At 38.4% G+C, this 144,179-nt stretch overlaps 7 protein-coding genes and 2 long non-coding RNA genes across 21 annotated transcripts; 5 read left to right on the top strand and 4 right to left on the bottom strand.

Moving 5' to 3' along the window:
* Positions 1–62,234: 62,234 nt before the first annotated feature.
* LOC145558489 (uncharacterized) lies at positions 62,235–69,054 on the bottom strand. 4 transcript variants are annotated; one of them, XM_081619751.1, is made up of 6 exons: positions 68,784–69,054; positions 65,411–65,626; positions 65,243–65,335; positions 63,235–63,348; positions 62,707–63,152; positions 62,235–62,418 (listed from the first exon to the last, which is right to left on the bottom strand). In XM_081619751.1, the coding sequence occupies exons 2-5, from the start codon at positions 65,579–65,581 to the stop codon at positions 62,841–62,843; spliced, it is 690 nt and encodes a 229-aa protein (XP_081475877.1). In that variant the 5' UTR covers positions 65,582–65,626; positions 68,784–69,054; the 3' UTR covers positions 62,235–62,418; positions 62,707–62,840. The 4 variants fall into 4 exon arrangements, with proteins under 4 accessions (XP_081475877.1, XP_081475878.1, XP_081475876.1 ...); XM_081619752.1 differs by lacking the exon at positions 68,784–69,054 and adding an exon at positions 65,740–66,753 and having other exon boundaries at positions 63,235–63,345; XM_081619750.1 differs by lacking the exon at positions 68,784–69,054 and adding an exon at positions 65,740–66,122.
* Positions 65,904–67,538, bottom strand: LOC145557562 (uncharacterized). The gene has a single exon (XM_081618738.1). The coding sequence runs from the start codon at positions 67,536–67,538 to the stop codon at positions 65,904–65,906; it is 1,635 nt and encodes a 544-aa protein (XP_081474864.1).
* A 2,080-nt stretch (positions 69,055–71,134) lies between the features above and the next one.
* LOC145558488 (uncharacterized) lies at positions 71,135–92,581 on the top strand. 2 transcript variants are annotated; one of them, XR_014092498.1, is made up of 4 exons: positions 71,135–71,271; positions 71,534–71,690; positions 73,410–73,748; positions 92,046–92,581. It is a non-coding gene; the product is annotated as an uncharacterized LOC145558488 (long non-coding RNA). The 2 variants fall into 2 exon arrangements; XR_014092497.1 differs by lacking the exon at positions 71,135–71,271 and having other exon boundaries at positions 71,427–71,690.
* LOC145558487 (uncharacterized) lies at positions 81,104–87,333 on the bottom strand. 4 transcript variants are annotated; one of them, XM_081619747.1, is made up of 6 exons: positions 87,097–87,333; positions 83,724–83,939; positions 83,556–83,648; positions 82,160–82,273; positions 81,633–82,077; positions 81,104–81,345 (listed from the first exon to the last, which is right to left on the bottom strand). In XM_081619747.1, exons 2-5 carry the CDS (start codon positions 83,892–83,894, stop codon positions 81,634–81,636), a joined length of 822 nt encoding a protein of 273 aa, XP_081475873.1. In that variant the 5' UTR covers positions 83,895–83,939; positions 87,097–87,333; the 3' UTR covers positions 81,104–81,345; position 81,633. The 4 variants fall into 4 exon arrangements, with proteins under 4 accessions (XP_081475873.1, XP_081475874.1, XP_081475872.1 ...); XM_081619748.1 differs by lacking the exon at positions 87,097–87,333 and adding an exon at positions 84,053–84,357 and having other exon boundaries at positions 82,160–82,270; XM_081619746.1 differs by lacking the exon at positions 87,097–87,333 and adding an exon at positions 84,053–84,303.
* Positions 92,582–96,005: 3,424 nt separating the features above from the next.
* On the top strand, positions 96,006–97,328 carry LOC145557561 (uncharacterized). Its single transcript, XM_081618737.1, has 2 exons — positions 96,006–96,740; positions 96,819–97,328. The coding sequence occupies exons 1-2, from the start codon at positions 96,006–96,008 to the stop codon at positions 97,326–97,328; spliced, it is 1,245 nt and encodes a 414-aa protein (XP_081474863.1).
* A 2,117-nt stretch (positions 97,329–99,445) lies between these two features.
* On the bottom strand, positions 99,446–105,735 carry LOC145558486 (uncharacterized). 5 transcript variants are annotated; one of them, XM_081619741.1, is made up of 7 exons: positions 105,440–105,735; positions 102,395–104,206; positions 102,066–102,281; positions 101,898–101,990; positions 100,502–100,615; positions 99,975–100,419; positions 99,446–99,687 (listed from the first exon to the last, which is right to left on the bottom strand). In XM_081619741.1, the coding sequence occupies exons 3-6, from the start codon at positions 102,234–102,236 to the stop codon at positions 99,976–99,978; spliced, it is 822 nt and encodes a 273-aa protein (XP_081475867.1). In that variant the 5' UTR covers positions 102,237–102,281; positions 102,395–104,206; positions 105,440–105,735; the 3' UTR covers positions 99,446–99,687; position 99,975. The 5 variants fall into 5 exon arrangements, with proteins under 5 accessions (XP_081475867.1, XP_081475869.1, XP_081475870.1 ...); XM_081619743.1 differs by having other exon boundaries at positions 100,502–100,612; XM_081619744.1 differs by lacking the exon at positions 100,502–100,615.
* Positions 105,736–107,838: 2,103 nt separating this feature from the next.
* LOC145558483 (uncharacterized) lies at positions 107,839–111,129 on the top strand. 2 transcript variants are annotated; one of them, XR_014092496.1, is made up of 3 exons: positions 107,839–107,997; positions 108,260–108,416; positions 110,137–111,129. It is a non-coding gene; the product is annotated as an uncharacterized LOC145558483 (long non-coding RNA). The 2 variants fall into 2 exon arrangements; XR_014092495.1 differs by lacking the exon at positions 107,839–107,997 and having other exon boundaries at positions 108,064–108,416.
* A 28,729-nt stretch (positions 111,130–139,858) lies between these two features.
* LOC145559685 (uncharacterized) lies at positions 139,859–140,932 on the top strand. The gene is made up of 3 exons (XM_081621048.1): positions 139,859–139,940; positions 140,037–140,147; positions 140,233–140,932. The coding sequence occupies exons 1-3, from the start codon at positions 139,893–139,895 to the stop codon at positions 140,590–140,592; spliced, it is 519 nt and encodes a 172-aa protein (XP_081477174.1). The 5' UTR covers positions 139,859–139,892; the 3' UTR covers positions 140,593–140,932.
* Positions 140,933–142,531: 1,599 nt separating this feature from the next.
* LOC145557560 (uncharacterized) lies at positions 142,532–143,719 on the top strand. The gene is made up of 2 exons (XM_081618736.1): positions 142,532–142,672; positions 143,198–143,719. Exons 1-2 carry the CDS (start codon positions 142,532–142,534, stop codon positions 143,717–143,719), a joined length of 663 nt encoding a protein of 220 aa, XP_081474862.1.
* The last annotated feature ends 460 nt before the right edge of the window (positions 143,720–144,179 follow it).

The following is a 144,179-nucleotide window of genomic DNA, read 5'->3' as shown; positions in this document are numbered from 1 at the left end:
GCATCGTTCTGAGTTGCACAACTACGTCACGCTCAACTTCTGGAGTTGCGAGCGACACTCGATTAAGCAAAAAGAAAATCGCAAATGTGATTTTTCATTTCGCTCTCTCTCTCCTTCCTTCCTCCATTTTCGACTCTTTTTCACTCTAAAGAGCTCTGTTTTTTTGCGATTTTCGAAGCTGAAGGAAGCAAATCTCGCTCTTCATTCACATTTGTCATAATCTACTATAAGTTTTTTACTTAAATTTGTTCATTCTTGGTTGGCATTTGAGCGTTTTTTGAATCGTAAAACCCTAAATTTTGAATTTTGGGATGTTTAATTCGGTCCATTATTCTTGAAATTTTTTGTTCCATGTTGTTATGCTATGTTTGAGGAGTGTTTTACAACAAATTTCATGAAAAATGCTTAAGTATTGAAGCTTGTATAAGCATTTCTTTGTTTAAGTTCGTTCTTTCTCTTTTTGCTCGAATTTTGCTTGAATATGTTGCTTTTCTTGCTCATTTTGGTTATACTTGTTGATTATGAAGTAGATTGTAGTATTAGAACTAGTATTACTTTCATAATTCACATTTTGCAATTTTTGAAATTAAAAACATGGCGCGAAGTGTATACTTAGCTTGTTTTTGCCATATTCGAACTTCAAGATTGTTTGGTAGATGATAATTGTGGTGGTGTTACTATTATTCGTCTTAGAATAGTTGATTATTTGAGATTTTGAAACATAATCCCTTGAATGCTTAGTTAAAACTGGTATAGGATGGCTTTTGTGGTTGTTAAAAGCCCCCATTTACTGAGTTTGACTGCAGGGCTCGTAGCCCCCAATTATGGGTGGCCTTCGATTTTGTGTTTTATCCTATCAGCAGCCGTTATGTTGCTGAAATGGATATAGAACACGATTATTAGTTTAGGAAAAAAAGAACTAATAGAGAAATCTCGTCAATCATAGCATGGATTCGCCTCCATTTGTCGACGCTGAGGAGATTCTAGGCGGTCCTGACGAGGTAGTTTTCCCTCGAAAGAGGGAGACCTGGCCCTGTGAGGAGGTTCGAGAGCGACGCGCCGCTGCTGATCGACGTCGCTAGGAGGATGTGATCTGGGAGGCTCCTCCCGACTGGGACCTTATTCGGCCACCACTATCCCTCCTAGTGGTCAAAACAAAGGAGTGAGAAGAAAATTGGACTTCTCATCTCCTAAGGCGCGTTCGAAGGAATCAAAAAGGAAAGCTCCCTCCAAACGCGCACAAAAAGGTGTGATAATCAAGGAACCTTCGCAACAAACTCGAAAGAGGACTAAAAAAAGCTTCGGAAAAGGGAAAAAGGGTTGAAAAGGCTCCTATTCCTAAATTAAAGAACAATGTATGGGTCAAGAAGAAGAATGTAGGAGAAAGCTCTAAGGTTTCTGAAAATACTGCGATGGAAACTACTCCTTCGTCATCCGTGACAATTGAGAATATAGTGAAGCCTTAGAGTGTTACACAATTTCGTTGTGTTCTCTCTTTTTTTTTTAATAAAGTGTAATCACTACTATGCCCCTTTTCTGTATTTATGATCTAGTTCAACAATGTCTCTTTTTTATTGAATTTGAATGAAATAAAAATGAGCTTTATGTTTTGATATTTTGATATGACCGAATCATATAGATTACCTACGTATTCGTATCCCGAAATCAGGTCATTGCGTAGTTCTAATTCTTTTATTATGTATTTTTTAAAATTTTTCAATTTTTTTTTCTTTAACTTCTTAAGTAGAAATTAAATGAACAAATTAATCAAACTTTGTTTAAAAGGAATTAAATCAAAATTTAATTTTTATATTTTCCAAGTACATGTTTATATTCACGAAACGCTTTCCTTTTATCGTAAGTAGAAGTTGCAACTTCGTTCAAACAAAAAAGTCCGGGTTCGCAGTTTTATGATAAGGTGGCGCGCGCAACATCTAAGGTTGCGCAAACCTGTCGCGCGCAACTGCACGAGTTGCGCGTGACATCCGCGCGCAACTATTCAAGTTGCACGCGACACCTGTACTACGAGTGTTTCGAAAAAAAATTTATTTCTATGCTATTACCCCCCAAGTGTAAAGATTTTTTTTGTGAAGTTCGATAAAAAATCTAAACACTTAGAACAGTTTATTATTTCTAAAATACCCCCCCCCAAGTGTTATGTATTTTATCGTGTCATTTGGTAAAATACATAACACTTAGAATCTTTTAATTGAATGCTAATTAAAGTTAGTTGTATGAATGAACGCGATAATCCGGATTTCATATGTAATATTTCTTAATTGGCGAATTTCATCTCCTCCAATGTCTATTAATCTGACGGCTCCTCCTGATAGGATTTCAATTACGCGGTAGGGACCTATCCAATTAGGTTTGAATTTCCCTCTTGGATTGGTAGGTGGAGCCCTAACCTCTTTTAGTACAAAGTCAACTTCTTTTATATTTTTGGGTTTTACTCTTTTATTGAAATGACGCGCAATGCGCCTTTGGTAGACTTGTACATGATTCAAAGCTCTAAATCATTGTTCATAAAGCAATAAAAGCTCCTCATACCTCGCTCTTACCCATTCAGCTTCCGGTAGCTTACTTTCGAGTACGATGTGTAGGGATGGTATTTCCAGTTCGACTGGTTGAACTGCGTCCATTCCGAAAACTAAGGAGTATGGTGTTACTCCTATTGATTTTCGTATAGACGTTTTATAACCCCATAGTGCAAAGTGTAGTTTATACGGCCAGTCCTTATAATTTTCTGCCATTTTCTTAATGATGACTGTTATATTTTTATTTGCCGATTCTACAGCTCCATTCATTTGAGGTCTGTATGGGGACGAGTGATGATGTTTTACTTTATACGGAGTTAAGAGGGTCTCGACTTCAGCTTTGAATTGAGATCCCTGATCACTAATTAGTTCGTGTGGAACTCCATATCTACAAAATATGTTTCGTTCGAGAAAATTTGCGACATGTTTAGAAGTGATATTAACCTAAGAAGCAGCCTCAATCCACTTGGTGAAGTAATTGATGGCTACCAATACGTACTCATATCGAAGAGACTTTTCCAATTATATCAATTCCCCAAGTTGAAAAGGGCCAAGGGGAAGTGAGATTATATAGTTCGGATGGTGGAAGGTGTTGTAAATTAGCAAACATTTGGCACTCTGGACATTTTTGACATATTATATCCAATCATGTTCCATAGTGGACCAATAGTACCCTTGTCGCGAAATTATTTTTGCAAGCACTTTACCATTCATGTGAGGTCCACAAACAACTTTGTGAGTATTCTCCATAAGGCGTGTGGTTTCGGGTTGGTCTATACACAATAAACTTTGGCCATTAGGTCCTTTTTTGCATAATTGACCATTTAATAGACCGTATTAAGCCGCAAGTATTCGTAAGGCTCGTTGGTCTTTCAATGAAGTATTTTTGGGATATATGCCATGATCATACCAAGGATTATTCCCTTCGATGTCATTTATTTCCTCTATTGCGTTGCAATATGATGGTACTTCTCTTCTATCAACGCATAATGGCATCATATTCAAGTGATCTGGAATGTTGATCAATTAGGCTAATTTTGCTAGTGCATCGGAAAAATGATTATCATTCCTAGGGAAATATTTAAAGTCAATATGTTCAAAGTGCTCGACGAGTTGCTCTAGGTGTGCTTGGTATAATATCATTGTGGATTTCTTTCTTTTCCATTTTTTTCAGTATATGAATTATAATCAAACTAGAATCTCCATATACCTCTAATTTTTGCACACTTATGCTAGATGCTACTTCTAATCCAATAATGCATGCTTCACTTTCTACGGCATTATTAGTAACCTCAAAGTCTAGTTTCAATGAGATTGGAGTATGTGCTCCCTCTGGACTTATGAGTAACACTCCTACTCCACATCCCTTTTGAATTGATCCACCGTCGAACGAAATACATTACCCATTTGTCATCTTGTGTCATGAGAATCTCTTCATCCGGAAGATGAGTAGATTCTGCATCACTTGTTTGAATTGGATGTTGGGCAAGAAAGTCGGAAATTACTTTTCCCTTCATTGATTTTTCTGGAATATATTTTAACTCAATTCGGCCAACATCACCAACCATTTGGATATTCTTCCTTGTATAGGTGGTTGTTCAAACAAATACTTTATCGGATTTTATTCAGAAATCACATGAGTGGTGTGTGGTAGCAAATAATGTCGTAATTTTTTAGTTGCCCACACTAATGCTAAACTTGTCTTTTCTAAGGTGCTATATTTTGTTTCATATTGGATGAATTTTTTACTTATGTAATATATTGCACGCTCGACTTTTTCTACCTCTTGTGCTAACATGGCGCCCGTGGCCGTGTCTGTAACTGTAATGTATAGCCTAAGAGGTAGTTTGGGTACTGGTGGTGCTAAAATCAGTGGACTTTTGAGATAATTTTTATTTTCTCAAAGGCCCTTTGGCATTGATCGTCCCATTCATGTTTTTCCTCTTTTTTCAATTTTTTAAATATTGGCTCAGAAGTCATAGTCAATTTGTTGATAAATCGACTAATGTATTGTAGTTTGCCAAGGAACCCCCTAATTTCTTTTTCTGTTATAGGGGGAGGCATGTCAACAATTGCCTTTATTTTAGAGGGATCGATCTCAATACTGCAAGTGCTTACTACGTATCCGAGTAACTTGTCGGAAGTTACTCCGAAGGCGCATTTTTGTGGATTTAATCGCATGTTGTATTTTATTATGCGAGTGAAAAAAACTTGCGTAAAGCTTTTATATGTACCATTCTATCTTTGGACTTTACAATCATATCATCCACATACACTTCTATTTCTTTATGCATCATATCATGCAAGAGAGTTGTAGCAGTTCTTTGGTAAGTAGCTCCTGCATTTTTTAAACCAAATGGCATGACTGTATAGCAATACGTATCCCAAGGGGTGATAAAACATGTCTTTTCTTCGTCTTCTTTTGCCATTAAAATTTGGTTGTAACCTGCGTATCCATCCATAAAGGATAACATCGCATGTTAAGCCGTGTTATCTACCAATATATCAATATGTGGTAGAGGAAAATCGTCTTTAGGGCTAGCCTTATTAAGGTCCCTAAAGTCGACACACATGCGAACTCGTCCATCCTTTTTAGGGAATGGGACGATGTTCGCTACCCATTCTGGATAATTACATACGCGAATGAAACCTGCGTCCAATTGTTTTTGTACTTCTTATTTTATTTTTAATGCAACGTTAGGTTTCATTCGTCGAAGTTTTTGTTTTACTGGTTTAGAGATAGGGTTCAAGCGAACACATCTTTGAATTCTTTGAGCGCCGATCTGAGGGTCGATCGCTCTACCGAATTTAGAGTTAAGCTAATTTTCACTTCTCTTTTGTTTTCATTAGTTCCTATATTGATTGTTTCAGTTTCTTCAATGATAGGGTTCTTTTGTTCTCGTTCATTCATTAGTTCAACCAAAGATTGATTGTTATAGCATTCGATAGATTCAATAGAAGGCATATACTTGGAAATAGAGCTCATATTATTAGAATCAAAAGAATGTACATTAAGAGAAGAATCCTTTTTGGGATCTTTATCCTTAGAACTAGAAAATAAAGACTCAGTAATGGCCACAAGGCCTAGATTCTCTGCTTCCCTAGAGTCTATAATAGATTCCTCGTCCGATTCTTCAAACATCTTCCCTTTGCCTGTGACGATTTCCAGCTTATCGCCTTTGTGATTGGTCCACTTGAAAGATTTCCTCCACCCATGGTCTAAGGTTTCATTAGAAGGGGTGATCAATGAAGTAGAGTCAAAAGCTTCATCTTAGATGGCATTTTGATTGGTCATCGCAGCAACATGATTTTGTTCTAGTCCAAATAGCAAGTTAAATGCGATGACCAATCAACTCTCTGATCAAGCGGGAGTCCAGCATCGACTCTGGTGGAGATGAGGGCACCACAAAGCGATCGCCGCTATGCTGACGGACGACTCGCTCCCCCAAATACAAGACAAAGCATCCGGTACCAACCAAAATGGTAAGGTACGCTGAAAGACGCAGGGCCTCAGGTAGATCAGTCATCCCGATCCAAGGACGATACTGGACATCAATGGGAACCTGGAAACCATAAAAAGTTGGCGTGAAACAACGGAAACAACATCAGAAGGAAAAAACGCAACAAAACTAATTCTTACGCCAACAGAAGAGGTGCCTCGGCGTAGTAGCCCACGCAGTGTAGGGACGGACTCCACCCGCGACTCTCCTCGATCATGCCAGCTGGCCCCGACAGGGAAATCATGGACCGCTCCACGACGCCGGCGAGGAGCCAAGCCTAGGAAGTACTCGTAGAACCATAGCTGCAATGAAAAGTAATCTTTAGCACATGAGTCGTACAAGCTAAAGTGAAATAAAAAGGGAAAAGATCATCACCTCTACGACTCTCCACAGACCATAGACGGTGATAGGAGACTCGTCATTCAACTGCCGACAGCCGTGGCGTAGCGACAAAAGGAGATCCTGATCGAGGTTAAGATAGTGTCGTTAGTCTACTAACCCTAATCAAATTAACAATTTATAATACCTAAACTACCCTAATACGAGTATAGGGGTAAGTAAAGGGTCGAACCCAAAAGGACTAAGTGTATCAATCTATGCTAATTAGACTACTAGGAAAGCTTGTGAGGTAAAGAGAGGTTCAATTAACACTACTAAGAGCAAATAACTAAAACTAGGGAAAGTGGAATCCAATTACATCAATACATTCAATAACATCATACAATTAGATGAAAATGACCTTGATTAGGAACAATTAACACATTTAACTCACTCTCGCACAATTAAGCATGTTAATTATCCTACTAAACTAATTCACTCTCGTGCAACTAGCCTAGCAAAGGTATGGAAGAATTTAGGGCTCTCAACCAACTCACTCTCGCACAATCGATTGAAAACACAATTAAAAGCATAGAATCAATTAGCTAGAAAGATTCTAATACATAAAAGCATCATCCATACACAATAATCAAGAAACAATTCCACACTAATCACAATCAATCATTCAATTTATTAACATGACCTTCATCCATTTCCCTAGAACAAAACCTAAACTAACATGGTGAACAAAAACAAGGAAAACTAGGTAAAATAATAATAAAAGCAAGAATCAACCACTAAACTAATTAATCTACTCAAATAAACAAATAAATAAGCAAAAACAATAATAAATGAAAGCAATAAAGGTGAGAGAAAGTTAGGAAGACTCATTGAATTTATGAGAGGAAAAATCCACAAATTTGCTTCTTCAAAATCCCAAAAACTCCATGAAAAATCCAAGCTTTCTCTCTCTAAACTACTCCTAAACTAGAGAGAGAAACTCCTAATCTAACCCTAAGAGAGAGAAGCTCTCCTAAACTAACTAAGAAAATAGCATAATAGATCCCCCCTTTTTTACAAAGAGTCCCGTCTATATATATGTGGCTCCACACAAAAGAAAGAGACTTGGACAACAAGGCGCAAATAAATCGTAAACCCAGTCGTGCGCGCCCGCACATGAGTCCTGTGCGCCCGCACACAATGTGTGTGCGCCCTCTCATCGTAGTGTGCGGCCGCAACTTTGTGGGTACGGGGAAAATAAGCGCGCCCGCACATGAGTCATGCGCGCCCGCGCAAAGGTGTGTGCGCCCGCACAGAGGTCGCGCATAGGGTCGCGCAAACTCTCTGGTTTTGCTCTGTTTCTTCAGTCTGGCTGTGCGGGTTCTGACAGGGCTGCGCGCCCGCACAGCCTCACATGTGCGCCCGCGCATAAGCCGCACAGCACCCCGCGCACAACAGATAACTTGGCTTCTTGATATCCTCTTTCTTTCGGCGCATAATTCCTACAAAACCAAAGCATGGAGATCAAAATAAAAACAAAGAAGATAAATTAAATAAATTAAGAAAATAAGCTAAAAACTATTAAAAACCACTTAAATACTCGAAATCAAGATAAAAGACAAGAATAAGTAAATAAAGAAATAAAGGACAAAAAGGGTTAAATTATTGGAAAAATAAGCCGAAAAACGACTCAATAAACACCCTAAAAAGTGGCATAAAAGTCACTTATCAGATCCGCGTACCCAAGACTGGCCCAGCTATAGGATCCTATCTCATGGATCCTGGCCAAAGAGGGAAGGTAGCAAAAAGAGTACGCGTGAACTCCTATCAGGAGAAAGGGTCATAGAGATCAGGATCAGGATGAAGATCCGCACCCGCTGCTCAGCCGTCGTATCCTCCATCTCGAAGCCGCGAGCTAGAACTGAAGCCAGCTCCTATCGTCCACTCCTAGGACCACCTCGAGACACTGGTCGGGTCCTGATGTGCTGAACGATCGGACCCAACAAATCAGCTGCCTCAGCCGATCCCCAAGATAGATCGGACATCTGACCTACAGCCCTGTCGGTGAAGCGCAGCCCGCTGATCATGCTGAAGTCTAGAGGGGTCACCGTCATCTCCCCCCAAGCAAAATGAAAAGTGTTGGTAGTATCCCAGAAATACTCCAACAATGCGCGAACGACCGTCGCACCGCAACCCCGGGGGCTGCGAAACCCTACAACCGCCGCATAGAAGTCTACTAAACCAGCTGACTCCCATAGGGCGTTCGTAGCAGGATCCGTCGTAATGATCTGGTGAAGTCGAGGGATCAAATCGCCGGCTCCAGAACCGTGATGGCGAAGCGTGCAATCAACTATGCCGGAGAGTGGGCGATGAGAGACATGGTTTTCACGGTAGAAAACTAACTGGTCTGGAGTCCACGGAGGTGGAACCCACCTACCTCTACTCGCGGATGCCCGAGGCTCGGACTCTAAAGCATCGTTGTCCATACCCTCAGGAATGGTGGGAGTGTCCTCCCGAAAAGCCCGACGCCGACCGAGGGTAGAAAGATCGCAATCTCGTCGCCTAGGCATGCTATTATAAAAATCTAAATACTTAGCATCATTTCCTAAGTTATTTAATTATTTATTGAATTATATGCTAAATTTTTACCTCCAGGCTAAAAATTGGCAAAATTATGGTATTTAGTTTCTCCATAACAAACTAATACTACAGTTCTCCTAGCCGCATGATACTATGTTCTCCATGACGATATAGTACATACGCAAAATATGTTTCGAAGTTGCACAAAAAACAATAAATCAACACATCATGAAACACTTCACATGATTTACCACCGTTTTTTCACCATTTCAAGTACAAAAGAAATAACATGAACGTCATTTCACAAAGTAGTACCCAAAAATGGTGATTTGCTCAATTCTCCATCAAATCATGCAATTTTTGTCTCAAATTTCTCACAAACACACATGCATACATATACAAGTAAAATCATGGCAAGAATTTCAACATAAAACCTCAAAATCAAAAATCCCCAAGTTGATTTTTAAGGGTTTTTCATGAATCAAAGGAAACTTACATGAATGCTTGTAGAGGGTCGAAAATGAGGAAGATAGCAAGAAATTACAGCAAAATTGGTGAAAATTCGAACTCCAAGAGCTCGAAAAAAGCTCCGGCCACCAACAGATTGCCGCGACACGGTCAGCAGAATCCGTGACACGGCGAGGCTGTCCCGTGTCACGGTAAGCTCAAAAGGCGACGGAGCTCCGGTAACCCCGACGGCAGCTCCGGCGGAAGACAGCAACAGCAGTAGCAAAAATTAGCAGCAGGAACCCGCATCAAAAAGCAAGAAAATAAAAGAAAAATAGGAGAGAGAGAGAATGCAGGAAGGCCGCGACACGGTGGTGGAAATCGGCCGACGGGAAGACAAACCGAGCACCGGTGAGCACTCGACGAGACACGGCAACCCAAGGAAAATTTTTGAACTTTTTGGAGTGAGAATCAGATGAGAAATGGTGTAATGGTGAAGCAAAAACGTGAATTTAAAGCAAAAAAGTAGTCGTTGCAAACCCCGTTCACCGTGCCACGGTTCCCGTTATCGTGTAATGGTAAACCGATGACGTGGCGCGCTGGTATTCGTCGAGAAAAAGCACAGTTATTCACGCGTTGACCAATTCAAACAACATAATAAAAAAAAGGAAAAAAAACATTCCCGTGACACGGGATTTTATCCCGTCTGACAGGAGGAGTTCCCGTGTCACGGCAAAGAGGTGACGTGGCACGACAGACTCTATGCATTGTCAGCGAATATTCCTGACATTTTTGACCAGTTTGAATGATTTTTCGAGCTTATTGGGAGATTATTTTTCGCTAGAATTACGCGGAAAATTGTAATTGATACTTGAAAGGGGACTAAAATTACCATTTTACCCCTGGCAAGCATCAAAGTCCATTTTTCGGCATTTTAAGCACTTAATATGGTCGGATAATCGGCTTAAAATTGTGAATCATCTGCGGCCCACGTTCGGGGATAATTGAACCATCATACACTTACAAATTTCAGCAATCGTCGGCTTTCCTCAAGCATGGAAACCGTTATCGGTGGATTTTTCTTCAAGTATAGAAAACTGCCAAGTCGGCTTTCCTCAAGCATGGAAAGCGTTATCGGTGGATTTTTCTTCAAGTATAGAAAACCGCCAAGTCGGCTTTCCTCAAGCATGGAAAGCGTTATCGGTGGATTTTTCTTCAAGTATAGAAAACCGCCAAGTCGGCTTTCCTCAAGCATGGAAAGCGTTATCGGTGGATTTTTCTTCACGTATAGAAAACCGCCAAGTAGTCGGCTTTCCTCAAGCATGGAAGGCATTATCGGTAGAATTCTTCAAGCATAAAATGACACCAAATTCATTCGTCGACTTTCGTCAGGCATGGAAAGTATTATCCGGTAGCTTTCTTCAGGCTTAGAAAACTACCAAACTCTTCAGTCGGCTTTCCTCAAGCATGGAAAGGATTTCAACAAATGTCACTCGGTGAATTCCTTCAAGCTTAGGAAGCTGCCAAATTCGTTTGTCACCGATACACTGGTGCCAGATACGTATTCTATCCCTTTACTCTTTTATCTGTGGAATTAACATCTTTCTGCAGGTATCGGCGTATGCAGAGTGATTTAGGATCGCAGACCGTCTTAAATCATTCTCCGTCCCTTTCGGCTACTTTGACTATCGTTTTCGAAACTGACGTTTCTACAAACTCAGTCAAAGTGGGGGATTCTGTAGACACCTAAAAATGTCTCCCCAAAACCAAACCCGATGATAAATAACCTTTCACCGCCACTATTGGTCGGGTTTAGTATTTAATCCCGAGAGTGCTTAAAAAATCGTATTTTACTAAATTCATACTTTTGAATGGTCCATGGATTAGTCTTGATGTTTGGTAAAGGCATAGTTTTAATTTCAGCCCAAACTTATTAATTAATTTTAAGCCCAAACCTTTTTTATTTTATTGTCTTATTATTTATTTTTGGCCCAAACCTTTTATTTATTTTAATTATTTTCTTATTTTAGCCCGAATAATAAAAGTCAGAAAAGGCCCGAAATTATCAATCGGCACTTAAAAAGCCGAAGGAAATTAGGGTTAAAAATTTATTTAGACGGAAAATGGACTGGAAATTCCCGCGCCACGGCAGACTGCCACCGTGTCACGGGAATCTTTCCCGTCTGACGGTGGGATTTCCCGTGACACGGGAGGTCTGCCGTGACACGGGACTTTCCGCGTCTTTTCTGTGTAAACCCTTGACGCGTTTTCTATCCCGTTTTCAGAAAATTTCCCGCGTCACGCCAAAAGTGTACCGTGTCACGAAAAAGTGTACCGTCTGACGGTGGGGCTTCCCATGTCATGGTACAGTCTTACTGTGTCACGGGATACGTTTTTAGGGTTTTTATCATTTTAGGGTTCCGTGTGCTCCCTCAGCACATTTTCCCTATAAATACCCCTTCATTTCTAATGAACGGGGCACCGAGTAATTTTATTTATTTTATTTTCTCTCTTCTATGCTATTAACCTAAACACTAGCCTACCCTTCTCACTTCAAAATTCCTTCTTCAAGCACTCAAAGGAGTCCATATTTTACTCGAGGTTCTGTCCTTAAACCAAGGCGTTAAAGGTAGAATTGTTTGAGGGTTTGGTCCCAAAATCAACTTTATTTTATTTAAATTAATTTAGTTATTGTTTTATTTATTTCCTTGAAGTTACTAACTCGTTTATTATTTTGTAGTTGCAAACAAACAGAATCAAAGTAAGGATCATGCTCCTTTTATTTTTATTATTTTTCTAACGATTTTATGTTGTTGGAATTGTGGTTAAATTGGTTTTAATATTAATGTTGTTTTATTATATTTATTGATCACCATATTGCATGTTAAAGGGAATATGTAATTGAAAATCACGCCTAATAAGATAATTTGGACAACCGGTTTAGGTTCCTTTTAATGTTGTTATTTAATTCAAGTGATCACGATATTTTAGAATAATGTGTTGCATTAATATTCAACAAATTTAGCCTAATAATAGTTTGGAGCAAATTGAATATATTGTTTGTATGCCTTTGAGATCGCAAGAATCATTTTTCACTATAAAAATCGAGTAGAGGCCAATACGAGCGAATGTGACTCCATGACTCACTTCGTACCATCATCCCCGATCCTCCTTTCGTGGTTCCGAACCATATGGAGTTAGTAATCTCATGGATTATGAATTGGGTGTAACCTTCACGGGTCAATCGTTGTTGCCTTTGTTGTCCCTTTATTCGTTGTTGCCTTTTATGATCCGTGAACGGTTTACAAGTTCCTTAAAAACTTGTTGGCGGCTCCCTACTTTCCTTGTCCCTAATCGTATTATGTCAATTCCTACTTCCTATGAGTGCCAAGCATATTCACCACATGTTTTAACGTCGCATTCAGGTCTGTCCCATAAGAAAAATTAGATAACTTGGTTGCGCGCGAAGGAAAACAGGGCACCAATCAGATCTACTTACTACCGTGCCACGGCAGAATCTGCCGTGTCACGGTACAGTGCACCATCTGACGGTGCACAGTACCGTGACACGGGAATTTCTGCCGTGTCACGGCAGTCCTAAAATCAGTCTGGTGGCTTATTTTCTTTCCTCACAGTCGACTTCTATCGATTTTTCTGAAAAAACGTATGTGTTCTACATGCGTCTTAGCCCCGGGGGATTTATGCTCTATCGACCCAAAAACGCTCATGGCAATAAGGGTTCATCCGAGTTATTAAATCCACCCAAACCATGGAGTCGAGTTCGATTTCATCACGAACTCGCGGAGCCGCCCGTTGGCATACACCCTCAAGGGAGGCTGCCTTGCTAACGCGTCCAAACTCTTAACCATGTTACCCTTTTGACACCCAAAGCTTGACCAATAGTTGAACATTGATCTCGACTCTAGGTTGCGAACTTTTTTTACATCATCGTGCCTAAATGCTATGTGGTTGTTTGATGATAACCTTTATGTGTTTGCTCTTTTGTTTAACCCATGACCGAGGGTTTTTATTCTCACATAATAATTAGTACGGACCTAAAATCGATTAAAATCTGAAAAAATCACAAAACTGACCTGGAACTGCACACCGTGTCACGGCATGTTCTGCCGCGCCACGGTCAACAGTGCCGTAACACGGGGAAGTCTACCGTCTGACGGTAGACTGTACCGTGTCACGACAGTCTGCACCGTGACACGGTGCCCAGGAAAGTGTCCTGACAGTCTTTTTCTCGATTTTTGTGCGAATGCTGTGTCCAGTTTTATGTCGTGTCTAGCTATACGGTCAAAACACGCGTCTATAAACTCACCTAATCACTCACATATCATGTTCATACACTTTTTTTTATTTTTTTTTTAGTCGTGCACCACTTTTTGACCGTATTTTAGGGAAGTCTCGTTTTTGTGTCGTTTTTTTTTCGGAGTAAGTCGGATGGTATCCTCCCATGTTTTTTTTAAAAAAAATAATAAGTAGAGTTTCAAAATTATAGATTTTTAATAAAAAAAAAATTATTTTCTTTTTAATACGGATAGGTTAAGGTTAAGTTTGGTCATTAAAGGTGTGCTTGTTTCGGTGTCACAGCACTTGGACAAGAAGTAGGGGTAGATTGTTACGGTTCGAGTCCATACCTCAACAACCTCGTATACCAAAGAGGCGTACAAGGAAACCACCTCAATCATCTCCACAAGATCCATCTCCAGTCTACTTTCATCCAATGGCCACTAAGGAAGACATTGAGAACCTCAACAAGACAATCGAAAGATTGTCTGACATGATGCAAACACTCACCACTAGAGTCAGTACTGTAGAGCAAGACAATCAAAACAATGTCACTACTACTGCAATCAAAACAATCATAAGAGTTCACTTATGTGGAACAGCCTGTCACCTCTTCGTCCATAAGAGAGAAGCTTCCTGAGAAGTTTTCCACTGCTGACATTCCCAAATTCAAGCCTACTGATAATCTGCTTTTCCATTTGAAGGCTTTTTCTGCAACTATGGCTCTTAAAGGAGTAGATGTGACACTTTTCCCTACGGTGTTTCCTCTTTCCTTAGAGCATGCCTGTCAACAGTGGTTCTATTCTTTGGAATCCAAGCATGTCGCGACCTGGGAGGATGTTGCTGAAAGCTTTATGAATCGGTACAAGTGTAACATCCAGGCCAAGACTTCTGAACGTGAACTCTCCATTCTCAAACAGAAAGTGAATGAAGGCTTCACCACTTACTTAAGCAGGTGGAGAGAAACAGCTGCGCTCCTAGTGGATCCTCCCAAGGAGAAGGAAATGGTTCGCTTGTTCATTGCCAATCTGACTCATAAGTACAAGCAACACTTGATGTTTCTGCCTCTAAGTACCTTTGAAGATGTATACGATATTGGAATCAATATCGAAGATGAACTGATGAAGTCTGTCGGTAGCAACAATAACAACAGCACTTGGAAAAACAAGAAGAACGACACTCCTTCTTCTTCGTCTTCTAAGCCCAACAATGCTACCAACAATATCAACATCAATGATGTGCTGGCCCTTAATGCTCCTCCTCAAAGATTCCAAAGGCAAAGGAGGGTTTATACGCCTTTGGGAATGACTTATGATGCTGCTTATGACCATTTTCATGGTCAGGGACTGATTATGCCAATCGGACCATTTCCAGAACCTCAACCTGAGAATAGGACCGCTAGCTATGACCCCAATGCTTATTGCAAGTTTCATCAAGGCAAGGGTCATAACACTGTGAAGTGTTGGAGGCTGAAAGATGCAATCCAAGACCTGATTGATGCTAACCAACATCCTGTCCCTCCAGGGGGCAAGAAGCCTAACATTCAAACAGGTCCTCTTTCTGATGCTTTGGCTATCATGGGAGATGAAGTCTCCTTTGATCCGTCAATACTCATTCAACCTGTGAATGAACCTCTGCCGGAAGTTGTATTCATCTCAAGTACTGAAGAAGTGAATGGGATCTAGGATAGTGATGATGAAGACGTCTATCTCAAAGACATAGCCTGTTCATCTCTTGGCACCAGTGAAGATGTTTGGGGGGACTTTGAGGTCAAGGTTCTCACCAGAAGTGGACGGTTGCAACAACCTAACCCACTTTCACCTCCACCTCCACCACAATCACATCCGATAGTTGATCCCATCGACCCTGTGAACAGCGATGTGGTCAAACAACTGCAAAAGACCAAGGTGGAGATGAATGTATGGAAGCTTTTAGCCACTTCCCACGAGCATCGAAAGGCTGTGATGAATGCTCTGGTGAAAATAGGAGTTGATGATGACATGACTCCTCAAGGATTGGTCAACTTTCTTACTACTGAGCTGCCAAGTACTAGCAATCTGATTTCCTTTTCTGATAAGGATCTACCCCCGGAAGGGGACCAACATAATAAGGCCTTACACCTCACTGTAGTGTGTAGGCAGATGAATGTTCCCATGAGCCTGGTTGATAATGGCTCTGCAATCAATGTGTGCCCACTCCGTACTACAAAGAAGTTGGGTATAAAGAATGAAGAATTGACTCCCTCCACTCAAGGGATTCGAGCTTATGATAATACTCGCCGTCAAGCCGTGGGTACTATCATACTGAATATAACTACTGGGGCCATTGAACATCGCACCAAATTTCAGGTGGTGGACATTAAGGCCTCTTTCAATCTGTTGTTAGGACGCCCTTGGCTTCATGAGCTAAAGGCGATTCCGTCATCGCTTCACCAGAAAGTGAAAGCCATAGTTGGAGGGGTTCCGATTACTATCGATGCTTCTCCTATGCGCATTCAAGTTATTGATACTCCTATCGTCCATGTTGAACATGACGAAGAAGATGAAGATCTTTGGGGGTTTTCACTAGATGATGTTCTCGTAATCGAAGAGGAGGAAAAGTGCCATCTCGACTTCGATCCCTATTCAAACACCAGTATCAATGCCATTCTGAAGAAGCAAGGTCATTTCCCTGGAATGACCCTTGGACTCAAGAAGAAAATGGCTGAATCTTGGGGCCATCCTGGTGCGCTCAAGAAGGATACTTTCGGCTTGGGATTCAAGCCAACAAAAGAAGATCTGAAACGAGCTGCATTGAAGATGAAGGCTCGCAATAACGCTCGAATCACGAAGACGGAAATGGCCATGGATCCGTATCCGTTCACCCTCAATGCCCAGTACATCAAAGAAGGGGAAGACTTCCCATGCTATGAATTCCCTGAGCCATTCGTCCATGATGGGATCCGTGAACCAGGATTCGAGGTGTTCCTCGATTGTGACTTCGTTGACGAAAACGAAGAGCTCTTCACAACCGAGAAGCCAGCTAGCCTGAACTCTGATGATCTAGGAATCAACCTTCTTTTTGGAATGGAGAAAAATGAGTCCAAGACGGTCCGCATTGATAACTCCGAGCTCGTTCAAGCTGTCATAGCGAACAAGGATTTTGACCCCTCCGAGTTAATCGTCCAAGCTGACAACATTTCAAGAGGATGGCGCAAGACATTGAGGATCACTACGCCGAGTGGAGAGAAGTTGGAAATAACCGCTGGCGAGGGTCCTATGTTTGATGAGTCTGAGTCGTCTGGGTCCGAGTCCGAGTCTGAGTCTAAGTCTGTAGACGAGTCCTTAGAGTCTGAGGCCGACCCTCTTTTTGCTATAGAGTTCAACCCTAAGTCTCTTGTTGAGTCCTCTCTTTCTAGTCCTAATAATTCTGGTGAGGTCGCAGACGACCTTGCCTCTCTTGATGTATTAGCTAGTGAATTCAATAAAATGAGTACCTTTGCTTACGATGCGTGCCATTCCCCTAGCCCTGATCAATATTGCTTTGCTAATGATAAAAATGACAAAGAAATAATAAAAGCAATGGAAGAACACGAAAATAAAACAGCAGTTATTGAAGATACAGAAACAGTTAACATTTCCATTGATACGACTGTTAAAGAAGTAAAAATTGGATTAACACTAAGTCAAGATGAACGCAAGGAGCTAATTAACTTGCTTAGTGAATTTGTTGATGTATTTGCTTAGTCATACCAAGATATGCCAGGAATTGACAGGGATATAGCTCAGCATACGATACCACTCATTCCAGGTATGAAGGCTGTCAAACAAAAGCTGCGCCGAATGAAACCAGATGTGGCTCTCAAAATCAAGGAAGAAATCAGGAAGCAATTGGCCGCAGGTTTCATCAAAGTATCCAAGTATCCGGAATGGATAGCAAATGTGGTTCTAGTTCCAAAGAAGGATGGAAGGGTCAGAATGTGTGTTGATTACAGGGATCTCAATAAAGCAAGCCCAAAAGATGGGTTCCCTCTACCTCACATTGACATTCTGGTCGATAATACAGCAAACCATGCACTCCTGTCATTCATGGATGGTTACGCCGGATATAATCAGGTATTGATGGCCGAAGAAGACATGGAAAAAACCACATTCATCACGCAATGGGGTACATATTGCTATACGGTAATGCCATTCGGGTTGAAAAACGGGGGTGCCACCTACCAAAGAGCAGCTACAGCATTGTTACATGACATGATGCACAAAGAGGTGGAGGTCTATGTCGATGATATGATCGTTAAGTTTAAAGATCGCCCAGGCCATATTATCGCCCTTCGCAAGTTTTTTGAAAGACTCCGCAAGTACAACATGAGATTAAATCCAGCAAAATGTGCATTCGGAGTCACGTCAGGCAAATTACTTGGATACGTGATCAGTTCTCGAGGGATTGAAATAGATCCTACAAAAGTAAAAGCGATCATGGCCATGCCACCACCTAAAAATGAGAAGGAGATTCGAGGCTTCATTGGAAGGTTGCAGTATATAAGTAGGTTCATATCAAAGCTCACAGCGATATGTGAACCTATATTCAAGAAGCTTAAGAAGAATGTCCCAGTCACATGGGATGATGACTGCCAAAAGGCTTTCGACAATATCAAAGAGTATTTAGCAAACCCACCCGTGCTAGCGCCAGCAATACCTGACTTTCCTCTTCGACTCTACCTTACGGTCACAAGAGAAACGATGGGGGCAATGCTAGCACAAGAAATCGAAAGCAAGGAGAATGCAATCTATTACTTGAGCAAGAAACTTCAAGGATATGAGACGCTATACACACCACTTGAGAATTTGTGTCTCGCACTTGTATGGGCCGCACAGAAACTAAGACATTACATGCTCACTCATACAGTGCATGTCGTGTCCAAGATGGACCCTCTCAAATACTTGTTCGAGACAGCAACGCTCAATGGCAGATTATCAAGGTGGATAGTCAATCTGGATCAATTTGACTTGAGATTTGTGCCACAAAAAGCCATCAAAGGTTTTGCAGTTTCTGACTTCTTAGCAGACTTTCCGCTAGAAGAAGCTGAAAAAGAAGAAGATGAGTACGATTTCCCTGACGAAGATTTACTCATGATCGAAGATGATAGCTGGACGCTCTATTTCGATGGAGCTTCAAACCAAAAGGGATGTGGTGTAGGAGTCTTGCTCGTATCACCCAATGAAGAGCACATCCCAATTTCCATGAAGCTCGACTTTGATGTCACCAACAATGCCGCAGAATATGAAGCATGCATTTTGGGGTTAGAAACAGCTGTCGCCTTGGGAATTAAGAAACTCAGAATCTACGGTGATTCTTCACTAATCACTAACAAAATCTCCAAGAGATGGAAAGTGAGGAGTGAAAGTCTCGCTACGTATCAAGCTCATTTAGAAACTCTCACGGAGCAACTAGATGAAGTGGAGTATACGTATTTTCCAAGAGAAGAAAACCAATTCGCCGACGCACTAGCTTAATTAGCATCAATAGTGCGAATTCCAACTGATACAATCAGAATGCCACTGACCATAGAAAGAAGATATGAGCCGGCTTATGTTCATGCACTTGACAATAAACAAGAACCACAAGAAGAAGATGAAGAGCCATGGTATACGGACATCCTTAATTATGTGACAAGAGGAGAATACCCTCCTAATACTGATAAAAGGGCACGCCGTGCTTTGAGGCTCCTGGCCTCACAGTATGTGCTCATCAGGGGAGAACTCCACAAGAGAACTGCAATGGGAAGAAATCTCTTATGCATAGCCAAGAAAGAAGCACATAAAACCATGGAAAACCTTCATGCTGGTATATGTGGAACACACAAGAATGCAAAGATGTTAGTCCAAAAGATTCAACGACAAGGTTACTATTGGACTACTATGGAGAGAGATTGTCACGAATACGTCAAGAAATGTATGAAGTGTCAAGTCTATGCAAACTTACAACATGTTCCACCTTCACTTCTCTACACGTATACTTCTCCATGGCCTTTCTCCACTTGGGGCATTGACATCATTGGAAAAATAACACCACCAGGACAAGGGGGGCATGAATTCATTCTCGTAGCAATCGACTACTTCACCAAATGGGTCGAGGCTGCCTCATATGCCAAGCTGACGGCAAAACACGTAGCTCAATTTATTGAGAAAAATATCATATGCCGCTATGGGGTACCACATGAGATGATCAGTGATAATGGAACACATTTCCAAGCCGAATGCGCAGAATTATTACAGAAATATCATATCAAGCATCACCGATCATCACCTTACAGACCACAAACAAACGGAGCAGTCGAATCGGCCAACAAAAATGTGAAAACTATCATCGAAAAGATGACAGAAAATTACAAGGATTGGCCAAGTAAGCTACATTTCGCCCTTTGGGGTTATCGAACCTCTGTTCGTACATCAACAGGGGCTACCCCTTTCTCTTTGGTCTATGGAGTTGAAGCTGTACTACCAATCGAGCTCGAAATCCCTTCTCTTCGAATCGCATTGGAAAGCCAACTAGATGAAGTCGACTGGATTAGAGCAAGATACGACGAACTGGTCTTGCTTGATGAAAAACGCTTAGCAGCTTTGCATCATGTCCAAACCTACCAACAGCGTATGGCACGACATTTTAATAAAAAAGTCAACACCAAAAATATCAAAGAGGGTGACCTAGTGCTTAAGGCACTTCGTAAAAATGTGTTAGATCCAAGAGGAAAATTCAGACCGAACTGGTCAGGCCCGTACATTGTTAAAGCCATCTTGTCTGGCGGAGCGGCACAATTGGTAGACATGGACGGTAACGGCTTCCATAATTTAACCAACTTGGATCAACTCAAGAAATTCTATGCCTAGTCGCATGGGTTCATGACCCAATAGAGCTACGTATGGCCTGATTCCTTTTTAGGATACATAGGCAACCCCTCAAGGGGGCCCGGCCACTTTAAAATAAAAAAATCCTCCCTCTGTTGATCAAATATGCGCGTCAGTCCAGCATTGCGTCACGGGACACGGGACATCCCACCGTGTCACGGTACTGTTCACCGTGACACGGTGGGCCTGAACGAAAAAAAGGGCCTGAACGAAAAAAAAGGGGAAGGGAAATTCTCGTGACACGAGATTTTATCTCGTCTGACGGGAGAAGTTCCCGTGCCACGTCACCTTTTGTCGGAAAAAAAAAAGGGAAAATTGTCGTGACGCGGGAATTTGTACCGTGTCACGGGACCCTTTCACCGTGACACGGTGGAATTTCAGTTTTTCCGTTTTATTTTTAGAATAGTGGCGCATTCGTTGCGGATTCATTGTTCGAGTTTTTATTTTCGTTCTTCCATTGCGTCCGACTCCTTGACTCGGATAAATAAATAGTAAATAAAAGTCATTGTAATTTTTATTTTTAAGGCTGAAATAAATGTGCTATTATTATTAAAATAAATGCGACTACAAGTATTGGCATCATATGCCTTATTTTAAATAAAAATTAAATCATAAAAAGCAAATCATTATTGATCTAATCTCTCTTCTCTTTAGGAACATCCTTTTCTTGGTCAATTAGGTCGGCCTTCACCATTAATGTGTCTTTCGTAGCCCGAACCGTCACACCCCTAGTCGAACTTTCACCTTTCTTGAATTTTTTCGGTTGTTTCTCCCTATAGACCATCTTTTCTTTACCCTTCCCTTTCACATAATTCTTCTTTCTTGGCATTATAGAAGTCTTAAACTCAATCCCTTGTGTTCTCGGACCTAGACGATCTTTAGGAGGAGCTTTCTTATTTCCAAGACGACTCTTCACATCAGACTTGCGTGATCCGAATCGTTCCCTCCTACTTCTAGGGTTCAACCATGCCTTGTATGCACTAGATAAAGGAGGAGGAGCTTGGTCACTTGCAGAAACGGTCAACAAAGGTCTTCCAATCCAATAAGCCTCGTACTTGTGAACGTTACTTTCATGCAACGATACTTCACGAGGACTATCGTTATAGCGTGGAATTACTTGTTCAAGTCCATACTGCCGCATCAGTCGAGAGGGACAATCAAAGGTCAGTTAGGAGATACTAGGAATACGACAATATGGAGTTTCATTCGTGCCAACCATCCTAGTAAGCCTCAACCAAGGCACCACCCAACGAATGGAAAATTCCCTCTTTGCAAAGAAATTTTTCCAATCTTCATACGACATGTTCGCAGAGTAATTCTTTTTCCTGCGGACTAGGTCGTTAGGGCCATATTTTTCAACATCGTCGGGGGCTTCGAATAGTTCCAAACGCTACATCAACCAAATCTGCAAAAAAAAAAAAAAAAAAAAAAAAAAAAAAAAAAAAAATATCAAGCAGATTCCCGTGACACGGCAAGTTTTGCCGTGTCACGGCAGACACCCACCGTGACACGGTGCCTGTTTTGTGTCACGGGGGCTACTCGGAGCGTATTTTTACCTGCAGTAGTACTAGAGAGCCCTTCCTGATGGCTTTCCGGTCAGCTTTTGCCTCGTCAAGGCCACAAAATGTCTCTCCAAGGCACGTCGGCATAAGAGATCTTCCAGATTCGACATGTTCAAGCACAGACGCTAGACAAGCATGTCCTACCCCACCGTTTGCAAATAAGAGCTTGCTAAACATGCAAAAAATATATGCCCTTCTACGATATACAAGATAAGACTCAGAGATAGGGCGATTAAAATATAAATTAGCAAGTTTTTCTAAGTCTACTTCATTACCACAAACAATTTTATTCAAATCTGGATCTGTTAGATTCAGATGGCGTTCAAAATCTTGGTAATAATATTCACGTAGGGTAGGTATGGCAATAAGATTTCTAGCAGGAAATCCAAAGATTGCGCCGAATTCCTCCGGCAAAGGATAGATTTCATCATAATCAAATTTGAAACAGTGTGTTTCTGGACTCCAATAATCTAATGCTGCCCTAAGAAAATCATGTTAAATAGCTACGTGTCGCAGGGCTAGCAAACCCCTGACATGAAATAATTCTAACTCTCTTTTTTCAGCATTGGTCAAAGAATAAGACCAATCGCGCAATGTATTATCAAAATTCTGAGAAATGATTATTGAAATATGAAATTCTAAATTATTTTGTGTTTCGTAATTATGCATATCATGAATATGAAATTCTAAATTATTTCTTTTTCTTTTGGGGAAGGTCGGTACCCTCCATTACTCCACTTATGTTTTTTCGTCGCGTCGTTAATAAATACACAATCACACACAAGGAGTTTCAAGCACACACTAACACACAATAATAAATATATAAACCGTAAATAATGTACAAAGAGTCGTAATAAATAAACATGTCAAGTGTCTAGTATGTACAAATAAAAACCCTCGGTCAAAAGTCCCTAGAGCCAGAATCAGTATCGTCTCCACCCTGTGCATAGGGGAACGGCGAACCGAAGAGTCCCTCCACCATCCGAGTACGGGGAGTAGTGTCCCTACTAGTCCATGTAACCCCAGCCGTAGCCAAGCTCAAGGCAGGACCCGTCCAGCCGAAAAACGGTGTACACTGGCCCAAAGACACTGGAATCGTCGGTGAAGGCATCGTCCCATACAGCGGAACTGAGAACAAGCCCGACACCGGTGGAGGAATCCCGGACAATTGAGCTGAAAACGAACCAGGATCCAAGGGAGTCAAAACAGACCCAAACTCAGGCTGCGGAGGCTGCGAAAATGACTGTCGCGCCCCCTGACTCTGGCCTGGAAAGCGCTGGGAAGACTGAGGCTGCTGCCACTGAGCCTCCTGAAATTACTGAGTAGTCTGAGGCTCTCGCTAAGAATGAGAACGCCGGCGAATCGCAGGAGATCGTCTACCACGACCAAGCTCCTCCTCGTCCGAGCCTCTAGGCCTCGAGCGCGAGCGGGACCTCCGTCGCTCCTGAAAGATACAAAATCAAAAGGTGTCAACCATGCAAAATAAAACAAATGGTAGAAGTGAAAAAATGAATGATACCTCAAGAACGTCGCTAGAGCTCCGACAACTCGAACCACACCGAAGCTTGATGATGCAATACTTCAGGGCGTCAACCAGCTTCATGAATCCCATCATCTCCGGGCGGTTAGGCTAAAGATAAAACAAAGAAAATTCAGTAACAAGCGGCGTTAAAAAGATGAATAACGCATCAAAGAAAACTCACCGGCTCAAAGACCTCGGGCAGAGACTCCTGCGCCTGTCTGTAACCCTCTGGCGTGTCAGCAATATGATCCTCGGTGATACCAATCGGCCCTGGATAGCGGACAGACTGAGGAGGAATCTCGATCCTCCCTACAGGGCGGATGGTCATCTGAAAATATGATCGAATAATCAAGTTATTCATCTATTTAAAACAGAGACTAGTAAAGAAGATCCTCAAAAGAAATCATACCTCAGAAAGACGGGGTGGAGGAGCCAGAGAGGGAAGAAAGTCCCGCGCATAGTCACTCTCCATGTGAACAAGCTCCTGCCATGGAAGAGTATAGCGCTCTCCCCTGTTGATCAACTCTCTGATCAAGCGGGAGTCCAACATCGACTCTGGTGGAGATGAGGGCACCACAAAGCGATGACCGCTATGCTGACGGACGACTCGCTCCCCCAAATACCAGACAAAGCGTCCGGTACCAACCAAAATGGTACGGTACGCTGAAAAACGCAGGGCCTCAAGTAGATAAGTCATCCCGGCCCCAAGGACGATACTGGACATCAATGGGAACATGGAAACAATAAAAAGTTGGCGTGAAACAACGGAAACAACATCAGAAGGAAAAAACGCAACAAAACTAATTCTTACGCCAACAGAAGAGGTGCCTCGGCGTAGTAGCCCACGCAGTGCAGGATTGGACTCCACCCGCGACTCTCCTCGATCACGCCAGCTGGCCCTGACAGGGAAATCATGGACCGCTCCACGACGCCGGCAAAGAGCCAAGCCGGGGAAGTACTCGTAGAACCATAGCTGCAATGAAAAGTAATCTTTAGCACATGAGTCGAACAAGCTAAAGTTAAATAAAAAGGGAAAAGATCATCACCTCTACGACTCTCCACTGACCATAGACGGTGATGGGAGACTCGTCATTCAGCTGCCGACAGCCGTGGCGTAGCGACAAAAGGAGATCCGCGTACCCCAGACTGGCCCAGCTATAGGATCCTATCTCATGGATCCTGGCCAAAGAGGGGAGGTAGCAAAGGAGTACGCGTGAACTCCTATCAGGAGAACGGGTTATAGAGATCAGGATCAGGATGAAGATCCGCACCCGCTGCTCAGCCGTCGTATCCTCCATCTCGAAGCCGCGAGCTAGAACTGAAGCCAGCTCCGATCGTCCACTCCTAGGACCACCTCGAGACACTGGTCGGGTCCTGATGTACTGAACGATCGGACTCAACAAATCAGCTGCCTCAGCCGATCCCCAAGATAGATCGGACATCTGACCTACAGCCCGGTCGGTGAAGCGCAGCCCACTGATCATGCTGAAGTCTAGAGGGGTCACCGTCATCTCCCCCCAAGCAAAATGAAAAGTGTTGGTAGTATCCCAGAAATACTCCAACAATGCGCGAACGACCGTCGCACCGCAACCCCGGGGGCTGCGAGACCCTACAACCGCCGCATAGAAGTCTACTAAACCAGCTGACTCCCATAGGGCGTTCGTAGCAGGATCCCTCGTAATGATCTGGTGAAGTCGAGGGATCAAATCGCCGGCTCCAGAACCGTGATGGCGAAGCGTGCCATCAACTATGCCGGAGAGTGGGCGATGAGAGACATGGTTTTCACAGCAGAAAACTAACTGGTCTGGAGTCCACGGAGGTGGAACCCACCTACCTCTACTCGCGGATGCCCGAGGCTCGGACTCTAAAGCATCGTCGTCCATACCCTCAGGAATAGTGGGAGTGTCCTCCCGAAAAGCCCGACGCCGGCCGAGGGTAGAAAGATCGCAATCTCGTCGCCTAGGCATGCTATTATAAAAATCTAAATACTTAGCATCATTTCCTAAGTTATTTAGTTATTTATTGAATTATATGCTAAATTTTTACCTCCAGGCTAAAAATTGGCAAAATTATGGTATTTAGTTTCTCCATGACAAACTAATACTACAGTTCTCCTAGCCGCATGATACTATGTTCTCCATGACGATATAGTACATACGCAAAATATGTTTCGAAGTTGCACAAAAAGCAATAAATCAACACATCATGAAACACTTCACAAGATTTACCACCGTTTTTTCACCATTTCAAGCACAAAAGAAATAACATGAACGTCATTTCACTAAGTAGTACCCAAAAATGGTGATTTGCTCAATTCTCCATCAAATCATGCAATTTTTGTCTCAAATTTCTCACAAACACACATGCATACATATACAAGTAAAATCATGGCAAGAATTTCAACATAAAACCTCAAAATCAAAAATCCCCAAATTGATTTTTCAGGGTTTTTCATGAAATTACTTATGTGAAGCAAATTCAAGACAAAAATCAAAGGAAACTTACATGAATGCTTGTAGAGGGTCGAAAATGAGGAAGATAGCAAGAAATTACAGCAAAATTGGTGAAAATTCGAACTCCAAGAGCTCGAAAAAAGCTCCGGCCACCAATAGACCGCCGCGACAAGGTCAGCAGAATCCGTGACACGGCGAGGCTGTCCCGTGTCACGGTAAGCTCAAAAGGCGACGGAGCTCCGGTAACCCTGACGGCAGCTCCGGCGGAAGACAGCAACATCAGTAGCAAAAATTAGCAGCAGCAACCCGCAGCAAAAAGCAAGAAAATTAAAAAAAAGAGGAGAGAGAGAGAATGCAGGAGAGCCGCGACACGGTGGTGGAAACCGGCCGACGGGAAGACAAACCGAGCACCGGTGAGCACTCGACGAGACATGGCAACCCAAGGAAAATTTTTGAACTTTTTGGAGTGAGAATCAGATGAGAAATGGCGTAATGGTGAAGCAAAAACGTGAATTTAAAGCAAAAAAGTAGTCGTTACAAACCCCGTTCACCGTGCCACGGTTCCCGTTATCGTGTAACGGTAAACCGATGACGTGGCGTGCTGGTATTAGTCGAGAAAAAGCACAGTTATTCACGCGTTGACCAATTCAAACAACAGAATAAAAAAAAGGAAAAAAAACATTCCCGTGACACGGGATTTTATCCCGTCTGACGGGAGGAGTTCCCGTGTCACGGCAAAGAGGTGACGTGGCACGGCAGACTCTGTGCATTGTCAGCGAATATTCCTGACATTTTTTACCAGTTTGAATGATTTTTCGAGCTTATTGGGCGATTATTTTTCGCTAGAATAACGCGGAAAATTGTAATTAATACTTGAAGGGGACTAAAATTACCTTTTTACCCCTAGCAAGCATCGAAGTCCATTTTTCGGCATTTTAAGCACTTAATATGGTCGGATAATCGGCTTAAAATTGTGAATCATCTGCGGCCCACGTTCGGGGATAATCGAACCATCATACACTTACAAATTTCAGCAATCGATGGCTTTCCTCAAGCATGGAAAGCGTTATCGGTGGATTTTTCTTCAAGTATAGAAAACCGCCAAGTCGGCTTTCTTCAAGCATGGAAAGCGTTATCGGTGGATTTTTCTTCAAGTATAGAAAACCGCCAAGTAGTCGGCTTTCCTCAAGCATGGAAGGCATTATCGGTAGAATTCTTCAAGCATAGAATGACACCAAATTCGTTCGTCGACTTTTCTCAGGCATGGAAAGTATTATCCGGTAGCTTTCTTCAGGCTTAGAAAACCACCAAACTATTCAGTCGGCTTTCCTCAAGCATGGAAAGCATTTCAACAAATGTCACTCAGTGAATTCCTTCAAGCTTAGGAAGCTGCCAAATTCGTTTGTCACCGATACACTGGTGCCAGATACGTATTCTATCCCTTTACTCTTTTATCTGTGGAATTAACATCTTTCTGCAGGTATCGGCGTATGCAGAGTGATTTAGGATCGCAGACCGTCTTAAATCATTCTCCGTCCCTATCGGCTACTTTGACTATCGTTTTCGAAACTGACGTTTCTACAAACACAGTCAAAGTGGGGGCTTCTGTAGACACCTAAAAATGTCTCCCCAAAACCAAACCCGATGATAAATAACCTTTCACCGCCACTATTGGTCGGGTTTAGTATTTAATCCCGAGAGTGCTTAAAAAATCGTATTTTACTAAATTCATACTTTTGAATGGTCCATGGATTAGTCTTGATGTTTGGTAAAGGCATAGTTTTAATTTCAGCCCAAACTTATTAATTAATTTTAAGCCCAAACCTTTTTTATTTTATTGTCTTATTATTTATTTTTGGCCCAAACCTTTTATTTATTTTAATTATTATCTTATTTTAGCCCGAATAATAAAAGTCAGAAAAGGCCCGAAATTATCAATCGGCACTTAAAAAGCCGAAAGAAATTAGGGTTAAAAATGTATTTAGACGGAAAATGGACTGGAAATTCCCGCGCCACGGCAGACTGCCACCGTGTCACGGGAATCTTTCCCGTCTGACGGTGGGATTTCCCGTGACATGGGAGGTCTGCCGTGACACGGGACTTTCCGTGTCTTTTCCGCGTAAACCCTTGACGCGTTTTCTGAAAATTTCCCGCGTCGCGCCAAAAGTGTACCGTGTCACGGGAAAGTGTACCGTCTGACGGTGGGGCTTCCCGTGTCACGGTACAGTCTGATCGTGTGACGGGATACGTTTTTAGGGTTTTTATCATTTTAGGGTTCCGTGTGCTCCCTAAGCACATTTTTCCTATAAATACCCCCTCATTTCTGATGAACGGGGCACCGAGTAATTTTATTGATTTTATTTTCTCTCTTCTATGCTATTAACCTAAACACTAGCCTACCCTTTTCACTTCAAAATTCCTTCTTCAAGCACTCAAAGGAGTCCATATTTTACTCGAGGTTCTGTCCTTAAACCAAGGCGTGAAAGGTAGAATTGTTTGAGGGTTTGGTCCCAAAATCAACTTTATTTTATTTAAATTAATTTATTTATTGTTTTATTTATTTCCTTGAAGTTACTAACTCGTTTATTATTTTGTAGTTGCAAACAAACAGAATCAAAGTAAGGATCATGCTCCTTTTATTTTTATTATTTTTCTAACGATTTTATGTTGTTGGAATTGTGGTTAAGTTGGTTTTAATATTAATGTTGTTTTATTATATTTATTGATCACCATATTGCATGTTAAAGGGAATATGTAATTGAAAATCACGCCTAATAAGATAATTTGGACAACCGGTTTAGGTTCCTTTTAATGTTGTTATTTAATTCAAGTGATCACGATATTTTAAAATAATGTGTTGCATTAATATTCAACCAATTTAGCCTAATAATAGTTTGGAGCAAATTGTATATTTTGTTTGTATGCCTTTGAGATCGCAGGAATCATTTTTCACTATAAGAATCGAGTAGAGGCCAATACGGGCGAATTCGACTCCATGACTCACTTCGTACCATCATCCCCGATCCTCCTTTCGTGGTTCCGAACCATATGGAGTTAGTAATCTCATGGATTATGAATGGGGTGTAACCTTCACGGGTCAATCGTTGTTGCCTTCGTTGTCCCTTTATTCGTGGTTGCCTTTTATGATCCGTGAACGGTTTACAAGTTCCTTAAAAACTTGTTGGCGGCTCCCTACTTTCTTTGTCCCTAATCGTATTATGTCAATTCCTACTTCCTATGAGTGCCAAGCATATTCACCACATGCTTTAACGTAGGCGCAATTCGAGCGACGCCTACACAATGGCATACATTTACAGCTGACCCATTGTCTACCAAACTTAGAGTGATGTTGTTTCCCTTGCACCCCACAGTTAAATATAATGCATTGTTATGGGTAGTGTCTTTTGAAGGCAAATCATCATTAGTAAAAATGATTGATTTGTCAGATTTCTCGCTAGTAAGCAAGCCAACGAGATCTTGAGGGGTTGTGTCTGTGCTTACAGACAAAGCCGTTAGAGCATTCAGAAGAGAATTCCTATGTTCTTTAGAAGTACATAGGAGTTCCCAAATGCTGACATCCGCCTTAGGTTGGCGAAGTTGATTGACCAATGGATCTTCCACCTCAAGTGGAGGTGGTATTGTATTTTGAATTTGACTTTGAGTTTGATTTTGTGTGGTCGAAGATCCATTTGGTGGTGGTGCTTGGTAAACATTCCCAGAACAAGTTAGATGATCTATCTCGCTTGGATTAGTTGTAGGACTCATAAACCAACTTTCTTCTAGAGGCTTTGAGCATGCCTCCATTTCAAGATGTTCCATGAGTTAGGCTTGATGTCATTGTTCATCCAAGGAGAGATTTGATAAGTCTTGTGACTTTCCCAAGAAATGATCCCAATCAAGCGCTCCATTTGTTTCATTTTGTAAAGAAGATGGAGGTGGGACGGCGGCATACTTAGAGACATATAAGTCTTGAATGTCATCGTCCCATAGTCCACATACTTCATTAGTTGCCCCTATGAGTATTGTGGATAGAGGTTCTCCTATAGGTGTGATATAGTTCAAAGGATTGAACATATCACTTCCCAAATGGTCCTCATTGATGTGAAACACCCCTAAGGGAGATGCATTATTATTAGGTTTAGGCGTGGGAATTCTCCCATCGTCTGACAAATCTTGTATTTTATGCTTTAAGACAAAGCAACGTTCAGTATCGTGTCCATTGCTTCTATGATAAGCGCAAAAAGCATTACCATCCCAATTAGCAAATCTTCTTTCTGGTGGAGTGGGTGGTGTTGGTCCTGTTGGTGCAAGTAAACCTTTTTCATTTAATTTCTCTAGCAATTCTTTATAGCTCACATGAAATGGAGAAAATTTTCTTTCTCTTGTCCATCTTTTTCTAGGATCATTATATTAATTCGTGTTATTGTATTGCGTGGTGGTCGCAAATACATCAATAAAGGATGATGTGCTATCATTCTCCTTCTTGTAGTTATTTTAAGGTTGATGATGATGTTGGGGTTTATTTGCTTTTTCTTTAGCAAGATCATCTTCAATCCTAGTAGCCACGGAATAGACCTTTTGAAAAGTGTCTAAACTAATAAGGTAACGTAGATGTTTGTTGTACTTTTCATGACAATTGTCAATGAATTTTTGTACTAATTCGAGTTCGGGTGGCCTTTGGGCAAGGTAGGCCGCCTTTTCTCGCCATCTACCATAGAAAGCAAGGAAACCTTCATCGTCGCCTTGCTTTAGCATTTCGAGTTCACATAGAGTGGATTTGAACTCTACGTTACTCTCATATTGGGTAATGAAAGCTGAAACTACATCTTCCCAAGTTGCCTTGAATTTTGGATCTAGCCCATAGTACCACTCTCTTGCGGTTGGGTCTAGAGATAAAGGGAAAGTCAAAGCATAAACCTTAGGATCAACTCCCATTAATGCCATGGTGCTAGTAAAATACATTAAATGATTTTGTGGATTATTGGTCACCTTAAATATTGGCAAGTCCGTAGCTACGAAATTTTCTGGTAAAGCAAGTCCTGCGGGAGGAGCAAACTTTTCTGCGTCGAAGTACTTGTTCCCCATTGTAGAATGAAGAACTAGCTTCTCCAACGACTTTTCTTTGATGGATAATTGTTCCATCTTTTCTTACAAGGCTAACACTTCAGGTTTTTTCTTATTAGCCTTTTCAATTTTCTTAATTATTTTCTCCTCGGCTTCTTGAGCCTTTTCCTTTCTCAAACGAAACATCTCCTCTTGAATTTCTTCAATGGTTGACATTGTTGTTGGACTAGGACTAGTTGTCGAAGAAAAATGGTTTGAAAGGGATCTTTGGATGGTAAACGTAGAAGGCGAGTGCCCGGGAGTCTTCTTTTCCAAGATTGGAAATCGGCCCTAAAAGAAGTACGAAAGAATAAGTAAACCGATACGCTTGTTAAGAAGGGGAAGAAAGAAAAAGAAAATAACGCAAGATATATTCAAACAGATAACATCGCCCTTAACAATTCTTGAATAAAGATATCGTTTTGACGAGTTAATTTGTTTTTTTGAAAAATCAAAATTGATTCGTACAATGGGGGCGCGCAAGTGATTCAGTTGCGCGCGGATGTCGTGCGCAACGAAATGACTTGCGCTGGGAGGGGTCGCACAACTCAATGAGTTGCGCGCGCCACCTGCTCGTATGATTTTTTTTTAATTCTAGCGCTTTTTTTTTTGTTTTCCTTTTTTTTTTGCATTGTTCTTTTTGTTTTTTTTTTATGTTACCCTTCGAATATGACTCTATATCACGAAGAGACGACTTCTTAAGTGGGAACCTAGACCAAACTAAAAGGAAAAAAAAAAAAGAAGACTATCCTAACACGTTGCATATAGTCACATAATCACATAAGCATGCCACAAGTCAAGATTCACGTATTGCCATTCTAAGGTCGAAAAAGGCTTGGGTGTCCAAGGTACCATATCTTAAGAACCTGCGCACAAATCAATCACTCAACAAGTTGATCTATGACATCGTCCTCCCAACATTTTGTTGGTGATATAGGTAGGATGATTGTTATTGATTTCGGGATAGAAGCCTAGTGTTGGCAACCCCTAGTCAATGAGCCAATCCCCTATGTTTAAGTGTGCTATACTTATGCATGATGCAATGTTGCTTGTTTGGTTTTTACTTTTGTGCAAAAGAAAGATATTATGTGTTCAAGTCTCGCTCTCTAACTAGAGATTATCCACTTTAGTTCTCGCTACTGTAAGGAGGGTGATCCCATCGTAAGGGGTACTCTCCTTAAATGCCCATGGCCCTTTAAAAGCCTAGGACTTTACACTTGTTAGGGTGTATTAGGATTTGAATTCCTGACTATTTGGGGGACCTTGAATTAGAAATGATTCTATCATATACACTTTTTTGTAAGGAACAAGTAGGAGTCGCCAATGAGTTTTAGGAAAACCCATAAATTCATGCCTTTCTCCCAAGTAGAGTTCAAGGGATATTTAGCATGAATCATAAGTTTACCCATGCTCAAATTGGTCTACATAAACCTGAAATGAGTTCGGGAGCGAGGGTACTAAGATAACGTTCCCTTTAGAGGGGAATCGCGATCCTAGCCTTAGTGCGGCCTCTACTAGCTCTTCTTTTTACACAATTTATCACCAAACAATATATATATGCAACATGATACCTAAAACTATGTTAATTGATTTTATTTACACACATCAATTCACGTAGGAATTACATCGTAAGCTCGTTATTCTTATTTAATTAAATTCGTGAAAAGAACAAGAAAATAAACAATATTCGCCTTGGCTTAAGTGATCTACCAACAATTATTTTATTCAATTCGTATCTTTATTTAACGAAATATACTATATGGAATTAATTAATTAATTATTTTAAAGGTGATCAAACAACACTAATTAATTAATTAAGGTTCTTTTAAACAGAATATAAACGTGATTTAACTAAGTGCTCGGGAATTTACCACTTCTCTTTGCTAGATCTCCATTTAGAACACTTATGGATTCCTTCTTATTGGGGAACCTCCACCGTAGTAACAAAGTATCAAAGGGGTGAGTGTTTAGGACAAGAAGGTTAGGAAGCACAAGTTCACAAGTATTCTGCCAGCATTTTAGGTTATTTTCTGTGTGTTTAAGCTTCGGATTAGGGTCTTATTTATAGATAATGGTTAGTTTTAGGGTTAAGCGCATTCTACCGCAGCAGGTGTCGCGTGCAACTAGATAAGTTGTGCGCGGCAGTCACGCGCAAGTGAATAAGTTGCGAGCGGATGATGCGCGCAGTTATTTGTCTTGCGCACAGCTCAATGGTAAGATTCGATTTTCCAATATTTTGATATTCTGAATCTTTCGCGAGCGCATCTCCAGAAGTTACGCGGACTGCTGCGCGCGACAGAATAAGTTGTGCGCGACAGCTGAGCGCGACTTTGTGAGATGCGCGCGACATTTTCCGCGGCAGCTTAAATTTTAACCTAGATGCTCCTAAATCCGTCATTATTGGGTTTTAAGCACGGGTTAAAGCCTAATTATGATCGGGTTTAGTTAATTGGACCTTGTATTGGTTTTGTTCTTTTATTCGGGCTAGTCTTTTATGTTTTGTGGCTTAACCAGTTATCCATATGTATTCTTCACTTTGATCCAACGCAAAGATGGCTTTATTTATCGTCATTGCACTTCCTGTCGGGACAGGAGGCCAAAAGTAGATGTCTACAGCTATCCTGCTACTATGACGATCTTCCTCAAGCTAAAGGATACTACCTGAAGACGCTACGCTTGTATCTGCCTCCAATTTTCGCTGTGATAGTCTTCTGCAAGCTAGAGAATACTATCGAAGATTTCTTTGCTTGAAACGATCTTCTACCGCCTTGTGACCATCTTCCGCAAGCCAGGGAACATGATTGAAGATTGCTCTGCTTGAAGCCATCCTCATTTGTTGCGATAATAATCTGAAGAAAATTACCAAAGATAAATGCCTGTCGATCCTTAATGATGCTTGAATTTTGTTATTGATGCTTTGGGTGATGACAATCCTCTTTTCTTTAGAAATAGTTGCCAACACCACTCTTGTATGATGTATGACAATCCGATTTAGGGAAAGTTGTCAATGCCACGTAACAATCCATCCTCGGAAATGTTTCCACGATGAAGCAACAATTCGTATCTCAAATTAATTTCTAAAATCCAATTTTGGCAAAAGTTGCCAATGTTTCGAAACAATCTGTTATAAGAACCTTGCTATGATCAACAATCGACATCATGGAATGTAACTCTTGAAAGCAATCCACCTCAGAATTGACCAACGTTATGCGACAATCCTTTTAGGAAAATATTGCCACTATTGACAATCCGCGTCTTGGAACATTTGCAAAAAAGAGTCGAACGACAATCCACATTGGGGAAATTTGCCACTTACTGAAATGAATGACAATCCACGTTTGAGGAACCTTTGCCGAAATTTATGATGAGTAGAGACCTACGACAATCCTTTGGAAAACTATGCCATAGGGAACTGGGTGTATGACAATGTAATCTTGGAAAACTTGCCAATGAATCGATGAATGTATGACAGTCTGAACATGGAAAAATTTGCCAAACAGGAAAGGAGCACGACAATCCACGCTTGGAAACTTTGCCAGAGATGATAATTTAATCTTGGAAAATCTGTTGTTGAAGAATATGCGCGACAATCCATATTTGGAAATATTGTCAATGGAGGATGACAATCCAATCTTGGAAAAATTATCGTATAAGTGCTTGCTTTTGAACCAATGCCTTGGTGCTTGTAATGAGTCAATGCTTAGGCGCTTAAGCTAAGTGAGACAATCGTCGTTAGGTCAATCACTTACTGCGATTTTAATCGAGAGAACTACTAATCATGTCAATTTGCTTATATGGGCTAACTGGCGTACCAAGGAACCCGAAATTGCTGTGTGAGGTCCGCATAATCCAATATGGGACCACGCATTTCGTCGCTGCACCGGCGCTCGCCAAAACATATTGTCGCCGCGTTCTCGCTCTGTCGGCAGGCGACAGCCTTGTCGCCTGATGCTGGAGTCAGGTTTATATTCGCGAAAAAAAATCCGGGAGTGTTCTTTCTCACTGGAATATACCTACATTTATATTTTGGACTATAGGACTTTGCTTGTCTTTCTTTAGGGTTGACCTAAGGTTTTGTGTTCCTTGACTCATTGACTTGACATGACTCAACGTATAAACTTAACATAATGATGACTGACTTCGTGTCACTCGTGTGTGAATAATGTTGACTCATGAAGCTCGATATGTACATGACTCGAAATGCAGAAAAATAAAAATTTCTCCCAAAAAAGAAAGACGCGAAAAAAAGAAAGAAGCAAAGTTTTTGAAGGTGCATGTTGAATGAGCTTAATCTGTTAACGTTGTCTCTCATAGTACAAGGATTGTAACATCTTAGACTATCCTAGTTGACACGATAATGAAAGTATTTAGGTAACTTAGGTGCGGAGGTGAAGTACTTTATACTTTTTGATGCAATGATGATTGATCTTGATATGACAAGGCATGCTTCTGCGTTATGTTAAGATTTCATGCTAAAGGGTTCCTAAGGGAAGTATACTTGGTCATGTATCTGTATTGTGTGTGATAGTGACACTAAAGTTAGGCCGCAAGGGCTAAGTGTTTTGAAAAATATATTGAAAAGAGTCCAATGGTGGGGACTCTTAGGCTGGGTAGGCTAATAATGTAAGGATCAAGCCCCCAATTCTAGCTCTAAGTGAATAAGGATGAGCATAGCAGATCCCCTTGATATAATCATGATTAAAGTAAATATGAATGCATTTTTAGTATGACCTTACCTCGATGTGATGTTGCCTACGTATTCGTTAGGAATCAGGCCGAACGTAGCTCTAGCCGAACCTCGCACAAGTGTGTGTATACTTCAAAGAGGTCTTTTAAGGGTTGTAACGTGGTTAGGCTAAAGGTTTTAAGAAGAAGGGATAAAGGCTCAAAACCCTATATAAGCCCCCAAGGTGTGAAACCTTGCTTTTGATGCTTGAGGATTTTAACTCTTTTTAAGCTCTCTTTCTTTTTTTTTTTTGCTTTTGCATTTATTTTATTTTTGTAAGTGTGGGCAATCCCAATCATGCGGTCTATCACTCACTTGGCATTCATGTTTCTCAGGTACAGTACCGAGCACTCGAAAAGAAACGCAATCTGACACGTGTTCTTATCAAAGATATATCAAAGACATTGGAACACTTGCCCTTTTGCCACTTTTATTGTTTTTGCTATTTTAATTTTTTGATTCGCTCAAGCTTTTTAAATTGCATAAGTCACACACCATCCCATCCCAAGGTTAGGTAGATGTGGGTTGAAGAAAGAAAAGCAAATCGTTAGATGAGGCTCAAAGTGGTTTATAAAGAAAGGATTGTATATTTGAAGGGTGAGAGAAGATATGAGCTACAAGGGGTGCCTCAAATCATTGGTATACCTTGTGCTTAGTTCGACATGGATTTTTTGTTTTTTTGTTTTTTTTAAGCGATGTAATGAACTGATCATATGCACTAAAATAAATGCTCATTTTATTAAAATGGAACAAGAATAAATCTACAAATTAAATCTAAGGAAAAAAAAGTGCCTATGCTAGACTTATTGGGAAAGGAAAAAATAAAAAAGAAATAGAAAAAGAGGTCATGAAATCTTGTCGTTGAAGCTCGCCTCTTGTCTTGTGTCGCCTCTACAAATTAAATCTAAGGAAAAAAAGTGTCTATGCTAGACTTATTGGGAAAGGAAAAAATAAAAAAGAAGTAGAAAAAGAGGTCATGAAATCTTGTCGTTGAAGCTCGCCTCTTGTCTTGTGTCATTTGCTTTATCATCACCCAGTCTTCTTGCTAGCTAGAGGCAATGAGATCTTGTTTGCTTCTATGAGATCTTGAATGAGATTTTGAAACCTATAGCATTCATCCGTGGTATGACCGTTTCCTTGATGGTACATGCAATAAGAGTTAGGATTCTATCTCGAAGATCGATTTTCTGGCGTTGGATCTTCAGTAGGGCCGATAGGTTTGATTAATCCTCAACCATAAAGACGATCAAAAACAACGTCATAGGTCATTCCAATGGGTGTGAGCTCTCATTTGGTTTTCTTTTAAGATCCTTGATTATCCATGGCTAAGACTTCACTGTGATCAAAGGTACTAACATTGTAACTAGAGTAGGCGTTTTCGGAAGAAGAAGGATTGTCGTTCTTCTTTCCTTTCCAGACACTTTGGTTACTATTGTTAGTATCTTTTTTCTTTGGGAGGTCATCTTCGATTTCAATACCGATGTCATATACGACCTAGAAATTATTCAAATTATGTTGATATTTTCAATGCTTCGAATTCTTCTCTTGGAGATTCTTGATAAACATCCTTACGGATTCTTTTTCGGTGGGCACCTCAATAATCTTAGCGGAAGTTTCCCTCCACTTATTAAAGAAAAAGTAAAGCCTTCACTCTCTTTTTGTCTTATGATCTCAAGTTGTCTATAGTCAGTTTCGACTTGAATATTACACATATATCTGTCAATGAAAGCATTTTTTTATTCCATCCAAAGTAGAGGTTTTTCCTTTATCAAGAGAAAAGAATCAATGTTGACAAACGGTTTCTAAGGACATTGAGAATAAAGAGTGAAAATATTCTTATCAATCCCCTTAATTTTCATTATAGTTTCAAAGGCCCTTAAGTGGAAGTAGGGATTATCTATTGTCCAGAACTTAGGGATGTCATTGGCATTAAACTTCTGCGGAAGAAGCTCCTTGTCCACTGAGACCCCATGTGAGCTAATGCCCTGGAATCTATGGTCATAGGATATTTTGCTCAAGCTTTCTTTTATGAGCTTCATTTGTTGTTGTTTCACAGGGTCATTGATTTCAAGGGTTAAAGCCTTCAACACCTCAGTCACTTCAGCCATTTGCTTCTTAAGCTCATTGACTTCTTCTTGACTTTTCATTATCTTCTTAGCTTTTCTTTTTCGACCGATTGGTTTGTCAAAAAGTTGAACTTGAATAAAGGTGTTGTCCTTGATTAATCGCACTTCTCTCCTTAACAAAGTACTGTGGAAAGGGAAATTAGGGATAAGTTTTTTATTATTTATTTTGACTCAAGATCTATTCAACGTGGAAGAGAATGGGAATAGATTGGACCCCCTACTCGAATGACGGAAAACGACTCATGCATGAACCTAAGACATGGTCATGGTGACATATACAAAGTGTGTGCTAAGACTAGTGAGTGTAGGTGACATGTTAAGACTCGTTTTATGACCATGTGGCTAGACTATGTGACTTGACTCAAGCAGAGACTAAGTTAAGACTTCATGTATATGCATTAAACTTGACATGCTGTGGTATTTTGGTCATAACTTTTGATCTGTGACTCTTATTGGGACGAAACCAACGACAAATTAAAGATAACACTCGCGGCTACAGATCCATACGTTGTACAACTCGTAGTTCTTCCTAGAACTCCGGCTATAACCAAAACAAGTTGACGCTTGTGCAAGATACGGGAATAAAAATCCCGGTAGACTTAAAGGAACTATGACTCGATTTAAGGTATATTTTTTAGCTCAAATTAATTAATCAATTAATTAATAAAGTCCTTTAGTCATTGGTTAGTTTATTAAGACTTATTTACAAACACAAGTCAAACTAAACGGTTAGGAAAAACACATAGAGTATGCACAATAAATAATGCACAAGTAGTCAAGTAGGCACAATATGATGCAATGAGTTTGCAACCTAACCATGGCTCTAGTTCTCTAAAGTTCGGGATATGGTTAGTCAAAGAGGGTCCATGGTTATGTGTCCGGATTCACCCCGCGGAAGCCTTATCTTTGGAAGGGTTGGCTCGTGTGGATGAGACCCCGCGAGTTAAACTCGCTTCCATGGTTTGGTGAATTCAACATACTCGGATGTACCCTTTTTTGCTCAGAGCGTTCAATCAGGTAGATGGAGCATGAATTCCAAGAGGTTTATGTCCATATGTAGAACACATATGGGTTTCAGAAAAAACAGAAAAACTCAATCAGGAAGTATAATCGAGCCAACAGTGCTAGAACTAGTCGAAACAAGAAGGCAGATTTCTGGCTCGCTATTGGAAGAACACGGCGCCAGACAACAAAGTCTATCGCTGAACGACAGAGCTATATCATTGGGGGCAGGCTCTATTTTCTAGACGCTATTTCCTACATGCCTCAGCAGCTTTTTGTGTTCTTAGAATTTTCCAGTTGTCGTAGTATTTTTTCGATTCTAGTTGTGAAAGATATTCCTCAAATTTCCTACGTGTAAAAATCCTATGTTTTTTTACTGATTACGGATAGTCTTTCCAATGAAAACCTTTTTTATGCATATGACAATAATGTTAACAAAAATTACGCACATGAAATACTTAGAACTTTTCGAGTCACATCCACTCATTCTAAAAAATCGCTAAAATAAATTTTAGGAATTAAAATAGAAATCCTCCCCAGTGGAGACGCCAAAAACTGTAGGGAATATTTCAAGCATTACCCCATACATGGACCCCATTGTGATCATACACTTAAGCATGGTGGCTTCCAAAGGGAAGGAAACTAGAGCAAAAGAGTCGACAACAAGTTTTAGGAACTTGTAAACCGTTCACAGGGTGAAGGTTATACCCCTTAATGATCCAGGAGATCGTTAACTCCAATAGGTATGGAACCAAAACTGGAAGTTCGAGGATGAAGGTACAAATTCAATCTAAAAGAGAAAGAACCTACCCTAATTATAGTCCTCTACTTTATTCTTCTCGTATTAATGTGCGCTTTCTGACTAACATGCAATCAATAGGTTAACCCTAAACCTGTTTAATCTATGTTGGTTAAATATTAATGCACAAATAAATCTATTATTGGCGATCACTTGAATTATATTCAAATTAACCTAAACAAGTTTAGTAATTATCTTATTAAGCGTGATTACAAGTACAAATTCCCTTTAAACATGCATAAAAGGTATGATCAAGCAATAACAATAAATATCAAGCAATATAATAATAATAATAATAATAATAATAATAATAATAATAATAATAATAATAGTAATAATAATAATAATAATAATAATAATAATAATAATAATAATAATAATAATAATTAAAAACGGAATTTTGTTCATAAAGGGTTGGTTCAGAAAGAGAGAGAGAATCAAGAAATTCTTGATGAGAGTTGATGAGAATTGATGATTAAAAACGGAGGTCTAAAGGCGCTATTTATAATGAAATAGTCCAAAATAGATAAAAAGAATCAGAGTTCAAAAAGGAATAAAACACGCCTCTATCGCAAACAACAACAGCCTGTCGTTTGACGACGCAGAAGGTTTTCCACGTGTTTTCTATTTTTTATAAAATCAAGTCGTAAAAGTCCGTACGAAGGGTAAAATTGTAATTTCACAAAAAACACTTCTTTTATTCCAAATAAAACTCATAAACCATATATATCGATCCTAATCCCATTAGGATTCTAAAGAACCTTCTAGAAGACTATAATCAATTCTAATAGCATTAGGAATGATAATTCATAATAGGCCCTCCTCTAGATCATTGGGCCGCATATAAGAACCAAACAAGGCCCAGTTTAGTAATTTGGCCATAACTTCCTCATTAATTATCGGAATTAAGCTTATAATATATCGTTAGAAAGCTCATTTTGAGCCCTATCCAACTACTCTATTATTGGACCCTTGTCATGGACCAAACTAAACTTTATTGGATATTTTCATAAAATAGAGTAGGTGTTCGAAAACAGAATGAGAGATTTTTAAATAAAAACTAACCGCAACATTAGACTTTCCACTCAATTATGATTCGACGCGAAAGGTATTCATCACTGGGTTTGGTTTTGGGGAGACACAAATGGGTGTCTACAGGATCTAACCCATAGTACCACTCTCTCGCGGTTGGGTCTAAAGATAAAGGAAAAGTCAAAGCATAAAGCTTACGATCAACTCCCTTTAATGCAATGGTGCCAGTAAAACACATTAAGTGGTTTTGTTGATTATTGGTCACCTTAAATATTGGCAAGTCCGTAGCTACGAACGTTTCTGGTAAAGCAAGTCCTGAGGGAGGAGCAAACTTTTCTGCGTCGAAGTACTTGTTCCCCATGGTGGAACGAAGAACAAGTTTCTCTAATGACTTTTCTTTGACGAATAATTGTTCCATATTTTGTTGCAAGGCTAGAGCCTCAGCATTTTTCTTTTCAGCTTTTTCAAGTTTCTTAATTCTTCTTTCCTCAACCTCTTGAGCCTTTTCTTCTCTCAAGCAAGCAATCTCTTCCTGGAGTTGTTCGATGGTTGACATTGTTGTTGGACTAGGACTAGTTGTCGAGGGAAGGTGGTTTGAAAGAGGTGGATTACTTGATGGTAAACGTGGAATACGAGCGCCCTAGAGTCTTTGTTCCCAAGCTTAAGAACCGACCCTAAAGGAAGCACAAAAGGATAAGTAAATCGATACGCTTGTTTAGAAGAAAGGGAAAAAAAAGAAATGATGCAAGATATATTCAAACGGATAACATCACCCTTAAACAATTCTCCAATGAAGATATTGTTTGAACGAGTCAATTTGTTTTTTGAGAATTCAAATTGACTCGTAACAGTGGGTGCGCACAAGATATTAAGCTGCGCGCGCAACCGAATCTCTTGCGTTGGTAGGGGTCGCGCAACTTATTAAGTTACGCGCGCCACTTGCTCGTAGGATTTTTTTTTAATTCGAGCGCTTTTTTTTGTCATTGTTTTTTTTATTTATTATTTCATGTTACCCTTCGAATACGAATCAAAATTATGAAGGGACAACTTCGTAATTGGGAACCTAGAACAAACTAAATAAGAGAAAAAAGAAGACAATCCTAACACGTTGCATATAGTAACATAAGCACATAAAGCATGTCATAAGCTCATATTCACGTAATGCCATTCTAAGGTCACAGAGGCTTGGGTTTCCAAAGGTACCATATCTTAAGAAACGACGCATAAATCAATCACTCAACGTGTTGACTCATGGCATCACCCTCCCAACATTTTGTTGCTGACATGGGTGGGATGATTGTTATTGATTTCGGGATAGAAGCCTAGTGTTGGCGATCCCTAATCAATGAGCAAATTCCCAATGGTTAAAGTGTGATATGCTTATACATGATGCAATGTTGCTTGTTTGGTTTTTACATTTATGCAAAAGGAAGATATTATGCGTTCAAGTCTCGCTCTCTAACTAGAGATTATCCAAGTAAGTTCCCGTTACAACCCAAAGGAAACCTAGTGTTGGAAACCTTGGACCATATCTAAGAACTAATCATGTAACCTGTAAGTCCCCAGTGGAGTGGCCACTGTAAGGAGTGTAATCCCATCGTAAGGGGGTCCTTCCTTAGGTTCCCATGGCCATTTAAATGCCTAGGAAATTACACTTGTTAGGGTGTATTAGGATTTGAATTATTGACTGTTTGGGGGACCTTGAATTAGAATTGATTCAATCATTACGCTTTTTTATAAGAAACAAGTAGGAGTCGCCAATGAGTATTGGGAAAACTCATAAATCTCGTTGATGTCTTTCTTCCATGTGGAGTTCATGGAATAATTAGCATGAATCGTAAGTTTACCCATGCCCTTATTGGTCTACATAAAGCAGAAACTAGTTCGGGAGCGAGGGTACTAAAATAATGTTTCCTTTAGGGGGGAATCGCTATCCTAGCCCTAGTGCTGCCTCTACTAGCTATTCCTTTTTTACAATTTCATCACCAAACAATATATGCAACGCGATACCTAAAACTAGTTAGTTGATTTTATTTACACATGTTAATTCACGTAGGAATTACATTGCAACTGTTTAGGGTATTTTTACCCTAGACACGTGGACCAATGAGAGGTCGCCACGTGTCTAGCTCAGGATGGCCCATGTGGCTCAACATCCTCTTGACACTTGGCGCCCTCAGATATGTTTCTGAAATGGCGGCTTTCAAAGGCCCAAACTCCTAGGAGCGTCGTAAAACGGCGCAGCCCACTAGAATCTAGGTCAAGTGACCTAGGTAGGGGCACATTTTCCAACGACCCTATAAATAGGGAGATATTTCCCCATTTTGGGGACACAGATTCAATCATTTATTACACCCTTATTCTCTTACATTAGAGAAAGACCTGAGCTTGGAATCCGAGCAGATACCCACCTAAATTTCCGTTCTTTATTCCGTTTCAAGTTACTAACTTGATCGTCGGAGGCTGAGCTCCAACCACCCGGAGTCTCCGTTATTTTGCAGGTACAGCTCAGCCGGATCAGACTTCGTGACGTAACTCTCCCAAGTGACAAAAACACCCAAAACATTTGGCGCCGTCTGTGGGGAGAGTACCGGATTGGGCAGAAGTTTGTTTCTGGGGGGGATCCTTCCTAGAGGCATTGGCAGCCGGAGCCTTCTCCAGATCATCTCCCTGCCTTTTGAGCATCTTGGAGAATGATCGAGGAATTCTCTTGACGGACTCCTGAAAAAGAAGCAAAATATAAGTATACCCAACTGGTATATACAAAAAAAAAAAAAATGCAAACATAAAGTCAGGCGGTCTTACCCCGCCTTTCTTCGTATCTTTAGCCTTGACGACTGCCTTTTTGACAAGGGCCGCCTCCTTGCGCAGTTGCGCCGCAGATTTAGCAGGAGTCTTATCCTGGTCAACCATCCTCAGGGCTTCTTCTGCAAAAACAAGAATGTCAAGTTAGAAAGAATTAAGGCAAGTTTGCAATAAAAATAAAATGACAATCATTCCGGATGAGAAGTATTCTACCCCTGGGAAACATCGTACTCAGTCCGCAGGCGGACAAGAAGCACTCATCTTTGAAGAAGTTCGGATGGGGGATCCAGTTCTTGGGAACTATGATGTGAGTCCCATCCCCCATGGGCTCAGTTGTTGTCTCAAAAAATCCCGGCTCCATGATTTGCTCCCGGGCTTTAGTAGATAGTGCCGGGAGAGGGCATTTACGTCCAAGAAGAGCCGGCTCAGTATTGTACCGGTGCAGTGTCCGGTTGTGTCTTAGGGTTGGAGAGGAAATCAAATAGAACTTGTCCTTCCACCCATACCATTTGGACACTTTGTCCAAAGTCATCAAGTATTGGGGCAAGGTAGTCAGTGTATACCATGCCCCATGGCCGCCTGGAGCCTTGCTCAAGTAGTGCATGTGAGCGAAGGCGGAGAAACTGGGGTTCAAGTTTTGGAATTCGCAGGCGGCAATGTAACTTAATATGTTCACCCACGAGTTAGGGGTGAGCTGCCAAACCCCCCAGATCATACCCCTTGAGTATTTTCCTAATCCCAGGGTGGAGGGGGAACCGGAGGCCGGCTTCTATAACCGCCTCATAGCAGATGAAGTAGTCATCTGCATGGTCAATGTCGTCCCCCCAGGCCATCACAGCATCCGCCGGAGGGACAATAACTTCCTAACCCCTTCCAAATGGATGTTTCTCTTTAAAAGCCCTGAACCCGCTATTAAGTAGGGCAATGTTACTCGGCAGCATCCGGGTTCTTTTGGGGTTGGGATGGTCAGCAACTTTGGGCGGCTGCTGATAGTCAGCCGCAAAATCTCCCTGGTAAGGGCCGGAGGATTCCGCTCTTGATCCCTGGCCGGCTTCAGCGTCGCCGGCTTCATTGGAGGAGGCGGCTCCCTCGCCGTCCACTTCTCTTACTCCAGAGCTTTCGAAGGTAGAAGGAGCCTCTTCGTCAGATCCGCTCTCCTCCCAATTCCTCGAATCCCCTTCCGGGAAAACCTCATCGGCTGGCATTCTCATGGTGCGCCGGCTTTTAGACCGCCTGGTCGTTTGTTTCGTTCTGGCCATTGTGTCCTGCACAGACACAGAGAGGGAGGAATTCGGAGATGAGCATATTGGTTCCGACAGTCCAGAAGAGGCACCCCCTGTTCTAGACTCAGCCGTTCCGGGGGATCGGCTTAGTGTCCTAGGCAGTGCCGAGTGGGTGGATTGGGAACTCATTTATATTTTCTATTTTCTAAAGAAAGCCGGGCATATAGGCGGAAAAAATGGTATGTAAATTGAAGGGGAGAAAAGCTAAAATGGTACAGGCGGTTACCTTGCTTTAACTCTGAAAAATCTGAAAACCGCTACAGCCGGTGAGCCGGGTGATGTACTGCTAGCACTCGAAAGCTTGAAACTTGCTATTATGCAGGTGGGAGCAGAGAAAACTCTCTCTAGAAATCTCTCTTTTTCTCTCTCTAAAAAGTCAATATGAACGTAAGGTGTGAAAAGGAGGGGGGTAACTTTCTATTTATAGAAAGTAAAAGTGGGGGGAAAATTTTGATTTGAAATTCAAAATTTTACCCGTTACTGTTCACCTATGAAAGGTGGACACGTGTCACAGGCCCCACGTGACATGCACGTGCGACCTGTGAGGGGCAAATGTTTAGGGTATTTTTACCCTAGACACGTGGACCAATGAGAGGTCGCCACGTGTCGAGCTCAGGATGGCCCATGTGGCTCAACATCATCTTGACACTTGGCGCCCTCAGATATGTTTCTGAAATGGCGGCTTTTAAAGGCCCAAACTCCTAGGAGCGCCGTAAAACGGCGCAGCCCACTAGAATCTAGGTCAAGTGACCTAGGTAGGGGCACATTTTCCAACGACCCTATAAATAGGGAGATATTTCCCCATTTTGGGGACACAGATTCAATCATTTATTACACCCTTATTCTCTTACATCAGAGAAAGACCTGAGCTTGGAATCTGAGCAGATACCCACCTAAATTTCCGTTCTTTATTCCGTTTCAAGTTACTAACTTGATCGTCGGAGGCGGAGCTCCAACCACCCGGAGTCTCCGTTATTTTGCAGGTACAGCTCGGCCGGATCAGACTTCGTGACGTAACTCTCCCAAGGGACAAAAACACCCAAAATAGCAACGTCGTTATTCTTTTTTTAATCAATTTTTTGAAAAGAAAAAGAATATAAAGAATATTAGCCTTGGCTTAAGTGATCAACCAATAATTAATTATCTAATTATAATCTTTATTTAACACAAGATACTACGTGGAATTGATTAATTAGTCCTTTTAAGGTGATCAAACAACAATAATTAATTAATTAAAGTTCTTTTAAACAAGAAAAAAAATATGATTTATATAAGTGCTCGGGAATTTACAACTTCTCTTTGCTAGATCTCAGTTTAGAACACTTATGGACACCTTCTGGTTCGGGAACCTCCACCGTAGTAACAAAATATCAAGGGGTGAGTGTTTAGGACAAGAAAGGTTAGGTAGCATAAGTTCACAAGTATTCCGCGAGAGTTTTAGGTTGTTTTTCTGTTTGTTTAAGCCTCTGATTAAGCCTCTATTTATAGGGAATGGGTAGGATTAGGGTTTTGATCATTCTGCCGCAGCAGGTGTCGCGCGCAACTGGATGAGTTGCACGCGGCATCCTAGCGCAAGTAATTTAGTTGCGCTGCTATGGGCAACGCAACTGGCTGTCTTGCGCGCGGCCTTATGGTAAGATTTGATTTTATATTTTCATAAAATTCCAAAGCTTCCGCGTGCGCATCTCTATAGGTTGCGATGAGTGTTGCACGCAGTAAAATTAATTGCGCGCGCCTGCCCAGCACGACTGATTGAGATGCGCACGACTTTTTCTGCGGCAGCATTAAAATTTAACATAGACGCTCCTAAATCCGTCATTATTGGGCTTTAAGCACGGTCTTAAGCCTATTTATGAATTGATTTAGTTAATTGGACCTTGTTTTTCTTTGTTCTTTAGTTTGGGCTAGTCTTTTGTGTTTTGTGGCTTAACTAGTTATCCATAAGCATTCTCCACTTCAATCCAACACGAAGATTGTTTTATTTTTCTTCATTGCACTTCCTGTCGGGACAGGAGGCAAAAAGTAGATGTCTACACACACCGATGAGGACAGAGATGCCAAGAAAAGGAAGAAAAATCAAAAGCAAATTTAATAGAATAGAAAAAGAAGAAAAGAAAGAAAAAGAAGAAGAAATAAAAAAATAAGGAAAACTCTCATCAAGATATTTTTGGGTGGTGACAAGGAAATAAACGCGTCGTCAAATGCCACTAGTAGAAAAATTGAAAAAGGCACCCCCATTTTGCCACCGGTTCAGTCCAAATCGGTGGCAAAAATGGGTAAAAAAAGCCAAGAGCAAACCGGGGCAGCTAATTGGCACTGGTTCACTTCAAACCGGTGGCAAAAAGTAAAGGCCACCGATTTGAACCAGTTTTAATGTGAACCGATGCCAAATTTTTTTTTTTTAAAAAAAAAACCGCCTTTCCTCCTCCTTCCTTCCCTCTCTTTTCATCTTTCTCTTTCCTTTTTCATTTCGTTCAGCTCACCCTTCACTGTTGCATTCGACCCAGCAAAAACCCTCACCGCTCTTCTCTCCGTTTCCCACCACCACAGGCGCCACCTTCAACGGCGGTTCAAAAACCCTCATTGCCCTTCTCTTTCTCCCCTCAACCCCCTTAATTCAAGGCCTGAGGTGTCCACATTTATTTCGAGGCCTAAGGTTTCCTCCATCACCGAGCCGCGCCTGTCAATGTCTTGAAGTCGCGCCATCGCCCTGAGGTTCCTCCACCAGCGAGCCGTGCCACCGCCCTGAGGCTCCTCCACCACCGAGCCATGCCCTGCCTTGAGGCTCTTCCTCCATCTACTGCCCTCCTTCTCTTCTTCCATTTAAGGTTTTCCTTTTAATTGTTTTTTTGTTTTTTTCACATTATTTTCCAATTATATACTTAAATTAATATCTTTTGCATGTTGAACCATTGTTAGCAAATTAAAATTTAGGTTTGAATATAATTTTTCTCAATTTTATGTTTGAATATAATTGGGAAATTATGAAAATATTAGAGATTAGTAACCTTGTTACTCAATTAGTTGGATTTTATTATGTTTTAATGGTTAAGCTAATTTGTTTTGTTGGATAATTTTGAATAAATAAGAGAATATATATTAACCTTGGTGTATAGGATAGCTCCCGCTGAACTATTGCCCAGCCCTCAGGGTGCGCACTCACTGCCGAGAAAATAGCTAAGAAGGGCTCTCCAGCCTGATGGAGTCAGCCCGCAAGGCAGGGCTGACCAGGCTGGACCCTCCATAAAGGAGATAGTACGCCTATAAATAGAGGGTAAGGTACAGCGGAAAAGAGGTTAGACACTCAGGTTATTATATTTTCTATATCTTTGAGTACACTTTCTCTCTCTAAACACTCTCTAACTTAAGCTTCGGAGGGGGGTTCCTCGAGCCACTCTGGAGGGCAATTTACGTATGCTGCCGTGTGTAGGTTGTTGACGGGACCCAGCTCACCCTGCAGATTCCTTGGATCCACACCAGGAACAATTGGCGCTAGAAGGAGGGGAAGGATCATCTAACCTGAGGTTCGCCAGCTGAGTTAGGGACTAGTTGACAAACCACCATGGCTGGAGAGGAAGCTGTGTAAACACCCATATCCAAAGCCAATGAGACCAACCAAACACCACAAAAAACACCCTCAGTTACCCTCGATCCAAAAGGATCCACCGAAAATCCCAAATCGACCATCTCACAGCAATCCAACCCCATCGGATCAACATCAGCTGCAGCTAAATCGGCGTCGAAACTAGTCGATCGCACAGGATCCAGTTCCATTTTCAAATACGAAATGCCGTTAACAGGCATGAACAATGAGCCCGTTGTTTCAGCACCTGTAACCTAGAAACCGCAACCCGTAAACATGCCAGCCATCTTGCATAACCTCTCTAAGTGCAGTAAGGAACAGCTGGCAGCAATGGCGGCGGTCCTTACCAATATAGGTAAGGGAGCAAGCCCGACACCGACAGTGGCAACTGCGGATCCCGTAGTAAAGAATCCAGCGCCCACAATCCTCACCCCCGAGCAGAAGGAGCTCGTTCAACTGAGGAAAACCGCATGCCCAAAAGACTGCTACCCGCTGCCGCGGATTGATCAGCTGGTAGACTCAACCAGCGGGCACGCCTTGCTAAGCTTCATGGATGCCTTCTTAGGGTACCTTCAAATCAGCGTAAATGAATTAGACCAGCAGAAAACCGCATTCATCACCGAAGGGGGAGTGTACAATTACATAGCTATGCCTTTTGGGCTGAAGAACGCTGGGGCAACCTTTCAGAAGACTGACAGGCTCAAGTCGTATTCACCTAATAAAAATTAACCTAAATCCACTAACTATGTAGATAGGGAAGAAGGGTCGAACCACAGGGAAACAAGTTAATTTACTCCTAATTGATTAAATGCAATCTAAATTATCAAGTAATAGTTTGTTGTAAAAATGTAATTAAATATTAAAAGTAAGAGTAGGAAAGGAATAAAAAGGGTTTAAATCAATAAAGGGAAACCTAGGGCATAGGTTCACTAATAAACAATATTCCTGGGCAAATCATAATAAGCAATCATCAAGCATCAATTAATCAGATTATAAAGGGCTTTCGCTACGTATTGTAATCACAGAGTTAATTTACCGGTATTAAATCTCATCTGTCGAATCTCGACTTAATCATTTTTGGATATGTTCACGCGCCTCTGAACAAGGAGCTTCTTTTTTGGATATGTCCACGCGTCTCTGAACAATAGAGCTTCTTTATTTTTTAGTATTAACTTCTAAATGATGTGTCCACGCGTCTCTGAACAAAGAGCTTGATAATAGGATGCCCACGCGTCTCTGGAGCAAAAGAGCTTGATGATATGTCCACGCGTCTCTGAACAAAAGAGCTTGATAATAGGATGCCAACGTGTCTCTGAGCAAAAGAGCTTGAAAGAAATGTCCACGCATCTCTGAACAAAAGAGCTTGATAATTTATTGCGATAATATTCCGAAGAAAATTTTCCGAAGACCAACGCTTGTCGATCTCTAAAGCTCGCTTGAACCTTGCTTCCGCTATGCCAGTACGTCGAAGGTTTGCTGCTTGTGAACCATTATGTCCGTGATAAGCCAACACTCAGGCGCTTTAAGCTAAGTGAGACGATCTTTCGTCAGGTCGATCACTTAGACTGTAATCAAACCGACTATTTAATCATGTCGAATTGCTTATAGGGGCTAACTGGCGTACCAAGGAACCCGAAATTGTTGTATGAGGTCAAAATCACCTTTCTGAGAGGCTTCGAGCTCTGTCGCTACTGAAATATCTCTGGCGCCAAGAATTGACTCTGTCGCCAGACGATGAGATCTATTTCCATACGCTAGATGTTGTCGTCTAGCGCTGGAGTAGGGTCTTCCCTATTCAGCTGCACTTGTATTTATTTTTTACTATAGAACTTTGCTAATCTCTTCAATTATCTTAAGGTTGACCTAAGGTTTAACATCGCTTGACTCATTGACTTGACACGACTCAAGGCATAAACTTGACTCGTTGTGATTGACTGACTCGAGGTTGACTCGACTCAAAGTGAAATAACACATGTGACTCATGACCCGTGTGTGCATAGTGTTGATTGTGCGACTCAAAAATGCAAAAAAGAAAAAATTTTCCGTCATTTTTGTGGAGGGTACCGACTTTCTCCCGAAAAAGAATAATGTGAAAAAAGAAAGAAGCGAAGTTTTGAAGGTGCATGTTGAATGAGCTTAGTCAAATGTTTTTTGATACTATCTCTCAAGGTGCAAGGATTAATCCATCCTAGGCTTTCTCAATTGTTGACTCAATGATGAAAGTATTTGGGTAACTTAGGCACGGAGGCTAAGCACTTCATATTTCGTGATGCAATGATGATTATGAGTGATGAGTGATTTCGACATGAAAATACATGCTTCAGCATTATGTTAAGATTTCATGACATAGGGTTCCTAAGGAAAAGTATATTTTGTCATGTATCTTTGCGGTGTGTGATAGTGATTCTAAAGTTAGGCCGCAAAGGCTAAGTGTGTGGGAAAATATTGTTTTTAAAAGAGTCAAATGGTGGTGACTCTTAGGCTAGGTAAGCTAATGATATAGGGATCAAGCCCCCAAGTCTAGCTCTAAATGAATAGGGATGAGCATAGGAGATCCCTTGATATGATCATGGTGTGAGAATGTGAATATGAATGCATTTTTATTACGGCCGCACCTCAATGTGAGGTTGCCTACGTATCCGTTAGGAATCAGGCCGAACGTAGCTCTAGCCGAACCTCGCTCAAGTATGTGTATACCTCAAAAAGGTCTTTTTAAGGGTTGTAACGTGGTTAGGCTAAAGGTTATAGAAGAAAGGGATCAAGGCTCAAGACCCTCGATAAGCCCCTAAGGTGTGCAACTTTGCTTTTGGAATATTTATATTTTTATACTTAAGGACTTTAACTCTTTTTTAGCTATCTTTTCTCTTTTGCTTTAGCATCTATTTTATAAGTGTGGGAAATTCCGATCATGCGGTCTATCACTCACTTGGCATTCATGTTTCTCAGGCACGGTACCGAGCACTCGATAAGAGACGCAATCTGAGACGTGTTCATATCAAAGACATTTTCATGTCAAAGACATTGGAACACTTGCCCTTTTGTACACTTGTATTTATTTTTTTCTTTTGCTTATGTTTGCTATTTTAATTTTACCCTAGCCTTTTTGAAACTGCATAAGTTAAACACCATCCCATCCCAAGGTTAGGTAGATATGGATTGAAAAAATGAAGGATCTATCGTTAGACGAGGCTCAAAATGGTTTACCAAAAAAGGATGTATAATTGAAGGGTGAAAGGTAATATGATGTGGATACAAGAGGTGCCTCAAATCATTGGTATACCTTGTGCTTAGCTCGACATGGATTTTTTTTTTTTTTTTTTTTTTTTTTAGCAATGTAATGAAATGATCATATGTAAGGAAATAAATGCTCATTTTATTAAAGGAGGGAAAAGAAAGAATCTACAAAATTAATCTAATGCAAAAGAAAAGGTACCTATGCTAGACTTATTGGGGAAAGGGTAAATAAAGAAAAAGAAAAAATGATGTCATGAAATCTCGTCGTTGAAGCTCGCCTCTTGTCTTGTATTGTTTGCTATATCATCACTCGCTCTTCTTGTTAAGTGGAGGTGTGGGAAGCTTGTTATTATCAATCAAATGTTGGATAGCCTCCTTTAGCTTCTAACAACTCTCAGTGGCATGACCCCTACCTTAATGGTACTTGTAGCGCACATTTTGATTCCAACTAGGCACTCTCTTCTCAAGCGGGGGATCTTGAAGAGGTCCAATAGGAGTGATGAGTCCCTTGGCATGGAGACGATCGAAAGCATCATCGTAGCTAATTCCAATAGGGGTAAAATCCCTTTTCGGTTGCTTTCTAAATCCTCGATTATCCATGGCTAGGATCTCACTAAGGTCGAAATTACCAACACTGTTGCTAGAGTAGGTGTTTTCGGAATGAGAAGGATAGTCGTTCTTCTTCCTTTTACAGCCACTGTTACTATCGTTACTAATCTTGGCCTTCTTGTCGCGCGGAGGAACATGATGGAGATTTGAATCAATGAAGTCTTGAACACGATCCTTGAGGGCGAGACATTTTTCAATAGTGTGACCGCGACCTTTATGGTATCGACAATAGGAATTTGGATCCCAATTGGGAAAACGTTTTTCACATGGAGGGTCTTGACTGGGACCAATGGAGTGAACATGAACTTGATCATGATTACAGTCAAAAGCTTCATTATAAGTCATTCTTATTGGTGTGTATTCTTCAATGGTCCATTTTGCCCGTGGCTTAGGAGCATTGAGTTCTTCATTAAACTCTTGGCGAGAATTTTGTTCGATGACCATCACCCGATTTGCTAATCCTTCTACCATGTTCAAGAGCATGGCAACGACATCTTGCAATTTTTGAACGTCCTCTTTTATAGTTAACGAGTCTTTCCTGGTATTATCTAAGAAAAGACTTTCATCCTCCCCAATCATGGCCACTTCATCGAGAGAGGTTATATAAGTTGTCTCGATTATGGGGTCTCCTACAGGTGTGATAAGAAGTGATGGATCGAAGGATGTTTGGTCATCTTCGATGGCTAGAATCTCGAAAGTTTCATTGTTATCCATCAGATCTTGAATAGCTTCTTTTAGTTTCCAACACTCCTCAGTGTCGTGACCCTTTCCTTGGTGATATTGGCAGTGCTTATTGGGGTCCCACTTGGGTGGCCTAGCTTCTAGAACTGGATCTTTGATGGGCCCTATGGGCATGACTAGCCCTTTGTGGTATAGCTTATCGAAAGCTGTTTCATAACTCATACCAAGTGGAGTGAACACCCTTTTTGACCTTTGGATCCGTGATTTAGAGGCGTTCGTGGCATGTACCTCATTAATGGGAGATGAAGAAGAAGGATGGTCGTTCTTCTTTCCTCTCGCACTATTATCTTTCAGAAGGTCATCTTCGATGTCAATGCCTATATTATAGACAGCCTTGAAAGTATTCAAGTTATGTTGGTATCTTAAGTGCTTTGAATACTTCCCTTAAAGATTCTTGATAAACATCCTCACATATTCTTTTTCGGTAGGAGCCTTGACCATATTAGCGGAAGTTTCCCTCCATTTATTGAAGAAAGAAGTGAACCCTTCGTTTTCTTTTTGTTTTAACATCTCGAGTTGTCTATAGTATGTTTCGTCTTGGATGTTGCACTTATATCTGTCTATGAAAGTGTTTTCTATGGACTCCTAGGTGGAGATTTTTTCTTTCTCGAGAGAAAAGAACCATTGCTGAAAAACGGTCTCGAGAGATAGTGGGAACAGAGAGGGGAAAACCTTCTTATCGATACCCTTAATTCTCATTATAATTTCAAAAGCTCTTAGATGGAAGTAAGGGTTATCTGTCGCCTTGAATTTAGGGATGTCAGTGGCGTTGAACTTATGCGGAAGAAGTTCCTTGTCCAGCGAGACCCCTTGTGAACTAATGCCCTGAAATTTATAGTCACTAGATAGCTTGCTCAAGCTTTCTTTCATAAGGTTCATTTGTTATTGCTTCACAGGGTCATCAATTTTGAGGGTTAAAGCATTTAACACCTCAGTCACGTCGTTCAATTGATTCCTAAGTTCATTGACCTCTTCTTGACTTGCCATTATCTTTTTAGCTTTCCTCTTTTGACGGATTGGTTTATCAAAAAGTGAAACTTGAATAAAGAGGTTGTCCTTGATTAATCGCCCTTCTCTCCGTGACCAAGTACTGTGGAAAAGGAATTTGGGGATATTCATTGTTAATTATTTGACTCAAACTCTATTCAACATGCAATGGATGGAGAAAGTGAAGAAAGATGGAATAGAATGTGAAGAAAAATGCTGTTGATGGAGGGATATGAAGAATTAGGAATAGAATGTACCCCCCAACTCAAATGACGGAAAAAACCGACTTATGCATGAACCTAAGACATGGTCATGGTGATGTGTACTCAAAGTGTGTGCTAAGACTAGTGACTGTAGGTGATATGTTAAGACTTGTGTCATGACCATGTGGCTAGACTATGTGACTAGACTCAATTAATGACTTAACAAAGTGTTATTGACAGCGAAATTTAACCGAATTAATTAGTAAACTAGTTAATTAGACACTAGGTGATGACTCGACCAATAATCCGAACTGTCGTCAAAACGACAGGACTGGCGCCACACTGTGTAGTGTAGCGCCAGACGACAGAGCTGTCGCCAGGCGACACACCCCACAGAGTGGCGCTACAGCTCATATTTTGGCGCCAAAGCTGGAACTTCAATCTGAGACTGTTTTGGTGTTATTAATTAACAGGGGTATGCCTAAAGTCGTACTAGGTCAATTCTGATTAAAATATTAGACTTTATTGACTCAAATGAATTAATATTAGGCAAAGTTCTTTAAGTCATTAATTTATTTAATCTCAACACAAGTCAAACAAACGGTTAAGAAAACATATATATGCACAACAAATAATGCACAATTAGTCAAGTAGGCACAATATGATGCAATGAGTTTGCAACCAAACCATGGCTCTAGTTCTCTAAAGTTCGGGATATGGTTTAGTCAATAGAGGGTCCATGGTTAATTGTCCGGATGCACCGCGCGGAAGCCTAACCGTGAAGGGTTGGCGCGAGTGGATGAGACACCGCGAGTTTTAGAAAAACTCGCTTCCATGGTTTGGTGAATTCAACATTCTCGGATATAACCTTTGTTGCTCAGAGCGTTCAATCAGGTAGATGGAGCATGAATTCCCAGAGGGTTATGTCCATATGTAGAACACATATGGGTTTCAGAAAAGTGAGAAAAACTCAATCAGGAAGTAGGATCGAGCAAACAATGCGAAAAACTGGTGAAAATTAGAACGCATATTTCTGGCTCGGTATTAGAAGAATTTGGCGCCAGCAAACAGAGGTTGACGCCAGGTTTTAGCTGTAGCGCCTGGCAACAGAGCTGTCGTCTGGCGCTACAGTTAAATGTCTAGCACCAGCTTCTGTTCGCAGACACTAATTCCTACATGCCTCAGTAGCTTTCTGTGCTCGATAAAATTTTCCAGTTTCGCGCAGTGTTATTTCAACCCTAGTTGTGAAAGATATTTCTCAAATTTCCTACGTGTAAAATCCTATGTTTTTAACTCATTACGGATGGTCTTTCCAATGAGATCTTTTTTATGCATATGACAATAATGTTAATCAAAATTACGCACATGAAATAATTAGAACGTTTCGAGTCTCATCCACTCATTCTAAATCATTGCCGAAACAAATTCAGGAATTAAAATAGAAATCCTCCCCAGTGGAGTCGCCAAAACTGTAGGGAATATTTCAAGCGTTAATCCCCTAACTTGAACCCCACTGTGATGATACACTAAAGTACGGTGGCGTCCAAAGGGAAAGAAGATAGAGCAAAAGAGTCGCCAACAAGTTTTAGGAACTTGTAAACCGTTCACGAGGTGAAGGTTACACCCCTTAACGATCCAAGAGATCGTCAACTCCATAAGGTCATGAACCAAATAGGGTTCGGGGATGAAGGTACAAATTCAAACTAAAAGAAATTGAACCTGCCCTAATAATAGGCCTTTACTTTATTCAGATCATATTCATGTGCGCTTTGTGACTAACATGCAATCAATAGGATTAGCCCTAAACTTGTTTATCTATGTTGGTTGAATTTAAATGCACAAACAAACTATTATTGACGATCACTTGAAATTATAATCAAATTAACCCTAAACAAGATTATTAATTATCTTATTAAGCGTGATTACAAGTACCAAATACCCTTTAAACATGCATAAAAGGTGTGATCAAGCAATAACAATAAATATCAAGCAACATAATAATAATCAAAACAACAATTATAAAGATAATAATCATATTAAAGCATAACAATAGCAAGATCCTAGGCATGATACTAACAAGATTAATAACAAACCCTAGCATGTCACTAACAATAAAAATCAAAGCTTTAATCCTAACATGATACTAACAATCATAAATATTAGGAAGAAAATAGAAGGCATCATACTTTTAATCATACTTAATATTAAAGTTACCCTAGACATCAAATTAAGGAAAACATCCTAACATGATACTAAGAATTGAAATAACAATCTAAGCATTATTTCTACATCATCATAACATCAATAAAAATCATTAAAATACTTACTTTGATGCCTCGTACCTCTTTCTAATAACAAAATACACACGTTAGTAACTTCAAGGAAAATAATAATTAAAAAAAATTAAATCAAATAATGGAAAGAGAGATTTGAGACCAAACCCTCAGAAATTAAATTTTTCACGTCTAGGGCGAAAGCAACTTCGAATATGGCTTGGTGTATGTAGATCTAATGAATGCGGAATTTTGTATGTAAAAGGATAGTTTAGAAAAGAGAGAGAGAGAGAGAGAAAGAAAGAATCGGTAGATTGATTATTGAAAACTGGTTATTGAAAACGGAGTTTTTAGCACGTTATTTATAGAGGAAATCAGCCAAAAAGATAAAATATCAAAAACAGAGTTCTGGCGCAGATAAAACGATGTTGGCGCCAACTCTAGCTATTGGAGCCAGACGCCAACATTAGCGCCAGGCGCCAAGCGTAGCGCCAGGCGCTACAGCTGGCGTTTGGCGCTGTTCTGGAAATTCACGCGTTTTCTTAAAATCAGATAAAATTGCCGTATCAGAAAAAATGTTCTTTGATTTTAATTAAAACTCTGAAAAGTCAACAAAAGTCGATTTATCAATGCTAATTAAATTAGGAATGAAAAGAACCTTCTAGAAGAATCTAGAAGACTAAAACCATTCCTAATTGCATTAGGAATGATAAATCTATATTAGGCCCTCCCCTAGATCATTGGGCCGCATATAAGGCTCAAACCGGGCCCAGTTCACTAAATTGGCCATAACTTCCTTAATATTCATCGGAATTGGGCTTATAATATATCGTCGGAAAGCTCTTGTCAAGCCCCATCCAACTACACTACTATTGGACCCATATAATGGACCAACCAAACTGGATTGGCTGTTTTCTTAAAATAAGTTTTCAAAAACAGAGAGAAGAGAAAAGAAATTAAAACTCTCCGCAACACTAAACTTTCCACACTTTCACTTCATTCGATTATGATTCGACGCGAAAGGTACTAATCATTGGGTTTGGTTTTGGGGAGACACAAATGGGTGTCTACAATCTGGAAGAAAGATTTGCCACCCTGAACAAGTACAAAATAAAACTCAACCCGAAGAAATGTGTCTTCGGAGTAAGCTCGGGAAAATTCTTAGGTATCCTAATCAGCGAGAGAGGACTACACGCAAATTCGGAAAAGGTAGAAGCAATCCTAAGCTTGCCTGAGCCTAAGTGCATTAAAGACATCATGCGGTTGACAGGCAGAATGGTCGCGCTGACTAGGTTCATTAGCAAGTCAGCAGACAAGGCCTTACCGTTCTACCAGCTACTGAAGGGGAACAGAGAATATTAGTGGAAAGCTGCAGAAAAAGAAGCTTTTGAGGGTATTAAGGAGCATCTAACTAAGCTCCCAACAATGATCAGCCCGGAGTTAAGGGAAAAGTTGCAGCTGTATATTTCTACATCAATTCAAACAATCGCAGCTGTGCTACTGGTAGAAAGACAAAAACAACAAAGGCTAATATACTTCATGAGCCATGTACTGACCGAGGCAGAGCAAAGGTACCCATTGGTAGAGAAACTGGCCTCCATAGTGGTAACAACATCAAGGAAGATAAAACCATATTTTGATGCGCACGTAGTACAAATCCTCACAAATCACCCGCTGGAAAAGGCATTATAGAAAATGGATGCATCAGGAAGACTCTTAAAATGGGTCATCGAGCTTTATGAGTATGAGTTTGAGGTCAAACCTAGGGCATCAATCAAGGCACAAGCTTTAGCGGATTTCATCGTGGAAGCCTCTGATGAGGAGAAAGAAGACGACATTAGGATCTGGAAAGTAGAAGTAGATGGATCCTCAGCCCAAACAGGGAGTGGAGCAGGAGTCATAATGACATCTCCAGAGGGAAATGTATTTGAGTACGCCATAAAGTTCAAGTTCAAAGCATCAAACAACGAGGCAGAGTACGAGGCAGGGAGTGGGATCTGCGTATGAGTATCGCAGGCAGAGCCCGAAAAGTCCATCTGCAAACTGACTCTCAGCTTGTCGCCAGCCAACTACAGGGGGCGTATGAGATTAGGGAAGCCACCATGCTGAAATATGTAACTAAAGTAAAGGAAGTGGGAGCTCAGCTAGTTCATTTCCAGATAGACTTGGTTCCCAGAGAAGGAAACTCCCAGGCTGACGCTTTGTCAAAGTTAGCCAGTTCTACCATGCAGAGCCTCACGAGGACGGTAATGGTAGAAGTCCTTGATGAAAGCAGTATCGCTGAAAAAGAGCAAGTAAACTGCATCAGGCAGCAGCGAACTTGGTACACAGACATCCTAGCATACAAAGTTCACGGCTCGTTACCAGATGACGAGGTGCAAGCCAAGAAGGTTAAGAAGGACGCCAACTAGTACGTGGTAATGAATGGGGATCTTAACAAGAAGGGCTCCTCGAAACCACTGCTGAGGTGTATCCTAGAGTGGGCGCAAGAGAAGATCATGGAAGAAGCACACTCGGGGATATGTGCCAACCACATTGTTGGAAAGGCATTGGGAGTAGAAGTCCTCAAAAGAGGTGCGTACCGGCCAACTCTAATGCAAGACGCACTGGCATCTGTGAAAAAGTGCGACAAGTGTCAAAAATATTCCCCAGTTATATTACAACCAGCAAATGATCTAACCCCGATCCTCAGCCTGATCCCGTTTGCTCAGTGGGGAATGGACATATTGGGACCTTTTACCACTAGGTCAACAGGCAGGAAGTATCTCATTGTGGTAGTAGATTATTTTACCAAGTGGATAGAGGCTGAACCCACTAAGTACATAAAGGAATTCCAAGTAAGGACATTCATATGGAAGAACATCATCACAAGGTTCAATGTGCCACAGTGCATAGTCTTTGATCATGGATGTCAGTTCGATTGTGACACCATCAAGGATTACCTAGAATAAATGGGCACCAAGTATGCAAGTGCCTCATTCTGCCACCCACAAAGTAATGGTCAGGCAGAAGCAGCAAACAAGTTGATCCTAACATCCCTGTAGATGAAGCTGGAGGAATACAAGGGCCTATGGGCAGACCTAATCCCAGAGATCTTATGGGCAAACAGAACCACTGAGAAAGAGTCCACTGGTAAAAGCCTTTTCACCCTAGCCTATGGGGCTGATGCAGTTGTCCTAGTAGAATTGCGAATTCCCAACCTGAGGATACAGCACTATGAACAACAAGGAAATGAAAAACGCATGCTGGAAGATCTAGACTTCCTGCCAGAAGTAAGGCTAAAAGCAGCTCTCAAGCTGGTAGCCTAGAAGAGTAGGATTTCAAAAGCTTTCAACAAGAGGGTCAAGCACAGAGAGCTCCTGCCCGAAGATTTAGTCCTCAGAAGCACAGCAGCAGTGGGAAGAGGAAATCAGCATGGAAAGCTGTCAGCAAACTGGGAAGGCCCTTTCATCATTCACGAGCAGGTTGGACCAGGTGCATTCCTCCTTGCAGATCAAGAAGGTCAGGTCTTAAGAAATAGTTTTAATGCTGATGTGTTAAAGAAATATTTTATTTAAAAAGCATGAAGTTAAGAAGAAACAGAGATAGTTATTTCAATTTTGTACAAACTCTATTTAGTTCATGTTATGTTAACTAAGGCATTCGAGCCATTTTTATTCAATGAAATACAAGCCTCCGCGTGAGGAGTATGTTACATAAACCTGTTTTATTATATCATGCCTTAGCATCATATACTAACATGCAGAAGTAAAAAAAAAAAAAAAAAAAAAAAAAAAAAAAAAAAAAAAAAAAAAAAGAAAAAAGGTGTTAGAGGCAAGAAGCGCCCTAGCACAAAGTGGCAAAATAGTGTTAGACGACAAATTAAAGCATCCCTCCCTAAAACCTCACCGGAACTACTCAAAGTAAAACAGGGCACCACCTCGGGGACGCCTGAGGGGGAGGCCTGGCCCGTTTAGCTTGAGGAGGAGAGTAAAGGGAAAACGAAGAAGATGAGCTACGTGGGAAACACTAAGGTTCTCTTAGTCCCACTTAGCTCACCTCTTTGAGGAGGAGAGGAAAGGAGGAGATAGATATACAATAAACCCTTACAAAGAGAAGTAAGCGGCACAAAACAACAAGTCGCAGCATAAATAAGCTGAACAACATAAAACAACTCGCAGCATAAACAAGCTGAACGACATAAAATAAGTCGCAGCAAAACAAGTTGAATGACATAAGATGAGCAGTCAGAAAGTTGATTGACACAAATAAGTCTCAGCAAAGCAAATGGAATAATGCCCTTACAGGAAACAATCGAATAAACTAACCAGCGTGCAAGCAAACCTCTATCAAATTTAAATAGAGTACGTAATGCACAAGCACCCAAAGCAAATAGAACAAGAAGAGTAAAACCCATTGCAGTTCCCGCCAAGCACAGTAGAGAACAAAGAGGCAAGAAAGCACTTAGCATCAAAATCAAGAAGACAGGGAGGCCCAACCTACGAGGCTTCACCAAATACAACAAAGGGGCTGCTACGCTAGGATCTCGATACTACTATACCTGGGCCCAGCAGCAGGTCCAGGCAGACGTGCAAGCTGCGAAATTAGCAGTAGGCAAAATAGCAGAGAAGATCACCAAATACATACAATATAAAGCTGAACCCCTGCCCACCAGGGCAGAGTTAACATTCAGCAGGTCAATTACAATATGCGCAAAGCTGAGCCCTCGTCCACCGGGACAAGAAAACACTCAGCAGAGAAAGTTAGAAAAATATAAGTCAAGATAAGCTGGACAGGCCCGGCAGCAAAAGATAAAGTATTCAGCAAAAGCACAAGAAAACATAATCTTTCGCAGCTATACACCCCAAAGATAGCAACAAAAACTACTTAGTTACTACAGATCTGGGTGAGGGAAACTCCAAAGAACCACTGGAGTAGGAAGGTGACATCTTCCATAACCTTTATTGATCACCAGCCAAAGACTCCACTTCAATTGCCGCAGCAACGTCACGGCAGAGAGGAACAAATTCACCTTTGTGCCACGAGTAAAATCGTGGCACAAGTTTAAAATTCTCGTGGCAATGTAGTGTAGCCACGGGAATTTTTAAATTTACTCCTGTGACACAAGAGGCCGTGGCTAGAAAATTTGCCACGGGAAAATGGATGTCGTGGCAAATTTCGAATTTTATGCCACGGGTGTGTAACGTGGCAAACAAATTCACTTGCCACGAATATTAATGTGGCTAACAAGTTCTTTGCCACAAATTCTACCGTGGCTAATAAACTTAGTTTCCACAAACATTACCGTGACTAGTAATCTTCTTTGCCACAAATATTACCGTGGCTAATAAACTTTGTCGCCGCAATATACTGTAGCTAATTATTTATTTGCCACAAATAATACCGTGGCAAATAAATCCATTGCCACATTACTTTCGTGACAAATAATATCATTTTACACTAATGACTATCGTGGCTAATAATTTCAATGGGCATAAGCTTTAATTTGTTGCAGCATTTATGGTATACGCATAACTGAATATTAAAGATGGAGTTTTTCTCAAATATGTCCTATTTGTCATTCTTGAAATCGATATATAACATTAAAAAGGTGATATTATGTCTTGGAATCCCATTCATTCAAACATACTTGAATACGATATCCATACATACAAACATACTAGAAATCAATTGTCTCATTGTCTCATCACTAGCTCACTCTTACTAAAATAAATAAAAAATAAAACACTCAAATCGTTTTGCTGAAGAACAATATATACTCTATATATATGTACAATGTGACAATATGTCTGTGCTCCGCTCCTTGTTACCTACAATAAATAAATAGATAAATGATCAAGTTAATATTTTTTTCAAAAAGAGCACCAAAAAAAGGATATGTTTTCAAAATGAAAAAGTCAAATTGACATAAAATATAGAACAATTAACTTTAAGATCATAAATTATAACAACTCGCACATGGCAAAATTCTTTAATGTCTAACTACTGCTGCTATAACAGGTGAATAATGTATAACTACTTTAGGCTCATAAACTTATATCTAAGATGAATCATGCACCAATGAATAATGTATAATAGGTGAAGATAGCATTACTTACTTCATTCCTTTGAACCTTGACTTCCTAAATCATCATAATTTGATGAACTTCCTGCTCCAAGAAAATCCAGAAGTTGACTAAACTTCTTCTCCCAAACTGCATTATTATCAGCAATTTTTCTGTCCACGTCATTCTTAACAGCTTCCGCCTCTTTTTTTGGCTTGTTCAGCTTCTATTTTAGCCTGTTCTGCTTCTGTTCTAGCAGTTTTAGCTTCTTTTCTTGCATCTTCAATTGCTTGATCTGCTTTCTTTATAACTTCATTCACCTCTTGAGTAAGATCAATTCGAGAGGGCTTTACTTTAAAATGTTGCTTTATACTTCTACCAGGTCCATGAGCTTTCAAATACCCATGTGTATCTTTGCCAAGCACATCCTGAATAATTTGCTCATCTGTTTTCTCATTAAGACCTTGCTCTCTTTGTTCCTTTAATTTGTTTATCTCATCCTATGAATAAACAATATTAAGTTAGAAGATAAGATGGTAAATGTTAAATAGAAAATAACAAACATAAAACTTATAAACTTACTATTGCATGAGTGTTATTTGCCAAATTGATTGCATTCACAGCCTTCTCAGATTTTGTTGTACGAGTTGCAACCAATACATCAACTCGAGAACACTTCCCGCCATTCTTCTTCTTCTACAAACATTACAGAGTTTTTAGAATCAAATTACACTCCCAATTATTGTACGTTTGCATATTTTGAATAAGTACGAGAATTACTTCGTAAAATTTTTAGTGGTTTAGAAGCTAATGACATTTAGTTATGTCCAACAGAATTTAAATTTCCATGTGTCAAGAATTCAGCTAATAAAAAAAAAAAAAAAATTCAGTTGGTGTACAAGTTTTGTTGGATAATAAGACCTACAGACCCTGAAGCCTACAAGCTACTGCTCCTTGATTTTACTATTGAAGAAAAAGTATGATTGTTTAGGTATAATGTCAAAGTGATACCTGACCCCTCTAGGATGTCATGATCATACGTACAAAGGAAGTAAAGGCTCCTACTGTACTCTGATCGACAAAATTAGTCTGATCAAAGCGTTTTCCTACCCGTCAGCATAATATTGCGGAGCACAATGTCTAGCTTCGCAGCAGTAAGCTGCTGCCGAGTTTGATGCAAAATTTTAAAGCTTGTGTAGAGGATGTAAGAGTAGAAGAACTCCCACAATTCAATAAGTGGGTAAAGGACAATAAATTCAAAGTCAAATTCTTCAGTTTGATAAGATTTCAGATCAGCTAAGAACTGCAGCAGCTAGCTCAGGTTATTATAACATTGATGACTCTTGCAAATTAGCAAGGTTTGTCAGCAAAAGAAATCAGAATTTTCAGCAAGACAGTAAGATTTTTCAGAAGAAAAATCGATATTCTCACAAAATCTAAGCAGTAGTTTCAGTTTTTTTGATGGAAAATATGAATTTCAGCAAGGAAGAAAGCTTCTCAGAAGATAATTCAAGATTTTGGCAAAGCAGTAATATTTCTCAGCAAGAGAAACCAGATTTTTCACCAAGTCAGTTAGAGTTTAAGCAAGAAAATCAAAGTTTCCAGCGAAAATCAGAACTTTTTAGCAAGCAGGATAATCAAATGTTTCAAAAAACAACAAGATTTTCAAGAAGAAAAAGCTATATCCTTGCAAAATTTCAGCAGGAGTCAGCATTTCCAGCAGAAAAATGAGAATTTCAGCGAGGTTGTAGGCTTCTCAGAAGAAGAAATGAAATTTTTGCAAGGAAATAAAGTTCCTCAGCAAGAAGAATCTGATTTTTCAGCAAGTCGACCAGATTTTTTCAGTAGAAAAATTAAAAACTTCAGCAGGAAAATCGAAAATTTCAGCAAAAGTCAGAATTTTTTCAGCGAGTGGAATATTCCGATGCTGTAGCAAGAAAGTAAGATTATTATCAAAGCAGTTCAGATTTTTCAGTAGAAAAATCAAAATCTCAGTAGATTTTTCAGTCGTGAATCATCAGTCTCCTTTAAGTCTTAGAACCGCTGTAGCACCTCTAAGACTTAGGGGGCTAGATGCAAAGAAGCAACTCTACACTGCTCCATCATTTGGGGGTTCTATAATGTGGGATGACTCCCTCTGAGTCATATCACTAACAAATTCGGTTCTCACAACAAGCAATCCTGCCCCAAACACTGCTTCCGCTTAAAAAAAAAAGAATTCAGCTGGTGTGCAAGTAGGGAGGGGATGCAGGTATGTGCAGGCAGGTGGCATCTGGCAGGGAGGGGGAGGGGGGTGGTATGCAGGAAGGGAGGGGGCTAGTGTACAGGCAGGGCTTGTGTGCAGGTCATAGAAAATGCAGCAACAGCAGGGGAGCACTCTCCACCCACAACAGCCTGCAACACTAACCACTTACAGCTGCAAAAGATGCTTGTCTCATTAGTTTATTTAGTGTAGCCTTTTGAGCTTTTTGGAAAATGATAGAATGTAGTAAAGGTACTGATTAAGGCTTGATGTGACATCATAGAGTATTGTAGTCCTACATATGGCAAGAATCAAAAGTTAAAATTAGAAAGAGTAGTTATTACATACAATTTCTTGTCTAGTGCGACCGAAGCTTTTAGTGCCATTATAGTGAGGCATCTTCTGTTGTGCCCTACTTTCACTTGCTTTTTTGCTCTTCTCCTACAATAAAAAGGATTTAATCAATAATATACGTTAATTATATAAGAATAAACATATACTATCTGTGTATTTTACCATAACCGCCTCTTCACTCCAATAGTCAACCAAGAACTTCCATTCCACTTTAGTCAGATGACTAGGCTTATTTTTGAGACGTTCTTCTTTTGTTTTCAAGTTTTTATCATTAAAGTACTTTGATTTCAATTTTCTCCTAGCACCTCTGAATAAACGTTGTGCATGTTTCATAACACACTCCCGCCTATTTTCAGGGTCATCAAATGACCACTTCTCCTGCAAAAGACAAAGATAAATTAATTATTGCTCATACATCAAGTTGACAATGTTTCATTGTTAATAAGAGAAAGAAAAACTCCATAAACATGTTTATTATGATAACATATTACCGTGATGCAAGCCCACAAATGGTCTAATGTTTCAGATTTATAATCGTCCCAACATTTAACTTGTACCGAACATATAGCTTTATTTCGAACTTGTTGACCCAAGAAGAAAGAAAATAATGAAGCATTATCACCAATAGCCACACCATCATCGTCAAACTCCACATTCAGATTTTCCCCAGGAGGTAACAAGGTAAGCTTTTCTTCTTCCAATTATCATCCCTCTTTGGCAATTTCATTGTTTTACCAAATTTCATGCCTTCAAGGTCCTTTAGTTGTTCTAAAATCTCATTGGAAGATAATTTCCTAGGAGGACCTCTTTTTTCTACTTTCCCGTTAAAGGATTTATTATCTCTCCATTTATGATCGGTAGGTAGAAATTGACGATTGTCCATGTAACAACATTTCCCCTGATTTGGTAGCCGAGCAGAGCTAGTTTCTTTCATACAATGAGGACATGCTTTATAGCCTTTGGTAGACCACCCAGATAAGTTTGCATACGCAGGAAAATCATTTATGGTCCATAACAATGAAGCACGCATTTGAAAGTTCTCATTCCTTGAAGCATCATAAGTCTGAGCTCTAGTTTCCCACAATTCTTTTAACTCCTCGATTAATGGTTGCAAATACACATCAATGTTATTTCCGGGTCCACTTTTCCCTGGAATTAACAAAGATAGTATTGTGTAAGGTTGTTTCATACACATCCATGGAGGGAGATTGTACACAACAACCACTACTGGCCATATACTATAGTCACTTCTAAGCCCGCCAAATGGATTGAATCCATCACTTGCTAAACCCAACCTAACGTTACGAGTCTCTGCAGAAAAAGTAGGATATTCTTTATCTAAATGCTTCCAAGCTTCACTATCTGTTGGGTGTCTAAGTACTCCGTCATCTTCTCGTTTATCAGAGTGCCACCTCATCTCATTTGCTGTTTTGGACGACATGAATAGCCTTTGCAACCTCGAAGTTAGTGGGAAATAGCGCAACACTTTAGGAGAAGCTTTATCACGCTTAGTATCGCATATGGAACACTTTTCAAGGTTAGCATTCTCTTTCCAAAATAGCATACAATCATTTTCACATGCTTCTATTTTTTCATAATCGAAACCAAGATTAGTAATCACCTTACGTGCTTCATAATAATTTGATGGCAAATCAGCACCATTAGGCAAAGAATTTTTGAACATATGAAGCATACTAGTAAAAGCTTTATTAGTCATGCCATCCATACATTTGATTTGGAATAACTTCAAAATGAATGACAATTTAGAAAATTCATTACACCCGGGGTATAAAGTTTGTTGAGCATCTCTCATCAAATTTTCAAACATTTTTGCCTCTTTTGTATCCTTTTTATATCTAGGTTGATCAAACTCCTTAGGTTGTTGCTCAGCATCTAACATGTCATCTATGTCATCATTATTAGAAACTCCGGGACTAAACCTGTCATGGATCATTCTATATATATCATCATGAGCACTATCTCCCAAATCATTTCTACTTTTCTTTTGTGGGGGTTTGAATTCTCCATGATAGATCCAACGAACATAACCTTGCACGATTCCATTCACTATCAAGTCGGTGTAAATTTCGTCCCTTGTTTTATGTGGACCATTGTTGCATCGATTACAACGGTAAGGTACCTTCTTTTCCTCTTCTCCTAAATCACTATTTGTTTCTAAGTCACCAAAAGAAAATTGAAGAAAGGAATTAACTCCATTTATATAGAGATTGTCTGTCCTATTAGCACACCTCATCCACTCTAACCTCTTTTGAACATCCAGAGTATCCATGTGAAAATAAAAGCTATAAATGCAAAGAGAGCTAATTATTAAAAAAATTGAAAAGTAATAATAATAATTATCAATAGTCATACATAATTCACAATTCACAATGACTAGAATGGCACATTTCCAACAGAATTTGTCAGTTTATGTTGCAATAGATTTGTAGTTAGAGCTAGTATTATGTAGTAGTAGTTTAAGATTAAGCTTTTGCTCTAATTTCAGTGGGTTTGGTTTGATAAATAGTCTTACTTATTATCTAAGTGGACCTGAAATTATTTAAATCATCATTTACTTTTGTTTTGTTGGACTATTGGTTTTGTTATTATGTGACTCTGTTTATCTTTCGTTTTCTATGGCTTCCCCCACTACATATAATTGTCTCGAGATACATTGTGCATTGCCTCTCAGTAACGCATAAGATATATGGTCCCCCACTAAATATGAATGACTTTAATTAGGGAAGACAAAATAATTGCAAATGTACTATTTCTTACATTCTACTATTTTATATACTTCATGCATTACTCCATAGTTTGTTTCTTAAACTTTCATATTGCAGTAAAGTTATAGTTAGAGTTGGTATCTATTTTTTAAAGAGCTATAAGTTATCATTTTTCAATTCAATCATTTGATAGGAATAGAAAGAGAGTCTAGAAGTAAATGGTGATCTGTTAATTGTTTCTTCAGTCTTCAGTTGTTGGATTTTCGGGCAACGCTATATGAATTTTCCCTACTAGTGCTCCCTGCACACTGCCCCTGGCCTTAACTATATACCCTCCCCCTCCCTTGCACACACACTTGACAAAGAGCTTTCACAGAGTAAATTGAAGAGTTGAATTGCACATATTTGATAATCGATTAACATTGAATCATATTAACAGAAAAATTGTTATACTTGATTTTTTAGCCCAAAAAAACTGAATAGCAGCACATGCAAACAAATTATCAGAAGATTGAACAGATTATACAAAAAAAAAGGTATAATCAAAGAAATTACTTTTTACAAAAAAATCGAATTAATTAAATGAAAACAGGAAAGCGAGAGCAAAATCAGTTGAGCCACACCAAATTGAAGCTGAAATTGCAAAAATATAATCAAAATTCGAGAACAATTCTATTCAAGCATATGAAGTAGAGTCCAACGTATTTCAATTGCTACCACATAGGTATTGGAAAAAATAGATTAAATCACCATTGATTCACATAGTAAAACGCTACATATGAGATAAACGAACAGGTTATAGATCTAACCTTGAAATTTTTTCCAAGAATTGATCTTGCGAGCGTCAGTCGACTCTTCGAATTAGGGATAGTTCGAACGGTTTTAATTCTTCTGCAAAAGATTTTTGATTTCTTTTCTTTTTTTTTCGGGAAAGATTCTAATTTTTGAGGGGAATTTTGTGGTTTAGCTAATTTTTTTAATAAGTTGGCAGCTAATGAAAGGGAATTTAGCGCCTAATCAATTTTGGGATTTGTGTGATGTTTTTGTTTTGGCTAATTAGCTGCCTAATCAACACATCAGTAGGGGTTTTTTTTTTTTTTTTTTTTTTAAAAAAAAAAAAAAAAATCTAGCAATTCGTGGTTATACTCTTTTTTTTTTATTTAAGGAAGGAAACATGATCTTATAATATAACATATAGAATAACAAAATAAGCTCAAGTGATACTTTATACAGGTATAACATATATATATATATATAATTAAAGGTACTACTATATATAGAAATTTTATAGAATATATTATATAATATGTACTCATGATTAAAATTAATTAGTCGTGAATATAATAATTATTTCCTAATATATTGACATTAGTCAAAGCTTTTTTTTCCTTGAATGAATACTTGACTTTGGGTTAAGTTATGTATGCCCCAAAACTATATATTTTGATGTGGCACAAGTGTCAATTTGTTGTAGTGTCACCTAAGACAAGGAGATATAGTAAGGTTTTGTTTAGTGTCTTATCTGATATGATCTAAATTTTTAGATTTGGTCTAGTCTGATTTGATTTAATAATTATCAAAACAAAATACAAAATTAACGATATTTAGCAATAAGTAAGTGATTATAATTAAAAGTTCTGATATGGATTTATTAAGGAATAAGTAATAATTATATGAAATAAGTTAAAGAGAACAAGTTTATAAAACCCCAGTCGTTTGTAAGAAAAGTAGAGTAAGTAATTTCAATTATAACAATTGATTATTAATAAAAGATTAATAATGTTGATTTCTAACAAGTACACACACTATTATATTGTTTCCTATATACGTAGAATATATAATTATTATTGATTAATGGGTCAAAAACTAAAAATGGTTTAGGTGAATAACAAAATTACCACATCATCATGTAATAACTAGATTTGGCAAATTGGGTATTCGGGACGAGTTTGGATCGGGTCAATAATTAACTGCTTATGAACTTCCGTGTATTCAAGCAATTAAACATTAGTGTTGAAAACAATGTAACATAAATCATTGCTATAAAGTCAAGTAATGATAAACATTATCATTTTTTCTTACAACTAAGATTTGAATATTTAATGAGGTTATTACATCAGTTTATCATTTTACCTATTTAACTAAGGCCAAATAAAAAAAATAGTCACAGAGTAACTTACTAGTTAATACTCCAAATACTATCTTAATAATCTAATAAAAGTTGACTAACAACATTATTAGAGCTGAGTAATATTAGCTGGTTGTTAAAACACGTTTTAACAACTTGATTCCAAATATTTTTATCTATCCATACTCATATACTCGTAAGGGTTTTCAATTCGAAATGAACTATCTCGAATTAAAACTTGATACATTTAGAGTAAACCTAGTCATATTATGTACTTCCTCCGTTTTCTTTTACTTGCAATACTTCCCTAAGAAGGAAATGTCACAATACTTAAAACACACTATAAAGGAAAGTTACTTTAGGGAAAAATTATACTATATCCCTTATTTAAAGCACATGACCCGCTAAATTACACTCCTAACAATCACTCATCCTATTTTAAAGTTTATTATATCATGTAAACCCCACATTTCTTAATTACCGCGCTAAACGATGTGTTGCATCTAAAAGAAAACGGAGGAAGTAATAGTTTAGTCTTTGGTCTAGCTAGCTCACTTCATATGCAGTTTTTTCAATACTATTAAATTACATCATTTATATTTTACAAGACCACACAACTAAACTAATAATGTAATAAATTTTTATTACTTAAATAAAACTTTCCATCATATGTGTAATGCAAATTTGCAACTATGCTCATATATATACTACTCTTTTTTTTTTTTTTTTACAAGTATATATCTACTACTCAATTGTTATGTAATTGTTTTACACTAAAAAAAATAAATTTAAAAGTAGCAAGAAAGTCGTATGCTAAATTACAATTTTATAAATAAAGTTGTTAACCAATAATTTTTTTTTTTATCAATATTGCAATTCTACAAAATATACAAGTGAAATTTAGGAAGGAAAATTACCTCCATAAGCAATTAACCATACAACGTAGTTAAAATTTTAGGGAAATTCTCCCCTCTAAAAGCAGTCTTTGGCGGAAAAACTTCCTCCAAATACATGTAATTTATTATAAAAAATAAAAAATAAAAAAAAGAAAAAAAAGAAGGAAGGAAAGCCTACTCCCTCCTGTGTTCTTCAGTTCTTCTCTTCATGTTCCATTCTCTTCTCAATCATCTAATCTCTTCTCTACTGAAGTAGGAAATCTCAAATTATAGGTCATTTCTTTCTCTCCAAGATCTAAAATTTAATATTTCTCTGAAATTAGGTTTCTTCAAATCAATTTGGGGATTCTATCGGTTTAATTTATTTTTAACATAATTGATATCAATTTGGGGTTTCCATAGACTGTGAATTTTTTTTAATCTATCACCATTTCCCATAGATCAAGAGATGGAGGAATTAGAATGAATTCGAAGATGAATCCTCGAAATAATAACAAAACTTGAGCTCCAACTCTCTTCCTTTTCTTCTTTTCAGATGACGCCGCCACTAACGCCACCGCATAGCGTCTTTCTGGCATATTGCGGTCGAATGGTATCAGCGATTTCAAGTTCAAAGTAGTCCGTTCTCATGAAGCTAGACGAGATCTCATATCTGTGCCATCCATTCATCATCTTTGTAAAAGCATTGTTTGGTAACACTCCTTTGTTTATTCATTTTATCATAATAATTCATTCAATTGATTTGAGAGTATAAATTTGCAATTGCTTTATGTTACGTTTGGATACTCATAATTTAAATCCAATTCCAAAACATGGAAAATTTTGAAGTATCTGTAAAGTCTATTTATTTACTCCGTACAATATAAGCAATTAACAAATACATAGTACATCATCATTATAATTATGGAGTATTGTTTTATCAAGTTTTAGGACCTAAGAAAATGGGGAATAAAATTGAACAATTGCACCTGAATTTTGTTTCTATCTATTCGACCTTAATCAGGCTGTTAACACACAATTGAGAAAATTGATTATTTTTTAAATTACAAATAATTTATCTTTAGATGTTGGAGTAGATGAGAGGTAAGAAAGGTTTATCAATGGCGGATCACTGGATAATGGAAGTTTTGGGTTGGTGTTACAGTTGGTGAGGAGAGATAATATTCATGTAATCTAGTGATTTATCACACATAATTAGTGTCTAGAATAATGGCAATGTACACCTAAAAACTTTCAACCATCACCAATTAGAGTACTATTTCTATATTCAATTTAATAGCTATGACTTTAAACATATGAAATTAGAAAAAATGGTCTGACATATATTCTGAACTATTATTAGTAGTTCTGGTTGCATCAATAAAAGATATATATGCAAGGGTATTACTTTGCTTCAAGTGTTCAAGGGTATTGTTGGGATTGATGTTTATATATATGCATATACTCCCTTCTTTTAATTTTATTGTCCTGTGTTGCTCTTGGCCTATTTTCAAGTAATTGCTCTAGTTATCTATCATCACTCTATTTTCAAGTAATTTCCGTGGCATAATTCGTGGCACAAGAGTCAATTTGTTGTAGTGTCTTAAATCTAAGAAGAACTCTTATCATAGATCCAAGAAAAAAAAAATACCCACGTGCAGAATCGGTACTTATAAATGCAGGCCTTAGTTTCTTGAGAAAAGCGAGTCATGATATGAAATCAGCCCTGTGGTGAGGAGTTCATCCTTATTAAAAATTATTTGGTTAGCCAAGCTTGCATAGGATGCAAACAGGGGAAATAGCCACCCTTTAATAGTTTAATGCATCAGGCATAGGGTACAGGGACGTTAGTAGTTGTCATTTTAAAAACATGTATGATCATTTTCAGCTTGATGAACACAGGAAAAAACAAAATAGCAGTGATGTTGCGGTCTGTGGAGTGGAGCAGCTTTGCCTTTTCCCATATGACCTTGTCCATTGAGAGTTGAATCGATATACAAGTTTTTAAATTGGTCTGGTTACATTTGTTATAGCTAGTTTACTTAAAATGAGGGATTTGCTGGTGCTGTGGATGGCATTGGAGATGTGTAGTTTCAGTTATTTAAGCGTTCCACATTTTACTTCAAGTTGCATATAATCAACTTAGTTTAACTTGTGGAAATGTGCTACATTATATCTAAGCACAAAGCCTTGGTAACTAAGTAAAGAACTAGAATCCTAATAATACAAGACTAAGAAACAAGATATATACATAATTGTTGTTTCCTAAACACACCAAGACTTTCCTTAATAATCGGATTTCTAGCATCATATAACAAGAATTTTGGTTGCATCAGAATTTAGACTTGGAAATTCCAGTATATAAATAATCAAGAATTTCCATTATATATTTTTTAAAAAAAAGGAATTTTGACTTGGACTATTTGCTGCAGATGTTGAGGTAGTCTGGTGTCAGGAAGAGCCAATGAACATGGGCGCTTACAACTATATTTCACCTCATCTATGTCCACATCTTTCGACAGAGGAAGTGCTGACGACATTAAGTATGTTGGGCGCGTTCCATCTGCTGCAACTGCTACTGGTTTTAGCAAAGGACAGGCCGAGCTTCTGTAGAAGGCATTGCAGTCATAGCCAATCCCATTCCCATTAACTAGTAGGATGGCGCACGCTTAACACAGATGGAGCAGCAAATGGCTCTCTTGAGCTAGCTGGGGGAGGGGATATTATCAGAGATGAGAGAAGTTAATTTCGAGGTGTTCAGCCAACTTTGGGTGTTCAGCCAACTTTGGGTGTTGCTCAGCTTTTCGAGCTGAAATTCTGGCGCTTAAGAAGGGTCTGATCTTAGCCAGGGATCTCAGTATTGACACACTTGTGGTGTAGTTAGATAATAAGGCTTATATTCAAGTGTTATCAAATTAAACAAGCAATATAATGTGAGTGAATGTGCCTACTTAATTGATTTCTGTAATGATTTGATACAAAAGGAAGATTGGGAAGTCCAGGTGCTTCAAGGCTATCCTGAAGGCAATCGCATAGCGAACTTGCTTGCAAACATTGGTGTAGCTCTATCAAATGATTTTAATTTAGCGTTAGATGTTCCTTTAGAACTAGCTAAGGTTCCCAAAAGGAGGATATCGAAGGATGGCTATTCCAAACTGGTTCCCCCTTAGTGCCATGATAGTGTCGTACCTTTCTATTTTTTTTTAGTCGGTTTGTTGACTTCTTGGTTTTGTTTTTTTGGTGCCTGTATATCTTGTCAAAAATGAAACATGGACCTTTTATTCAGCTTTCTTGGTAGCAATTGTTCTTTGGAGAAAGCTCGTGGTACACAAAAACTATTTTTGATTTTAAGATCCTTTTTACTTAGTATTTTAAGACATGCATCTATACGAAGTATTGCTGCAAAATTTTATAATAGGAAGTGTTATTAGCCATTTGGCTCATGTATAATCTTTTAGGGAAACGTGTTGTACCTTTTACCAGCTTAGTGCAATTTGCAGAAGTTCATTTGAGAATAATTTATTTTATGTATATGTTATACAATTTGTATTATAAACTAATCTTGAAAAATGCAAACAAAAAGACCCAGAATTAATAATTACAAGTTGAAAAAAAAAATGTTTTGCAGGCTATTTTACGCTAAGGTTTTTTTTTCGAAAATTATTAACAATAATTACAAGGTGCGATATTTTGAAAATGAAATAATTTGAATTTTATTTGAGTAAATGTAATACGATTATTAATTTATAGTGGTGCATAATCAAGTTTCCATCAATTTTACTTGTAAGAATTTGTAAAAAAAAATTATTTTTACATAGGTTATATCTCATGATTAAAACTAAAAGATTGATAACATTAATTTAAGTTTATTTTCTTTACAAAAACTATGATCCGTTTGTATTAACATACTGCCACGGAAATAAATTTTAATGTTGCACAAGTGTGAGAATGATTGTCACGGTATAAAAAAACAAGTACCCATGAAACTAGTGTTTGTTTGCCACGAGAAAAATTATTTGTTGTGGCAACAATGTCCTTTTGCCACGGGAATGTAATTTCTTTTTGCAAAAGTGTTTATTTGCCACGGGAAAAAAATTTAGTCGTGGCACTAGTTTCAATTAGCCACGAACTTCATTTTTCCCGTGACATAATTTTTGTTGTCATTCAAGTTTATTATTGAATTTATTTTTCCCGTGGCTAGCTCAAATTATGCCACGAATTTTGTATTCCCGTGGCATAATTCGTGGCACAAGTGTTAATTTGTTGTAGTGGCATAAAAGGTGTGATCAAGCAATAACAATAAATATCAAGCAACATAATAATAATCAAAATAACAATAATAAAGATAATAATCATATTAAAGCATAACAATAGCAAGATCCTAGGCATGATACAAACAAGATTAATAACAAACCCTAGCATGTCACTAACAATAAAAATCAAAGCTTTAATACTAACATGATACTAACAATCATAAATATTAGGAAGAAAATAGAAGGCATCATACTTTTAATCATACTTAATATTAAAGTTACCCTAGACATCAAATTAAGGAAAACATCCTAACATGATACTAGGAATTGAAATAACAATCTAAGCATTAATTCTACATCATCATAACATCAATAAAAATCATTAAAATACTTACTTTGATGCCTCGTACCTCTTTCTAATAACAAAATACACACGTTAGTAACTTCAAGGAAAATAATAATTAAAAAAAATTAAATCAAATAATGGAAAGAGAGATTTGAGACCAAACCCTCAGAAATTAAACCTTTCACGTCTAGGGCGAAAGCAACTTCGAATATGGCTTGGTGTATGTAGATCTAATGAATGCGGAATTTTGTATGTAAAAGGCTAGTTTAGAAAAGAGAGAGAGAGAGAGAGAAAGAATCGGTAGATTGATTATTGAAAACTGGTTATTGAAAACGGAGTTTTTAGCACGTTATTTATAGAGGAAATCAGCCAAAAAGATAAAATATCAAAAACAAAGTTCTGGCGCAGATAAAACGATGTTGGCGCCAACTCTGGCTATTGGCGCCAGACGCCAACATTAGCGCCAGGCGCTAAGCGTAGCGCCAGGCGCTACAGCTGGCGTTTGGCGCTGATCTGGAAATTCACGCGTTTTCTTAAAATCATATAAAATTGCCGTACAAGAAAAAATGTTCTTTGATTTTAATTAAAACTCTGAAAAGTCAACAAAAGTCAATTTATCAATGCTAATTAAATTAGGAATGAAAAGAACCTTCTAGAAGAATCTAGAAGACTAAAACCATTCCTAATTGCATTAAGAATGATAAATCTATATTAGGCCCTCCCCTAGATCATTGGGCCGCATATAAGGCTCAAACCGGGCCCAGTTCACTAAATTGGCCATAACTTCCTTAATATTCATCGGAATTGGGCTTATAATATATCGTCGGAAAGCTCTTGTCAAGCCCCATCCAACTACACTACTATTGGACCCATATAATGGACCAACCAAACTGGATTGTCTGTTTTCTTAAAATAAGTTTTCAAAAACAAAGAGAAGAGAAAAGAAATTAAAACTCTCCGCAACACTAAACTTTCCACACTTTCACTTCATTCGATTATGATTCGACGCGAAAGGTACTCATCATTGGGTTTGGTTTTGGGGAGACACAAATGGGTGTCTACAATCTGGAAGAAAGATTTGCCACCCTGAACAAGTACAAAATCAAACTCAACCCGAAGAAATGTGTCTTCGGAGTGAGCTCAGAAAAATTCTTAGGTATCCTAATCAGCGAGAGAGGAATAGACGCAAATTCGGAAAAGATAAAAGCAATCCTAAGCTTGCCTGAGCTTAAGTGCATTAAAGACATCATGCGGTTGACAGGCAGAATGGTCGCGCTGACTAGGTTCATTAGCAAGTCAGCAGACAAGGCCTTACCGTTCTACCAGCTACTGAAGGGGAACAGAGAATATAAGTGGAAAGCTGCAGAAAAAGAAGCTTTTGAGGGTATTAAGGAGCATCTGACTAAGCTCCCAACAATGATCAACCCGGAGTTAAGGGAAAAGTTGCAGCTGTATATTTCTACATCAATTCAGACAATCGCAGCTGTGCTACTGGTAGAAAGACAAAAACAACAAAGGCTAATATACTTCATGAGCCATGTACTGACCGAGGTAGAGCAAAGGTACCCATTGGTAGAGAAACTAGCCTCCATAGTGGTAACAACATCAAGGAAGATAAAACCATATTTTGATGCGCACGTAATACAAATCCTCACAAATCACACGCTGGAAAAGGCATTACAGAAAATGGATGCATCAGGAAGACTCTTAAAATGGGTCATCGAGCTTTCTTAGTATGAGTTTGAGGTCAAACCTAGGGCAGCAATCAAGGCACAAGCCTTAGCGGATTTCATCGTGGAAGCCTCTGATGAGGAGAAAGAAGACGACATTAGGATCTGGAAAGTAGAAGTAGATGGATCCTCATCCCAAACAGGGAGTGGAGCAGGAGTCATAATGACATCTCCAGAGGGAAATGTATTTGAGTACGCCATAAAGTTAAAGTTCAAAGCATCAAACAACGAGGCAGAGTACGAGGCAGGGAGTGGGATCTGCGTATGAGTATCGCAGGCAGAGCCCGAAAAGTCCATCTGCAAACTGACTCTCAGCTTGTCGCCAGCCAACTACAGGGGGCGTATGAGATTAGGGAAGCCACCATGCTGAAATATGGAACTAAAGTAAAGGAAGTGGCAGCTCAGCTAGTTCATTTCCAGATAGACTTGGTTCCCAGAGCAGGAAACTCCCAGGCTGACGCTTTGTCAAAGTTAGCCAGTTCTACCATGCAGAGCCTCACGAGGACGGTAATGGTAGAAGTCCTTGATGAAAGCAGTATCACTGAAAAAGAGCAAGTAAACTGCATCAGGCAGCAGCGAACTTGGTACACAGACATCCTAGCATACAAAGTTCACGGCTCGTTACCAGATGACGAGGTGCAAGCCAAGAAGGTTAAGAAGGACGCCAACTGGTACGTGGTAATGAATGGGGAGCTTAACAAGAATGGCTCCTCGAAACCACTGCTGAGGTGTATCCCAGAGTGGGCGCAAGAGAAGATCATGGAAGAAGCACACTCGGGGATATGTGCCAACCACATTGGTGGAAAGGCATTGGGAGTAGAAGTCCTCAAAAGAGGTGCGTACCGGCCAACTCTGATGCAAGACGCACTGGCATCTGTGAAAAAGTGCGACAAGTGTCAAAAATATTCCCCAGTTATATTACAACCAGCAAATGATCTAACCCCGATCCTCAGCCTGATCCCGTTTGCTCAGTGGGGAATGGACATATTGGGACCTTTTACGACTAGGTCAACAGGAAGGAAGTATCTCATTGTGGTAGTAGATTATTTTACCAAGTGGATAGAGGCTGAACCCGCTAAGTACATAAAGGAAGTCCAAGTAAGGACATTCATATGGAAGAACATCATCACAAGGTTCAATGTGCCACAGTGCATAGTCTTTGATCATGGATGTCAGTTCGATTGTGACACCATCAAGGATTACCTAGAAGAAATGGGCACCAAGTATGCAAGTGCCTCATTCTGCCACCCACAAAGTAATGGTCAGGCAGAAGCAGCAAACAAGTTGATCCTAACATCCCTGCAGATGAAGCTGGAGGAATACAAGGGCCTATGGGCAGACCTAATCCCAGAGATCTTATGGGCAAACAGAACCACTGAAAAAGAGTCCACTGGTAAAAGCCTTTTCACCCTAGCCTATGGGGCTGATGCAGTTGTCCTAGTAGAAGTGCGAATTCCCAACCTGAGGATACAACACTATGAACAACAAGGAAATGAAAAACGCATGCTGGAAGATCTAGACTTCCTGCCAGAAGTAAGGCTAAAAGCAGCTCTCAAGCTGGTAGCCCAGAAGAGTAGGATTTCCAAAGCTTTCAACAAGAGGGTCAAGCACAGAGAGCTCCTGCCCGGAGATTTAGTCCTCAGAAGGACAACAGCAGTGGGAAGAGGAAATCAACATGGAAATTAGCAAACTGAGAAGGCCCTTTCATCATTCACGAGCAGGTTGGACCAGGTGCATTCCTCCTTGCAGATCAAGAAGGTCAGGTCTTAAGAAATAGTTTCAATGCTGATGTGTTAAAAAAATATTTTATTTAAAAAGCATGAAGTTAAGAAGAAACAGAGATAGTTATTTCAATTTTGCACAAACTCTATTTAGTTCATGTTATGTTAACTAAGGCATTCGAGCTATTTTTATTCAATGAAATACAAGCCTCCGCGTGAGGAGTATGTTACATAAACCTGTTTTATTATATCATGCCTTAGCATCATATACTAACATACAGAAGTAAAAAAAAAAAAAAAAAAAAAAAAAAAAAAAAAAGGTGTTAGAGGCAAGAAGCGCCCTAGCACAAAGTGGCAAAATAGTGTTAGACGACAAATTAAAGCATCCCTCCCTAAAACCTCACCGGAACTACTCAAAGTAAAACAGGGCACCACCTCGGGGACGCCTGAGGGGGAGGCCTTGCCCGTTTAGCTTGAGCAGGAGAGTAAAGGGAAAACGAAGAAGATGAGCTACGTGGGAAACACTAAGGTTCTCTTAGTCCCACTTAGCTCACCTCTTTGAGGAGGAGAGGAAAGGAGGAGATAGATATACAATAAACCCTTACAAAGAGAAGTAAGCGGCACAAAACAACAAGTCGCAGCATAAATAAGCTGAACAACATAAAACAACTCGCAGCATAAACAAGCTGAACGACATAAAATAAGTCGCAGCAAAACAAGTTGAATGACATAAGATGAGCAGTCAGAAAGTTGATTGACACAAATAAGTCTCAGCAAAGCAAATGGAATAATGCCCTTACAGGAAACAATCGAATAAACTAACCAGCGTGCAAGAAAACCTCTATCAAATTTAAATAGAGTACGTAATGCACAAGCACCCAAAGCAAATAGAACAAGAAGAGTAAAACCCATTGCAGTTCCCGCCAAGCACAGTAGAGAACAAAGAGGCAAGAAAGCACTTAGCATCAAAATCAAGAAGACAAGGAGGCCCAACCTACGAGGCTTCACCAAATACAACAAAGGGGCTGCTACGCTAGGATCTCGATACTACTATACCTGGGCCCAGCAGCAGGTCCAGGAAGACGTGCAAGCTGCGAAATTAGCAGTAGGCAAAATAGCAGAGAAGATCACCAAATACATACAATATAAAGCCGAACCCCTGCCCACCAGGGCAGAGTAAACATTCAGCAGGTCAATTACAATATGCGCAAAGCTGAGCCCTCGTCCACCGGGACAAGAAAACACTCAGCAGAGAAAGTTAGAAAAATACAAGTCAAGATAAGCTGGACAGGCCCGGCAGCAATAGATAAAGTATTCAGCAAAAGCACAAGAAAACATAATCTTTCGCAGCTATACACCCCAAAGATAGCAACAAAAACTACTTAGTTACTACAGATCTGGATGAGGGAAACTCAAAAGATCCACTGGAGTAGGAAGGTGACATCTGCCATAACCTTTATTGATCACCAGCCAAAGACTCCACTTCAATTGCCGCAGCAACGTCACGGCAGAGAGGAACAAATTCACCTTTGTGCCACGAGTAAAATCGTGGCACAAGTTTAAAATTCTCGTGGCAATGTAGTGTAGCCACGGGAATTTTTAAATTTACTCCTGTGACACAAGAGGCCGTGGCTAGGAAATTTGCCACGGGAAAATGGATGTCGTGGCAAATTTCGAATTTTATGCCACGGGTATGTAACGTGGCAAAAAAATTCACTTGCCACGAATATTAATGTGGCTAACAAGTTCTTTGCCACAAATTCTACCGTGGCTAATAAACTTAGTTGCCACAAACATTACCGTGACCAGTAATCTTCTTTGCCACAAATATTACCGTGGCTAATAAACTTTGTCGCCACAATATACTGTAGCTAATTATTTATTTGCCACAAATAATACCGTGGCAAATAAATCCATTGCCACATTACTTTCGTGACAAATAATATCATTTTACACTAATGACTATCGTGGCTAATAATTTCAATGGGCATAAGCTTTAATTTGTTGCAACATTTATGGTATACGCATAACTGAATATTAAAGATGGAGTTTTTCTCAAATATGTCATATTTGTCATTCTTGAAATCGATATATAACATTGAAAAGGTGATATTATGTCTTGGAATCCCATTCATTCAAACATACTTGAATTCGATATCCATACATACTAGAAATCAATTGTCTCATTGTCTCATCACTAGCTCACTCTTACTAAAATAAATAAAAAATAAAACACTCAAATCGTTTTGCTGAAGAACAATATATACTCTATATATATGTACAATGTGACAATATGTCTGTGCTCCGCTCCTTGTTACCTACAATAAATAAATAGATAAATGATCAAGTTAATATTTTTTCAAAAAGAGCACCAAAAAAAGGATATGTTTTCAAAATGAAAAAGTCAAATTGACACAAAATATAGAACAATTAACTTTAAGATCATAAATTATAACAACTCGCACATGGCAAAATTCTTTAATGTCTAACTACTGCTGCTATAACAGGTGAATAATGTATAACTACTTTAAGCTCATAAACTTATATCTAAGATGAATCATGCACCAATGAATAATGTATAACAGGTGAAGATAGCATTACTTACTTCATTCCTTTGAACCTTGACTTCCTAAATCATCATAATCTGATGAACTTCCTGCTCCAAGAAAATCCAGAAGTTGACTAAACTTCTTCTCCCAAACTGCATTATTATCAGCAATTTTTCTGTCCACGTCATTCTTAACAGCTTCCGCCTCTTTTTTGGCTTGTTCAGCTTCTATTTTAGCCTGTTCTGCTTCTGTTCTAGCAGTTTTAGCTTCTTTTCTTGCATCTTCAATTGCTTGATCTGCTTTCTTTATAACTTCATTCACCTCTTGAGTAAGATCAATTCGAGAGGGCTTTACTTTAAAATGTTGCTTTATACTTCTACCAGGTCCATGAGCTTTCAAATACCCATGTGTATCTTTGCCAAGCACATCCTGAATAATTTGCTCATTTGTTTTCTCATTAAGACCTTGCTCTCTTTGTTCCTTTAATTTGTTTATCTCATCCTATGAATAAACAATATTAAGTTAGAAGATAAGATGGTAAATGTTAAATAGAAAATAACAAACATAAAACTTATAGACTTACTACTGCATGAGTGTTATTTGCCAAATTGATTGCATTCATAGCCTTCTCAGATTTTCTTGTATGAGTTGCAACCAATACATCAACTCGAGAACACTTCCCGCCATTCTTCTTCTTCTACAAACATTACAGAGTTTTTAGAATCAAATTACACTCCCAATTATTGTACGTTTGCATATTTTGAATAAGTACGAGAATTACTTCGTAAAATTTTTAGTGGTTTAGAAGCTAATGACATTTAGTTATGTCCAACAGAATTTAAATTTCCATGTGTCAAGAATTCAGCTAATAAAAAAGAAAAAAAAATTCAGCTGGTGTACAAGTTTTGCTGGATAATAAGGCCTACAGACCCTGAAGCCTACAAGCTCCTTGATTTTACTATTGAAGAAAAAGTATGATTGTTTAGGTATAATGTCAAAGTGATACCTGACCCCTCTAGGATGTCATGATCATACGTACAAAGGAAGTAAAGGCTCCTACTGTACTTTGATCGACAAAATTAGTCTGATCAAAGCGTTTTCCTACCCGTGAGCATAATATTGCGGAGCACAAAGTCTAGCTTCGCAGCAGTAAGCTGCTGTCGAGTTTGATGCAAAATTGTATAGCTTGTGTTGAGGATGTAAGAGTAGAAGAACTCCCAAAATTCAATAAGTGGGTAAAGGACAATAAATTCAAAGTCAAATTCTTCAGTTTGATAAGATTTCAGATCAGCTAAGAACTGTAGCAGCTAGCTCAGGTTATTATAACATTGATGACTCTTGCAAATTAGCAAGGTTTGTCAGCAAAAGAAATCAGAATTTTCAGCAAGACAGTAAGATTTTTCAGAAGAAAAATCGATATTCTCACAAAATCTAAGCAGTAGTTTCAGTTTTTTCGATGGAAAATATGAATTTCAGCAAGGAAGAAAGCTTCTCAGAAGATAATTCAAGATTTTGGCAAAGCAGTAATATTTCTCAGCAAGAGAAACCAGATTTTTCACCAAGTCAGTTAGAGTTTAAGCAAGAAAATCAAAGTTTCCAGCGAAAATCAGAACTTTTTAGCAAGTAGGGAGGGGATGCAGGTATGTGCAGGCAGGTGGCATCTGTCAGGGAGGGGGAGGGGGATGGTATGCAGGAAGGGAGGGGGCTAGTGTACAGGCAGGGCTTGTGTGCAGTTCATAGAAAATGCAGCAACAGCAGGGGAGCACTCTCCACCCACAACAGCCTGCAACACTAACCACTTACAGCTGCAAAAGATGCTTGTCTCATTAGTTTATTTAGTGTAGCCTTTTGAGCTTTTTGGAAAATGATAGAATGTAGTAAAGGTACTGATTAAGGCTTGATGTGACATCATAGAGTATTGTAGTCCTACATATGGCAAGAATCAAAAGTTAAAATTAGAAAGAGTAGTTATTACATACAATTTCTTGTCTAGTGCGACCGAAGCTTTTAGTGCCATTATAGTGAGGCATCTTCTGTTGTGCCCTACTTTCACTTGCTTTTTTGCTCTTCTCCTACAATAAAAAGGATTTAATCAATAATATACGTTAATTATATAAGAATAAACATATACTATCTGTGTATTTTACCATAACCGCCTCTTCACTCCAATAGTCAACCAAGAACTTCCATTCCACTTTAGTCAGATGACTAGGCTTATTTTTGAGACGTTCTTCTTTTGTTTTCAAGTTTTTATCATTAAAGTACTTTGATTTCAATTTTCTCCTAGCACCTCTGAATAAACGTTGTGCATGTTTCATAACACACTCCCGCCTATTTTCAGGGTCATCAAATGACCACTTCTCCTGCAAAAGACAAAGATAAATTAATTATTGCTCATACATCAAGTTGACAATGTTTCATTGTTAATAAGAGAAAGAAAAACTCCATAAACATGTTTATTATGATAACATATTACCGTGATGCAAGCCCACAAATGGTCTAATGTTTCAGATTTATAATCGTCCCAACATTTAACTTGTACCGAACATATAGCTTTATTTCGAACTTGTTGACCCAAGAAGAAAGAAAATAATGAAGCATTATCACCAATAGCCACACCATCATCGTCAAACTCCACATTCAGATTTTCCCCAGGAGGTAACAAGGTAAGCTTTTCTTCTTCCAATTATCATCCCTCTTTGGCAATTTCATTGTTTTACCAAATTTCATGCCTTCAAGGTCCTTTAGTTGTTCTAAAATCTCATTGGAAGATAATTTCCTAGGAGGACCTCTTTTTTCTACTTTCCCGTTAAAGGATTTATTATCTCTCCATTTATGATCGGTAGGTAGAAATTGACGATTGTCCATGTAACAACATTTCCCCTGATTTGGTAGCCGAGCAGAGCTAGTTTCTTTCATACAATGAGGACATGCTTTATAGCCTTTGGTAGACCACCAAGATAAGTTTGCATACGCAGGAAAATCATTTATGGTCCATAACAATGAAGCACGCATTTGAAAGTTCTCATTCCTTGAAGCATCATAAGTCTGAGCTCTAGTTTCCCACAATTCTTTTAACTCCTCGATTAATGGCTGCAAATACACATCAATGTTATTTCCGGGTCCACTTTTCCCTGGAATTAACAAAGATAGTATTGTGTAAGGTTGTTTCATACACATCCATGGAGGGAGATTGTACACAACAACCACTACTGGCCATATACTATAGTCACTTCTAAGCCCGCCAAATGGATTGAATCCATCACTTGCTAAACCCAACCTAACGTTACGAGTCTCTGCATAAAAAGTAGGATATTCTTTATCTAAATGCTTCCAAGCTTCACTATCTGTTGGGTGTCTAAGTACTCCGTCATCTTCTCGTTTATCAGAGTGCCACCTCATCTCATTTGCTGTTTTGGACGACATGAATAGCCTTTGCAACCTCGAAGTTAGTGGGAAATAGCGTAACACTTTAGGAGAAGCTTTATCACGCTTAGTATCGCATATGGAACACTTTTCAAGGTTAGCATTCTCTTTCCAAAATAGCATACAATCATTTTCACATGCTTCTATTTTTTCATAATCGAAACCAAGATTAGTAATCACCTTACGTGCTTCATAATAATTTGATGGCAAATCAGCACCATTAGGCAAAGAATTTTTCAACATATGAAGCATACTAGTAAAAGCTTTATTAGTCATGCCATCCATACATTTGATTTGGAATAACTTCAAAATGAATGACAATTTAGAAAATTCATTACACCCGGGGTATAAAGTTTGTTGAGCATCTCTCATCAAATTTTCAAACATTTTTGCCTCTTTTGTATCCTTTTTATATCTAGGTTGATCAAACTCCTTAGGTTGTTGCTCAGCATCTAACATGTCATCTATGTCATCATTATTAGAAACTCCGGGACTAAACCTGTCATGGATCATTCTATATATATCATCATGAGCACTATCTCCCAAATCATTTCTACTTTTCTTTTGTGGGGGTTTGAATTCTCCATGATAGATCCAACGAACATAACCTTGCACGATTCCATTCACTATCAAGTCGGTGTAAATTTCGTCCCTTGTTTTATGTGGACCATTGTTGCATCGATTACAAGGGTTAGGTACCTTCTTTTCCTCTTCTCCTAAATCACTATTTGTTTCTAAGTCACCAAAAGAAAATTGAAGAAAGGAATTAACTCCATTTATATAGAGATTGTCTGTCCTATTAGCACACCTCATCCACTCTAACCTCTTTTGAACATCCAGAGTATCCATGTGAAAATAAAAGCTATAAATGCAAAGAGAGCTAATTATTAAAAAAATTGAAAAGTAATAATAATAATTATCAATAGTCATACATAATTCACAATTCACAATGACTAGAATGGCACATTTCCAACAGAATTTGTCAGTTTATGTTGCAATAGATTTGTAGTTAGAGCTAGTATTATGTAGTAGTAGTTTAAGATTAAGCTTTTGCTCTAATTTCAGTGGGTTTGGTTTGATAAATAGTCTTACTTATTATCTAAGTGGACCTGAAATTATTTAAATCATCATTTACTTTTGTTTTGTTGGACTATTGGTTTTGTTATTATGTGACTTTGTTTATCTTTCGTTTTCTATGGCTTCCCCCACTACATATAATTGTCTCGAGATACATTGTGCATTGCCTCTCAGTAACGCATAAGATATATGGTCCCCCACTAAATATGAATGACTTTAATTAGGGAAGACAAAATAATTGCAAATGTACTATTTCTTACATTCTACTATTTTATATACTTCATGCATTACTCCATAGTTTGTTTCTTAAACTTTCATATTGCAGTAAAGTTATAGTTAGAGTTGGTATCTATTTTTTAAAGAGCTATAAGTTATCATTTTTCAATTCAATCATTTGATAGGAATAGAAAGAGAGTCTAGAAGTAAATGGTGATCTGTTAATTGTTTCTTCAGTCTTCAGTTGTTGGATTTTCGGGCAACGCTATATGAATTTTCCCTACTAGTGCTCCCTGCACACTGCCCCTGGCCTTAACTATATACCCTCCCCCTCCCTTGCACACACACTTGACAAAGAGCTTTCACAGAGTAAATTGAAGAGTTGAATTGCACATATTTGATAATCGATTAACATTGAATCATATTAACAGAAAAATTGTTATACTTGATTTTTTAGCCCAAAAAAACTGAATAGCAGCACATGCAAACAAATTATCAGAAGATTGAACAGATTATACAAAAAAAAAGGTATAATCAAAGAAATTACTTTTTACAAAAAAATCGAATTAATTAAATGAAAACAGGAAAGCGAGAGCAAAATCAGTTGAGCCACACCAAATTGAAGCTGAAATTGCAAAAATATAATCAAAATTCGAGAACAATTCTATTCAAGCATATGAAGTAGAGTCCAACGTATTTCAATTGCTACCACATAGGTATTGGAAAAAATAGATTAAATCACCATTGATTCACATAGTAAAACGCTACATATGAGATAAACGAACAGGTTATAGATCTAACCTTGAAATTTTTTCCAAGAATTGATCTTGCGAGCGTCAGTCGACTCTTCGAATTAGGGATAGTTCGAACGGTTTTAATTCTTCTGCAAAAGATTTTTGATTTCTTTTCTTTTTTTTTCGGGAAAGATTCTAATTTTTGAGGGGAATTTTGTGGTTTAGCTAATTTTTTTAATAAGTTGGCAGCTAATGAAAGGGAATTTAGCGCCTAATCAATTTTGGGATTTGTGTGATGTTTTTGTTTTGGCTAATTAGCTGCCTAATCAACACATCAGTAGGGGTTTTTTTTTTTTTTTTTTTTTTAAAAAAAAAAAAAAAAATCTAGCAATTCGTGGTTATACTCTTTTTTTTTTATTTAAGGAAGGAAACATGATCTTATAATATAACATATAGAATAACAAAATAAGCTCAAGTGATACTTTATACAGGTATAACATATATATATATATATATAATTAAAGGTACTACTATATATAGAAATTTTATAGAATATATTATATAATATGTACTCATGATTAAAATTAATTAGTCGTGAATATAATAATTATTTCCTAATATATTGACATTAGTCAAAGCTTTTTTTTCCTTGAATGAATACTTGACTTTGGGTTAAGTTATGTATGCCCCAAAACTATATATTTTGATGTGGCACAAGTGTCAATTTGTTGTAGTGTCACCTAAGACAAGGAGATATAGTAAGGTTTTGTTTAGTGTCTTATCTGATATGATCTAAATTTTTAGATTTGGTCTAGTCTGATTTGATTTAATAATTATCAAAACAAAATACAAAATTAACGATATTTAGCAATAAGTAAGTGATTATAATTAAAAGTTCTGATATGGATTTATTAAGGAATAAGTAATAATTATATGAAATAAGTTAAAGAGAACAAGTTTATAAAACCCCAGTCGTTTGTAAGAAAAGTAGAGTAAGTAATTTCAATTATAACAATTGATTATTAATAAAAGATTAATAATGTTGATTTCTAACAAGTACACACACTATTATATTGTTTCCTATATACGTAGAATATATAATTATTATTGATTAATGGGTCAAAAACTAAAAATGGTTTAGGTGAATAACAAAATTACCACATCATCATGTAATAACTAGATTTGGCAAATTGGGTATTCGGGACGAGTTTGGATCGGGTCAATAATTAACTGCTTATGAACTTCCGTGTATTCAAGCAATTAAACATTAGTGTTGAAAACAATGTAACATAAATCATTGCTATAAAGTCAAGTAATGATAAACATTATCATTTTTTCTTACAACTAAGATTTGAATATTTAATGAGGTTATTACATCAGTTTATCATTTTACCTATTTAACTAAGGCCAAATAAAAAAAATAGTCACAGAGTAACTTACTAGTTAATACTCCAAATACTATCTTAATAATCTAATAAAAGTTGACTAACAACATTATTAGAGCTGAGTAATATTAGCTGGTTGTTAAAACACGTTTTAACAACTTGATTCCAAATATTTTTATCTATCCATACTCATATACTCGTAAGGGTTTTCAATTCGAAATGAACTATCTCGAATTAAAACTTGATACATTTAGAGTAAACCTAGTCATATTATGTACTTCCTCCGTTTTCTTTTACTTGCAATACTTCCCTAAGAAGGAAATGTCACAATACTTAAAACACACTATAAAGGAAAGTTACTTTAGGGAAAAATTATACTATATCCCTTATTTAAAGCACATGACCCGCTAAATTACACTCCTAACAATCACTCATCCTATTTTAAAGTTTATTATATCATGTAAACCCCACATTTCTTAATTACCGCGCTAAACGATGTGTTGCATCTAAAAGAAAACGGAGGAAGTAATAGTTTAGTCTTTGGTCTAGCTAGCTCACTTCATATGCAGTTTTTTCAATACTATTAAATTACATCATTTATATTTTACAAGACCACACAACTAAACTAATAATGTAATAAATTTTTATTACTTAAATAAAACTTTCCATCATATGTGTAATGCAAATTTGCAACTATGCTCATATATATACTACTCTTTTTTTTTTTTTTTTACAAGTATATATCTACTACTCAATTGTTATGTAATTGTTTTACACTAAAAAAAATAAATTTAAAAGTAGCAAGAAAGTCGTATGCTAAATTACAATTTTATAAATAAAGTTGTTAACCAATAATTTTTTTTTTTATCAATATTGCAATTCTACAAAATATACAAGTGAAATTTAGGAAGGAAAATTACCTCCATAAGCAATTAACCATACAACGTAGTTAAAATTTTAGGGAAATTCTCCCCTCTAAAAGCAGTCTTTGGCGGAAAAACTTCCTCCAAATACATGTAATTTATTATAAAAAATAAAAAATAAAAAAAAGAAAAAAAAGAAGGAAGGAAAGCCTACTCCCTCCTGTGTTCTTCAGTTCTTCTCTTCATGTTCCATTCTCTTCTCAATCATCTAATCTCTTCTCTACTGAAGTAGGAAATCTCAAATTATAGGTCATTTCTTTCTCTCCAAGATCTAAAATTTAATATTTCTCTGAAATTAGGTTTCTTCAAATCAATTTGGGGATTCTATCGGTTTAATTTATTTTTAACATAATTGATATCAATTTGGGGTTTCCATAGACTGTGAATTTTTTTTAATCTATCACCATTTCCCATAGATCAAGAGATGGAGGAATTAGAATGAATTCGAAGATGAATCCTCGAAATAATAACAAAACTTGAGCTCCAACTCTCTTCCTTTTCTTCTTTTCAGATGACGCCGCCACTAACGCCACCGCATAGCGTCTTTCTGGCATATTGCGGTCGAATGGTATCAGCGATTTCAAGTTCAAAGTAGTCCGTTCTCATGAAGCTAGACGAGATCTCATATCTGTGCCATCCATTCATCATCTTTGTAAAAGCATTGTTTGGTAACACTCCTTTGTTTATTCATTTTATCATAATAATTCATTCAATTGATTTGAGAGTATAAATTTGCAATTGCTTTATGTTACGTTTGGATACTCATAATTTAAATCCAATTCCAAAACATGGAAAATTTTGAAGTATCTGTAAAGTCTATTTATTTACTCCGTACAATATAAGCAATTAACAAATACATAGTACATCATCATTATAATTATGGAGTATTGTTTTATCAAGTTTTAGGACCTAAGAAAATGGGGAATAAAATTGAACAATTGCACCTGAATTTTGTTTCTATCTATTCGACCTTAATCAGGCTGTTAACACACAATTGAGAAAATTGATTATTTTTTAAATTACAAATAATTTATCTTTAGATGTTGGAGTAGATGAGAGGTAAGAAAGGTTTATCAATGGCGGATCACTGGATAATGGAAGTTTTGGGTTGGTGTTACAGTTGGTGAGGAGAGATAATATTCATGTAATCTAGTGATTTATCACACATAATTAGTGTCTAGAATAATGGCAATGTACACCTAAAAACTTTCAACCATCACCAATTAGAGTACTATTTCTATATTCAATTTAATAGCTATGACTTTAAACATATGAAATTAGAAAAAATGGTCTGACATATATTCTGAACTATTATTAGTAGTTCTGGTTGCATCAATAAAAGATATATATGCAAGGGTATTACTTTGCTTCAAGTGTTCAAGGGTATTGTTGGGATTGATGTTTATATATATGCATATACTCCCTTCTTTTAATTTTATTGTCCTGTGTTGCTCTTGGCCTATTTTCAAGTAATTGCTCTAGTTATCTATCATCACTCTATTTTCAAGTAATTTCCGTGGCATAATTCGTGGCACAAGAGTCAATTTGTTGTAGTGTCTTAAATCTAAGAAGAACTCTTATCATAGATCCAAGAAAAAAAAAATACCCACGTGCAGAATCGGTACTTATAAATGCAGGCCTTAGTTTCTTGAGAAAAGCGAGTCATGATATGAAATCAGCCCTGTGGTGAGGAGTTCATCCTTATTAAAAATTATTTGGTTAGCCAAGCTTGCATAGGATGCAAACAGGGGAAATAGCCACCCTTTAATAGTTTAATGCATCAGGCATAGGGTACAGGGACGTTAGTAGTTGTCATTTTAAAAACATGTATGATCATTTTCAGCTTGATGAACACAGGAAAAAACAAAATAGCAGTGATGTTGCGGTCTGTGGAGTGGAGCAGCTTTGCCTTTTCCCATATGACCTTGTCCATTGAGAGTTGAATCGATATACAAGTTTTTAAATTGGTCTGGTTACATTTGTTATAGCTAGTTTACTTAAAATGAGGGATTTGCTGGTGCTGTGGATGGCATTGGAGATGTGTAGTTTCAGTTATTTAAGCGTTCCACATTTTACTTCAAGTTGCATATAATCAACTTAGTTTAACTTGTGGAAATGTGCTACATTATATCTAAGCACAAAGCCTTGGTAACTAAGTAAAGAACTAGAATCCTAATAATACAAGACTAAGAAACAAGATATATACATAATTGTTGTTTCCTAAACACACCAAGACTTTCCTTAATAATCGGATTTCTAGCATCATATAACAAGAATTTTGGTTGCATCAGAATTTAGACTTGGAAATTCCAGTATATAAATAATCAAGAATTTCCATTATATATTTTTTAAAAAAAAGGAATTTTGACTTGGACTATTTGCTGCAGATGTTGAGGTAGTCTGGTGTCAGGAAGAGCCAATGAACATGGGCGCTTACAACTATATTTCACCACATCTATGTCCACATCTTTCGACAGAGGAAGTGCTGACGACATTAAGTATGTTGGGCGCGTTCCATCTGCTGCAACTGCTACTGGTTTTAGCAAAGGACAGGCCGAGCTTCTGTAGAAGGCATTGCAGTCATAGCCAATCCCATTCCCATTAACTAGTAGGATGGTGCACGCTTAACACAGATGGAGCAGCAAATGGCTCTCTTGAGCTAGCTGGGGGAGGGGATATTATCAGAGATGAGAGAAGTTAATTTCGAGGTGTTCAGCCAACTTTGGGTGTTCAGCCAACTTTGGGTGTTGCTCAGCTTTTCGAGCTGAAATTCTGGCGCTTAAGAAGGGTCTGATCTTAGCCAGGGATCTCAGTATTGACACACTTGTGGTGTAGTTAGATAATAAGGCTTATATTCAAGTGTTATCAAATTAAACAAGCAATATAATGTGAGTGAATGTGCCTACTTAATTGATTTCTGTAATGATTTGATACAAAAGGAAGATTGGGAAGTCCAGGTGCTTCAAGGCTATCCTGAAGGCAATCGCATAGCGAACTTGCTTGCAAACATTGGTGTAGCTCTATCAAATGATTTTAATTTAGCGTTAGATGTTCCTTTAGAACTAGCTAAGGTTCCCAAAAGGAGGATATCGAAGGATGGCTATTCCAAACTGGTTCCCCCTTAGTGCCATGATAGTGTCGTACCTTTCTATTTTTTTTTAGTCGGTTTGTTGACTTCTTGGTTTTGTTTTTTTGGTGCCTGTATATCTTGTCAAAAATGAAACATGGACCTTTTATTCAGCTTTCTTGGTAGCAATTGTTCTTTGGAGAAAGCTCGTGGTACACAAAAACTATTTTTGATTTTAAGATCCTTTTTACTTAGTATTTTAAGACATGCATCTATACGAAGTACTGCTGCAAAATTTTATAATAGGAAGTGTTATTAGCCATTTGGCTCATGTATAATCTTTTAGGGAAACGTGTTGTACCTTTTACCAGCTTAGTGCAATTTGCAGAAGTTCATTTGAGAATAATTTATTTTATGTATATGTTATACAATTTGTATTATAAACTAATCTTGAAAAATGCAAACAAAAAGACCCAGAATTAATAATTACAAGTTGAAAAAAAAAATGTTTTGCAGGCTATTTTACGCTAAGGTTTTTTTTTTCGAAAATTATTAACAATAATTACAAGGTGCGATATTTTGAAAATGAAATAATTTGAATTTTATTTGAGTAAATGTAATACGATTATTAATTTATAGTGGTGCATAATCAAGTTTCCATCAATTTTACTTGTAAGAATTTGTAAAAAAAAATTATTTTTACATAGGTTATATCTCATGATTAAAACTAAAAGATTGATAACATTAATTTAAGTTTATTTTCTTTACAAAAACTATGATCCGTTTGTATTAACATACTGCCACGGAAATAAATTTTAATGTTGCACAAGTGTGAGAATGATTGTCACGGTATAAAAAAAAAGTACCCATGAAACTAGTGTTTGTTTGCCACGAGAAAAATTATTTGTTGTGGCAACAATGTCCTTTTGCCACGGGAATGTAATTTCTTTTTGCAAAAGTGTTTATTTGCCACGGGAAAAAAATTTAGTCGTGGCACTAGTTTCAATTAGCCACGAACTTCATTTTTCCCGTGACATAATTTTTGTTGTCATTCAAGTTTATTATTGAATTTATTTTTCCCGTGGCTAGCTCAAATTATGCCACGAATTTTGTATTCCCGTGGCATAATTCGTGGCACAAGTGTTAATTTGTTGTAGTGGCATAAAAGGTGTGATCAAGCAATAACAATAAATATCAAGCAACATAATAATAATCAAAATAACAATAATAAAGATAATAATCATATTAAAGCATAACAATAGCAAGATCCTAGGCATGATACAAACAAGATTAATAACAAACCCTAGCATGTCACTAACAATAAAAATCAAAGCTTTAATCCTAACATGATACTAACAATCATAAATATTAGGAAGAAAATAGAAGGCATCATACTTTTAATCATACTTAATATTAAAGTTACCCTAGACATCAAATTAAGGAAAACATCCTAACATGATACTAGGAATTGAAATAACAATCTAAGCATTAATTCTACATCATCATAACATCAATAAAAATCATTAAAATACTTACTTTGATGCCTCGTACCTCTTTCTAATAACAAAATACACACGTTAGTAACTTCAAGGAAAATAATAATTAAAAAAAATTAAATCAAATAATGGAAAGAGAGATTTGAGACCAAACCCTCAGAAATTAAACCTTTCACGTCTAGGGCGAAAGCAACTTCGAATATGGCTTGGTGTATGTAGATCTAATGAATGCGGAATTTTGTATGTAAAAGGCTAGTTTAGAAAAGAGAGAGAGAGAGAGAGAGAAAGAATCGGTAGATTGATTATTGAAAACTGGTTATTGAAAACGGAGTTTTTAGCACGTTATTTATAGAGGAAATCAGCCAAAAAGATAAAATATCAAAAACAGAGTTCTGGCGCAGATAAAACGATGTTGGCGCCAACTCTGGCTATTGGCGCCAGACGCCAACATTAGCGCCAGGCGCCAATGCTAGCGCCAGGCGCCAAGCGTAGCGCCAGGCGCTACAGCTGGCGTTTGGCGCTGATCTGGAAATTCACGCGTTTTCTTAAAATCATATAAAATTGCCGTACAAGAAAAAATGTTCTTTGATTTTAATTAAAACTCTGAAAAGTCAACAAAAGTCAATTTATCAATGCTAATTAAATTAGGAATGAAAAGAACCTTCTAGAAGAATCTAGAAGACTAAAACCATTCCTAATTGCATTAAGAATGATAAATCTATATTAGGCCCTCCCCTAGATCATTGGGCCGCATATAAGGCTCAAACCGGGCCCAGTTCACTAAATTGGCCATAACTTCCTTAATATTCATCGGAATTGGGCTTATAATATATCGTCGGAAAGCTCTTGTCAAGCCCCATCCAACTACACTACTATTGGACCCATATAATGGACCAACCAAACTGGATTGGCTGTTTTCTTAAAATAAGTTTTCAAAAACAAAGAGAAGAGAAAAGAAATTAAAACTCTCCGCAACACTAAACTTTCCACACTTTCACTTCATTCGATTATGATTCGACGCGAAAGGTACTCATCATTGGGTTTGGTTTTGGGGAGACACAAATGGGTGTCTACAATCTGGAAGAAAGATTTGCCACCCTGAACAAGTACAAAATCAAACTCAACCCGAAGAAATGTGTCTTCGGAGTGAGCTCGGAAAAATTCTTAGGTATCCTAATCAGCGAGAGAGGAATAGACGCAAATTCGGAAAAGATAAAAGCAATCCTAATCTTGCCTGAGCTTAAGTGCATTAAAGACATCATGCGGTTGACAGGCAGAATGGTCGCGCTGACTAGGTTCATTAGCAAGTCAGCAGACAAGGCCTTACCGTTCTACCAGCTACTGAAGGGGAACAGAGAATATAAGTGGAAAGCTGCAGAAAAAGAAGCTTTTGAGGGTATTAAGGAGCATCTGACTAAGCTCCCAACAATGATCAGCCCGGAGTTAAGGGAAAAGTTGCAGCTGTATATTTCTACATCAATTCAGACAATCGCAGCTGTGCTACTGGTAGAAAGACAAAAACAACAAAGGCTAATATACTTCATGAGCCATGTACTGACCGAGGTAGAGCAAAGGTACCCATTGGTAGAGAAACTAGCCTCCATAGTGGTAACAACATCAAGGAAGATAAAACCATATTTTGATGCGCACGTAATACAAATCCTCACAAATCACACGCTGGAAAAGGCATTACAGAAAATGGATGCATCAGGAAGACTCTTAAAATGGGTCATCGAGCTTTCTTAGTATGAGTTTGAGGTCAAACCTAGGGCAGCAATCAAGGCACAAGCCTTAGCGGATTTCATCGTGGAAGCCTCTAATGAGGAGAAAGAAGACGACATTAGGATCTGGAAAGTAGAAGTAGATGGATCCTCATCCCAAACAGGGAGTGGAGCAGGAGTCATAATGACATCTCCAGAGGGAAATGTATTTGAGTACGCCATAAAGTTAAAGTTCAAAGCATCAAACAACGAGGCAGAGTACGAGGCAGGGAGTGGGATCTGCGTATGAGTATCGCAGGCAGAGCCCGAAAAGTCCATCTGCAAACTGACTCTCAGCTTGTCGCCAGCCAACTACAGGGGGCGTATGAGATTAGGGAAGCCACCATGCTGAAATATGGAACTAAAGTAAAGGAAGTGGCAGCTCAGCTAGTTCATTTCCAGATAGACTTGGTTCCCAGAGCAGGAAACTCCCAGGCTGACGCTTTGTCAAAGTTAGCAAGTTCTACCATGCAGAGCCTCACGAGGACGGTAATGGTAGAAGTCCTTGATGAAAGCAGTATCACTGAAAAAGAGCAAGTAAACTGCATCAGGCAGCAGCGAACTTGGTACACAGACATCCTAGCATACAAAGTTCACGGCTCGTTACCAGATGACGAGGTGCAAGCCAAGAAGGTTAAGAAGGACGCCAACTGGTACGTGGTAATGAATGGGGAGCTTAACAAGAATGGCTCCTCGAAACCACTGCTGAGGTGTATCCCAGAGTGGGCGCAAGAGAAGATCATGGAAGAAGCACACTCGGGGATATGTGCCAACCACATTGGTGGAAAGGCATTGGGAGTAGAAGTCCTCAAAAGAGGTGCGTACCGGCCAACTCTGATGCAAGACGCACTGGCATCTGTGAAAAAGTGCGACAAGTGTCAAAAATATTCCCCAGTTATATTACAACCAGCAAATGATCTAACCCCGATCCTCAGCCTGATCCCGTTTGCTCAGTGGGGAATGGACATATTGGGACCTTTTACGACTAGGTCAACAGGAAGGAAGTATCTCATTGTGGTAGTAGATTATTTTACCAAGTGGATAGAGGCTGAACCCGCTAAGTACATAAAGGAAGTCCAAGTAAGGACATTCATATGGAAGAACATCATCACAAGGTTCAATGTGCCACAGTGCATAGTCTTTGATCATGGATGTCAGTTCGATTGTGACACCATCAAGGATTACCTAGAAGAAATGGGCACCAAGTATGCAAGTGCCTCATTCTGCCACCCACAAAGTAATGGTCAGGCAGAAGCAGCAAACAAGTTGATCCTAACATCCCTGCAGATGAAGCTGGAGGAATACAAGGGCCTATGGGCAGACCTAATCCCAGAGATCTTATGGGCAAACAGAACCACTGAAAAAGAGTCCACTGGTAAAAGCCTTTTCACCCTAGCCTATGGGGCTGATGCAGTTGTCCTAGTAGAAGTGCGAATTCCCAACCTGAGGATACAACACTATGAACAACAAGGAAATGAAAAACGCATGCTGGAAGATCTAGACTTCCTGCCAGAAGTAAGGCTAAAAGCAGCTCTCAAGCTGGTAGCCCAGAAGAGTAGGATTTCCAAAGCTTTCAACAAGAGGGTCAAGCACAGAGAGCTCCTGCCCGGAGATTTAGTCCTCAGAAGGACAACAGCAGTGGGAAGAGGAAATCAACATGGAAATTAGCAAACTGAGAAGGCCCTTTCATCATTCACGAGCAGGTTGGACCAGGTGCATTCCTCCTTGCAGATCAAGAAGGTCAGGTCTTAAGAAATAGTTTCAATGCTGATGTGTTAAAAAAATATTTTATTTAAAAAGCATGAAGTTAAGAAGAAACAGAGATAGTTATTTCAATTTTGCACAAACTCTATTTAGTTCATGTTATGTTAACTAAGGCATTCGAGCTATTTTTATTCAATGAAATACAAGCCTCCGCGTGAGGAGTATGTTACATAAACCTGTTTTATTATATCATGCCTTAGCATCATATACTAACATACAGAAGTAAAAAAAAAAAAAAAAAAAAAAAAAAAAAAAAAAAAAAAAGGTGTTAGAGGCAAGAAGCGCCCTAGCACAAAGTGGCAAAATAGTGTTAGACGACAAATTAAAGCATCCCTCCCTAAAACCTCACCGGAACTACTCAAAGTAAAACAGGGCACCACCTCGGGGACGCCTGAGGGGGAGGCCTTGCCCGTTTAGCTTGAGCAGGAGAGTAAAGGGAAAACGAAGAAGATGAGCTACGTGGGAAACACTAAGGTTCTCTTAGTCCCACTTAGCTCACCTCTTTGAGGAGGAGAGGAAAGGAGGAGATAGATATACAATAAACCCTTACAAAGAGAAGTAAGCGGCACAAAACAACAAGTCGCAGCATAAATAAGCTGAACAACATAAAACAACTCGCAGCATAAACAAGCTGAACGACATAAAATAAGTCGCAGCAAAACAAGTTGAATGACATAAGATGAGCAGTCAGAAAGTTGATTGACACAAATAAGTCTCAGCAAAGCAAATGGAATAATGCCCTTACAGGAAACAATCGAATAAACTAACCAGCGTGCAAGAAAACCTCTATCAAATTTAAATAGAGTACGTAATGCACAAGCACCCAAAGCAAATAGAACAAGAAGAGTAAAACCCATTGCAGTTCCCGCCAAGCACAGTAGAGAACAAAGAGGCAAGAAAGCACTTAGCATCAAAATCAAGAAGACAAGGAGGCCCAACCTACGAGGCTTCACCAAATACAACAAAGGGGCTGCTACGCTAGGATCTCGATACTACTATACCTGGGCCCAGCAGCAGGTCCAGGAAGACGTGCAAGCTGCGAAATTAGCAGTAGGCAAAATAGCAGAGAAGATCACCAAATACATACAATATAAAGCCGAACCCCTGCCCACCAGGGCAGAGTAAACATTCAGCAGGTCAATTACAATATGCGCAAAGCTGAGCCCTCGTCCACCGGGACAAGAAAACACTCAGCAGAGAAAGTTAGAAAAATACAAGTCAAGATAAGCTGGACAGGCCCGGCAGCAATAGATAAAGTATTCAGCAAAAGCACAAGAAAACATAATCTTTCGCAGCTATACACCCCAAAGATAGCAACAAAAACTACTTAGTTACTACAGATCTGGATGAGGGAAACTCAAAAGATCCACTGGAGTAGGAAGGTGACATCTGCCATAACCTTTATTGATCACCAGCCAAAGACTCCACTTCAATTGCCGCAGCAACGTCACGGCAGAGAGGAACAAATTCACCTTTGTGCCACGAGTAAAATCGTGGCACAAGTTTAAAATTCTCGTGGCAATGTAGTGTAGCCACGGGAATTTTTAAATTTACTCCTGTGACACAAGAGGCCGTGGCTAGGAAATTTGCCACGGGAAAATGGATGTCGTGGCAAATTTCGAATTTTATGCCACGGGTATGTAACGTGGCAAAAAAATTCACTTGCCACGAATATTAATGTGGCTAACAAGTTCTTTGCCACAAATTCTACCGTGGCTAATAAACTTAGTTGCCACAAACATTACCGTGACCAGTAATCTTCTTTGCCACAAATATTACCGTGGCTAATAAACTTTGTCGCCACAATATACTGTAGCTAATTATTTATTTGCCACAAATAATACCGTGGCAAATAAATCCATTGCCACATTACTTTCGTGACAAATAATATCATTTTACACTAATGACTATCGTGGCTAATAATTTCAATGGGCATAAGCTTTAATTTGTTGCAACATTTATGGTATACGCATAACTGAATATTAAAGATGGAGTTTTTCTCAAATATGTCATATTTGTCATTCTTGAAATCGATATATAACATTGAAAAGGTGATATTATGTCTTGGAATCCCATTCATTCAAACATACTTGAATTCGATATCCATACATACTAGAAATCAATTGTCTCATTGTCTCATCACTAGCTCACTCTTACTAAAATAAATAAAAAATAAAACACTCAAATCGTTTTGCTGAAGAACAATATATACTCTATATATATGTACAATGTGACAATATGTCTGTGCTCCGCTCCTTGTTACCTACAATAAATAAATAGATAAATGATCAAGTTAATATTTTTTCAAAAAGAGCACCAAAAAAAGGATATGTTTTCAAAATGAAAAAGTCAAATTGACACAAAATATAGAACAATTAACTTTAAGATCATAAATTATAACAACTCGCACATGGCAAAATTCTTTAATGTCTAACTACTGCTGCTATAACAGGTGAATAATGTATAACTACTTTAAGCTCATAAACTTATATCTAAGATGAATCATGCACCAATGAATAATGTATAACAGGTGAAGATAGCATTACTTACTTCATTCCTTTGAACCTTGACTTCCTAAATCATCATAATCTGATGAACTTCCTGCTCCAAGAAAATCCAGAAGTTGACTAAACTTCTTCTCCCAAACTGCATTATTATCAGCAATTTTTCTGTCCACGTCATTCTTAACAGCTTCCGCCTCTTTTTTGGCTTGTTCAGCTTCTATTTTAGCCTGTTCTGCTTCTGTTCTAGCAGTTTTAGCTTCTTTTCTTGCATCTTCAATTGCTTGATCTGCTTTCTTTATAACTTCATTCACCTCTTGAGTAAGATCAATTCGAGAGGGCTTTACTTTAAAATGTTGCTTTATACTTCTACCAGGTCCATGAGCTTTCAAATACCCATGTGTATCTTTGCCAAGCACATCCTGAATAATTTGCTCATTTGTTTTCTCATTAAGACCTTGCTCTCTTTGTTCCTTTAATTTGTTTATCTCATCCTATGAATAAACAATATTAAGTTAGAAGATAAGATGGTAAATGTTAAATAGAAAATAACAAACATAAAACTTATAGACTTACTACTGCATGAGTGTTATTTGCCAAATTGATTGCATTCATAGCCTTCTCAGATTTTCTTGTATGAGTTGCAACCAATACATCAACTCGAGAACACTTCCCGCCATTCTTCTTCTTCTACAAACATTACAGAGTTTTTAGAATCAAATTACACTCCCAATTATTGTACGTTTGCATATTTTGAATAAGTACGAGAATTACTTCGTAAAATTTTTAGTGGTTTAGAAGCTAATGACATTTAGTTATGTCCAACAGAATTTAAATTTCCATGTGTCAAGAATTCAGCTAATAAAAAAGAAAAAAAAATTCAGCTGGTGTACAAGTTTTGCTGGATAATAAGGCCTACAGACCCTGAAGCCTACAAGCTCCTTGATTTTACTATTGAAGAAAAAGTATGATTGTTTAGGTATAATGTCAAAGTGATACCTGACCCCTCTAGGATGTCATGATCATACGTACAAAGGAAGTAAAGGCTCCTACTGTACTTTGATCGACAAAATTAGTCTGATCAAAGCGTTTTCCTACCCGTGAGCATAATATTGCGGAGCACAAAGTCTAGCTTCGCAGCAGTAAGCTGCTGTCGAGTTTGATGCAAAATTGTATAGCTTGTGTTGAGGATGTAAGAGTAGAAGAACTCCCAAAATTCAATAAGTGGGTAAAGGACAATAAATTCAAAGTCAAATTCTTCAGTTTGATAAGATTTCAGATCAGCTAAGAACTGTAGCAGCTAGCTCAGGTTATTATAACATTGATGACTCTTGCAAATTAGCAAGGTTTGTCAGCAAAAGAAATCAGAATTTTCAGCAAGACAGTAAGATTTTTCAGAAGAAAAATCGATATTCTCACAAAATCTAAGCAGTAGTTTCAGTTTTTTCGATGGAAAATATGAATTTCAGCAAGGAAGAAAGCTTCTCAGAAGATAATTCAAGATTTTGGCAAAGCAGTAATATTTCTCAGCAAGAGAAACCAGATTTTTCACCAAGTCAGTTAGAGTTTAAGCAAGAAAATCAAAGTTTCCAGCGAAAATCAGAACTTTTTAGCAAGTAGGGAGGGGATGCAGGTATGTGCAGGCAGGTGGCATCTGTCAGGGAGGGGGAGGGGGATGGTATGCAGGAAGGGAGGGGGCTAGTGTACAGGCAGGGCTTGTGTGCAGTTCATAGAAAATGCAGCAACAGCAGGGGAGCACTCTCCACCCACAACAGCCTGCAACACTAACCACTTACAGCTGCAAAAGATGCTTGTCTCATTAGTTTATTTAGTGTAGCCTTTTGAGCTTTTTGGAAAATGATAGAATGTAGTAAAGGTACTGATTAAGGCTTGATGTGACATCATAGAGTATTGTAGTCCTACATATGGCAAGAATCAAAAGTTAAAATTAGAAAGAGTAGTTATTACATACAATTTCTTGTCTAGTGCGACCGAAGCTTTTAGTGCCATTATAGTGAGGCATCTTCTGTTGTGCCCTACTTTCACTTGCTTTTTTGCTCTTCTCCTACAATAAAAAGGATTTAATCAATAATATACGTTAATTATATAAGAATAAACATATACTATCTGTGTATTTTACCATAACCGCCTCTTCACTCCAATAGTCAACCAAGAACTTCCATTCCACTTTAGTCAGATGACTAGGCTTATTTTTGAGACGTTCTTCTTTTGTTTTCAAGTTTTTATCATTAAAGTACTTTGATTTCAATTTTCTCCTAGCACCTCTGAATAAACGTTGTGCATGTTTCATAACACACTCCCGCCTATTTTCAGGGTCATCAAATGACCACTTCTCCTGCAAAAGACAAAGATAAATTAATTATTGCTCATACATCAAGTTGACAATGTTTCATTGTTAATAAGAGAAAGAAAAACTCCATAAACATGTTTATTATGATAACATATTACCGTGATGCAAGCCCACAAATGGTCTAATGTTTCAGATTTATAATCGTCCCAACATTTAACTTGTACCGAACATATAGCTTTATTTCGAACTTGTTGACCCAAGAAGAAAGAAAATAATGAAGCATTATCACCAATAGCCACACCATCATCGTCAAACTCCACATTCAGATTTTCCCCAGGAGGTAACAAGGTAAGCTTTTCTTCTTCCAATTATCATCCCTCTTTGGCAATTTCATTGTTTTACCAAATTTCATGCCTTCAAGGTCCTTTAGTTGTTCTAAAATCTCATTGGAAGATAATTTCCTAGGAGGACCTCTTTTTTCTACTTTCCCGTTAAAGGATTTATTATCTCTCCATTTATGATCGGTAGGTAGAAATTGACGATTGTCCATGTAACAACATTTCCCCTGATTTGGTAGCCGAGCAGAGCTAGTTTCTTTCATACAATGAGGACATGCTTTATAGCCTTTGGTAGACCACCAAGATAAGTTTGCATACGCAGGAAAATCATTTATGGTCCATAACAATGAAGCACGCATTTGAAAGTTCTCATTCCTTGAAGCATCATAAGTCTGAGCTCTAGTTTCCCACAATTCTTTTAACTCCTCGATTAATGGCTGCAAATACACATCAATGTTATTTCCGGGTCCACTTTTCCCTGGAATTAACAAAGATAGTATTGTGTAAGGTTGTTTCATACACATCCATGGAGGGAGATTGTACACAACAACCACTACTGGCCATATACTATAGTCACTTCTAAGCCCGCCAAATGGATTGAATCCATCACTTGCTAAACCCAACCTAACGTTACGAGTCTCTGCATAAAAAGTAGGATATTCTTTATCTAAATGCTTCCAAGCTTCACTATCTGTTGGGTGTCTAAGTACTCCGTCATCTTCTCGTTTATCAGAGTGCCACCTCATCTCATTTGCTGTTTTGGACGACATGAATAGCCTTTGCAACCTCGAAGTTAGTGGGAAATAGCGTAACACTTTAGGAGAAGCTTTATCACGCTTAGTATCGCATATGGAACACTTTTCAAGGTTAGCATTCTCTTTCCAAAATAGCATACAATCATTTTCACATGCTTCTATTTTTTCATAATCGAAACCAAGATTAGTAATCACCTTACGTGCTTCATAATAATTTGATGGCAAATCAGCACCATTAGGCAAAGAATTTTTCAACATATGAAGCATACTAGTAAAAGCTTTATTAGTCATGCCATCCATACATTTGATTTGGAATAACTTCAAAATGAATGACAATTTAGAAAATTCATTACACCCGGGGTATAAAGTTTGTTGAGCATCTCTCATCAAATTTTCAAACATTTTTGCCTCTTTTGTATCCTTTTTATATCTAGGTTGATCAAACTCCTTAGGTTGTTGCTCAGCATCTAACATGTCATCTATGTCATCATTATTAGAAACTCCGGGACTAAACCTGTCATGGATCATTCTATATATATCATCATGAGCACTATCTCCCAAATCATTTCTACTTTTCTTTTGTGGGGGTTTGAATTCTCCATGATAGATCCAACGAACATAACCTTGCACGATTCCATTCACTATCAAGTCGGTGTAAATTTCGTCCCTTGTTTTATGTGGACCATTGTTGCATCGATTACAAGGGTTAGGTACCTTCTTTTCCTCTTCTCCTAAATCACTATTTGTTTCTAAGTCACCAAAAGAAAATTGAAGAAAGGAATTAACTCCATTTATATAGAGATTGTCTGTCCTATTAGCACACCTCATCCACTCTAACCTCTTTTGAACATCCAGAGTATCCATGTGAAAATAAAAGCTATAAATGCAAAGAGAGCTAATTATTAAAAAAATTGAAAAGTAATAATAATAATTATCAATAGTCATACATAATTCACAATTCACAATGACTAGAATGGCACATTTCCAACAGAATTTGTCAGTTTATGTTGCAATAGATTTGTAGTTAGAGCTAGTATTATGTAGTAGTAGTTTAAGATTAAGCTTTTGCTCTAATTTCAGTGGGTTTGGTTTGATAAATAGTCTTACTTATTATCTAAGTGGACCTGAAATTATTTAAATCATCATTTACTTTTGTTTTGTTGGACTATTGGTTTTGTTATTATGTGACTCTGTTTATCTTTCGTTTTCTATGGCTTCCCCCACTACATATAATTGTCTCGAGATACATTGTGCATTGCCTCTCAGTAACGCATAAGATATATGGTCCCCCACTAAATATGAATGACTTTAATTAGGGAAGACAAAATAATTGCAAATGTACTATTTCTTACATTCTACTATTTTATATACTTCATGCATTACTCCATAGTTTGTTTCTTAAACTTTCATATTGCAGTAAAGTTATAGTTAGAGTTGGTATCTATTTTTTAAAGAGCTATAAGTTATCATTTTTCAATTCAATCATTTGATAGGAATAGAAAGAGAGTCTAGAAGTAAATGGTGATCTGTTAATTGTTTCTTCAGTCTTCAGTTGTTGGAATTTCGGGCAACGCTATATGAATTTTCCCTACTAGTGCTCCCTGCACACTGCCCCTGGCCTTAATTATATACCCTCCCCCTCCCTTGCACACACACTTGACAAAGAGCTTTCACAGAGTAAATTGAAGAGTTGAATTGCACATATTTGATAATCGATTAACATTGAATCATATTAACAAAAAAATTGTTATACTTGATTTTTTAGCCCAAAAAATTTGAATAGCAGCACATGCAAACAAATTATCAGAAGATTGAACAGATTATACAAAAAAAAAAGGTATAATCAAAGAAATTACTTTTTACAAAAAAATCGAATTAATTAAATGAAAACAGGAAAGCAAGAGCAAAATCAGTTGAGCCACACCAAATTGAAGCTGAAATTGCAAAAATATAATCAAAATTCGAGAACAATTCTATTCAAGCATAGGAAGTAGAGTCCAACGTATTTCAATTGCTACCACATAGGTATTGGAAAAAATAGATTAAATGACCATTGATTCACATAGTAAAACGCTACATATGAGATAAACGAACAGGTTATAGATCTAACCTTGAAATTTTGTCCAAGAATTGATCTTGCGAGCGTCAGTCGACTCTTCGAATTAGGGATAGTTCGAACGGTTTTGATTCTTCTGCAAAAGATTTTTGATTTCTTTTCTTTTTTTTTCGGGAAAGATTCTAATTTTTGAGGGGAATTTTGTGGTTTAGCTAATTTTTTTAATAAGTTGGCAGCTAATGAAAGGGAATTTAGCGCCTAATCAATTTTGGGATTTGTGTGATGTTTTTGTTTTGGCTAATTAGCTGCCTAATCAGCACATCAGTAAGGGTTTTTTTTTTTTTTTTTTTTTTTTTAAAAAAAAAAAAAAATCTAGCAATTCGTGGTTATACTCTTTTTTTTTTATTTAAGGAAGGAAACATGATCTTATAATATAACATATAGAATAACAAACTAAGCTCAAGTGATACTTTATACAGGTATAACATATATATATATATATATATATATATATATATATATATATATATATATATATATATATATATATATATATATATATAAAATTAAAGGTACTACTATATATAGAAATTTTATAGAATATATTATATAATATGTACTCATGATTAAAATTAATTAGTCGTGAATATAATAATTATTTCCTAATATATTGACATTAGTCAAAGCTTTTTTTTCCTTGAATGAATGTTACTGGACTTTGGGTTAAGTTATGTATGCCCCAAAACTATATATTTTGATGTGGCACAAGTGTCAATTTGTTGTAGTGTCACCTAAGACAAGGAGATATAGTAAGGTTTTGTTTAGTGTCTTATCTGATATGATCTAAATTTTTAGATTTGGTCTAGTCTGATTTGATTTAATAATTATCAAAACAAAATACAAAATTAACGATATTTAGCAATAAGTAAGTGATCTTAATTAAAAGTTCTAATATGGATTTATTAAGGAATAAGTAATAATTATATGAAATAAGTTAAAGAGAACAAGTCTATAAAACCCCAGTCGTTTGTAAGAAAAGTAGAGTAAGTAATTTCAATTATAACAATTGATTATTAATAAAAAGATTAATAATGTTGATTTCTAACAAGTACACACACTATTATATTGTTTCCTATATACGTAGTATATATAATTATTATTGATTAATGGGTCAAAAACTAAAAATGGTTTAGGTGAATAACAAAATTACCACATCATCATGTAATAACTAGATTTGGCAAATTGGGTATTCGAGACGAGTTTGGATCGGGTCAATAACTAAACTGCTTGTGACCTTCCGTGTATTCAAGCAATTAAACATTAGTGTTGAAAACAATGTAACATAAATCATTGCTATAAAGTCAAGTAGTGATAAACATTATCATTTTTTCTTACAACTAAGATTTGAATATTTAATGAGGTTATTACATCAGTTTATCATTTTACCTATTTAACTAAGGCCAAATAAAAAAAATAGTCACAGAGTAACTTACTAGTTAATACTCCAAATACTATCTTAATAATCTAATAAAAGTTGACTAACAACATTATTAGAGCTGAGTAATATTAGCTGGTTGTTAAAACACGTTTTAACAACTTGATTCCAAATATTTTTATCTATCCATACTCATATATTCGTAAGGGTTTTCAATTCGAAATGAACTATCTCGAATTAAAACTTGATACATTTAGAGTAAACCTAGTCATATTATGTACTACCTCCGTTTTCTTTTACTTGCAATACTTCCCTGAGAAGGAAATGTCACAATACTTAAAACACACTATAAAAGGAAAGTTACTTTAGGGAAAAATTATACTATATCCCTTATTTAAAGCACATGACCCACTAAATTACACTCCTAACAATCACTCATCCTATTTTAAAGTTTATTATATCATGTAAACCCCACATTTCTTAATTACCGCGCTAAACGGTGTGTTGCATCTAAAAGAAAACGGAGGAAGTAATAGTTTAGTCTTTGGTCTAGCTAGCTCACTTCATATGCAGTTTTTTCAATACTATTAAATTACATCATTTATATTTTACAAGACCACACAACTAAACTAATAATGTAATAAATTTTTATTACTTAAATAAAACTTTCCATCATATGTGTAATGCAAATTTCCAACTATGCTCATATATATACTACTCTTTTTTTTTTTTTTTTTTTTTACAAGTATATATCTACTACTCAATTGTTATGTAATTGTTTTACACTCAAAAAAATAAAGTAAAAAGTAGCAAGCAAGTCGTATACTAAATTACAATTTTATAAATAAAGTTGTTAACCAATAATTTTTTTTTTTATCAATATTGCAATTCTACAAAATATACAAGTGAAATTTAGGAGGGCAAATTACCTCCATAAGCAATAAACCATACAACGTAGTTAAAATTTTAGGGAAATTCTCCCCTCTAAAAGCAGTCTTTGGCGGAAAAACTTCCTCCAAATACATGTAATTTATTATAAAAAAATAAAAAATAAAAAATAAAAAGAAGGAAGGAAAGCCTACTCCCTCCTGTGTTCTTCAGTTCTTCTCTTCATGTTCCATTCTCTTCTCAATCATCTAATCTCTTCTCTACTGAAGTAGGAAATCTCAAATTATAGGTCATTTCTTTCTCTCCAAGATCTAAAATTAAATATTTCTCTGAAATTAGGTTTCTTCAAATCAATTTGCGGATTCTATCGGTTTAATTTATTTTTAACATAATTGATATCAATTTGGGGTTTCCATAGACTGTGAATTTTTTTTAATCTATCACCATTTCCCATAGATCAAGAGATGGAGGAATTAGAATGAATTCGAAGATGAATCCTCGAAATAATAACAAAACTTGAGCTCCAACTCTCTTCCTTTTCTTCTTTTCAGATGACGCCGCCACTAACGCCACCGCATAGCGTCTTTCTGGCATATTGCGGTCGAATGGTATCAGCGATTTCAAGTTTAAAGTAGTCCGTTCTCATGAAGCTAGACGAGATCTCATATCTGCGCCATCCATTCATCATCTTTGTAAAAGCATTGTTTGGTAACACTCCTTTGTTTATTCATTTTATCATAATAATTCATTCAATTGATTTGAGAGTATAAATTTGCAATTGCTTTATGTTACGTTTGGATACTCATAATTTAAATCCAATTCCAAAACATGGAAAATTTTGAAGTATCTGTAAAGTCTATTTATTTACTCCGTACAATATAAGCAATTAACAAATACATAGTACATCATCATTATAATTATGGAGTATTGTTTTATCAAGTTTTAGGACCTAAGAAAATGGGGAATAAAATTGAACAATTGCACCTGAATTTTGTTTCTATCTATTCGACCTTAATCAGGCTGTTAACACACAATTGAGAAAATTGATTATTTTTTAAATTACAAATAATTTATCTTTAGATGTTGGAGTAGATGAGAGGTAAGAAAGGTTTATCAATGGCGGATCACGGGATAATGGAAGTTTTGGGTTGGTGTTACAGTTGGTGAGGAGAGATAATATTCATGTAATCTAGTGATTTATCACACATAATTAGTGTCTAGAATAATGGCAATGTACACCTAAAAACTTTCAACCATCACCAATTAGAGTACTATTTCTATATTCAATTTAATAGCTATGACTTTAAACATATGAAATTAGAAAAAATGGTCTGACATATATTCTGAACTATTATTAGTAGTTCTGGTTGCATCAATAAAAGATATATATGCAAGGGTATTACTTTGCTTCAAGTGTTCAAGGGTATTGCTGGGATTGATGTTTATATATATGCATATACTCCCTTCTTTTAATTTTATTGTCCTGTGTTGCTCTTGGTCTATTTTCAAGTAATTGCTCTAGTTATCTATCATCACTCTATTTTCAAGTAATTTCCGTGGCATAATTCGTGGCACAAGAGTCAATTTGTTGTAGTGTCTTAAATCTAAGAAGAACTCTTATCATAGATCCAAGAAAAAAAAAATACCCACGTGCAGAATCAGTACTTATAAATGCAGGCCTTAGTTTCTTGAGAAAAGCGAGTCATGATATGAAATCAGCCCTGTGGTGAGGAGTTCATCCTTATTAAAAATTATTTGGTTAGCCAAGCTTGCATAGGATGCAAACAGGGGAAATAGCCACCCTTTAATAGTTTAATGCATCAGGCATAGGGTACAGGGACGTTAGTAGTTGTCATTTTAAAAACATGTATGATCATTTTCAGCTTGATGAACACAGGAAAAAACAAAATAGCAGTGATGTTGCGGTCTGTGGAGTGGAGCAGCTTTGCCTTTTCCCATATGACCTTGTCCATTGAGAGTTGAATCGATATACAAGTTTTTAAATTGGTCTGGTTACATTTGTTATAGCTAGTTTACTTAAAATGAGGGATTTGCTGGTGCTGTGGATGGCATTGGAGATGTGTAGTTTCAGTTATTTAAGCGTTCCACATTTTACTTCAAGTTGCATATAATCAACTTAGTTTAACTTGTGGAAATGTGCTACATTATATCTAAGCACAAAGCCTTGGTAACTAAGTAAAGCACTAGAATCCTAATAATACAAGACTAAGAAACAAGATATATACATAATTGTTGTTTCCTAAACACACCAAGACTTTCCTTAATAATCGGATTTCTAGCATCATGTAACAAGAATTTTGGTTGCATCAGAATTTAGACTTGGAAATTCCAGTATATAAATAAACAAGAATTTCCATTATTTTTATTTAAAAAAAAAAGGAATTTTGACTTGGACTATTTGCTGCAGATGTTGAGGTAGTCTGGTGTCAGGAAGAGCCAATGAACATGGACGCTTACAGCTATATTTCACCTCATCTATGTCCACATCTTTCGACAGAGGAAGTGCTTACGACATTGAGTATGTTGGGCGCGTTCCATCTGCTGCAACTGCTACTGGTTTTAACAAAGGACAGGCCGAGCTTCTGTAGAAGGCATTGCAGTCATGGCCAATCCCATTCCCATTAACTAGTAGGATGGTGCACGCTTAACACAGATGGAGCAGCAAATGGCTCTCTTGAGCTAGCTGGGGGAGGGGATATTATCAGAGATGAGAGAAGTTAATTTCGAGGTGTTCAGCCAACTTTGGGTGTTGCTTAGCTTTTCGAGCTGAAATTCTGGCGCTTAAGAAGGGTCTGATCTTAGCCAGGGATCTCAGTATTGACACACTTGTGGTGTAGTTAGATAATAAGGCTTATATTCAAGTGCTATCAAATTAAACAAGCAAGATAATGTGAGTGAATGTGCCTACTTAATTGATTTCTGTAATGATTTGATACAAAAGGAAGATTGGGAAGTCCAGGTGCTTCAAGGCTATCCTGAAGGCAATCGCATAGCGAACTTGCTTGCAAACATTGGTGTAGCTCTATCAAATGATTTTAATTTAGCGTTAGATATTCCTTTAGAACTAGCTAAGGTTCCCAAAAGGAGGATATCGAAGGATGGCTATTCCAAACTGGTTCCCCCTTAGTGCCATGCTAGTGTCGTACCTTTCTATTTTTTTTTAGTCGGTTTGTTGACTTCTTGGTTTTGTTTTTTTGGTGCCTGTATATCTTGTCAAAAATGAAACATGGACCTTTTATTCAGCTTTCTTGGTAGCAATTGTTCTTTGGAGAAAGCTCGTGGTACACAAAAACTATTTTTGGTTTTAAGATCCTTTTTACTTAGTATTTTAAGACATGCATCTATACGAAGTATTGCTGCAAAATTTTATAATAGGAAGTGTTATTAGCCATTTGGCTCATGTATAATCTTTTAGGGAAACGTGTTGTACCTTTTACCAGCTTAGTGCAATTTCCAGAAGTTCATTTGAGAATAATTTATTTTATGTATATGTTATACAATTTGTATTATAAACTAATCTTGAAAAATGCAAACAAAAAGACCCAGAATTAATAATTACAAGTTGAAAAAAAAAATGTTTTGCAGGCTATTTTACGCTAAGGTTTTTTTTTCGAAAATTATTAACAATAATTACAAGGTGCGATATTTTGAAAATGAAATAATTTGAATTTTATTTGAGTAAATGTAATACGATTATTAATTTATAGTGGTGCATAATCAAGTTTCCATCAATTTTACTTGGAAGAATTTGTAAAAAAAAAATTATTTTTACATAGGTTATATCTCATGATTAAAACTAAAAGATTGATAACATTAATTTAAGTTTATTTTCTTTACAAAAACTATGATCCGTTTGTATTAACATACTTCCACGGAAATAAATTTTAATGTTGCACAAGTGTGAGAATGATTGTCACGGTATAAAAAAAAAAGTACCCATGAAACTAGTGTTTGTTTGCCACGAGAAAAATTATTTGTTGTGGCAACAATGTCCTTTTGCCACGGGAACATAATTTCTTTTTGCAAAAGTGTTTATTTGCCACGGGAAAAAAATTTAGTCGTGGCACTAGTTTCAATTAGCCACGAACTTCATTTTTCCCGTGGCATAATTTTTGTTGTCATTCAAGTTTATTATTGAATTTATTTTTCCCGTGGCTAGCTCAAATTATGCCACGAATTTTGTATTCCCGTGGCATAATTCGTGGCACAAGTGTTAATTTGTTGTAGTGGCATAAAAGGTGTGATCAAGCAATAACAATAAATATCAAGCAACATAATAATAATCAAAATAACAATAATAAAGATAATAATCATATTAAAGCATAACAATAGCAAGATCCTAGGCATGATACAAACAAGATTAATAACAAACCCTAGCATGTCACTAACAATAAAAATCAAAGCTTTAATCCTAACATGATACTAACAATCATAAATATTAGGAAGAAAATAGAAGGCATCATACTTTTAATCATACTTAATATTAAAGTTACCCTAGACATCAAATTAAGGAAAACATCCTAACATGATACTAGGAATTGAAATAACAATCTAAGCATTATTTCTACATCATCATAACATCAATAAAAATCATTAAAATACTTACTTTGATGCCTCGTACCTCTTTCTAATAACAAAATACACAAGTTAGTAACTTCAAGGAAAATAATAATTAAAAAAATTAAATCAAATAATGGAAAGAGAGATTTGAGACCAAACACTCAGAAATTAAACCTTTCACGTCTAGGGCGAAAGCAACTTCGAATATGGCTTGGTGTATATAGATCTAATGAATGCGGAATTTTGTATGTAAAAGGCTAGTTTAGAAAAGAGAGAGAGAGAGAGAGAGAGAAAGAATTGGTAGATTGATTATTGAAAACTGGTTATTGAAAACGGAGTTTTTAGCACGTTATTTATAGAGGAAATCAGCCAAAAAGATAAAATATCAAAAACAGAGTTCTGGCGCAGATAAAACGATGTTGGCGCCAACTCTGGCTATTGGCGCCAGACGCCAACATAGAGAGAAGAGAAAAGAAATTAAAACTCTCCACAACACTAAACTTTTCACACTTTAACTTCATTCGGTTATGATTCGACGCGAAAGGTACTCATCATTGGGTTTGGTTTTGGGGAGACACAAATGGGTGTCCACAATCTGGAAGAAACATTTGCCACCCTGAACAAGTACAAAATCAAACTCAACCCGAAGAAATGTGTCTTCGGAGTGAGCTCGGGAAAATTCTTAGGTATCTGTAGGGAATAATTCAAGCCTTTAAATCCCACTAGCTTGAACCCCACTGTGATCATACACTAAAGTACGGTGGCGTTCAAAAGGGAAGAAGATAGAGCAAAAGAGTCGCCAACAAGTTTTTAAGGAACTTGTAAACCGTTCACGAGGTGAAGGTTACACCCCTTAACGATCCAAGAGATCGTCAACTCCATAAGGTCATGAACCAAATAAGCGTTCGGGGATGAAGGTACAAATCCAACCTAAAAGAGATTGAATCTGCCCTAATAATAGGCCTCTACTTCATTCTGATCGTATTCATGTGCGCTTTCTTATTAACATGCAATCATTAGGTTTAACCCTAAACCTGTTTAATCTATGTTGGTTGAATATTAATGCACAAATAAACTATTATTGGCGATCACTTGGATTATAATCACATTAACCCTAAACAAGATTATTAATTATCTTATTAAGCGTGATTACAAGTACCAAATTCCCTTTAAGCATGCATAAAAGGCGTGATCAAGCAATAAATATAAATAATCAAGCAACACAATAAATAATCAATATCATGAATAATAATTATAATAATAATAATAATATCATCATAAATAAAATAATTATCATCAAAATAATAATAATAATAATAATAATAATAATATTCATAATCATAAATTATAACGATTATAATCATAATCATGTTCATGTTAATATTAAAGCATAATAATTGCAAGATCCTAGGCATGATACTAACAAGATTAATAACAAACCCTAGCATGTCACTAAGCAATAAAAATCAAATCTTTAACCCTAACATGATACTAACGATCATAAATATTAGGAAGAACATAGGAAGCATCCTAACAATCATATTTAATATTAAAAATACCCTAGACATGATACTAGGAATATCATAAGAACAATTAAACATGATTTCTACATCATAAAATCAATAAATCAATTAAAGTACTTACTTCGATGCCTCGTACCTCTTTCTAATAACAAAATATACACGTTAGTAACTTCAAGGAAAATAATAAACAAAACAATTAAATTAAATAATTGAAATAGAGATTTGGGACCAAACCCTCAGAAATTAAAACCTTTCACGTCTAGGGCAAAGGCAACTTCGAATATGGCTAGGTGTTTCTAGATCTTGTGAATGCGGAATTTTGTATGAGAAAACCGAGTTTAAAGAAAGATGAATGAGGGAGATGAATGAAAACTGATTGAAGGTGAATATAGATGTAGATGATGAATGAAAACAGAGTTTTTAATACGAGATTTATAGAGAAAATCAGCCAAAAAAAGATAAATTAACAAAACAGAGTCTGACGCTCCGGAAACAGAGCTGGCGCCAACCCTGGCTAGCTGGCGCCAGGCGCCAGCACTAGCGCCAGGCGCCAGGCCTGGTTCCAGGCGCCAAGACCTGGGGTTGGACACCAAGCTCGATTTTAACGCGTTTTCGAAAATCCGATAAGTTTACCGTACTGGAGGATAAAATAATATAATTTCTTCGAAAATGCTATTTGATTTTGATTAAAACTCTGAAAAGTCAACAAAGTCAACTTATCAATGCTAATTGAATTAGGAATGAAAAGAACCTTCTAGAAGAATATAGAAGACTAAAACCATTCCTAATTTCATTAGGAATGATAAATCGTATTAGGCCCTCCCCTAGATCATTGGGCCATACATAAAGCTCAAACCGGGCCCAGTTTAGTAAATTGGCCATAACTTCCTCAATATTCATCGGAATTGGGCTTATAAGATATCGTTGGAAAGGTCTTTGCAAGCCCTATCCAATTACACCACTATTGGACCCATATCATGGACCAACCAAACTGGATTGGCTGTTTTCTTAAAATAAAGTTTTCAAAAACAGAAAGAAGAGAAAAGAAATAAAAACTTTCCGCAACACTAGACCTTTCCACACTTTCGTTTCATTCGATTATGATTCGAAGTGAAAGGTACTCATCACTGGGTTTGGTTTTGGGGAGACACAAATGGGTGTCTACAGTATCCTAATCAGCGAGAGAGGAATAGACGCAAATTCGGAAAAGGTAGAAGCACTACAAAAAAAAATGAGAATAGGCAACGGACAAAATTGCAACAAAATGACAAACGTTGCCTTTTGTAGTAAAAGGCAACAATACTTGTTTGTTACCTTGATCTTGAACAATTTGTACTATATGACAATGCAACGGTTTGAAAAGTGTTGCTTTAGATTATGTAAGACAACAATATGTAAAATGTAGTTATTTATTTTACAAAAGACAACAATTATTTAAAATGTTGCCAAGAAAGATAACAACAATAAAATTTTTGCTTATGTAATAATTTTAAAAACGCTTTTTCAAGGTATCTAAGACAAGATTGTTTCATGTGTTTTCATTGTCTTACATAAGATAGGTTATTATTTAGAACATTCGTTTAAAAATAATAATAAACAGATTATTGTCAATAAGAACAAATTATTATCTATTCATAAAGGTGTGTATGACAACAATAGTTGATGATTAGAAAAAATAATTTAGCACCGGTAATTGTGGTTGGTGGATTTCACATTTCACAACAGCATTTTTTAAGCTAAATCAATGTAGAAAATACAACACATATGTAAAAGTTACTATTTTCATACGAGTAGAATTGATGGTAATTATACAGTACAAATAAATTACAAAAGGCTAGCAGTCTTTGTATAAAAAAAAAATTAAAAAATTAAATCTTTATATGCAAATTTTGGCACTGAACTTTGTTTGTTTTTTAAGCTATTTATAACATTTACTTGCAGTTTTTGTCCATCATCTCAGATTCTGGAATTCCTTTAGTAAATGTATTTCACAAAATTTAGTAAATATATTTCACAAAATTTATGTCTCACCTGTATTTAAAAGTTGCTTCATCGTTTCCTCGCACCAGTTTGGCAGAAAAAAGTGCTTAATGAATGGGATCATGCTATTCATTTTGCATTATCTTCACAGTACACATTGATATCGACAAAGTTTTGGTTTGAACTCACATTGGATTTTTTAGGTCATCACTCGTGATTTCGGAGGTGGAAAATCCATAAGCCTTTTCTTTAATGTTCCATTACCTAAAATATTTTTTGCAAAGACGGATCTTATGTGTGTTTGTTAATATGCTGATTTTGTTATTATAACAAAAGTCTTCATACGTGTCTTTCTTTGGCTTATCGGCAAGATTGAGTCCTTTGTTTATATTCCTTCCTTCCTTGTGCAGGCAATGGAGTTTGGTCTTATAGATGGCATTTTGGAAACAGAGTATTAAGGATGCTACGTATGACATGTTGCAACCATTTCATGGATGCACCTTTCTTATAGCTGTTGTACGAAGTATAGTTCACTAGTCGTCCAATACTAATTTTGTTGCGTTGCAATCTCATCTTAACTAACTAAGTTGCAACATTGTAATTGGAAGGGACATGGTTGTTGTCCTTGTATATCTTCAAAGAATTCAATTTTTTTTAAAATCAAATTGTAATTGTGGGTAAGTAATGTTCCAATTGAATTTGTTTTGTTAAACAAGAATCAAATTCTGCTTCTAGCAAGAATAGTTTGCAATTAGAGACGGAGAGGTGCAGACAATTTGTTGCTTGAAAAAGATTTGGACTGGTATGACTGATAAAAAGTTTCTATAACAAGAAACTATTGCAATGATTTCCATCATGATAAACTATTGCAATAACAAGTCTATGTTCATAAATTATAGTTCAAGATGAGCCTTCTCATGGACGTCCACGTTCATAAACAAATAAATTTCAATCAATTTACAACCTTGTGCCAAACTAACAAGAACTTTAAGAAGTACAAAATGATCGCCTCCCTACAAACAGGAACCAACTTTCTTATTTTGGGGGTTGTGGGAGGAGATAACAATTCATGTATTTAAGGTTCTCCCTCCCCATAAGAATGTTGTGGTATAGTGTTAAGCCTACTCATACATCCATATAGTGTTCTGGCATGTTTGAAATGCTTCGCCTTTTATCTGACTCAGTAGCACTTCTGGTGTAAATCATTATATGCTATGTACCTGAGAAAAGAGTAAAAGACAAATGCCAAGAAAATCAGAAACAATGCCTTATAGCATGTGAAGTAAAGCACAACTAGTCCATTCTCAAAATCTGAACATTCAATCAGCCAAATGGTTGAATATTGAAAGTCTTGCTGATAAAGAAAATGTTTAATATCAAGCCTTCACACATTATAACAACCATCAATAATTTTTCAAGTTATGAATAGCAGAACGCTTTGACGGGATAGAAAAAATTATTTTTGCTTATTTACTTATCATTACACAGAACAGGGTAGCCCTTTTCAGTTTCTGAATGTTTTAACAAGTAAAAAGATAATAGAACAAACAATTTACATATAAAAGACTTACCATAATTTTGGCCGTAGTGAATCTGTAACTGGCCTTGATTAAGGAGCCGTATTTCCTAGACTTCAAATTTCTCATATGCCTACAACAGATGAAGAAAGCCTCAATGTAAAACATCCACTGTAAATATATGGTCAAGTAGCAAGATACAAGAAGCATAACTACAGAAAATAGGCCCTTACAATAATTTTTTATGTGACTTAATTAAGGAAATGCTTGTGCTGAATGTTGATTAATGCAGGCTTACTGAATTGTTGTTTAATGCAGGCTTACTGAATTACTGATTAATGTATGCAGGCCACAAAACAAGTAAATAAATTAGTCATTGAATTGCTGCTTGAATTTGTTATGTGACTTAATTAAGGAAATACTTGTGCTGAATGCTGATTAATGCAGGCTTACCGGTATCATTGCATAGACGGGCACACAGTTCAACAGCATGTTTGCCATATCGGTGTCTTTAGTTGAGACCTGAAGCAACATAGTGAGTTATATGTCTAAAAAGGGAGTGAAGAGCATGCATATCTAGTTTAAAGGTAATGAAGAATTACTGTAATTTAAATTCATCTAAACTGTAAGAAAATCCCAACTTTCGAGTTAAAAAAATACAAAATAAAGAAAACAGTATGATTTTAAACCTGTAAGATTCTGAACTCTGAATTATTGTAATTTGAATTCATCTAAATAAGTAGCAGCAGGGCATAAGTATGAACTTCTTACCTTCAGCTACTCATGAGTTTTTTGAGAATCCTCCTAAGCATAAGTTTAGATGATACAAGTTCTATGACGAGTCATTATGAATACAATGAGATCGTAGAGAATCTGCCAGAAAACTTTCAAGCGGTCTAGTAATTCAAGCTACTCAATCGTCTGGTCAGCATTGTGAGGATAGGAAAGCAAGATCAATTTCAGACCATAAGGTTTGAAAAATGTTGCTAGACCTTCAAAAAGTGCCTTATGTAGCTTCTTTATAGCGTGTATCAGCAAGCACATTGCAGCTCGGGGGTAGACAGGTTCAAGGTAGTTACTCAAGCAATATTTCCTACTTGAGGTGTATCATCTCTACAGATCCAAAGCATCAGACTGCCTTAGAACTGTAAATTGCAGAATTTTATGAGCCCATCAGGCAAGAGTATAGCTCAGCTACTCAAAGTTTGCTAACTAAAATTTGCAGGATGCTCATAGCGGCTCTTATGCCTAAATTACATACAATGTTGAGCATGGAGAGGATAGATGAAAGTGCAAAGAGCTGTCTGACAATATTCTGTGAAAAAAGTTCAAAGTCAAGCTCCTCCATGCAACAAATCGTCAATTGAGGAGGCATTGAGCTCAGTACAGAACATCTAACAACAGTTGCTGTAGCAGCCTAGTAGAGGCAAGATTGCAATCACGTCAAGGAATTATCTTGAATCAAGAGCCATTTTTAGTCAAGAAATTTAATTTAAAAGAGCAAAAGGTCATTTGAAAAAGGATAATAAGATATCTCGAGAAAGAGCAACAATTCAATTTATCAACAAGTCCACAACGAAGCAAGTAAGACTTCAAGTGGAAGAAATCAGAACAAGAATCTTAAAGCTCCTCAAGGTTGCCTGAAGAATTAGCAACACTTACAAGCCTTCGGTTATCAAAGGAGAAATACTCAGAGTACAACAAAGTGGGAAAGAGACAGAATTTTCAGTTGAAAAATTCGAAATTTTTGCCTGAGAAATCAAACTCTTCAGCAAAAAAGTCAGAAACTGTCAGCGGAAAAATTCAAGGTTTTCAGTAGAAAATTCAACATTTCTGCAAAATAGCAAGATTTTCAAGAACAAAAAACAATATCCTTGCAAAGATTCAGCAGAGAAAATCAGCATTTCCAACAAAGAAAAAAGAATTTCAGCGAGTTTGTAAGTTGTCCAGAAGAATTTCATCACCTGTTTCAAGCGCATGTCATAGGACAGCATGTCATAGAAAAATTCTTACAGCCTGGATATAATTCTTCCCGTGCATCCTCTAACAACTTATAAAACTTTTTAGCGCTCTCATCTGGACCATTTCATTGTTCTTCTGCTTCGGAACTTGAACCTCCTATAACATCTCTGAAAATATCATTAATCATCTCGTCCATATTGTCTAATGTGTTTTGATTATCACATTGAGGCCCATCTCCCCTTGAAGCAGACCCTGTTGTAAATCCTTCGCCATGAAAGTTCCACACTTTATACCTCTTGTTAAATCTGTTAGCAATTAGGTGATTGAAAACCTCTTCCCTTGGGACCCAAAATCTATTAACACACTTCATACATGGGCATAAAATTTCTGGTTCATCATCTTCCTCTGTGTCCATGGTTGAATTTAGAAATGCAAAATCTAGAAAATTCTCAACTCCTTTGATATATTCTTCGGCACTTTGGGGTGCATCAATCCAATCTTTGTTGATGTTTGCCATAACCTGATATTATTCTATAACATAAGAACCTATAAAGGGGGTGAACAACAAAGATAATAAACTAATAGACAACTAAGGACATAAATCCTTGGATATAGTGTCATTCCCTAAAGGGTAAACTAAGTTATGCCTACATTTCCAAGGAGGGCAATATACATCAAAACATTAGTTTACACACTATCTACCAATCAACCATAAAGCTTACATAAACAAAAAAAAGTAGACTTTACTTAATATATGTCTAGTCAAGAGGGTAAACTGAGGAAAAAAAAATACACATGCATATTATTTATAACAACATGGAAACTGATAGCATAAAATGAATATCATGTACTATCATCCAAACAATATTCACGCAAATAGACACTGGCAACCAGGCCATCATAAGACATAAAACTGTATACAAATGATGTCCGATACTCTAGCAATTAAAATAGTAATTATACTACAAATAGTCGATCTGAAATATGATTTCACAAATTAATACGGAGTATCAATAATATAGATTATAAAACCAATTACACCATAATCTTAATTATCTAATTTCTTAAAAAAATCTTATCATATTTCCATACTCACAATTAATTACTCCGTTGAGTAATTTATCTCTGTACCACAATAAGACTTAGCTTGACATACTAAGAATCAAAACAGCAATTCTGGTATATGGAAAATTCATAACCTAATTCTTATAAAAGATAAGAAATATGCATGTATTATCATAAGAACACAAGTTTAACTCATATTGAATTACTTTAAAAAAAGCCAACAATTGAACTATTCAAAAAAAAAACCAACAATTGAATATGCTACAACAATGTATGAAATATGCAAACCCAGTACAAGTTACTCCAGATAATCAAGTTAACAAAATACCAAATAACGAACAAAAATTAGCAAGTTTAGTCGAATTGCCGGACTTACTTGTCTTTGTTTCTTCCTCGATCTACCCGCTGCTATTTTCAGGTTGCACCAAGATATTATTAGAATATGGAAACAAACTATCTATATTTAATTCTTTACTCTCTTCAATCTACACCAACAAATTAAAAGTTGATACGGAGTATTAATTTAATCGAAATCAAAATCAAAATCAAATTTGATGCTATTTTGGGGTTAATCTATTAGGAATAGATGAGCGAAATTCTGAGAGTTGGAATAACATAGGGGCAATTTGGTTTTGTTTGTTCGATTTTGTGGGAAAAATTAGTTGGGGTTTTTTATTTTGTGGGAAGAATTAGTTGAATTTGGTTCTGTTTGTTCTACTTTGAAGGAAGAACTAAGTCTCTAACGAATTAGTTGGGGGTTAGTTAACTTTGTGATTGTTTTCTTCAATGATTAGTGATGTAATAATAATAATAACAACAATATAATAATAATAATAATAATAATAATAATAATAATAATAATAATAATATGAATGAATGATACTATATCATTATAACATACTCATTTTTTAACAAAATTATTATATACTAGCTCATAATAAACTTAGGGCCTGTTCTCTTCAGATTATTTTTAGTTCAGTTCAGTTCTAATAAGTTCAATTCAATTCAGTTCAGTTCAGTTTTTAATTTCCTTCTCTCATAAAATATTCAGTTCAGTTCGGTTCAGTTCAGTTCAGCTTCAATAAGTTTAGTTCGGTTCAGCTCAGTTCAGTCAATCAAAACAAACCCTTAGATTTTAGACTTAATTATTATTATTATTTTTTTTTTTTTTGAAACAAGACTTAATTATTACTAATGAGTAACTTATTTATCAATTTAGATTATAATCTATGGTTCGTCAAAAAGCTATTATACTCCTTAATGTGTAATTACATACTTTTTCCGTTTCTATTAATTTGACACGTTCAATTTAGGCACACATATTAAAGAGATGAGAGAGAATGCATGATAAAGCAAGTGAAGACACTGATAAATTAACGGTATGAAACTTACTAAAAAAAAACTTACTCAAAATAGAATAAAAGTATAAAACTATTTGACTTTCACATTTTTATATAACTTGTTAACATAATAAAACAATTCATTTGATTGAATTTCACATTTGTATAAAACTTAATGGTAAAACTCACTACGTAACTTTGTTTCTTTTTACTCTATATAGTAACTTGACTTTCACAATTGTGTTAAAAAGATTGTCATAATGGTCAAGGTTACCCTTTTGAACCACCTCGGTTTGGATCTGATCAATTTTGAGTCGAGACAATAACTATCGGGTCCATGTCAAATTTGGAAAAGCTATCAATTTTGTATTAGTTAATAGTCAAATTGGAGTATTAGCTTAGGTTTAAACGAGTTTGAGTGGGTCTATTTCGTATCAGTTGACTTTGGTCTCCTTGATTGCATTTTTGTTGATTTCGATTCAATATTACATTTGTATAAAGTCAAATATTATTACAAACAAGACTCTATTATGTTCACCTTTATTCCATTTATTTTACAAAATATAATCTCACATAAGCTTAGATAAAATTAATCATGATTTAGACACGTAAAATAGTTTAGTAGGGTAACTTTTTGCCAATTTTTAATGTAAATAGCCAATGAAATAAGTTTTATAAGGATATTATAGTTGCATTAACTTACAAACCTTTTCTTTATTGGGTTACTTTTATGCATATTGTGGTAACTTTTATTCATTATAGGGGTAACTTCTGATCACTTTAGGCTATCTTTATAATGGATGTACAATAATTATTGTACACCCGGTTTTTTTTTTAAAAAAACGTTTGTGTGTATATATTAGAAGTAATATTGTACACCCGTTTTTTTTTTTTTTTTTTAAAAAGTTAGGGTTTTTTCTCATTGACTGAACTGAACTTATTAAAGCTAAACTGAACTAAACTGAAATGAATATTTTATAAGAGAATGAAATTAGGAGCTGAGCTGAACTGAACTTATTAGAGCTGAACTGAACTGGAAATAATCGTATGAGAATAGACCCTAACTAGTAATAATTTAGGACAATATTAATACGGATATACAATATTTAATATACACCTATTTTTTATTCGTTAAAATAAATAGTTTTTTTTTAAAAAAAAAACAATTAAAATAAATAGTTTGATTTAATATTTTTTTAATTATTATTATTATTATTATTAGATTACCATCCAGAAACTAGCAAGTTGCTACAAATACCCATTTTAATTAATTCATTATATTTTTTAATCCAATAATTTCTTCGTCATAATCCAATAATAGATTACAACTTTGTTTCCTTAAGATATTTGTAATCCCACCCAAGTAAGATCCCCTAGTTTATTCCAAAAAGAAGAACCATTAGCTAGTAGTCCACATTTAGTTCTCAAAATAGAAAATAAGTTAAAAAATAAATAAATAATAAAAAAAAAAACCAAACCCCATCATCCTCAACAAGTCACTCCACCCTCATTTCCTCAACGCCTCAACTCTTCCTTAACTCCTCAACTCCATATTCTTCTCCAAACCCGCGAAATTGTAAATTATTTTTGGCTCCAAATTTTTTTGATCATGAATAAGCAGTTACTCCACTTTTCAGTTGTTGATCTCATTATACAACACACTCATCATCTTAAAATCATCATATCCCCCAATCGGTTACTCTACTTACTCACCTCCTTTCTTTCTACTTAGGTGAGAGTTAATTAAGAGTATAGATCGAGTATCTATTTCAATTCGTAATTAACTAGTTGCTTTTCTCTCTACTCACACTGCTTTCTTTGGATTTATGGTTGGCTAGTTGGGTTTGATGTCGGCGAAATCGTTGTTGTATTTAGAATTTCATGTAAGTCATCGTTGCCCTTTTAATCTCTGAAGTGAATTTGGCATTTATAACTGGTTAATTTGATGTTGGATTTGATTTTTAGATGTAATATATTCTAGGTTGTCTTATTTTTGTAATTTAATATGATTATGGGTTAAGATGATTTTAATGGTTATGATTTACATGTTATGATTTACAAATAGCTCTGTATTTCTGTTGCTGCTTAGTGATTGACATGGACATTTGCACTTGTTAATATGAGTAGATGAATGACATCAGATAATTGGTGTGAGTTTTAGAGCGTTTTTTAGGGTGTTTCGCTGACACCGTCCAAAGCTAACGAGGCCATTTTTTCGGGTGTCTTAGGCAGTGTTCGTGTGATTAGGCTGTCATCCCCTTAGTTTATCATTGATCATCTCTCTTCTTACTTTCCAATGGCCACATTCACTACACTAGCAGCTATGAAGGGCAATCCAAAAATTCAGGCCATTTATTTGAGTCCAATTTTGATCAATCTTTGTGAATTTTACTATCTAGAGACTTATAGTACCTGAACCTGCTCTCTGAACATTGCAAAACCTCACCTTTCTCAATCTGATGCACAGTCTAGGTTGTTTATTAGGCTGTCCAGAAATGTTACAGTTGCCAATCTGACCAAGCTCCAATGTGATCTGAACTTCAATTCATACATTAATAATTAGTACATATAAGGTCCTGGAGTCTTGGGTTCTGAGATATATGCTGATTTGTTCACTATAGAAATCAATTATATTTTGTTTGTTCTACTTTAGTCTAAAAAACGTACCGAACAGAAAAGTTAATAGAGGTTAGTTGTTAAGCTTTCAATCATGCTAACCCTTTTGTGAAATCAGCTAGATTATTAAACAGACGGTTATTGTTTCGGGGGTTTTTGTCCCTTGGGAGAGTTACAACACTGAGACTGGATTCAGCAAAGGACGCCTGTACCTGCAAAGCAAACGGACGGCTGGATGGTCGGTGGTCCGCCTCCGAAGATTAAGTTAGTAAGCGTTCGGTAATAAAACGCGCGGAAGTAAAGTTTATCTGCTCGGATTCCAAGCTCAGGTAAAGTGTTGTGTGTTCCTTGAAAACGATAGCTCTATGATAAGTGACGTGTTGTCTCGTATTGCGTATATATTCTCTGTTCTGTCATAAATGTAAGAATGTCCCTATTTATAGGGTCCTTTTGAAAAGTGTGCCCCTCCTAGGATCTGGTGACCTAGGAGATAGGTCACGCCGTTTTGCGGTGCCTCGGGATTTGGGCCTTTGAAGGCCGCCATCCCAGGGGCAATGCCTGAGTGACACGTGTCACTGAGCCCAAAAGGTTTTTGGGCACCTTTTGGGTGACACGTGTCGCCATCTGGATGGTCCATGCTGGATCATCAGTCTGCGTAGGACAGAGGAGTGTCCGCCCTCCACGTGTCATCATTCCATAGGTCCAAATGGCACCTCTTTGGAGGACACGTGGCGCTTTCTGATTGGGCCACCTGGCCGGGTAAAAAATACCCAAATCATTTGCCCCTCACAAGGGTCACGTGCATTGCACATGACACCTGTGACAGGTGTCAGTATCTGAATGGTCAGATTCAAAAAGTTACTGTTGGAGGGAAAATTTTTAGGGTTTTACCCCCCTATAAATAGTGAGGTTTGACCCCCCCTTTGGATTCACACCTTTGCGAATCTTTGGAAAATCTTGGACTTTTTTACTTAAAGAATCTCAAAATTCCCTAAGCGTTTTCACTTTTCAAGCATCCGACACTCGGCCAACTGTCCGACCGTTCTTCAGTCAACCAAGCGTCTTTCACCCTTTTTCTAAAGGTAACGCCTGTTTTTATTCTTTTACTCTTCATTTTTTCTTTGTTTTCGAAAAAATGGTTACCTAATCGCATGCGGCACGGCATAGGATAGTGATCAGCCGGTCACCGGGGACGGCTGAATCTAGAACTAGCAGTGCCGAATGCTTGGCCAAGGACCCTGCTTTGCGAACTTCTCCGAATCCGACCGTTTCCGTGTCTATGCAGGACACTATGGCCAGAACAAAAAGAACAGCAAGACAATGTAGCTCCGATGGGATTTTCTACCATTCGGATGGGTCGACTATTTATTCAGACGGCTCAATAAGGGTGCCTCGAAGTGAGCTGTCGGAACATCCTGACAGCCCTTCTTATCTTCCTCCAACCCCCACCTATTACCATTCGCCCACATCTAGTGGAACTCCCAGTGATGGAATCCTGGGGGAGGCGGATGAAGAATATCAACCCGGGCCTTCTGGACAGGCGCCGGAAGAGAGTCTGGGGGAGGACCCCGCTGGCACCAGTCGGCGGTCCCCTAGCTCTGATGAGAGCTCTGATGACGAGTCGGCCTCGTCATCTTCTTCAGAGAACGCCTGCATAACTTCAGAGGAGGCAAGAACGAAAATAGATTCTGCCAGGGAGTCCCTAGCAGTGGATAAGGGGGAAAGCTGGGCCGAGCCGAGCGCTTCCAGGCGCTTGGAGAGAGCCCCCTACTATCATCATGTTCCGCCCAGCAGGCGGAGCTCCATGGCAAACGGCCTTGCCAATTTTAGGCGCAAGGTCGTTCTAGGCTATGGCTATACTTTGTCGGTCCTTAACGAGGGCGACACCATTACCTGGCCGAGCCTGGCCAGCTATCAGGACAGAGCATTCGGCTGCTATGAAGCGGCCTTCCAAGATGGCCTCCGCTTCCCTATTTATCCGGCCGTGGAGAGGATCTTGGATGGATACCAACTGGGTATCTGGCAACTTCTACCCAACTCCTGGATTAATATTATGGGGTACGTTGCCGCCTGTGAGATGTTGCAGGTGGAGGCGAGCTTTGAAGCGTTCGCCCACATGCACTATCTGAGCAGGGCGCCTGCTAGGGGCGGTGAGGGTTGTTACACCTTGACCACTTGCAAGGGGTACATGATGGTTGTTGGCAAAGAGAACAAGTGGAAAGACTGGAGGACTAAGTTTTACATAGTCAAGTCTGCCAACAGCCGCCTGAACCAAAAGTATAACAGGTGGAATAAGAATCCGCCTCTCCTAGCAGGCAGGAGTGCATTGCCGCCTCTTCCTAGGCGGGCAAAGGAGGAGATCATGGACCATGGGTTTTTTACCGTGTCCGTGTGGACGAATGATGAGGGGGACAAGGAGGTCACCCCCCAATGTTATCTCCCCTTGTACAAATGGTTTGAAGAGGGAAAGTTCTTAGCCGCCTGTGGGCTAAGTTCTGAAATGCCGAGAGGTAGTCGGTCGTCTGTTTTATATGCAATTTCATTTTGCTTTTCAATACTTGTTTGGTGGTTCTAACACTTGTTCATTTTTGCAGAAAAGGCAATGGAGAAGCTCTCCGCCACAAGGAAGCCGGCTGTATCTGCTGCTCGATACAGATCGAATGTCCTAAACAGGGCAGAGGCAACCACCCACACCAAAGTGGATGAGCAGAAATCTGGCGGCACCCCCAAGGTGGGAAATTGTTATACTTATCATTTTCGACCAATGTTAAATTTGTCCGAATGATTTCTAACTTGTTTTATCTTGTGTCGATGTAGGGTGCCCCTACCAAATCTCCCTCAAAACCATCCGACCCCAAAATCCAAAAGACAAGGGCGGGTGATGTGAGCGCATTCGGCAAGGGCGGCCGGAAGCACATTGCTCACAAGCCCAAGAAAGGCCCAGGCGCCTCTTCTCTCGAAGTTGATAGGGGGATCAGCAAACCGGATGTCCAGAGGACATCGAAGGGTGGCTTCAAGCAACCCACCTCTGCTGTCGGCTCAGCAGGAGAGAGGAGGAGTCTGGGGAAAAGGGAGGAACCACAGGACGACGGTAAAAACCATTCGCCTTTTTTGTTCTTTCATTTAGATATAATTGTGTTATTTTTCTAACTCTCTTTCCTTCTCAGTCCCTGTGCAGAGGCCGACTGTAATCCAGATGGCCAAGTCCATGCTGAGGGCGGTTGATCCTGACGACAAGGCGTCTTTCAGAGGAGTCGGCACCTTGGACTTGGATGGCATCTTGGGGAACCTCTGCGAGGTATGAGTCTTAACTTAAGCAATTCTTCTCTTTTTTTTTTTTTTTTTTTTTTTGCTCAAGTCTTTATCTGCCTGGTTTTAACCATTCGGCTCTTTTTGCAGGCCATGCTGCGCGTCCAAGGGCTCAGGCAACCTCTCAAGGAGAAGTCCAAAGAGGTAACAACCGCTAAAGCTCGGGCCGAGTCCACCTTGGATCGAGGTCATTTTGATATTGCTCAAAATGAGTTTCTGACGCTTGATATGATGTATTCGCAGGCGGAAGCCAATCTACAGCTGAAGAAGGACCTGGACTCGGCCCGCCTGCACATCACTTCCCTTAAGAAAGAAATCACAAGTCTTAAGGAGAAGCTCGAGCCTCTTCAGGATGCCAAGGAAGAGGCCGAGAGAGCCAAGCAGAGGGTGGGCCGCCTGGAGCAGCGCCTCAGCAACCAGGAGCATCAGCTGAAGACCAAGTTTGAGTCCGTGGCTGAACAAGAGAGAGAGGCTCTTGTTAAGCAAATGATAAGCGACTATGATGCCATCATGCGGGACACTTGGGCGACTGTGAAGCCGGACTCGGACTATCAGACTTGGAAATCCAAGTTTGATGAAGCCAGCAAAGCATTCGACGCTCGCCTTCTTGAAGAGGTTGAGAATGCAGCTAAGGATGCTGCTGAGGCCGAGGAAAGCTCTGGGTCCGACTCTTCTGGGGAGTCGTCCTCTGGTGGAGAGGAGGAAGATCAGGTGGAGGGACGAGAGAGAAATGATGAAGAGCAGCCGAAGGACAACAGGCCGGCTGCCAATGAAGAGGCTCTCCCCTGATCACTTAAGCTTTTTATTTTTTTCTACGGCCGAATGGCCATGTACTTGCTTTTCCGGCCTGCGTGCCGAGTATTGGTGTATCTTTACCGACCAAGGGGTCGGGTACCTTGACATTTTCTCTGGCTTTGCCAGAAAACAATCTTAACCAATCGTCTGATGGTGATTGGTCTTTTTAATTTAAATCATTCGGCCATTTGGCTGAAGTTATTCATATTGTTGTCCTTTGCATTTTTGAATTTTTCATTGCATGTTTTTTGCTAAGTATTATAACCTGTATACCATGCGAATGTTCTTGCCCCTGGACGGATGTCGAGTGGTTTCGGTTTATTGGATTGATTGACTTAGAAATTATTGATACTTAGAAGAGTATTCATGGTTTCTAAGTCAATCAATCACTATGGTGATTGCCCCAAACCACTCGGCAGACGTCCATCCTGAATTGGCAACTATAAAGTTTTCATTCGGCCATTGGCTCAAAAAAAACTCAAATTTCCAACTTAGCAAATTTTGCTAGGGGAAAACTTCCGCCTGTTTTGCCCCGTGAGCTGAAAACAGGCGCATCCGGCCATAGGCCTCTTTGAGATAAGATAAGTTTATAACTTAGCAAATGGTTGTCCGCCTGCCTTGCCCCAAAAGCAAAGAACAGGCGTCATCCGGTCAAAAGCCTCATTAGGTGCTTAAGTAGTTAACTTGTATATTAACAAGAATGTTCCGCCTGCTCTGCCCCTAGGAAAAAACAGGCGCATCCAGCTTAATGCCTCTTTAGCCTCTACTTGTGAAACAGTGACCATTTTTGAGCTGTGCTAGAACAGTTAGAAAATTGAGGCCTTTTAGATTTCACTTTCGATTAAAACAGTAGGGCCGCTTGTTATATTTTTAGAGCAATGTGCCACCCAAATGGGAGATGCTTCTCCTCGACGAATTCGCCCGAATGGACGTCGCCGGTTACCTGACTCATGTTGGAGCAGGCGGTCATACTCATGTTGGAGCAGACTGTGACCATTCGGTCTCTTTCTGTTTATTAATATCCGGCCTTGAGCCTCATCATGATTTTATCTGGCCTTATGCCTCTTAAATGGTTGGGTAAATATTCGTTAAGTGTCGATATTTACTTAATGAATTTCGTAGGAGCGACTGTTCTAAAGCAATCGGCTCCTTCTGAAGGATTGGGGCGTCTGCTGTTGGGACAGACGCTTTCCAAACGCATTGGCCGTCTGTACTTTGTACAGGCGACACTAAGAAACTTAAATAAAAAGACAAGTTGGGAAATGAAGGCATATTCTCATTAACAAAACTTGAGATAACAAAATTGAAGTCTTTACATTCGTACTTAGAAGTAGTACTTTTTCAAGTTGTCTACATTCCAAGTTCTAGGCAGCCGCCTGCCGTCTGGGTCTTCCAGGCGGTAGGTGCCGTCTCTTACTTCCTCATAGATTTGGTAGGGGCCTTCCCAATTTGGGGTTAGCTTTCCCTGTCCATTCGCACAAAGTCCCCCACTTTGAGAGGACGCTTGTGTACTCTTTTGTTGTAAGCCCGAGTCATTCTCAGACGGTATATCTCATGACGCAAGGCAGCATTGCCCCTGCGCTCTGGAAGTGAGTCCAATGCTAGGCGCATGACCTCCTAGTTCGCCTCTTCATCATATAGCATGATTCGAAGAGTCGGCTCATAGTGCTCAATGGGCAGAACAACTTCTGCTCCATACACCATAAGGAATGGGGTTTCTCCAGTTGCCCCTTTAGCAGTCGTTCTGATGGACCAGAGGACGTGTGGTAATTCATCCGCCCAAAGGCCACCAGCCCGTTCAATTTTCTTCTTAATCCCGTCTGAGATTAACTTGTTGAAGGCTTCGACCTGGCCGTTTGCTTAAGGTCGGCCGACTGATGCAAAGAAACTTGAGACCCCCTGGTCTCCCAGCCAAGTCTTGAGTTGAGGCGTCTCAAATTGAGGACCATTATCAAAAACCATAGACATGGGCACCCCGAAACGAGTGATTATGTTCCTCCAGATGAAGGAGATGACATCTTTTGTCTTGATGTTTTTGACTGCCTCCGCCTCTACCCACTTGGTAAAGTAATCCACAACCACCAGTATATAGCGCTTGCCGCCTGGTGCAGCTGTATATGGCCCCAGAATGTCCATGCCCCATTTGGCAAAAGGTATTGGGTTGTGGATGGCCGTCAGGTCTGTAGCCGGACGATGGATGAGCTTGCCAAATTTTTGGCACTTGTCACATTTTTTTACCATTTCCATTGCATCCGACTCCAGAGTTGGCCAGAAGTAAAGCCGTCTGGCCTTGGCAGCGAGGGATCTGCCGCCTATATGGGAGGCGCAGAATCCCGAATGCAACTCTTCGAGGACTTCCTTACCCTTCTCAGGGGTAACACACTTCAACAGGGGTTTCAAAAAACCAGCCCTGAAGAGTTCTCCTTGTCGCAACTCGAAGTTAGCCGCTCATTTTTTCAGAACAGCCGCCTCTTGTGGTGAGTCAGGGAGCGTGCCGTTTGCAAGATAGGCCCGGATGCTGTCCATCCAGGTTGAGCTTCGGTCAAGAATTCCAATGGGGTCTTCCTCAGATATACTTCTTCTTTCCATGACCTCCCAGAAAACTGACCGAGGCGCTTCACAGGAGGCGGATGATGCCAGCTTGGACAGAGCATCTGCCTAGTTGTTTGAAGACCTGGGCACTTAACTTAAATTGAATTCTTCAAGTGTCCCAACTTCATCCTTGACCGCCTGCAAGTATTTAATCATGGCCGGATGAGTGGAACGTCCCATTGACTTGGAGTACGACCAGTTGTGAATCCGAGCAGGCGTCAATTTTCTTTGCCCCTGCTGCCTTACATTACCGAATGCCAGCAAGTAGGGCTTCATACTCGGCCTCATTGTTAGAGACCTGGAACTTGAACCGTAGTGCATACTCGTATTTGTCTCCTTCAGGAGACTGACAGATAATTCCTGCACCACAGCCGTTCGCAGTGGAGCTCCCGTCCACATACACTTTCCAAACCTGACTAGAATCATCCGGAGCAACCGGCCTTGTCATTTCCACAATAAAGTCGGCGAATGCTTGCCCCTTTATTGCTTTCCTTGGTTTGTAAGTGATTTCCAATCCTTGCATTTCAATCGCCCATTTGAGCATTCGTCCAAAAGACTCTAAGGTGGTGAGTGGCCGCTTGATCGTTTGGTCAGTGTAGACTTCTACCGCATGCGCCAAGAAGTAGGGTTTTAGCTTCTTGATGACCATGTAAAAGGCAAGGCCGAATTTCTCAACCATGGGGTACCGAAGCTCCGCGTTTCTCAGAACATGGCTAATGAAATACACCGGGAGCTGGATGCCGTCTCTTTCAGCTAAGAGAACGGCACTAAGGGCGTGATCAGAGACGGCTAAGTACATGAAGAGCTTCTCTTTGGGCAAAGGGCTGACAAGCCTCGGCAAAGAGTGCAGATGAGTTTTCAGCTTTTGAAAGGTCGCCTTTGCATCATCCCCCCATTCAAAGTTTGCCTTCTTTTTTATTGCCTGGAAAAAGTAGAGGCACTTGTCGCCTGACCGACTGAGGAATCTCCCCAAGGCCGCCAGACAACCTGTTAGTTTTTGCACTTCCTTCACAGTACGGGGCGACTGCATGTCGATTACCGCCTGTATTTTCTCAAGGTTGGCCTCTATTCCCCTTTGGTCAATCAAAAATCCGAGAAACTTCCCAGACTCAACACCAAAGACACACTTTTTTGGGTTAAGCATGACCTTGTGCCGCCTGAGTGTGGCGAATGTTTCTCGGAGATCAGCAAGATGATCCGCCTGTTGTTTGGATTTGACTATCATGTCATCAATGTACTCCTCTACATTCCTTCCGATTTGATTAATGAAGATCGTATTAATCATTCGTTGGAAAGTAGCAGGCGCATTCTTCAAACCAAACAGCATCACCGTATAACAGAACAACCCCTGAGCAGTGACGAATGCCGTCTTTTCTTGATCTTTTTTCCACAGGGGGATCTGATGGAAACCTGAATAGGCGTCCATAAAACTCATCAAGGCATGTCCGGCTGTTGAGTCGACCAAACTGTCGATCTTAGGCAATGGATAGCTATCCTTTGGACATGCCTTGTTGAGGTCTGTGTAGTCAACAAACATCCGCCAAGTTCCATTCGGCTTTTTTACTAACACAACGTTAGCTACCCACTCAGGGAAATTGCACGGCCGAATGAACTTGGCATCTAACAGCTTTTTTACTTCAGCAGCTGCCGCCTGACTTCTTTCTTCGCCGTGGTTTCTTTTCTTTTGCCGGATGGGCTTCTTTTTAGGATCCACGGCGAGTTTGTGGACAGCGAGATCCGGGCTGATGCCTGGCATCTCCTCCACTTCAAAGGCAAAGATGTCTTTGAATTCTTTGAGTAGCTGGTGAAGGCTTTCACCCAGCTTTGCAAATGCAACCGTCCCCACCTTAACAGTCCGTTCTGGACGGCTGTCGTCCAGAGGGATATCAATATGCTCACCAGCAGGCTTAGGACGGAGATCATCCGACCGTTTCCCGGTCAGTGATTGCTATTGTTTTTCTTTTTTGACCACCACCAGCTGATCAGTCTTTCTTTTCTTTACGGCTGGTGGGGCCGTCTATTCTTCCTCGACATTGTCAAGGTCGATTGTTTGCTTGCCCCGACCGGATGCTACAGCCGCGGGATTGACGTCCGAGAGGTAACACTCTCGAGCCGTCTTTTGGTCCCCATTAAGGGAGCCGACTGTGCCATCATCCTTCTCATACTTGAGTAGCATGAGAGCAGGGATGATGACGGCCTTACACTCGTTAAGAGTGGGACGACCAAAGATGAGGTTGTAAGCTGTGAGCTCTTCAACCACTAGGAAACGGATGGTCATGTGTCGACCGTCTCCCCTGCTTCCCAGGCGGACAGGTAGGTCAATTCGTCCGACTGGATGCACAAGTCCTCCCCCAAACCCAACAAGGGTGTGGGAGACCTCCATCATGCTATCCGGTTTATACTTGAGATTGGATAAGAATTTGAGGCTGATGAGGTCAGAGGAGCTTCCTGTGTCAATCAGAATTCGGCCAACCAACTGGTTGGCGACTTTGCACTCAATGACAACAGGGTCATCATGCGGCCGACGGACTTTGCCTCTGTCCTGCTCGGTGATGACAACTTTGGGGAAGGTGGATGTGCCTGCCGCATCCCCTTCCTCAACAGAGTTGACCATCTTTCTTAGATGGTCCTTGGTGCCCCGAATGGTCGGGCCACCACTGGCAAATCCGCCTGCTATGGTGTATACCGGTTCTTCATCAGTTTCGGCACTCACAGCAGGCTGGGGAGTCTTTTTCTTGGACTGCCCTGGATTTTCCTTTGAAGTCACCTTAGACTTCACATAGGACTTCAGCTGTCCTTTGTCGGCCAGACGGTCAAGCTCCCACTTGAGACTAAAGCAGTCGTTCGTGTCATGGCCAACATCCTCATGAAAATGGCAATGCTTGTTTTTGTTCCGATTTTCGGCGGAACCTTTCATAGGAGTCGGCTTTTCAAGAGTCGGCCGATCCTTAATTTCCAAGAGGATGGAGCAGCAGTCCTTGTGGAATTCGTACCTTGGGACGTACGGTTTCCACTCCTTTTTCTTCTTCTGGTCCGGTTGATCAGAGTTATCAATGGCCCAGACTTGCTTTTTCTTTTTGCTCTCTTCTGGCTTAGGAGCCGGCTGAGCAGTCCGACTCTCTTTCTACCGGTCGGACTTCTTATGGTCCGACTGCTTATTGGAGGAGCAGAGTTCGGTCGCCTGTATATAGGCTTCTGCCTCTCGCAAGGCTCCTTGCAGAGTAAAAATTTGTTTGCGGACGAGTTCGTACTTAAAAGTAGACCCGTCCTTCAGACCCTTAAAGAAGTCTGTGAAAGCGACCTCATCAGACAGCCCATGAATCTGGATTCGGACCAGATTGAACCGCCTGACGTAGGAATGCAAGCCTTCTCTATCTCCCTACTGTACATTGCCCAAGTCAAGACTTGTCTTTTTGGCAGGGATGTTCATAGAGAAGTTTGAAGCAAACAAGAACGCAAGCGTCTTGAAGCTATTTATGCAACCAACCGGCAGATTGTCAAACCACTGTTGGGCTATGCCCTTCAGGGTGGCTGGAAAGCAACGACACCATGCGGCATCATCCAACCCCTGTAAATACATGAAGTGGGTGTATGCTAGCAGGTGGTCTTCTGGGTTGGAGGTCCCGTCATAGGCTCCAACCAGAACGTTTTTAACTTTAGCCGGCTGTACGGCTTCAGTTATTTCCCTGGAGAAAGCAGAGGGTTGATCTCCAAGGTGTTGCAACCTAAGTTGCCAGTCCATCGGCTGATAGCCGTATGCCGCCTGTCCTCCAAAGAGGGCAAGTTGCATGTAAGGTAAAACTGGCGCCTGGTACAATGGTTGTGCCATGTACTAGGCCGACTGAATCATATGAGGGCCAGATTGAACCCGTTGGCTGCTTGCTGGAGTCTCATGTACAGACTGGGAACACCTCACAGAGGTATTCCGAAAGCTATCATGATAAGTTGACGTTGAAGCCGACTCTGATAGCTGAGTTCTCCTCTCCTCAATGTATTGCCGAGCGTCAGAGAACGTTTTCTTGCTACCATCCAGCTGTATGTGCCGGATGGGTTTTCTTGCGCCCGTTTCTGGGAAACGGAGCCGAGTAAGGTCAAATTGGGGCCGGGCCTTCTCCTTAGGGGCAGGATGAGGAGTTGGCTGACGGTCCCTCACCGACTTCTGTTTGCCAGCTTGGGCTGGCTTCTTGGCCGACTGATCCTTTCTAGGAGCAGGCTACTTCTTTGAGGCGAGTTGTTTGATTTCACCCCTGAGGCTGCTCAGGAGTGTCATTAGTTCATCTCGAGTGACGGGAGTCGATCCTGCCGCCTGGGAAGGATCAACTGGCCGCCCCGAGGGCTTATTTGGCTGACCAGCAGTTTTTCTTGGGCCTGCCTGGTCATGGTGGCGCTCCCGCCTCTCCTTACTGCGGATGCGTTTAGAGATGAGGGATCCATTTGGATCCACATAGGTTTCAACGTCAGCGTCGTCACCTGAGTCATGGTCCGTTTGGACCAGTATATCATTTGGAGGCCGAATGGCCTCTGGATTTGGTACAGGTTCTTGTGAAGCCATTTCAGAGGTACTCTCCCCACAGACGGCGCCAAATGTTTCGGGGCTTTTTGTCCCTTGGGAGAGTTACAACACTGAGACTGGATTCAGCAAAGGACGCCTGTACCTGCAAAGCAAACGGACTGCCGGATGGTCAGTGGTCCGCCTCCGAAGATTAAGTTAGTAAGCATTCGGTAATAAAACGTGCGGAAGTAAAGTTTATCTGCTCGGATTCCAAGCTCAGGTAAAGTGTTGTGTGTTCCTTGAAAACGACAGCTCTATGATAAGTGACGTGTTGTCTCGTATTACGTGTATATTCTCTGTTCTTTCATAAATGTAAGAATGTCCCTATTTATAGGGACCTTTTGAAAAGTGTGCCCCTCCTAGGATCTGGTGACCTAGGAGATAGGTCACGCCGTTTTGCGGCGCCTTGGGATTTGGGCCTTTGAAGGTCGCCATCCCAGGGGCAATGCCTGAGTGACACGTGTCACTGAGCCCAAAAGGTTTTTGGGCACCTTTTGGGTGACACGTGTCGCCATCTGGATGGTCCATGCTGGATCATCAGTCTGCGTAGGACAGAGGAGTGTCCGCCCTCCACGTGTCATCATACCATAGGTCCAAATGGCACCTCTTTGGAGGACACGTGGCGCTTTCTGATTGGGCCACCTGGCCGGGTAAAAAATACCCAAATCAGTTATCCTAACTTGTTTTGTAACTTGAGCAGAAGAGTTTTAACTAGAAAAGATTTAAAAATTAAAACATATTGAGGACTGTCAATTTATTCCCTGATGTCTAGTTGTTACTGAACTGAGTAATTGCTGACAGATGCTAAGATATTTTTCCTAGGTCGAATTAACTTACAAACGAATTCACTAATGGTAGCTAGTGGGGTTGCTTACACTATGTGTGGGTTATATGCATCTGCATTAATTTTCCCACCTCTCCTATGTTTCTGTCCAACATTTTTATTAGTAAATGATGTCGGCATGTCACATATGCTTAGTTTATGATAGAAAGGGATACCATTATATCAAATTTGATATTAAAAAACCTAGATATATAATTGAATTTAGAATGAAAATTTAATGGAGAGTTTGCTTTATGAGTGCGTATATATAGCTATTGTTTGGTTGTATAATTCTTACTCTTTATTTGTGCAAGCTTGCTTTATGAATGCGTGTATATATATATAATTCTTTTTTTTTCTTCTGTATAATTGGATTCATTTTCAAAATTAATTAGCTACAAGTATGACAAAGAAAAAATCCACTAAGCTTGGAGCTATAAGAGGTTCAGGTGATGAGCATCAAACTCCTGAACCAAGAATGTCAGAATATGAGAGAGGCTGAGAATGGAAACAATTAGAAAAAATATGACAAGAATGGAAGAATTAGGTTTGAAGGAACAGGCTAAGTCACTGATGGCGCAAGTTCAAAATAATAGAGGCAATCAAAGTAAGAATAAAAAGAAAAAGGTTTCGGGTGACGATGAGCTCTATAGGCCTAACCAAGATATGGAGCATGAGCTTGATTCCACCGATGAAGAGTTACCCATTCCACAGTCTAAATGTAAAGACAAGTCCAATGCTATTCAATGGAAGGTAGTTTTTTCTAAGCTGTACATTTATAATTAAGCATGTCTCTATTCTTTACACATGTAATTCTGTATGCATAAAGATGATGTGTTGTGCTGCTATATATATGTCATATGTGGGTTTAAAATTTAAAATATAGGTTTTAAATTGAGAATGAAACTCTATTATCTCATGCAAGTATATATGCAACTAGGAATAGATGTTTGAATGTTCTGATTTGCCATCAACTATGAACACGTATTGATTGAAAATTTGTCCAGTTCTCTACAGATTTAGAAAGTAGTAAGAAAAATGTCTTGGTGTGCTGCTGTTGCTTTATAATGTTGTTGTTGCCTATTGCTTTGCGGCTGTTGAAACTTTAATTCTACTGCTCTATTGTCATGAGTTGCTGCCCCCTTGCCTTGCTGACTGTACACTTGTTCTGCAATCTACTGCCAAATACTTCTCTAGAACTTAACACAAATTCTGCTGTACGCTGTAAGTAGTTAAACTACAAGTTTCAATTTAGATTGAATGATTCATGATTGAGCTGTACTGTAATAATGTAATGTATGTTTTTTATTGTGATGTTCTGATTTTGATTACATTCATTAGTGATTACCTTAATCCCAAATAAACTTGGATGGTTTGTCATGTCATTTGCAAAAGTGTGAAATTGCGTAAGCATTGTGCTAATAGCCTAGTCTTTGTTTGTCTTGATGCACATATACATTTTCTGTGAGACTCAACAGTCGCACACTCTTAAACTAACTCAATAGAAAGCACATACAAAACAAGAATAATCAGCAAGAACAAAGATTCGACAACCAATGGATTGAAATATATTGATAGTTCAGTAACTTTAGGTTACTACTGCCCAAATTATCTTTAGGATACAAAGCTCCAAATCTCCAATACAATAGTCTTCTCACAGAATTCTTGACAATGCAAAAACATTCTTATATATACAAGGCTTTTGTCCAACACAAAAGAGGTCGCCTTAATTCATTTTGTTTATCTCTATCTACTCTGATATGCTGCTCCAAGTTTTCTGCTCCACTAGTGAGTGTTGTTCCCCCTTCCTGCAGACTCCCCTCTTCCCCTCTTCCCCTACCCTTTGTCCTTCAACAATTAATTAAATTTGTTCCCTTGTGCTGCTGTGGTTTTCCTCTTCTCTGATATTGCAATAGAGGTTTGGGCTTGAGGTTTGGTGGCCCGTCAGTTTGGTGATATTTTCCTTGTATGCTCATATACCTAAAGATCAGCTCAAATTTAACCTCTTATGTCAATATGGTGTCTGAAACAGTAAAGAACACATTTCTCAAGGCTACTTGAAGCACATGCTTAGTTAGACATTAATGTTTAATTGCTTATAAATGCCCTTATGAATGTGTGGTCTATGATCAATTAATTGCTTATCAATTTAACAAGAGTTATGAAGTGTGATACTTTTTTTGTATAATGTTTGTACATACATATATTAGAGTATTGTATGTCTTTCTTTTTTCCATGTTTGTTCCCAATTTCAGATTCGTAAAATGAAGGCTCTAACTCGAAAAGCAGTGATGGCAAAACATCGGCGAAATGTTGATTTGGCTTCTTCACATGGTGGCTCATCTACCCCTAATCATACATTACATCAACATTATTCAACCACAAGAGAACCAGTTGAAATGCTCGGATTAGAAGTTGAACACTTAAATCATGACAAGAATGATAAAGAAAATGGCAAGCTATCGTTTGTATTTGTAATTAAAATTCTTTACCTACATGCTTGATAAGCCATTTTTTTAACATTTGAATTTCTTTGCTCATGTTAGCTGAAAAGGATAAGCCTACAAGAGGACCCACTATGTGCTACAAAGTCCATGGACGCAGCGAAGAAGAACGCTTGGAAATTACCTTGAATGAGCATGGACAACCTGTTGGTCCGGATGACAGTACATGCAATGAGTTCATTAGCTTCTTAGGAACAATAGCTCGAAAAGAAAATATCCTACCCCTGACTGTCAAGAATTGGCCCATACTAAGGAACGAGAAGAAAGAAGAACTTTGTGATTATGTCTTGGTGAGTTACTTATTCAATTAAATAAATATGGTATAAATGTTTTATAATTGCTTAACTTGTCCTATATGGTTTCTGCTATCATGTTAGAGTGTCATGTTAAACTTTCTTAATTGGCATATGTTATGTAAAAAAAATGAACCCCAACTGTCATTATTGTTGTCGATCTGCCTACATGGTGTTCTGCGTGGCTGCCTGCTACTTTTTAAGATCAGTGACTTGTTTTGTAAGTGCTAGAATAGGTTCTAGACTTTCAGTGAGTTGTTTTCTTATGTTCTTGATTTGTGATTAAGATTAATTAATTGGCAGTGAGTTGTTTAACAGTGCTAATATGATCACTTTAGTATAACTTTTTTTTTGTATTGTTGTAGAAACATTTTATTGTCCCAATTGAGGGAAAAAAAAATGGGTTTTGCAAACCGTTGGTGCTGCTTGGAGAAGGTACAAATGTTAATTAAAAAGAGTACACTTTCATAAATATGACAATGATAAAACAAGGATGATCAAACGACCAAAACTAGTCCCAAAAAATATGTTCCAAGACTTGTTAAAGATTTGGAATGATGTCAAATATGAGGTATTACATTTATACAAGTCTCTTATATTTCCCTGCCTTTATAGCAAATGTATATTTCTTGTCTTAAGAAAAATGTTATTCATTAGTTCACCGTCTTAATTTGTCAGGAACGATGTATGAAAAATAAAGCAAATCAGTTAGTTGGAAAGGAAAAGAACATTATGCATACTTCAGGACCAAAGAGTTTTGCTAGGGTTCGATATAAGTGGGTGAGTTTGTTTGTTTGCTTGTTTACATTTCTCATCACTTTTATTATTGGTTTTATTTCTGCATTAAAATGATTGACACTCATTACTCTTGTATAGAAAAAGGATAATAAAACAACAAAAAATCCTAGTTTAGCTCAAATGTTCATAGCAACACGCAAGGAGAAGCTAACAAAGCGAAAGCCTGGTGACCTAAGGGACAAATTGATGGTAAGATTCATTGTCATTTCATGTTAATTTTTTTGCATTTAATTTTGTCAATATTAATTTTTGTCCTTTATCTTTTAAAATATAGACTGAACTTGAGAAATTAGATTCAGAGGAGGAGGTTGAAAGTGTGATTTCAACTATTATTGGTTCTGATAACAAGAAAAAGTCTCGATTAAATTTTCATGGAAGAGGTGTTTTATCAACTCAATTAAAGCAGAAGGCCTTGATGAAGGAAGCGGAAGAGAAGCATGCTCAGGAGGTTCAAGCTCTACAAAAAGATTATGAGGACAAAAGGCAACAAGATAGAAGGGAGATAGCATATGGTCTTAGCTCCATCCTTTCTCAAATTCAACAACAAAACCCACAAATGTCTTTTGATTTAAGTATGCTTGGCTCTTTATTTCTTGATAATCAATCTGAGAAGGATGGTGGTAGTACAACATAAATGCTTCGATTTCAATCTTCGGCTTCTACATCCAAGGTAAAAACCTTTTGATTTCTATATACGTAAAGTATAGATAGAAAAGTGGCCAAGGCTTTCAATTTTTTTCTCTTTTTTTTTTAATTTTTTTTTATGTATTTGAGCGATACTAAGTTGAAATATTTATCTATTTTATTTTATTTTTTGTACAGGGAGAGGAACAAGAAGAAGATGAAGAAGGCTGCGAGTAAGAAGAAGAAGAATATGACTTTATGGCTCAATTTGAAGTTGCTTTAACCTTTTATTATTTCTTCTATTTTTTAGTTAGACTAATATTATGGCCTACAACATTCTATTAAACAATAGATTATTTTGATAGATTTGATGTTGAAAACAAGTTCAAGTTGATATTGTTTTGGTTGTACTGTTTTACTAATTAATTTTATAAGTTTGGGATTCTGTAGTCAAATGCTTATTACATGTTTTAATGTTCAACATTTTTCTAATATAACAAATTCAAAATAGTACAACATATTCTCACTCCTTTAATATAATATAGTAATATATTGCAATAGAAAACAAAAATAGCCGATTCATTGTAGTCATTTAATTTATATATGACAGTTTTCTAAATGTTGTCTTTAAAATATTTGGCAACACTTTTGTATTATTACTAGCAAATACAACATGTGAAAAGATTGTTTTATATTATGACAAAAGGTAATAATTTTGAATCGTCTCCTAAGGTGGCAACAATTTTCATTTGTTGCCTTTGTAAAAATGTTGCCTTAGGTATTATTTTACCTTGGCTTTTAAAATTGTTGCCTTTGTATGAAAATGCGTTGCCTTATGAATAGACAACGGGGGCATAAACTACGCCTCATATGTGTTGCCTTAGATACAAGGCAACACTTTTTTAATATTAGGGAATGGTTTTTCATTGTTACCTTAGCTTCATTTTGTTGTAGTGAAGCAATCCTAAGCTTGCCTGAGCCTAAGTGCATTAAAGACATCATGCGGTTGACAGGCAGAATGGTCGCGCTGACTAGGTTCATTAGCAAGTCAGCAGACAAGGCCTTACCGTTCTACCAGCTACTGAAGGGGAATAGAGAATATAATTGGAAAGCTGCAGAAAAAGAAGCTTTTGAGGGTATTAAGGAGCATCTGACTAAGCTCCCAACAATGATCAGCCCGGAGTTAAGGGAAAAGTTGCAGCTGTATATTTCTACATCAATTTAGACAATCGCAGATGTGCTACTGGTAGAAAGACCGAGGCAGAGCAAAGGTACCCATTGGTAGAGAAACTGGCCTCCATAGTGGTAACAACAGCAAGGAAGATAAAACCATATTTTGATGCGCACGTAATACAAATCCTCACAAATCACCCGCTGGAAAAAGCATTACAGAAAATGGATGCATCAGGAAGACTCTTAAAATGGGCCATCGAGATTTCTGAGTGTGAGTTTGAGGTCAAACCTAGGGCAGCCATCAAGGCACAAGCCTTAGCGGATTTCATCGTGGAAGCCACTTATGAGGAGAAAGAAGACGACATTAGTTTCTGGAAAGTAGAAGTAGATGGATCCTCAGCCCAAATAGGGAGTGGAGCAGGAGTCATAATGACATCTCCAGAGGGAAATGTATTTGAGTACGCCATAAAGTTCAAGTTCAAAGCATCAAACAGCGAGGCAGAGTACGAGTCAGGGAGTGGGATCTGCGTATGAGTATCGCAGGCAGAGCCCGAAAAGTCCATCTGCAAACTGACTCTCAGCTTGTCGCCAGCCAACTACATGGGGCGTATGAGATTAGGGAAGCCACCATGCTAAAATATGTAACTAAAGTAAAGGAAGTGGCAGCTCAGCTAGTTCATTTCCAGATAGACTTGGTTCCCAGAACAGGAAACTCCCAGGCTGACGCTTTGTCAAAGTTAGCCAGTTCTACCATGTAGAGCCTCACGAGGACGGTAATGGTAGAAGTCCTGGATGAAAGCAGTATCGCTGAAAAAGAGCAAGTAAACTGCATCAGGCAGCAGCGAACTTGGTACACAGACATCCTAGCATACAAAGTTCACGGCTCGTTACCAGATGACGAGGTGCAAGCAAAGAAGGTTAAGAAGGACGCCAACTAGTACATGGTAATGAATGGGGAGCTTAACAAGAAGGGCTCCTCGAAACCACTGCTGAGGTGTATCCCAGAGTGGGCGCAAGAGAGGATCATGGAAGAAGCACACTCGGGGATATGTGCTAACCACATTGGTGGAAAGGCATTGGGAGTAGAAGTCCTCAGAAGAGGTGCGTACCGGCCAACTCTGATGCAAGATGCACTGGCATATGTGAAAAAGTGCGACAAGTGTCAAAAATATTCCCCAATTATATTACAACCAGCAAATGATCTAACCCCGATCCTCAGCCCGATCCCGTTTGCTTAGTGGGGAATGGACATATTGGGACCTTTCACCACTAGGTCAACAGGAAGGAAGTATCTCATTGTGGTAGTAGATTATTTTACTAAGTGGATAGAGGCTGAATCCACTAAGTACATAAAGGCAGTCCAAGTAAGGACATTCATATGGAAGAACATCATCACAAGGTTCAATGTGCCACAGTGCATAGTCTTTGATCATGGATGTCAGTTCGATTGTGACACCATCAAGGATTACCTAGAAGAAATGGGCACCAAGTATGCAAGTGCCTCATTTTGTCACCCACAAAGTAATGGCCAGGCAGAAGCAGCAAACAAGTTGATCCTAACATCCCTGCAGAGGAGGCTGGAGGAATACAAGGGCCTATGGGCAGACCTAATCCCAGAGATCTTATGGGCAAATAGAACCACTGAGAAAGATTCCACTGGTAAAAGCCTTTTCACCCTAGCCTATGGGGCTGATGCAGTTGTCCTAGTAGAAGTGCAAATTCCCAACCTGAGGATACAGCACTATGAACAACAAGGAAATGAAAAACGCATGCTGGAAGATCTAGACTTCCTGCCAGAAGTAAGGCTAAAAGCAGCTCTCAAGCTGGCAGCCCAGAAGAGTAGGATTTCCAAAGCTTTCAACAAGAGGGTCAAGCACAGAGAGCTCCTGCCCGGAGATTTAGTCCTCAGAAGGACAGCAGCAGTGGGAAGAGGAAATCAGCATGGAAAGTTGTCAGCAAACTAGGAAGGCCCTTTCATCATTCACGAGCAGGTAGGACCAGGTGCATTCCTCCTTGCAGATCAAGAAGGTCACTCTTAAGAAACAGTTTCAATGCTGATGTGTTAAAGAAATATTTTGTTTAAAAAGCATAAAGTTAAGAAGAAACAGAGATAGTTATTTCAATTTTGCACAAACTCTATTTAGTTCATGTTATGTTAACTAAGGCATTCGAGCCATTTTTATTAAATGAAATACAAGCCTCTGCGTGAGGAGTATGTTACATAAACCTGTTTTATTATATCATGCCTTAGCATCATATACTAACATGCAGAAGTGTAGGCGTCGTTCGAAGTGCGCCTACGTTAAAAAGCATGTAGTGAATATGCTTGGCACTCATAGGAAGTGGGAATTAACATTACAATTAGGGACAAATAAAGTAGGGAGCCGCCAACAAGTTTTTAAGGAACTTGTAAACCGTTCACGG

This window comes from Chenopodium album, chromosome 9, assembly GCF_948465745.1.
Source record: "Chenopodium album chromosome 9, dcCheAlbu1.1, whole genome shotgun sequence".
NCBI classification, from domain to species: domain Eukaryota; kingdom Viridiplantae; phylum Streptophyta; class Magnoliopsida; order Caryophyllales; family Amaranthaceae; genus Chenopodium; species Chenopodium album.
This window is presented reverse-complemented; position numbering and strand designations above follow the sequence as displayed.

What these genes read in the sequence shown, in the direction of transcription:
- LOC145558489 (XM_081619751.1), bottom strand. Translation starts at nt 65,581, where the DNA reads ATGAAACATGCACAACGTTTATTCAGAGGTGCTAGGAGAAAATTGAAA. An exon ending in GGAGTGAAGAGGCGGTTATG is followed by an intron (nt 65,336 to 65,410) that starts GTAAAATACACA and finishes TTTTTATTGTAG; the next exon opens with GAGAAGAGCAAAAAAGCAAG. An exon ending in GTCGCACTAGACAAGAAATT is followed by an intron (nt 63,349 to 65,242) that starts GTATGTAATAAC and finishes TAATGTTTGTAG; the next exon opens with AAGAAGAAGAATGGCGGGAA.
- LOC145557562 (XM_081618738.1), bottom strand. Translation starts at nt 67,538, where the DNA reads ATGGATACTCTGGATGTTCAAAAGAGGTTAGAGTGGATGAGGTGTGCT.
- LOC145558487 (XM_081619747.1), bottom strand. Translation starts at nt 83,894, where the DNA reads ATGAAACATGCACAACGTTTATTCAGAGGTGCTAGGAGAAAATTGAAA. An exon ending in GGAGTGAAGAGGCGGTTATG is followed by an intron (nt 83,649 to 83,723) that starts GTAAAATACACA and finishes TTTTTATTGTAG; the next exon opens with GAGAAGAGCAAAAAAGCAAG. An exon ending in GTCGCACTAGACAAGAAATT is followed by an intron (nt 82,274 to 83,555) that starts GTATGTAATAAC and finishes TAATGTTTGTAG; the next exon opens with AAGAAGAAGAATGGCGGGAA.
- LOC145557561 (XM_081618737.1), top strand. Translation starts at nt 96,006, where the DNA reads ATGCTGAAATATGGAACTAAAGTAAAGGAAGTGGCAGCTCAGCTAGTT. An exon ending in AGTACATAAAGGAAGTCCAA is followed by an intron (nt 96,741 to 96,818) that starts GTAAGGACATTC and finishes CATGGATGTCAG; the next exon opens with TTCGATTGTGACACCATCAA.
- LOC145558486 (XM_081619740.1), bottom strand. Translation starts at nt 104,193, where the DNA reads ATGGATACTCTGGATGTTCAAAAGAGGTTAGAGTGGATGAGGTGTGCT.
- LOC145559685 (XM_081621048.1), top strand. Translation starts at nt 139,893, where the DNA reads ATGCATACTTCAGGACCAAAGAGTTTTGCTAGGGTTCGATATAAGTGG. An exon ending in CTAGGGTTCGATATAAGTGG is followed by an intron (nt 139,941 to 140,036) that starts GTGAGTTTGTTT and finishes ACTCTTGTATAG; the next exon opens with AAAAAGGATAATAAAACAAC. An exon ending in ACCTAAGGGACAAATTGATG is followed by an intron (nt 140,148 to 140,232) that starts GTAAGATTCATT and finishes TTTAAAATATAG; the next exon opens with ACTGAACTTGAGAAATTAGA.
- LOC145557560 (XM_081618736.1), top strand. Translation starts at nt 142,532, where the DNA reads ATGGTAGAAGTCCTGGATGAAAGCAGTATCGCTGAAAAAGAGCAAGTA. An exon ending in ACGAGGTGCAAGCAAAGAAG is followed by an intron (nt 142,673 to 143,197) that starts GTTAAGAAGGAC and finishes CATGGATGTCAG; the next exon opens with TTCGATTGTGACACCATCAA.